This window comes from Sphaerodactylus townsendi, linkage group LG02, assembly GCF_021028975.2.
Source record: "Sphaerodactylus townsendi isolate TG3544 linkage group LG02, MPM_Stown_v2.3, whole genome shotgun sequence".
Lineage (NCBI taxonomy): Eukaryota > Metazoa > Chordata > Lepidosauria > Squamata > Sphaerodactylidae > Sphaerodactylus > Sphaerodactylus townsendi.
In genome coordinates, this window is record NC_059426.1 from 66808263 (window position 1) to 66927971 (window position 119709).

Sequence of the window (119709 nt, forward strand, 5' to 3'; positions counted from 1 at the left end):
GTTTGGGAAAATGCCAGAGTGAAACCCGCTACATGGCAGAATGATGTCACAGATTGTAATTTTTCTGGTTTCCCTGCAATCTGGTTGTTCCTACCTCCCACATCCTTCCCCAGTCACCAGGCCATTCCTGGCAACCCCTTCCACTCCTATGCTCTGCAGAAACCAAGGCTTGGAAGGTTTGGCAATATTGTTGTGATTGTCTGGCAACTTGCAACAGCCGCTGGGAATTTCAGTTGGCATTCTTATCTTAAAGCTATATGTGCTCTTTCTGTTATTTGAGAGAGTTTTAATCTCCTGATGGTGTGTCCTTTTCTAAAATTTCAGATTTTTCTGAAACGCTGGGTTGTCCCTCAAATTTGCAGAGAACCCCCTCCCTCCCAGCCCATGTCACCTGCTAGCTGCATTTTGCTGCTCTTTTGGTTATATCCTCTATGGTGTGGTTTGGAAATAGATATGTTGAATATCTTGTGATTGATTGTTTTGACACTTGTAGCCTCCATTTCACACCAATGAGGGCCCAGTGAGGGCAGCTTACTACATTGTTCTCTCCTCGGGTTGCCAACCTCCTGATAAGCATGGAAATCTCCCGGAATTAGGTATTTATTTATTTTATTTTATTTATTCCACTTATACCCCACCCTACACCAAAGTCTCAGGGCAGCTTACATAATGGGGTTAAAACATTAAACCATACAATTCATAAAACATAAACATTAAAAACCACCATTAAAACATCCTTTAAAACAGTCAATAAAAGCATCATTAAAAATCCCCCTCCCCACTCCCTCTGTGACTGTTCTGGAGGGTGGACCGTGTGATGATACACCATGCTGAGGTTCTTGCCCTTCCCAACTTGCCTTCTTTGCCCACCCACCCCCACCTCAATTCTCTAGGAATTTCCACAGTCGGCAACCCTGTTCTCTTCTCTCTGTTTTATCCTAACAGCAATAGGTAGGTGCGGCTGGAAAAGCAGGACTAGTCCAAGGTCTTCTGTGGCAGAATGGGGAGCTGAGCCTGGGTCTCCTAGAATACTAGTTACACATTCTAACTATTGCATGCAAGTTTTCAAACTGATAAGTTATTAATGTAGGCAAACTGCAACCTGTACATAATGTGCAACCTGAAATCCATTCTACCACCTCAATAGTCTGCCACATTGTTGTGCTGTCTGTGTAGGCCAGGCATTTGGTTGCAATCCAAAGCAAAGAGTACCTGTGGTGGGCATAAAAGAGTAAACTGAAGTTAGCATAATCTGATACCAGATTACGTTTGTGCATAGCACATTGGCTATTTAGAGAGATCTCTACAACAATTTATGGAAAAGTCATTTTTTAAAGTTCAAACAAAGTCCTGGAGGAACTATTTCTCTGCAGCTATTAGCTATGATAGTTAAAATAACCTGTTTGCTCAAAGGGAGTAGGCTTCTGGATACCAACCTGGCTGGCTGCTGTAGGAAGCAGCATTCAAGATGAATTCAGCCAGGCAATTCTTGTGTATTATGGCGCTGACAGGGCAAGGGAATGGAGCTGAAGTTAATGGGAACAGGAGCACTCAAGCAAACTCTAGCTTAGATTGGCTTGTAAAATTGATTTTGGCTACACAGCTTTCCCAGTGCAGGAAGTGATTTGTTTACAATGTTGTTGTTGTTTTTTTAAGTCAGTAGCAAACATAGCTGGTTGAGATACAGTGTTAAGGTAACGGAAACTGAATGTCACATTCAGATTCTAAATATAGAATTTCAAAATGCAGAAATCACACTTTTCCAAACCACCTGCTACATTCTGAATTTCTGAAAACTGCTGCAACGTGATCATAGGGCTGAGCTAGACAAACATGCAATATGATCCTCTGAAAGCTCCGTTTTTCTGGTGCCTTAGTTCTTGGTGGGCAGTGTTAAGCTCTGCCTTGAAAATGCGGGTTTTGTATACATTCTGCTTCATCTGATTTGTTTGACTAGATATGCATCAATAGGCCCAAAGAATAAGGTTGGAATAGGCTAGAAGTCTTCAATGAAATCATAAGGGCATAATTCTGTGTAGGATTGCATTGTAAAGATGTGATCCTGCACCAAGTTTGGCAGCTCATGTCCCTTGAAAGTCAGTGGATTTTTTAATGCCATCAAGTGGCAGCTGGTTTATGATGACCCCTCATGGGGTTTTCAAGGCAAGAGACATTCAGAGATGGTTTGCCATTGCCTTCCTCTGCATTGTGACCCTACAATTCCCTGGTTATCTCCCAAATATTAGTCAGAGCCAAACCTAAGAGCTGGCAAGATTAGGCTAGTCTGGACTATCCAGGTCAGAGCAATGGATGGGTAGATACTTTTTAAAAAGGATGCTGGATTTCTTGTTTCTGTTTCTGGTTTCATGCTTTGAATTAGGTGAAGGATGTTGATGTACGCACAGATATTTGTACATAAGGGCAGCTGGAACTCTCCCAGTATTCGATTCTTCTCCTGCCCCCTGCAACGTTTCATTCAGGTGTTTATTTAGATCGCAGATATCCTCTAAAGGAAAGCTCCTAAGAATACAAAGCAGTTCCCAGGCTGCTTAAGGTACATGATCCTCTCTGTGGGATACTCAAGGTGACCCGAGAATGTCTGGATGGTCCCCTTGGGCTTCCCTCCCCTCATGCACCACACCAGAGCTGGCCCAGCCTATGTCGCCCTTGTCTGCCACTGAACTTAGCGTTCTGTGTCTTTGGCTGCCTTCCAGTATATTTTGTAACTAGTAGCTTTTCAGAGCATTTATCCTACAGAAGGGATTTGTGGACAACTGTACGCAGCCAATCCTCTTCTCTCGTTTGGGATAAGTGAAGAGGACAGCAGTCCAGACAAGGACTGATCCTGCCAAAAGATTTGTGATTACTCATATGGAGGAATGGCACTGTTATAATCAACAACGTTTATTACGGTCCATTGACCCAACTTGCTAGAATACACAAGAATACACAGGAATATATAAGTTTCAAGTTATAATATGTTGAAAATAAATACATATAATTAAATATATGTGTTTTTAAAATAAATACATAAATATAATAATAAAAAGACCAATTAATCAATATGATAACATATATATATAAATAGGTATAAAGTGATCAGCCTAATGTTAAAACCATCTGCTGATATAAGCATCTCCTGGTGCTTATATCTTATAACTGCTGCGGGAAATCTGACCACTGACCAGATCAAGACTCTGTTAGAAGACGCAAAAAACAAAAACAAAGATCACTATTGTAATCATTCGTTCACCAAAGCAATTGGGTGATGACAGTCGTCATAAGAGGGGGAGCAAAGATATGGCCAGACATTAGGCAGAAGCGATATTGGAAATATTAACCTGATCAGATAGTCAGTGTGATGCTGTGCTTAGGGTGTTGGACCAGGAACCGAGAGACCCAGGTTCAAATCCCCACTTATGAAACCTCATTGGGTAATTTTGGGCCAGCCACTCTTTCAGTCTAACCTACCTCACAGGGTTGTTATGAGGATAAAACAGAGAGGATAATGATACTGGCTGCACTGGATCTCCACAGGGGACAAAGGAAAGGTATAAATATCTTAATAAACAAATAAACAAAGATACTGGAGAGAGTGATTGTGAGGAGACCGTGAAAGATGCAATAAGTGTTCCTAAGTCCCTTTGAATACAGTAGGATTTAGTATGCTGTATCACATGGCCAGCAGTGCAAGGCCAAAATTGAGAGGGTCTGGTGCAACAATTCATGGGCCTGAACAATAGTATGAACTGTCATACTGTATAGCACAGCACAATTCTCAAGGCACTGCTGTAGGTCATTCACTCAGACAGGGCAGCGGTGCCATCATGGGCTTTGAACAATCAGATGTGTTGGTGGGGGGGGGGGGAAGGGGACATAGCAGGGCCCCAACAAGAGTGGCAACCCTAAAAACCATGCCACTGGGGCTTGTGGACACTTTAAGGTGTCTGCAGTAGTCTGTAATAATCATTCAACACAGAAAGACCAGGGCAAAATCAGATGTGATGTAAGAAATCAAGGAGAACAGATCTGAGATCTCTCATGAGTTTCATGGCCAAGTAGCCCTTGGCTTAGTAATAGGAAAACACAAGCACTCTCCTTCTCACATTTAAAGCAGATCTATTTTGTTTGGAAAATGCAGTTCATGGGCAAGGGAAAATGAACCCTACACCCTCCCATACCTTCTCTTGCTGTTCTGTGTTTCGGTCTGCATTTTTCCTCTAGCCCAGGACAAAAACACTTTTTCAAGTACTAGAGTGAACACCTGAAGATGCCTTATCCCAAGTCTGAGCATTGTTCTATCAAGGTCAGACAAAAAGCAGCTTACCAGCATCTGGAGAAGAGGTCTTTCACATCACCTCTTGCCTGTTCTTTTTAAATGGAGATGGCTGACCCCTTGCATGCAAAATAGGGGCTCTGCCACTGAGCCCCAGTCTGAAATATGGTAAGGTACATGGGGTGAGGTGGGGTGGGGTGGGTCTTAGTTCCTCTTGTCCTCTCATACTTTGTTTCATGTAAAAATAGTCTGCCCTCTGTTTGAGATTTATGGTAAGAAAACTCAAGCACACGGATCTTCCACTGAATACTGCTGGAGCTTGCCAAGCGCTTCTGTCCATTATGCACCTAAGAATTCTAATTGCCTGCAAGAGCAGGATGGTCTCCTATTGCCTGAGAATTGGCAAGAAGACTTCCTTCCTACCTTCTTTCCTGGGGCAAAGGAGGAAACCCCTGAAATTTTCTTCTGTTCTTATTGTTTTCTGGCAGATCCATCCATAGGTGAATACATTAGCATATAGATACCAAGCTTATAGTTTTATCTTTTACCAAAAATAATTTCCTTCTGGTTGGACAGAGGTGGGGAGGGGGGACAGGTGGCCACCAGAAATATGTTTCTGATGGTAAGCAATGAAAACAAAGAAACCAAGCACATGGCATGGCTATAACAAACTGTAAAAATTAACTTGAGTGGAAAATGATGCTCTCGATATCCCCATTTCAGGCGAATGACCTGCTTTGCACAACAGGTGGCGCTGCACCCTCATCATTATGACTTTCAAAGTCGTAACCCTTCGACTTTAAATATTCTTCTGGTGCTTCTCCGTGGAGCCGCCTTGGCTGCTATGGCACCTAATGCAGTTTGGGAACATTTACAGCCCTTGATAAGACAGCAAATTCTTCAACACTTCTTTTGCGCTCTGTAGGACAAACAAAAGGGAAGAGAGTAGGCAGCTGGAATGGAAATGAAAACTGCAAATATTAAATACCCTTGGATGACCTGAATATGTTGCAGTGGCACAAATTACCCCAATCAGGCCTAAATACTAGCTGCAGAAAGATGGGGGAAAGGGTTTGTTATTAAATGCACATGTTCTGCCCCCAGGACATGTCTATAACTCAAATAATTTTTTTCTGTAATTTTATAGAATTAGTATGCTGCATTGGTCAGAGTATCAGACAAGGATCTGGGAAAGCCAAGTTTGAATTCCTGTACTGCCATAAAGGACTCTGGGTGACTGTAGACCACTCCGCCCCCCCACCATTGCAAGGATAAGGTGGAGAAGGAAAGAATGACATATACTACTAGCTCATTGGAGGAAGGAGCAGGATAAAAATGTACTCAATAAATAAGAGCTGCCAATCCTGTAATGCTTCCCACAACAGAACTGTTAGCATGTTGCTTGAAATAAATACATTAAATAAGGAAAGGCTCTTCTGAACCCAAAGTATCCACCCATGGAGCAGGCTGTCCAATGAACCTCTACAGGAGCCAGTGTTCTGGTCTAACGTTTTCCAGGTCACCAAGCAACCTTGCTGTTAGTTGTAGCTGATTCTACTGCATCTTTGCATCAGTTTTCATTGGTCATCTAGTCACTTCCAATTATGAAAGTACAGCAAAATAGCTCTACACATTCCAAAAAGAAGCCATGTTTTTAAAAAGTGGGATTTTGATTGGCAGAGGAATTGGTGCATAAGCTTTGAAAATTTTGAGAAAGTAGTTTGAGAGACACGATAAATGTCTCTTGTGGGTAAACAAAGTGCAACAAAATGTTCTGCTTTAGTAAACTGATGGATTAAGAGCACGAACGTTTACTCTTAACAAACTTATGCCCTTCCTAATCTATTGAAATCGAAGACCTTAGAAAGGTGTAACTGATATAGATGGCATCATCTGTTTCTTCTGTGCTTGCATGGAGAAGAGCTGGAAAACAGGGGTTGTGGCATGCAACACCTCCTCAAACCTCCTCCCGCCCTAGTCTGCATGAATCACCCTGCTACTGGGACCAAGGAACAGTGAATCTATATCAACATCTAAGTAAAAAAAGAACCAAAGTATTCTCAGACTTAGCAGATAAAAACAAAATTTAGTAAATAAAATGAATGTTATTTATTGATATTGTTATGTGAGCCCCTACCTGCAGCTTGAAATGGTACAGTCCACACAAAAGTAAACTACCTCATCTGCTCTTATCTGCGAAAAGGGACATTTTGCAGCCAATTAGAGAGACAGATACTGCTGAGTCCATCCACACAACAATGCCTGGTAATGAGGCTTGATTGGGCCCCAAGAGATGGGAGAGAAAGCAGTAAGCTTCACGGGTGCCCCTCTGCTGTGGTTGACTGGCAACCCTAACCCTCGCATTACTGGGAAATGTGTGCTCCGCTGCTCTGCTATAAAACCCCACTGCCACCCACCCACCCCGCTAGTGATTTCATGAAAGAACTGGGTTGAACTGGATGCTAGGTCCTGTGCATCCTGAAGCAGGAAATGAGAAAATAGGGAAGGGAGCAAAGACAGCCTGTGAGCTGAACAGAAGGGAGCATAGAAAGAGAACAGGACCAGTTCTAGCCCTGCAGGAGCTGTTGGAGCTGGGCATGTCTTTTCTGGTAATGAGGCTTGAGCCAGAAGGGTTAGAGGCATATAACGTGTTCCACTGGCAGCAACTGCAAGACTGTTGCCTTCAGACACCTGGCCAGGAAATAATTGCCACTTGTTCTGAGATTAAATAATTGGCCAGAACACAGAGGGGGGATAAAAAGAGGAATCTGTCATTGCGAGGAATATTAGACACAGGAGAGAAGGAGGAATCGTGGAGGGAGGGGGGCTTTATCACCTAAACAGCACTCATTTTTGAGCTAAGTTCAAAGGCTCTTCTGCTCTCTCTTTCAGAAATAATTTTTGCCAAGTAGAGCTGCTCACTGGCAAGAGGAGCCGAATATGTGGCTGTCACTTGCCCTTCTCGGCTAGTATTCTGTTTTCAACAGTGGTCATTCCTAGTTGTCTTAAAAGCCGAGCAGAACAATGGAGTACAAAAACAGAACTTTTACATTGGTGGCAACCAAGATCAGTGTGGATGTCATGGTTTAAGGTTTAGGTCTTTCTGGAAGCTGGAGGCATCTGGCTTTGACTTACTAGGGCCATAGGCTATATACCTCAGTTTCCCCCAAGCTTCTGAGCCCCAGCTTGGTAGATGAGCTCCACAAGGAACTGTGACAGTGTTTGAGAAATGCGCTTGCAAACCCAATGCACACTCCCAGACACAAGGCCACTCATCATCTCTCGTATGTACAAGATGTTCCCTCCACCCCTTCCTTACTTGTCCCAGCACAAAAGGTCTTTGTTTTGTCTGTCTGTTATCAAGGAGACCTGCCATCTCCTCCTTCAGCAGAATCCTCAGTGGGGGCACAGGTGGAGAGCATAGAAAACAACAGGGCCAGCTGGGAACAGGGGAGCAAACAGACAGAGCAACAGCGAGATAAGATAGAGAGAGAAATGCAAACTATGTCAGGGGAAGAGATGGGCAGTGTGTGAAGGGCTACTGCAGGCCATGGGAAAGAAGCACTGATTCCTGGGCTGCATCCTCCCCCCACCTCTGGCATCAAAGCCTCATCACCTGTCAGTGGGAGAACTGCCCCTCCTTTACACACACCTGGGGCAACAGTGGGTGGTTGGGAACAGGGCCGTCCTGGTATTTTTGCAATAGATGAGCTATTCTTTAAGGGGGGAGCCTGACCAGTGGCCTCCTCTGGTTTTAGCTAGTGAAATGCAGCCTTTGGCGTGTAGTTGCCCAAATTATCCAGGCATTAAGCCTATTGGATGGCAGCCTCCAGGAGCGACCTGGGGACCCCTTGGAATTACAGCTCATCTCCAGATTACAGTGGTCATAATTTCCCCTGGAGAAAATGGATGTTCTGGAGGGAGTACTCACATTATCACATTGTCCCTGACCTCCCCAGGGTCCATCCCCAAATCTCCAGGAGTTTTTGGAACTGGCAACCTTACCTTCTCCATCCCCTGACAGTGTCCAGGGGGGTAGGGATCTGGCAACCCTACCTAAGCCCAGACCACCAGTAAGCTCCAAGATGCCGTTCTTCCACCCACACACTTAACAAGAGGCAGGCCTCTGCTCTGGAATCCCCCTGAGCATTTAGCTGTGGGGCATATTTAAATACAACATGGTGTCTTTAAACTTGCACTCAGCACATTTACCTGAGCATGAAAAAGTGCATACTTTGCCCCTGGGTTAGCCAACCTTTTGGGGCCCAAATGTCACCCCCCCCAATTCATGCAAATTAACATTTGCCTGTGGATATGTTAAGCTCCGTTTATGAGTTCCACTGGGCACGTGTACGCAGCGTACATTTGAATATTTCTTTATATGTATATTGAATGGTTCTCACGATACATTCAAGACATGTACGGCTCAACATGTGATCAGAACTGCACATTTATCCAGGTAATGGTCCCTAGTTCCATTTGTAAAGTGAATGTGCATTGGCTTTTTCTTACAGATGTATGCACATACATGCAGGATGTAATATGTTCACTGCAACATGTGAACATGACCACTGTGTTGGCAAATGGAGGAGAGGCTGATGAAGATTGTATTTGGCCAGACATACTGAATTAGTTGTAAATAGATTCATGTATATAGATATATCTTGTATATCGATGTTTTCTGCGTGGGAGTAAGTCTATACTAGGGACATTTACATGTATCCACTCAACTACATGCCAGCTTTTGGGGCTGTGCCAAATAAAATAGTTTGCTGTGTACCTTTGGCACATGTGTGGGGGATTCTTTACCCCTCATTTATACACAACTTGTATGGGGGTGGGGGAGGAAGGGGAGATCTTCCAGATCACAATGTATGTTTTCCAGGCACACTTGTAGAAATGAATTCTATGACTTAGAACCATAGAATCATAGAGTTCGAAGAGACCAGAAGGGTCATCAAGTCCAACCCCCTGCCATGCAAAAATACAGAATCAAAGCATTCCCAAGAGATAGCCATCCAGCCCAGTGGCATAGCGCCAATGGGGCCGGGTGGGGTGTAATGCTCTGGGCGGAGCAGTGAAGGGGGCCTGGCCTGGCCATGGAGGGGGCATGGTGGGGGCAGGGCGTGGCATTCCAGGGGCGGACAGTGCTGCGGCAGGGGAGCAGGGTGCCCATGCGCCCTGGGCACAGTTTCCCTTGCTCTGCCTCTGATCCAGCCTGTTTAAGAACTTTCAAAGAAAGAGACTCCACCACACTTCCTAATGAGACTCCACATTTTGTACAATACTGCCCTCCTAGCACCCTTTTTTATCCTGTACTTTAAATCAGCAGTATTTAATTGGAAATTGTCAAGTTTAGCTGCAGGGATTTTAATCAGATATCATTAGCAGGTTAAAACTAAAGTGTCTCATGATAGTCTAACCCCAGATGTCTGGAAAACCAGCTCCTGGGAGCATGAAGCTTGTGGCTGACAATTGCTCCCAGTTCCAAAGTCTGCCACTAGAAAGCAGATGTGTTCTTTCCTAGCTTTGAAATCTTGCTTGCTTCAACCTTGAAGCTGTTGATTCCTGTGTACCATTCAAAGCTCAGTTGTACAGATTGTGATGGTGGGGGGGGGGGGGGGCTCTACTTGAAAGGCAATCTGCACATTAGGGTGCAGAAAGGGGACTTGCCCAGTTACCTGGCAGATTAACTAAAGATACCACATCTGCACAAGAATGTATGATCAGACTCAACTTCCTCAGGAAATAGTTATAACACTAATTGCTCCAGCCACAGATTTAGAGGAGGAGCAGAACAGATGATTAGGGACATTATTAGACAAGCTGAGAATTGGCTGAAAGGGGGAGCCATATTAATGAGGACTGTTTAGGTTTCTATCATTTTAGTAGTTTTTGTCATTGGATAGTCTGGAGTGGATCGGTCCAATGTTTCCTTTGATATTTTAATGAATTTCCAATGCTTTTGGATAGATCCTCCACCTGGAGACAATTTTCCAAGTAGCCATGGCTGCGCAGTGGCATTTGGATCTACCAAGTTGTCCATGTGGCAGTTTCCCCTGTACTGTCCTTGCCTCAGGCTCATGCAGCCATTTTTTAATGTGTTACAAAAAGGGAGTTTTCAGATTTCACAAAATTCAGCAACTTTTAGATCACTGTAATGAAACAACGTTATAGCAAGCTATTGCTACAATTTTCTAGTTCCTCTGAACACCCATCTTTAATTTTTAAAAAGTTGGTAGTCCTTATGTTGTGGAGATATAGTAAGGAATATTGAAACCCTTAAATCTCTGTGACTACATCAGGAGCAGCAGTGGTGCAGTGGTTAAGAGCAGGTGCATTCTAATCTGGAGGAACTGGGTTTGATTCCCCACTCTGCTGCCTGAGCTGTGGAGGCTTATCTGGGAAATTCAGATTAGCCTGTGCACTCCCACACACGCCAGCTGGGTGACCTTGGGCTAGTCACAGCTTTTAGGAGCTCTCTCAGCCCCATCTACCTCACAGGGTGTTTGTTGGGCAAGGAGATTGTAAGCTCCTTTGAGTCTCCTTATAGGAGAGAAAGTGGGGATATAAATCCAAACTCTTCTTCTTCTTAAAAGGACTAGAGATGTATTTCTTTTTTAAAAAAATGAAATCTGGGAATTCCAAGGAATTAGTACATTATAGCCACAAATCGTTAAAATGTTACTGTGCTACAGTGATCTTGCTGCAGCCATTTAAAAAAAAAGCTTGAAAAAAGTGTTCTGGTGATGGTGGTAGAGAAATGGTGGCCATGGAGTGCAGGGACAAAGAAAATGGCACCAGTATATGTGGAACCTACAAAATGCACACCTTCCCACCCATGCTGCATTCAAAGACAGCAATCCATCTGAAAGGTTGCATCAAACTAGGTCCAGGAACGATTGCAGCAAAGCAGTGGATGGTTAGGATACGATGTTATATGGATAGTCCAGAAAAACCTGCTCCAGGTTGGTTTCCAAAATGGAGGAAAATCTCCATGCGGAAGAGTTATAATTCTAGGCAAGAGTATGGTAGACTAAAGAAGGCTGTGAGAATCCTCCTGTTGAGTGTCTCTGTGCTTGTGTTCTGTTCTTAGCAAACAGCAATTGCTACAAGCCTACTTGTCTCAGTTGAGTGCTGTCTTAAGATAAGGGTCCCCTCGAGCTAGAAAATTCAAGGGACCTAGCCCTGGAGACCACAAGCAAGATGAAAGTATTACACAGATAAAGGCCTTTTGCACTATTTGCCAAGATCCTTCATCTGGAAAGGCCAGGGAATGAATTTGGGACCTTCTATATGCACAGGGCTACAAGGCCACAGCCCCTCCCCTAAACAGTGGAAGAGGCAGAATGAGAATCCATATCTCACCTAATAAAGAATAATTCTCAAATGACACTTGTTCTCACATTGCTCTTTCCTCAACCAGTGCTCCTCTGGACCAGTTCCAGCTTGCAGTATCCTTCTTGAATTGCGGTGCCCAGAACTGTACACAATATTCCAGGTGAGGTCTAACCAATGCAGAATAGAGAGGTACAATTACATCCCTCGATCTAGACACTATACTCCTATTGATACAGCCCAAAATTGCATTGGCTTTTTGTCAAGCCAGGCGTCACCCATCGTATATCTGTGCATTTCATTTTTTCTGCCTTAGTGTAATATCTTGCATTTATCTTTGTTGAAATTCATTTTGTTTGTTTTGGCCTAGCTCTCTAATCTGTCCAGGTCATTTTGAATTCTGACTCTGTCCTCTGGAGTATTAGCTACCCCCTCCTAATTTGGTGTCATTTGCAAATGCGATTAGCATGCACTGGCGTAATGCCCATTGGGCAAGGTGGGCAGCTGCCCAGGGCATCACCTTGTGGGGGGCATCAAAATGCTGGGTTCGTTTTGGGGTATTTTAGTGGTTTTCCATTTTCGGCCTGCAGGGGGTGCAGTTTTTAGGCTAGCAGCACCAAAGTTTCAGCGTATCACCAGGAGACTGTCCTTATGCTACCCCTCAAGTCTGGTGAGGTTTGATTCAGGGAGTCCAAAGTTATGGACTCCCAAAGGGGGTGCCCCTATCCCCCATGGTTTCCAATGGGAGCTAATAGGAGATGGGGGCTACAGTTTTGAGGGTCCATAATTTTGGTCCCCCTGAACCAAACTGCACCAAACCTGGGGGGTATCATTAGGGAAGTCTCCTGATGAGACCCTGAAAGTTTTGAGACTGTGCCTTCAGAAATGTGCCCCCCACAGCCTGCAACCCCCATTGACAGCAATGCAGAAAACTCAATGCAGAACAAAGATTCTTGGGCAAATTTTGGGATGTTCCTGCAGGGGGTGCATTTTTGGATGTATCGGCACCAAAATTTCAGGGTATCATCTGGAGATGATGGCACCCCCCAAGTTTGGTGCAGTTTGGTTCAGGGGGGCCAAAGTTATGGACCCTCAAAACTGTAGCCCCCATCTCCTATTAGCTCCCATTGGAAACAATGGGGGATGGGGCACCCCCTTTGGGAGTCCATAACTTTGGACTCCTTGAACCAAACCTTACCAAACTTGAGGAGTAGCATAAGGACAGTCTCCTGATGATATGCTGAAATTTTGGTGCTGATATGTCTAAAAATGCACCCCCTGCAGGCACCAATGTCCTGGTGCAAAAAAAAAGTGGTCGTGGTGGAGTGGCCTCCCATGGGGGGGGGGGGCATCCAACTCAGGTTTTGCCCAGGGCTACAGTTTGCCCAGGGCTGCCTCGTTACGCCCCTGTTAGCATGCCCTCTGTTCCATCATCTAAGTCGTTGATTAAAAAAATATTGAATAGCACTGGGCCCAGGACAGAACCCTGTGGCACCCCACTAGTCACTTCTCTCCAGGATGAAGATGAGCCATTAATGAGTACTCTTTGAGTTCAGTTAGTCAACCAATTACAAATCCATCTAATAGTAGCATTGGCTAGTCCACATTTCACTAGGTAACTTGCAAGAATATTATGGGGCACCTTGTCAGAAGCTTTACTAAAATCAAGGTATTCAATGTCCATAGCATTCCCTTCATCTACCAAGCTTGTCACTCTATCAAAAAAAGAGATAAGATTAGTCTGGCATGACTTGTTTTTCAGAAACCCATCCTGACTTTTTGTGATCACAGTATTCCCTTCTAAGTGCTGGCAGACTGTCTAATGATCTGCTCCAGAATCTTCCCTGGTATTGATGTCAGGCTGACTGGATGGTAATTATTAGGGTCCTTCTTTTTACCCTTTTTGAAGATGGGGATAACATTAGCCTTCCTCCAGTCCACTGGGACTTCTCCTGTTCTCCAGGAGTTCTCAAAGATTATAGCAAATGGTTCTGAGATTACTTCTGCCAGTTCTTTAAATATCCTGGGTTTTACTTTTTCATTACTATTTGGTCCTGTTGTTTCTTCTGGCTGCTCATCCTTCTTCAGTGAGTCACATGGGAGAGCCCACCCAATCACACAATGAATAAAATAAAATCCCTACAGATTTAAGAAAAAATCAGATTTCACTAGATGACAGTGTCACAGAGGATAAAAGTATAATTTAAAGACAAAGGCAAACATTTTGTCTGAATAGAGGAGACATTTTTCAGTCCTGCTGAATTTCCCCTCCTCCTTTTTAACTATCAGAAGAAAAACAGGGAATATAAACATTCTGAATAAACTCATTTCAAGAAACAAAAACTGATTATGTGGACTCAGACCCCACTTTAATGCTGTGGGCTTTACTTCTGAATAAGAATACGTAATATAATTTTCAAAGAACTCTTTTTCGTCTAGGCAGTGCAACTTTTGAGGGGCGGTTATTGTAAGAAAGAAAACAGATGATCAAGTTAATGTAATTTCTAGTCAATAAAGGCAAAAAACCCCCAACAATAATCATTTTGGAACAAAACCTAACTATTACCAGGTAAACCTGAAATTTGGATCCATCCAAAGTTCACACAGGAAAAAATTAATAATTGGGAGCTGCCCCAGGCAATCCTTTCTTACCTGCTTAAGTGTCCACCTGCTGCGACTTACTCCCACCTTCACCAATCTGACTGCTCAAATGGACCATTTTGATCCTTTAGCTGTTGCCCAGCAATGTGGAGAAGAAAACTGCAAAATCATAGCTCTTGCAGCAACATCGGCAGCTGACTGGTCAGTTGGGATTCTGGTGCTTTGTGATGTCATGACAGCTACCCATTCACATGAGTGAAAATGCCCTGTCCTGGCAGAAGAGCATGGAAAGCTGAGAGAGGCAACATCTTGAATCTGGCAGGGTCATCAGAACTGCTCAGCTGAAAAACCAGAACAAACATTTTTTAAAAAGGAACACTCTACATCCCTGGGTGCGGCAAAACAAACAAACAGAAACACCCCAAAGACCCTTCCTTATCAAAGCACTGGTGACTCGCTGCTAATTGGTGAGTGATACTGACACTTCGTGAAGTCACTGCTGGTATGTGTCCATATAAGTGAAAAAAATCACTTGCAGGTAGGAAGAGCATGGAAGGCTAAGACGAGGCAACATCCCAAGTCTGGCAGGGTCGTCCAAAGTCCGCAACTGAAAGGAGAATACACTGTACAGCTCTCAGCTCAGTTCCATTTTTGACCAGCAAAGATGGCTCAGGATATTGACTGGCTACAGAGTCGGGCTGGTATGTGCAAAATAAATCTCTACAGCCCAAATATACAGAAAGACCAGGAACATAAAGTAATCTGTTTTGTGGATGTCTCCAACCTGAAAACAAAAAACAGAAATTTAGATGCGACTGGCCAACCCACCAACATCTCTGACCCTGCCAGGCATCTGGACTTGGCAAATTTGGAGGAGAGAGAGGTCATTGTCATCAAGGACAAGGATAAAAGCAATTACATTAATACTGAAGGAGCAGTCTGCCTGTTCAAGCAAGGCTCTGCCAAAGACAACACTGTCAGCTGGCTCAGCAATGACCTTCAGAAATATGCGGTTGGGTTCCAGCATGGACTGGCCCCTTCAGGGGCCCCATGCAAAGCCAATTTTTTTGATTCATCCATAACTGACAAGGCATCCAAGAACAACAACAACACAGCTCCCAGTGCTTCTGATGGTCAAAAGGGAAATGCAGATGATCTTGCCTATTATGCCAACAAGCTCTGTTCCTTTGTCCTTGACATGAGCCGTAAAGAGATCAAAGAGAAATGGGAGAATTCTGGTAAGTTTATACATCATACGATTGGCCCTCAGAGTCCAGAGGGGAAGCCTGTCTTGGGCGAGTGTACTGACTCCCGGAAGGAAAGGGCCACAAAGAAAGAGGACCCATTTCAAGCAGAAAATTATTTCAGGCCGGGAGATGGCATCGATAAATCAAGGAAATACGATGACCTCACATCTACAAGCAAAGGGATGATGGTGTATGCAAATCAAGTCGCCTCTGATGTGATGTTGTCATTCTTGAAGACCATGAAGGTTCAGAAAGGCAAGCAAGCACCATCAGCCTGTGCAGTTTTAAAAGAGGTCCTCATGAAGCACACCAGGGAAATTGTTTCAGACTTAATAGACTCTTCTATGAAAAATCTACACAATATCACAGGGGCACTCATGACAGACTCAGACTTTGTTAGTGGACTGAAGAAGAACCTTTACACCTTGGGGACCCAGAAGACTGCAGAGCTTTTGGAAGTCATGGTGAAACGTTTATTTAAACTACTCTCAGAAGATAAGGTGAAATCTGAGAGTATGGCCTTTGCAGCCTTTAAATCGGGAACCCAGTCAAACCAAAAATCTCAGAGCATGCAATATGCCTCTTTGAAAAGTGAGTTGCGCAGCCTAGGGAAAGACCGAGGGGGTGTGCCAGGAAAGCCTCATCCACCTGGAAGCAGAGGGCCCGATCGGCAAACTTCACTGGATGTGTATGCCAAAGAGCTCCTTCTGACAGCCCTGATGCAGATACAGCAGCAGCTGATTGAAAAAAGCAGGGACTCTGGACCCCGTGAAACCAATGCCTCCTCCTTTGGCTACATTCACCGTGACTCAAACCGTGACAGGGCCTCCGGGAGCCCCAGTTCAAGGCAGTCTCCAAAGTCTTGGGAAGGAAAGTCAGATTATCACCACCCCGAATCATTAAAAGAGAAAGGAAGCATCATCTTGTCACTGATCCAGAAAATCTTACGCGATGCTTGTTCAAATGCAGACGAATGCTCCGGTGACATAAATAGGGGCTAGGGAGCCCAAGTATTATTTAAGCTGAACAGTGGAGCACCAGATCTGACAATATGGAGCAGATTAACAAGCAAATGTATTGACCAATTGGTGGAAACTGTGATAAAGATGATCCGTCTATTCACGTCTAAAGGCATTTGCTCTGATTTTAGCTAATTAAGACACCATCATCACAGCCCCATCCCAGGAGGCGGTGGCGTCAAAGTGGTTGATAAAATAGTAGCAGGTCAGGACTGTCCATTAAAAGCAGACATGGAAAAGTATGGGGGAGGGGGCAGAGGTTATTTTATTCATCATGCCATCAGTGATTAAGCAGTATAGCCAGGCAACAACCAGCTAGATCCTTGTTCTAAAGGATCCTTATTCCAAAGTCAATGAGGGCCAGATGGTGTCCTGTCTTCTCTCCACCACGTGAGGTTTTGGCCAATCCAAATTTGTTTCAGCTAACCCTTCCTAGTCTTCAGCTAGGATTCATAAGAGCATACTAAGAAAGTGTGTGTGATTAAATCTTACAGACCTACTTGATGAAATTTGAACAAGGCAATGTTTTATTTGACATTCAAAGAAGAAGAGTTGGATTTATATCTCCCCTTTCTCTCCTGTAAGGAGACTCAAAGGGGCTTACAAACTCCTTTCCCTCCCCGCCCCCCCAAACAAACACCCTGTGAGGTGGGTGAGACTGAGAGAGCTCAGAAGACCTGTGACTAGCCCAAGGTCACCCAGCTGGCGCGTGTGGGAGTGCACAGGCTAATCTGAATTTTCTAGATAAGCCTCCACAGCTCAAGCGGCTGAGCAGGGAATCAAACCCGGTTCCTCCAGATTAGAGTGCACCTGCTCTTAACCACTGCGTCACTGCAGCTCCAGCATTACGCCAGCATTAGCTATCTAGGAACTCTCAAGGACAGATTTAAATGTGATGCTGGCAAACAAAAGTGGTTGCCCTGCCCTCCCTCCCCTTGGGACTTTGCACACAGCACCTTGTCTAAACCTCTGCCCATCATTTGTTCGCATGGTTAGCAGCCCCATTAGATTAGATGGTGGACAAGTGCTATGCCTCACCCAGGAGAACGTTTTTGCTTCACCAACATCAGGTTTCAATCAAGACAACACTACAAAGGCATTAAAACCCCTTCAACAGAGTCAAGAGAGCAAGGGTTACTTCTTCAAAAGATTTTGGAGCTTTGGGATTGCAATATGTGTAAATATTAAAATCCGATCAGGAGATCTTTCCCACCTAGCTGCCCCAGTCAAGCAATACAAAGGGCTACTGGCAAAGTATAGTACCCCCAGGAAAGTGCTCCCCTCATTGCTCACGTGCAGAGTTGAAGCCTTCTCGGGTTCCCGGCTCTGGCTTGAAAAATTTCTAGGAATTTATTGGTGGTGTCTGAGGCAGGGGTAGAATTTGGGGAGTGGAGAAAGCTCTGTGGTAACATGATGCCAAAGAGTCTGTCCTCCAAAGCTGCCATTTTCTCCAGAGGAATGATCTCTTTAGTCTAAAGACCAGTTGTACTTCCAAGAGAACTTCAGGTCCCATCTTGAGGTTGGTAACCCCAGGACCTGGCCATCTGAGCCATCTAGAAAGGCAAAAAGAATTGAGCAAAGCCTTTTTTTTTCCCCCTGTAGAACAGCTTTTTCAGAGGAAACTGTCACATTCAATGCATGCGCTAGTTGAAGGTGTGGGAAATTAATTTTTGCGTTATATGCCAAAGACAAAACTGAGAGCTGAACCCATAAAACACAGTTGGGGGGGGATGGGCCTGTATGTCTCACAGGATGGTTTCTGGGTCTCTCTATGCAACGTATTGGAGCCCCATGGTGCAGAGTGGTAAGCTGCAGTCCAACTCTGCCACAACTTGAGTTCATTCCTGATGGTTTCGGGTAGCTGGCCCAAGGTTGACTCAGCCTCCCATCCTTCCGAGCTTGGTGAGATCAGTATCCAGTTTGCTGGAGGTAAATTGTAGATGACTGGGGAAGTAAATATAGTTTGCTTCATAAACATTGTGATGTGGCGTCACTCCATGGGTCAATAAGGACCAGGTGCTTGCGCAGGGGACTACCTTTTATGGAAAGTACACATTGCCCTTCTCCACCCATCCAGGCCCCGTAGCTGTCTTCTTCAAAGTATGGACCACTTTTCTGGGCTGGTCTATGGCCTCTGTAAATGAATACAGACTCCAAATCCAGGAGCATGCTTTTAGCTCAAACGTTGCCTATATAGATTTAGCATCCCTGGTTGAACTCCTGTGCCCTGCTAGGCTGCTTGAAATTGTATTGATTCACAGTGAGATTTTAGCAGCCTGGCTGTGCTCAGGATGGCAGCTGTCCTTGCCATTTGGTAAGCATGCAACTTGCCTGTGTAATAGACAGGCACACACAAATCCTTTCCACCATGGAGGCTGATGAGAAGTCCTTCCTAGCTTATCATAGAGTAGATAACCCAGGAAGTCATTTGACCACGCTTGACCCATACAAAAGGCCAGAGCAGTTGAGAGAAATGTATGGGATAAGTTTTATATTCTGAGAACTCTATAGAGGCTTCCTCCAGACTGTTCAGATGTGCCCCCCTCCCCATGCCATCTGCCTGTCGCCATAAGAGAATATCTTCAGTTTATGGGTAGTCTTTTACACCCTCAACTCAAGCAGAGATGCTTTCTTAATCCCAACACAAGAAGTCACCTTTATTCCAAGGACTTCATCTATCTACATCTATGCCCATCTTCATCTATCTCTTCTCCTGCCTTATGTACTTAGATCTGCTTCCCCACTGAACTCAGCAACCACACAAACAGAGCTCATGAAACCTAGGATGGGTCATTCTCTCTTGTCTCCCTCCCTCTCCCTTACACTACAGAAAAATTGCTGCCCTCCTTGTTAAAACAACTCCCTTTTTTGCCATACAGAAGACATCCCCTCTGTCTTATTTAGGGTTGTCACCTCTTCTCCAAGCAGGGCTTTTATGCAGTGGTGGGATTCAGCAGGTTCGCACCACTTTGGTAGAACCAGTTGTTAATATGGTGCTTGTAAACAACCTGTTGTTAAATTATTTGAATCCCGCCACTGCTTATGCCCTTAGCAGTGAAATATCTGTCAAAAGATTCTACTGGCAAATCTTTCCCCTGCATAAAAGTCATGCTAGGAATGGCTGTGCTTGTGGCAATTGTAGCTGGCTATCATGAAGCATCTTGAAGCATATGAGCATTGCTAAAACAAAGAGTTGGCAGTCTTCACATTGTCCTTCCTATATCTGCCTTGTTGTTTTTATATGCATATAAAAGCAGAGTATTTCATTGAACATATAGGCTGCAGGACTTTCTAGGTTCAACCATAGCTGTCCACCAAATATAGAAATGAGGCTGGGAAAGGCTACTCTTGGCCGTTCCTCCTTGAAATACTGGCAAACATTGGAACTGAGGCCATTCTGATGCTATTCTGTATCATACAACAGGAGAGGCTTCTTCGCTGAAGGGGAGAATGAACCCAGGCATAGAAATATGGACATCCCCTGTTCTCCAAGACACCTTTTACCCTTAATGTGGGTGGTAGGCAGAAGCAAGGGCCAGGTCAGTGCAGGAAAGCTGCCTCCTTCTGGTACAAGGCCAAGTGGGTCTAAGATTCTCCCCAATACTAACGAAGATAAATTGAATTCTTTTCTTCTCTCAGGGAAATTGAATAGCTCAGACAGGAAAAATGCTTTCAAGTGTATTCATCTAGAACAGGGCCTGGGGCAAGAGATTCCAGCAGAGTGAGCTAGCCCTGGAGACTTGAGTGCCACACCAGAAAAGGGGGGGGGGGACACCCAGACATGTATACGCACACTCCAGAACACTTACACTTACACTTACACTTACACACACACACACACACACACACACACACACACACACACACACACACACACAGCTTTGAGGGATCAGGCACAACCACATCATAATTCATGCATACATGGAGGACCACATATACCCATATTCAGTGGATGCATATTACCTTGATGCATATGTAACCCATGAACATATGATGTTGGGGACAGGCCAGAAATCATGGCCCTGATTCCCACTCCCAAATGCTAATTAATATCTAGTTGACCAACTGAGAGCAGCAAATCTTGCTCTTCAGATCATATCCCCAGGGCATGGCCTCATCCCTGCTGTTCAAGGAGTGACCATCTTTGTTTACATAAGCCATTTTATCCTGCCTTATCCAAAACATTTGAAGTAAAATCTGGGACCTTCTGCACAATCTGGGACCTTCTGTTTTCCGGGGGGAGATATGTAGCTTCTTTGTCTACAGAACCCACATGGAATCAGCACTGGGGCCAACAGGTGTGGTTTCCAGACATTGTTTGAATACAGCCCAGTAACAATCATCTGTGCCTGTCAAGTGCTAGCATGTCAACAAGATGGCCATGCTGCTTGACACATTAATTTTCTGCATAAGGCAGTTTTTTTCCTAGGGAGGAAGATCCAGTCATTCCATACCACCATCACTACCCCAGTTTAGCAAAGTGCAGAAACAGTGCTTTACTATATTATGCACTGGACACGTGTAACCCTCACCCAACTGGACACCTGTGCACAGAGGATGCATCATCCCAGTTCACACAACTGCTGGGCAAGTTATGGATCTCTCTCAGAAAGAAATAGGAGCCTTGCAGCTTAATCATCATTCTTCTGTGAAACAACGTGAACGTGTGAGAAGAGCCTTGCTTCGTCAGACCAGTGGTCCATCTAGTCCAGCATCCTGTTTCACACAATGGCCAACCAGTTCCTTTGGAGGGCCAACAGCAGAGCATAGAGGCCAAGGTCTTCCCCTTATGCAGCCTCCTGGAACTGGGATGCAGAAATTTGCTGCTTTTGAACATGGAGGTTTCACTCAGCTACAGAAGCTAGCACCCACTGATTCCTCCAAGGAACTCATACATTTGTGCAATACTCTTTTATAGCCAGAAACAGATTTGTGAGAAACAGTCATTTGCTTAGGAAAGGGCAGGAATCTTTCTCCCATACTTGAGGTAATTAAATAAAGGTAGGGAGCTGTCTTCCTGAAAAGACTGTAGTTGGTTCTGGTATATGCATTTGTACCATTTAACCAGCACCCAGTGATGGCTTGAATATGTGAATGGGCTATTTCAGAGGCAAGACCACTGGCAGAAATTCCTTGTCCTCTCATATCAGTTCAACTTCTTTTTGGTGGAGCGAAGCAGCCCCTATTTTCATGGATGAAGACTTTGGTCCAGGCCTTTAAGACCAGTGAAAATAAAATCTTCTTGCAGCAATTTGCCAAACTGGTAAACAAAATTAACACCCAGGTGTTCTAAACTTCAGCTTTTAGATATACAGCTTTGCATTATATATGAAATGCAGGAAAATACAAATCGTTTCAGTATTGATGTAAATTGATACCAAGATGTGTTAGTAGGAAGACCACATTGCAAGGGGATTAAACCTCATAACCCACTTTGGATAGGGTATCTTCCTCTTTCTCTCTCACATGCACTCAGTGGCGCACCTGTTGGGAGGGAACAGAGAGTGCTGGCACCCCAGCCAGCCACTTACAAGTGTCACGTGGGAGGCACTACTGCCTGCCCACTCACTGCCCACCATGGAGGCCAGGCAGCTGCCCATCACTGAGTTGCCATCTCCCTCCCGCCTTCCTCCTGTGGCATGCTTGGCTTTTCCTGCAAATACAACCTCCTTAAAATGCAATGCAGCTGTGCAGTAGAGATGCTGAAGAGGAGCAACAGGGGTGTTGCCTTTGTTAAGAACAAGGGGCATGTTTAATCCCCCCACTGCTAGTTATCCATGATAGCATATTTTCAGGAAGGCCCTGAAACGTTATGTACTTTTGAACACAGGTACTCATAAAACAAGGTAAATCCCCAGTTACGAAACCTAATTAATCTCCTCTGACCAGGTCCAGTCTCATGTGACAGGGGAGGTTTGGAAGTCAGGCAGTTGTATTATTTATTTATTGAGTATTTTTAGGCCAACCTTCCTCCAAGGAGCTCAAGGCAATCCACACTACTATCCCTTTTTTTCATCTCATCCAACAACAACAATCCTGTAAGGCAGGCCAGACTGAGAGGGTAACTACCTGAATCTCCCAGTTCCTAATTGGCTTGACAGATGTTAAACTGGTCCTTCTAGGTGACCCTTTAATGGCAGGATTTTTTCCAATTAAAGTTCCAAATCTGTCTAATTGTCAGTGCAATCCTACCCACTATAAATCTCATCCATTGCTCTCTCAACCCACCAGAGGGCACTCTAACTCCAGCATCATCCTAACACCTGTTGGCCAGATGTGAGCCACTAATGACAGAAGAGGCAGAAGGAGAGAATTCTGCTGTTCATCCTGGTTTCCAGCTCTGGGTAATTACATCCCTTATTTTATTTAAAAATATTTCTATCACACATTTTCAAAGAACATTCATGGAATGTTTCAAAGAACATTCAACCCAACCCCCTTTAGCTCAGTGCCAGATACCTGGGAGTGTGGGAGGCTTTGCATTCCCAAGACCAGAGAGTAGATCATGTCCTGGCGGCTGCTGCTGCTCTAAAATCAAAGTCCATCTCCTAGCTAGCCAGGCAGCTAAGGAAGTGCCCATTGGCAACTACAACAAGCAGAGAGCTGTCTCTTTCAGCTGTCACAGTTCCACGATTAAAACAGAAAAAAAAAACATTTGCCAAACTCCCCTCTAATCTTGGATTGCCACTTTTTCTAGACCCAGATGTATGAGATGTAGCCTAGTATAGGGGAAAATTGGTCAGTTGCTTGCTCTCTCTCTCTCTCTCTCTCTCTCTCTCTCTCTCTCTCTCTCTCTCTCCCTCTCCATCCTACCTTGCAGGGTTGTTGTGAGGATAAAATGGAGGTAGGGAGAACCATGAACTCCTTGGAAGATGAGGAGGAGGATTTAAAAATGCCATTTCTTTTCTTTCTTTTTTTGGTCTTGTGTACACTTCCAGAAAAGTTAGCCAGACACAAGAATAAAATGGCTGCTCATGATACCCATAAACACTGGGAGCTGGGGCTGAGTCATCTTTCCAGTCATATATGGCAGCACAGTATTCCAAAAGAGGTCAGTTGTCCAGCTCCACGAAGCATCCAAAGCAGAGCTGTATTTGCAATTGATGGATCACAGGCCTACCTTAGGCATAATTTGAAGACACCTGGAAGAAGTTCCTGATGAAACTCTATGATATTTGGCTGTGTCCCTAGTAGTGCATCAGAATAGTTAACTGCTGATGATCACTTGAGCAGTGCTTGGTCATCAACAACATTATGGTTACAGTGACAAGAAAAGTCTGAACCATTAAGGGAGAGTGGGGGAGCGATACCAGCTGATTGCCAAGGGCATAAGTTAAATGACCTCTCAGTATATGCAGATTTGGAATTGCCCAGGAGGAAAGAAAGTCTTTTTAAAAGCTGGGGGTATCAGCAGCAGAAACAGCATTCAGATAGAACAGTCAATGCACGTGGTATTCTTTACCTAGTATATGAAGGCAGGTCCCTGTTTCAAGATACTTACCAGATAAAGTCTGAGAGAGAAGAGGTAGGCCCAGGGTTACCTGGGCTCAGCAGGCTCTTGCCCTCTCCCACGGCTTCTCCAGCACCATCATCTGTCACAATAGTGTAATGGTTAGACTTTACTATACGAAGGAACGTTCAACCTCAAATCTGTTATGTAGTTCAGAGTCCAACTACATGGTACCTCATCTCCCCCCTCATGTCTGACTCAGGTCCTGATCCATCAGATATGTTCTGGGAGTTCCCAGGAATTCAGGGGCCTGATTCACACTGGGACTGTGGTGCACAGGGATAGAGGGACATTTCCCTAGCTCTGAAACAGCACCAGAGCAGAGGTAGAGCAAGGGAAAACTGCCCTCGGGGTGCGTGCACACGCTGCACCCCTGCTGCAGCTCCGCCCACCCCCGCCCCGGAATGCCCCCACCACAGTCCAGCCATGCCTCCGCTGCGGCTCCGCCCAGGGCATCATGCCGCCCCTCTACGCCACTGCCCCAGGGAGCTGCTGTTTGTTCGACTGGGGAAATTTACAAGCACTGATAGATTACAAGTATACTCATTGGTAAAGTTGCCAGGTCACAGCAAGCAACCCTCCAGGAGCAAGCAGGGGTTGACTTTCCAGTTGGGCTTTGGTATGCTAATGTCACTTCCAATTTAAAAAATGGGATGATTTAGGATTTATCAAAACTTTATGGTGAAAACAGTAGAATTTTTTTTGCAAGTCCTAGAACATCTGTGATGTCGTTTCTGGTGATGTCAGTACACAGCCAAATTCTCCTGCTACTTCTTCCTGTCAGCACTTTACACACCAGAGGGCAAAGCACCTGGTTGCCAGGAGGTCTCCCACTGCAGTAGGAGACCTAGCAACAGCAATTAGAGACCTAATTCATGGACAGTCTGCAAGTTTCCTCAACAGGGTAAATAGTGGCTCTTCAGGGTAGGCAAGGGGGCAACCAAGGACAACTTATCATGCAGGCCTCAATAGGGTAAGATTACTTGAGCCAGTCATTATCTCTCTATCTCCTACCTCACAGGGTTGCCGTGTCTGTCACTGCAGGGACAAATTGCAAATATAACAAATGATATAAAATCAATTTGGCTCATTTACAGCCACCTTGTTCAGGGCTTTGACTCCTCAGCTTCCTACCATTCAGCTGTATCCTCCAATCATCTTCAAAGAGCATCTCCTGTTGGAATTGATGGGTGTAGACCTGTCACCGCCCGTGAGCAAACTAAAGGGACATCCCTGGTAAACACAGAATTTGCCACCTTGCAAAGTGTGCAATAGCTGTATATGCAGATAAGACAGTATTTCAGATCCTCATCCATTTGTGGGAAGGGACTTGGGAATATAAAACAGCTATACTAATGAGATCACGGAGAAACCTTGACTCACCCCTATATTTAGCCCATCTTCTTGTATGGCTATCCCCCACAGATCTGCACTGGCTTGTGGGGAAGCTGCCCTCTCAATTTTCCGCGAGCCCTGCCTTGCAGCCAGCTGCATGGGAATGTGGTTGGGGTCGAAGTCGGGAGGCTGCCACATGTCACTGCTTCACCTAGCTGCTGCCGCTTTACCAGCTGTGTGAGGCACATTTGGCACTGGCAAATCCACACAGCAAAGGAGCCAGCCCAAACTATGGAGGAACCCTATACTTATGCAGCCACAAAATGGCATGAGAAGAAAGGGCATTCCTCCCTCAGCGGGGTCACCCGTCTCTGATTACAAGGGAAGCTACAGGAAGGTTACTTCCCTCTCCCCTCGCTCCATCCTCAACTAACACTCCTCTCATAAACAGATACACCACGGAAGATAAATTGAAACTGTTTCCACTCATTGGCCCCTTTCACAGTGCCATTCTAGATCAGTTGTTATTCATTGTTGGTTCAAATCCAAGTAAAGGGACATTGGGTGCGGGGGTTTCATACAGCGTAGTCAGATCCATTTATGAGCCATGTCTGAAGTACTCTGGCTGTTTCAAACCACATCACTCACCCCCCAAAAATCTTTTTTTGCGGCATGCTCTTCTGAATAGCTATATTGATCTAACACTACAGTGCAAAAGTTAGAACATCCCCCCACCCCCCCACACACACACACAAAGCCAAACAAGAACACACTGTGGAAAAACGCAAGGGGGAAAGCAGCATTTTCGGAAGCACCTCAAACATTTCAAACACCACACAAAAGTGATTCAGAAGCACAACCAAGATCTGAAAATGGAAGAAACTAGTCTTCAAAAAAATCTCAGCTTAGCCATGTTTTGTGAATGGAACATGACCACTTTTGCATGGAAAGATAACAAAGAAAAACCCCATTCGCATATGGAAATCAAAATGCTTTAAGAGTTTGGCTTTATATCCCCCCTTTCTCTCCTATAGGAGTCTCAAAGGGGCTTACAATCTCCTTGCCCCCCCCCCCACAACAAACACCCTGTGAGGTAAGTGGAGCTGAGAGAGCTCTGAAAAGCTGTGACTAGCCCAAGGTCACCCAGCTGGCGTGTGTGGGAGTGCACAGGCTAATCTGAATTCCCCAGATAAGCCTCCACAACTCAGGCGGCAGAGCTGGGAATCAAACCCGGTTCCTCCAGATAAGAGTGAACCTGCTCTTAGCCACTACAGCACTGCTGACTGGAATGTCACAAACATACATTAGCAACCAGCTGCCGAAATGGACTATAAATCCTGTTTGAAAGGGGGCACTGTAAGATAACTTTAAGAGAGGGGGAATGTCCAAGATCGACTGCAAAGTTCCAAGGATCCGTCTAAGGAAAACACCTGTAGAAAAGAGCCTTGGCTATAAGACTTGGCACAGCGGCATTTTCTGGCACTGTTCTCTGCAAGCTGTAGTTTACACACATCATTAGAACAATTAAAAACAGAGCTAAAAACACACGGAGACATAAAAACAACAATTAAAAACATTGGTCAGGAAGGAGGCATAGCACAGGGAATACCAAATTAATTTTGTTTAAATCTTCTCCTGGTGAAAGATGGCAACAGAATAGTAGGTTATGCCACTGCTCTTATTCTCTAGCCTCAGTATTGGCTTTTTAAGATATCAAGCTCCTGTTTTTTAATACATCACACCACATAGAGCACTTTCCCTCCTCTCTTTCAACGTAATATCCATGCAATGTTGGACCAACAAAGACATGCACAGAGGTCATTTTGGTGGTGGTTCCTTTCCCGGAGGTGTGTCCGTCTTCTAAAAGCACTGCAAGGCTTTGGTTTGGGCTAACATTTTGTTAGGGCTTACCTCCTGTACTGCCTTATACAGGCCTAATCATCATCCCCTCTTCCCATGCAACTCTTCTAACAGTGAGTAGCTGGAGTTCTGTAATACCAAAAACTACATCCCATCACCAAACTACAGTTCCCAGAATTCTTTTTGACAACTGTATAAAACCTATGCTGTATAAAACCTATGTAAGTCCTATTATGCATTTGTGGTCTTCCTCACAGTGAGTGACATTCTCTTCGGCTTGGTTTTTCCATTACACACACATTTTCCCCCTCTTCAGAACTCACTGCACCTCAGATCTAACTCTCCCAGCAGTTTTCAAAACCGGGTAAAGAAACACACTGGTTGAATTATTTTCTGCTGAAGATGCTACCTGTCTTCCCAGTCTCTCTCTTTCCCAGTCTCTCTTAATTCAATAAGACTTACTTAAGAGCTGGAGCTCAGTGCTTACTCCTGAATGCCAAAGTTCTGAAAATCTCATCAGTTGGAGGGATAAGATGCAAGATGAAGAAGAAGTTTTTATGCCCTATTTTTGCCTACCTTTAAAGAGTCTCAAAGTGGCTTACAATCACCCTCCCCCCCAACAGACATCTCGTGAGGTAGGTGGGGTTGAGAGAGTTATGAGAGAACTGTGACTAGCCCAAGGTCATCCAGCAGGCTTCATGTGGAGGAGCGGGGAATTAAACCCAGTTGTCCCAATTAGAGACCACCACGCTTAAACACGAAGCCACGCTGGCTCTGAAGATATAGAGATGTGTAGTGTCTCGATGCAAAGGGATGATTTGTTCTACTTGCTTTTTTCCTGAATGTGTTCATTCAGTTTACTCACTACCAGAGTAAACCTATGCATTGGTACCAGGATGGTTACTGAAATCAGGTGTGATACCAAAGCAGTAAACGAAAGCTTTCAGAGAACAGTGCCAGAAAATGCTGCTGTGCCAAGTCTTACAGCCTTTTCTACATTTCAAATTTGTGTCCAATGTCCCCCTCTAGTGGTTATTTACATTTACATGCCCGTGATTTCTCTCTCCAGTCCTTTAGGTTAATTGCTGGATGAGTCAACAAGTAATTGCTATGTGCTCGGGAACAAACAGACAAGATGCTGCATTAATTGCAGGCCTGGAGGTAGATGCAACATAAACTGCTGGGATATGGGCTTTATGCGGGTGGGGGGGGGGGAGCAAGAATGAGGTAAGACTCCTCTCCCCCTCCCCTGTGCCAAACACAACAATGTTCTCCCTCCCTATGATGTCATTTCATTTTGAAAAACACCAATTTGTTGAGTTTTGCTGAAGATTTTGAGCCAACCAAACAATAAACATTTTGCAACACCATACAGCCATCTACTAGTACAAATGCTATCCTACCATGCCTCCAAGAAATTCAGGACAGTGTGCATGAGTCTCCTTTTCTCTACCCTCCTCAGCACAACCTAGTGGCACAGACAAGACAGGGGGGAAGACTGTTGGCCCAAAAGCATGCAGTCAGCTTTATGGCTGCATGAAAATTTGAACCTGGGTCTCCCCAGCCTCAATCTAACCACTGCAGCTCCCTTCTGAAAATGTTCCTGGTCCTATATCCAAGAGCATGTTGCTAACCATGTTTCCCTGGCAGTCATATTTCCTTGGAAGTGAGGCCACTGATCTCAGGACAGACATTTTCGGGGAAACGTACCTAGGATCATAACACACTTGTCTGTGTGAGAAGAAACATTCTAAGACAACATTTCTGGTAACAATTGCCCCTTGCTGCAGATGAGTAAGGTCTATCATGAAATACCAGAAACAACTGACAAATATGATACAATCCACTGATATGAGTCACCATTGTAACAACCACAAAAATAAGACTGGGGCTCACAATTTGTAAACAATTCCAGAGCAATTAGTGAGCTCTTTAGCAAAACGTATCAGCCGCCCACAGATGTGAAGGATGATGTGACGGGGCTAAGTTGTTGTGCTAGAGCCAGTTTTTCTTCGTTCTTGGATTCACCCCCATCTTTCAAGAAAGGAGGAGATGGTGAGGAAAGGCTGAAGAGACTGGGAAAAGATCAGAGGACACATGGTTAAGGCTCCAACTATCTGGCAGGCTGCACAACAACAACATGTTTGGAAAGACCAGTGACTAACAAAAAGCAGGAGCTGATATCAGGAACGAGCATCTCAGTCACTTCTGCCCGGAAGGCAGAAGGATCTGCTCTTGCAGAGATGAGCATCTGAATCTGCAAATGATAGAGACAGTTGATCATTCCGATGTTTTTTGTTTTGTTTTCTGATGCAATTTCTACAGCCCTTTTTACAACCACCAGTTGGGGTTCAATTCTGTTGTGCTCTCTCTGACCATTGTCACTATAGTCAGCACATAATTTTTCTTCTGCAAAAGAACTTCAAATGTAAAACCCAATTCCAAAGTGCTGGGTTAGGGTTCATTTTTTAAAAAAATTCCAGACAATGTATCCCATGGGCCTTAACAGGGACCTTGGATTTAGTATACGTGCTAATATTTTACATAGCCTACCCCTTACAGATATCAATTTGTTCCACTACCTCATTACAACTTGCATTAGATTTGATGATTATTTTACTTTATTGTTGTTGTTAGGGGGCCTCACACACATTCAGAGTGAGCTGATTGTTCTTTTATTATAACCTTATTTTACACTAACCTCTCTTTGTAAATAACTCCCCCACTTTTCATTGGATATATACCATATCTAATGGAAGCACACTTCTATGCATATGAGGAAGGGAGCTCTGGATCACAAAAGCTTACAGCAAAATAAATGTTGTTAGTCTGTAAGGTGCCCTTGGACTCCTGTGTCATTTTGCTACAACACAGCTCTCCCTCTGGAAGCATACCAGCAGTTCGAAGCAAGGTTACAATGCAGAATCATGAGAAAACTGTCCCCAAAAGGACAGCACCCCCACCCCACACACACACACACAGATCTTGAGCAACCCTACTCCTGCATCCAAAGGAAGGGCTCATGGCTTCCAGTCACCCCGCAGCATCCCTGCCCTCCTCCTTCCCCAGCTGAGATGAAAGCCCTTGGCCACAGCCCTTTCAATAATAACCACCCCCATCCTTAAGCCCTGAAATTAGAGCTTTCTTTGAGCCCGAGGGTGATGCCAGGCAGAAGATAGCACAGCCGTGTTTATACACAAAGGTTTGAATCGCTCCCCCCACCCAACCCCTCCGTCTATGTTGCAATAATTACAGAGCGATGGCCTGCTGGAGTTTGGATGTTTGCAGCCCGGCTAGACATGGCATCGCACTTGGGCACAGGGCCTCGCCCAAGCAGCAGCTGGGAATGTGCTAGATCATCAAACCGCAGTTCATTTCGTTCTCAAAGCCAGGTGAGAGTCAGTCGAATTGGGACAGATCAATGGTTGAGCCAGTCCAGCATCCATCTCTGAACAGGCCACAATGGACTCCTCTTAGAAGAAAGGGAGCTGCAGTGCAGAACAAGAATGGAGCGTTCCCCTCCTAACGACCCATCTTGTCTGCTTTGCAATTGTAACACAGTAATCTAGTAAAACAAAATAGACCACACACAATGGAAGTCAGCCAGCCCTCTTCAATTGGACTTGACCTTGATTGATCTCGACTCAGTCCTTGCCCTATTCTTGATTCTTCCCTTGGGGCTTGATCTTTTTGTGTTGAAAATATGATCTTGCAAAGGCTTCAGAGAGTCATGCTACACTTCACTCACAGGTATGTTTCCCTTCTGTTCTGATGTATCAAACTGGAAACAGATGAATTTCTCATGTCACATGTGCCTGCAGACATATCTTGGTTCTCTGGAGAAGAGGCATGCACGTTTCCTAAATAGAGAAACATGAATTCCTCCTTTAGCAGAACCACATCTATTGGACATTGCTGAAGTCATCCATGCAAGTGGATTGGTCCCAGCACTGTATCAACACAAACTTCTCTTACGTTTTGCTTTTTAGAAAAGATCACAAGCCAAAAAGAAGACCAGAAAGAAGTTAATCCTTAAATTTGCCCTGAAAGGAACAGTAATTTTGTCAAGGGAAAAACTAGGTGGGGAGCTCCTTTTGAGTGCTTTGCTGAGCCTGCAGAGTTGACAACTGATAAGAAAAAGCCTGGTCTGATCCTGTGCCTGAACGGCAGCTTGATTGTCACAGATCAGCAGCCTTCTCATGGCAATGACACAAGCATGGCCATCTCCTCACGCTTGCAAACCAATTGCTAATGGCACTGGAATGGTGGCTCATAACGATATTTCCTTCTTAGCTGCTCCCAAATGTTTGGTTGTAGTTCCTTTATACACACACTGAGTTCACAAGCTCTGCCATTTTTTCCTGCACCCCTTTAGCCAACCGAAACCTCCTTCACTACTTTGACTTCTGAGGTGAAATGTTTATTCTGGTGAACTTTCAAATTCAGACCACATCTTGGGCTAGGGCAGACCCAGACCAAGTAACCAAGTGATTGATCAACATCAACAGCTTCCCCCTGGGACTTCCTCATATATTTAAAGGAGAGCTGAGTTGCAGGATGGGAGGACCTTGACAACCCTTAATGGAACAAAGGAGAGAAAAGCCTCTCTGGGTATCCAAAAGCATTCACCTGAGCTCCTCATTGAGTCGAAAAAAGGTAGTTGGTGCATCTTGCTGCAGGACAGCACTTGCTACAGTTTCAAGTCAAGTTCAAGGTTGGGTTGCATTTGTATATGGATTTCTTGAGGCTTCTTGCTGTTGCTAAAGCCCCAGGATAGCACACAAAATGCTGGTTATTTTCTTGTTCTCACATGAGAAGGAAACAGAGTAGGTAGAATGCAGGAAATCTCATCCCCTCAGAACCACCCAGCCCCAGGAAAGTGGTTTTTAACCCTAAAATGCTCCTCTTTTTTTTAGTATTGTCAATCATTCCCCACACTAACACAACCTGCTCTTATAATATTGAGGCATACTTTGGTTATTCCTTAAGGAGAGGGGCATAGAATTTTCACATTATATTTTGTGCAGTCATTGTAGCAAAACTGTCCTGCATACCTTCATTTCTTGGAGGAAAGGAAAATTTGAGGGAGCATAAAAGGTACTTGTCGTGTCTAATTCACTGGTTTTCTTCTACACGAAGAAGCATGCTCTTCTTCATTCCTGTAAAACATTCAGTGTGGTAACAATGCACCCATTCCAGGGACAACGCCTCTCAGATGCGGGTCAGATGGTTTAAGTCTTCCGATATACAATTGTTGTTAACTTGCCTTGGGCCCGGCAGGCTATAAATACAAATAAATACAGACATAAAACACAAACAGGTCAGGTCAGGTGTGCTTTATTGGTACCTCTAATCAGCACCACACTGCAGTAAGCAACTAGTATAGACATGCTATATGTTTTAGACATTGGGCAAGAGAAGTCAATATCATCCAATAGCACAGTTAGGATTAAGGTAATCACTGCGGATTGTTGAAGAGAATTTTTTAAAAATCAATAATTTACTTCTTGACAGTCTTAATGCAATTGTTCTGGATACTCTTTAGCATGCTGTGAAAAAATTAGAACGCTGTTCTTTGTTCATCATTTTCAAACTGTTTATGGTTTCCTTCACCTCTGATTCATTCACCCTTTAGCCATACATACCAACAAAAGAAATAAATCACACATAGCCAGTAGCAGGCAAGTGGATGATTGTAGCAATGTTCTTACACAATGATGGAATAGTGTGTGCACAAACCAAACATCTGTTACATCCTGTTGGTTTCTGCCCCCCCCCCCCCCCCACTGCATTTCCACATGGCATTCTATGGTGAAACCAGGAACGACTGAAGTATCAGTGACTGGCAAAGTGTGCAGATGCACACACAATCCTTAGGGGCCCACATTGCACTGGTTGTTCATTCTGGGACTAAATGGGGTGCACTGCGAGCATGGCATAGTGTGTGCCCCGATCCTAGGCATCTTTCCTTTGTTATCCATTAATACTCTATTTCTGTTCTGTCATGTCATTAGCTTCCTTTTAATGATCCACAGCAAACGTGCATGCTACCTACACAGATCTGGATTCCCAAGATTCCATGTTGTTGTTGAACTTAGTATTTATCTGTTACTTTTTAGCATTCAGAGAATGATCACAAAGTCCTGACAACAACCTTGAAAGGTAGGCTACTATTTTTACCACCCCCACCCACAGCAGATGGGAGGCAGATGGAATGGTGGCTTACCTAAGGCCAAGATGTGGAACCATAGGCTTCCTGGCTCACATCAGCTATATTAGTTCACCAGTTCTTGCTAAGTGTCACCTTCATTAATCACCAAGAATGAAAGTTGCCACTGCCAATTATACATTTTCTAGTATCATCAATAGGAGGCTGCTGATATTCAGATGGATCCTAGCATGAGGAGCTACAAATGTTATTTCTATTGGGCATGAACAGAGATGCAGAACTGGGGGATTCTGGAAGCAGGTTTCCATGAGAGGCTAGGAAACCTCAAAAGGCATGACTGCTCTCATTCTCCTGCAATGTTTTCAGGGTATTTTTGTCTTGCTAGTCTCTATCCAAGACAGCAACGGTAAATCCTCTGGAGGTCCAGCTACGATTAACCATCAGTTCTAGTTCCTACCTTGCCAGTGCTGAATGAGCCCCATTTATTTTCTGCTAGTTTTGCAGTTCATAGAGCTCAAGACAGACTGAGTTGTTCTTCCCAACTGCAGTGTTTGCTTAAGGCCCTCCTTGGTTTGAAGACGGTGCAAACATGTCCCCAGATGATTTATTATCCCAACTAGACAAGAATAAGTTAATATTACCATACCCATTTTGCAAAAGAGCAACTGAAACTGAGATTCCAAAAACACTGAACTTTCTGACTGTCGATTTGAACACTCTCTCTCACCCCCATCCCCTCTTCCAATTCAAACATACCGCTCAGAGGACACCACCTTTCCCGTGCTCTGTCTGGGAAACAAGGCAGAAAAAATCTTTGATGTTATTTTATTGAGAATATCATGCTGGAATTACATTTGATACCTCCACAGGGTGAGCAAGAGGAGAGTGTGCCATGGAGCCATTTTTCACAAAGCGAACATCTAGATAAGTCCCAAGGAGATCATGTTCCGTGGGAAAGAAGAACAGTGGTATCCTCTGGCCCAATTGTATGAACTTGAAGAACAAGGGGCCTGCAGGTCAGCCTGCATGATAGTAATGAAGGGAAGGAGCTGAAGCGTCCAGCTGGTAACTATACCATAGAACTGAGAGGCAGGTTCCAAATAGTGGAGCTTCCAAAAAAGTCACTTCTGGTGACCTGCAGCCCATTTCTGGTAGAATTTGAGTACATGGATGTTTGTGGGAAGAGCTCTTTCATAAAGAGCAGTTGGGCCAGCTGAATTATGCTGCATTCAATAATATTTACTCAGCAATAGGTGTTATTGGATTGCACCTTTTTCATGAAAAAGCCATTGAGATACTATCAAGCATGGGCTGGACAGATCCCATTACCAATGCCATTATTGTCTAGAAGCATCACTTATGTCACTGTGTCCATCGCCATCAAATGACAACTCAGTCTCTTGGCCAACTTGATCTTCACAGACCCACAGTACCATGCATGTTGCCTGGGGAAATGCTGCCATCAGTGATGGATCTGTCTAGACGTGCAGTGAAAATTCTTTAGCAAGGTATGCTTAACAACTATCAGATGTGGTGGGTCTGCCCCCATAAAGATGTAATTCAGGGCAAATAAGCAGGCTTCACAGAGCAACTGCTGCTCCATCTGAGCTCTTAGGTGATCTGCAGATTTCCATGTGCATACACTGTTTCCCAGGCAATATGTGACTGGTAGTGAAATGTTTTGGTACTAACCTTTTGCTCTTCTTGAGGGAACCTTCCCTGCACTAACTTATCTGCCATGGATCTCCTGCCTATCACATAGGGAGTATTCTGACTCACATATTCAGTTCACATGAGGCCCTTCAATACCCCTCTGCATGACATAGGATAGGAATACTTCTTGGAACATTCACCAACACACTGAAAAAGATCATGGTGAAGGGCAACTCCCTTTTATCAATGAACCCCCCAAATTCTCTGGAACACTCTTTGAAAAACCATTGGTTTTAGGTCAGCAGGTGTTAACAGAACTCATGGAAGGTGATATGGGGGAATGACAGAAAACATTATAACCAGACCTGAATTTTAAAACCCAGATCTAGGATTTCTGCTTGCTTCATCCAAGTCCATGCAATTGAAGAGATGTCAGGATATGGCACTCCCAGTTTAGCAGCATAGACCAGGTTGCCATTCCACCTTGATGGTGCAAGGATCACCGTGCCATGTACAGTGAGAAGCCCCAAACCTAGCCACTGCAGAGCACCCCCACCTACCCATGCCTCCCCCTACCCGCAAATCACAGAACCCTGCCTTAGCATACAATCGTTCCCCTGGGCTATAATTAAGCTGCAGCTGGAAAGCCCCAGCACCAAAGGCCATGAAGCTGGGGATGGGGCCGACTGCAGGCAGCTGCAGGCAGCCACATGAGAGTGTGGATTAGAGGGTGAGGCCCCACCCAGCCCATTGATCTCCTGCATGCTGATCAGCCAAAGCAGTAGCTGTAAGTGCCTGCCCACTCCCTCAGCCATCGTTTTCTTGACAATCCACTCAAAAGTGGCTTTTTGGCTGCCCAGGAAGGCTCATCATAGACCTCTCCCCAGAGCCTAGCTAGGCCGTGCCTGATATGACCCAGCTGCTGAACTGGTTTTTAGAGCCAGGGCTTAACTAGGTGAAACACTGGGAGGCATTGGAATTTTTTTATTTGAAAAAGATGAATAGCAACCATGACAAACCCCAATTTGGATAAGAGATACAGTACTGTGTAACAGTGCCTTGAGGTGCCAATCGTCCAACCTCAATCCTCCCATCTCCGGTGCTATTTGTATGGAGGCACCAAACAGTCCATACTACCCCATTTGCCTCTGTCTTCCAGAGCTAAATGAGTGGAAAGAAGATTGCAGAAGACTTCCTCCTGAATTACCAGTGTTGACCCACACCCAACTGGGATAACAATGGCAGAACAGGGATTTCAAATAGAGTTGTGACTTTTTAAAACCGGATTAAGTCCTGTGCCTACTAGATAAGATAAAGGTAGCCCCCAGTGTAGGCACTGGATCATTACTGACTAATAGAGTGCAACCCACTAAGGCCTCTGAAATGTTGTTCCTGGGAGTCAGCAGACCCGCATGAACAGCACAGGAGGAAAATGGACTGCAGCAGGAGGGAGAAACAGGAAGTCCTGCTCAATGAAATCCACAGATGGTTGACTGCATGCCACCATGCTAAGGGTCTTTTTTGCATGCTTCATGTTTTCAGAGAGTGGTCTACTTTGGTGCTTTTCTGTCCTGCTGATCAGTCACAGCTTTCTAGAGGTGAGATGGGGCTGGCAGATTCCTTTCTGATTTATGCATTACAGACTCTGGTCCATCCAGGTCTCATGCACTGTTGGTTGCTCTTAGGGCAGTGTAACTACTATCTCTGTGTGTTTGCTGTTGCGGTAAGTCTTCAGATAAGGTCTTGAAGATATAAAAATATGTTGACGTGTTCACCTAACACATGCAACGTGTGGCTTTGAAACTTTGACTTGGGACATGCTGCATTAATAATGAAATTTACTCCAGTGAAACAGATCATGAATTGGAAATGTACAAAGTTCCTAAATTAGAGGGGAAAAAACATCTTGATAGAACTCTCACTAGATCAGCATTTGGCAAACTGCATTCAAAGATAGGCAGATGTGATTAAAGGTTTAGATTAACGTTTACACCTTGCAGAGACATGAAAATAAATTCATAGGAATTCTGATTTGAATTTTCTTTCCATCGCCATTGATTGAGATCTGTCCTCTTCCCCAGTCCTATCAATGGACATAACGACAGCATTTATATCTTTGAAAGAAGGTAATACAGATTAATGGAGTAGAGGTCCATCAATGGTTACCAGCCATGGGGAATGAAGGGAACCCCACATCCAGAAGCAGAGAACCTCTGAAGCCTAGCACAAAGAGGCAACACAAGGAGAACACCTTGGCCTCTAAACCCTGTTGGCCCTCCAGGGCAACTGATTGGCCAACACATGAATCAGAATGCTGGATTAGATGGACCAAAAGCCTAACCCAGCAGGGCTCTTCTTATCATACTCCATATTTGTTTGTTTAACACAGTGAATCTCCCATCTCCCAGAGCTGCCAGAACCAGATTAATCACGCATTAAGCTGTCATATTGTCAGCTAATTCAGGGGCCCTATTGCAGCAGCAGCATCCTGTAGCTTCCTGTTATCCCAAGTGCCATGCCTGGCCTACGCCCTTTGCTGAAATTCTCTGGAGTGGGAGGGATTTTAGGGGATTAAGGAGAGAACACTAGATTTGGATTGTATTCACATCTGGTTTACCTACAGACACAAGGCCATGAAGTATGCCCTTCTTCTCAAAGAGACTTTTCTCCACATTTCTCCCTGTCTTGATGGGCCCAGTTTCAATATTTTGTTTTCTGTCTGTAGGACCTTTTTTTGCAAACCAGTGCTGGGATTCAGCAGGTTCGCACCACTTTGGCAGAACCAGTTGTTAAAATGGTGCTTGTAAACAACCAGTTGTTAAATTATTTGAATCCCACCACTGGAACCGGTTGTTAAATTATTTGAATCCCACCACTGCTGCAAACCCCAAAAATCTCTCAAAGTTGCAGCTTGACAGATAACAGTGAGAGGAGGTGGGGTCTGAGGATGCCAGGAGTGCTGGGCGGTCTAAGTGAGGCTCTTTTTGCAAGAAGATATGAAGACTCAGGAGAGGTTGTAAAAGACAGACCTTTAAGGAACTGTTCTGGATATCCTTTCAGAAGCTATTGGGTTGTGATACACTGATTTTGGAAACTGGAGGGAATTCATATGTTTTGAAAAGCTGGGAAATGGGCCTTTTCTGCCTGTCACCACTGAAAATGGATGGAGAAGAGACTGGGGTGCTATTTTGAGTGTTTCCCTTATGGACTCACCTTGCAAAGTTTCCTCCTGAGTGAGAAGAACAAAATCTGTCTGCAGCTGGGCGTTCCCACTGTATCTCCAGCGCCTCTGGGGGAATACCTCTGCTCTGATGGGTGTTCTGAGCAGGGAATAAATACCAAAAGCCTTACTCACAGACACATATAGACATACAACTTGCAATCACTCACTGCCTCCCTCCAGGAGATGCAACAATCTCCACCAAGGGAAAATCCCAGGGTAGCAAAGTATTTGCTGATCTGTGCTGGAACTTTCCAGTAACTGAAAGGAATTTGAAGTTCAGCAAAGCTGGGCCAACTACAGCTGGGCTTTCTTTCTTTCTTGTTTTAAAGGATCACAGGACATTAGTTTTGAAAGGGGTTGATCTTCTTATTTGCAAGAAACAAGAACCAAATTGTGAGGAGGTGTAAATGAAGGAGTGGAAATTAACTAGTGGATCATAGGAGACTTGTGGCACATCAAGACTACATACCATCAGGAAGCCCCTGTATAGGAAGCATACCTAATTTCCCCACTAGCTAGGTTTCTAGGCCATTAAATGCAGGTACGTGTGTTAAATCCTGACTCCGTTCTGTTTTAAGGAGCCCCATGGCACTGAGTGATACGCTGCAGTGCTGTAGTCAAAGCTGTGGTCATGACCTGAGTTTGATCCCAACAGAAGTCAGTTTCAGGTAGCTGGTTCAAGGATGACTCAGCTTCCATCCTTCTGAGGTCAGTAGAATGAGTATCTGGTTTGCTGGGGGTAAAGTGTACATGACTGGGGAAGGCAATGGCAAACAACCCATAAACATAGTCTGCTCATGAGTTAGTATTGACTCAGTGTTTGCACAGAGGACTACCTTTGCTTTTCTGCCAGTTTGACCATAGCAGGGGTTCTTTCATTAGCGCATAGAGAACAAAGCTTGATTCATGGCTAAATTTTTCTTTCTGGTTCCCTCCAGGGTTGAAGACTGGAATCTGTTTTAAATGCCAGTGTTGAAGCCTAGAGGGCATTTGAGCTAACTTTTGTTATAAGTGCCTCTGATTTTGTGGAGAATTCCTCATTTCTGCCCCCTGGGTGATGCACTGGCATAGTGAGGGGGAACATGAGGGGTTAGAGCCCTGGGCAGTACTCCCGCACAACTGCGCCTTGACCCATTCGAGCTGGGGTGCACTGAAACACTGTGGGGCCAGCAGCCCCACTCCCAAACTCCACATGGGACTTGGGAGGGGCCGTCCACACTAGCCCTGCCCCCAAATTCCATATGGAGTTCGGAGCAGAGCAGAGCAGAGCTGGAAGTCTGCAGTTTAAAGCTGCCCTCAAGCCTCATTGAGGCCAGCAGCAAACTGAGCCCCAAAGGCTGACCTGCTCTAGTTTGATACTGTCGGCTCCCAACCAGAGATGGAGGTTAAGGAGTGGAACCAGCAGTATTAAAGTAGAGCCCGTCAGCCTTCAGGGCTCAGTTTGCTGCTGGCCTCAATGAGGCTTGGGGGCAGTTTTAAACTGCAGACTTCCAGCCTGCAGTTTAAAGCTGGACCCGGCCAGCTGAGGCTAGCGGCAAGTGGGCCTCTGAACTCCGTGTGGAGATGGGGGTGGGGCAGTTGGAGTTTGGTCAGGGCCAGACAGGCTGGCCCCATGGGGCACAGCTGGGGGGTGGTGGTGGAGCCCAAGGGTGAGCCCCAGGTGCTGGTTTAGTGAGCTACACACCACTAAGGTGATGACAGCTTGTTTGGACACATTTTGAGCAGCAGGTTTCTTAAGCAGGTCGCCCAGCTCCCAGGGGTCTGGAGCTTCAGTGCTTTTGTTTTCAGACATTGCAAGATGGAATGGGCTAAAATGAAGCAGACAAAGCTTTTCTCAAATCATGCTAGGAAAATACACCGGTTGAATGTCTGCCTGTTACTTGACTGGATTAGAGAAAGAGACAGAAACTTGCTTTTTCCCATCATGTTCAGATCTACAGAATCAAAATGGGTAAGACACAGAACCAGGCAGTTTTATTTGTTGATTTTTTGCTTTTCCTGACACAGAAACCCCTAAAAGGGAACAGGCAGCAACATGGCAGTACAGAATTGTACAGCAGTTGCTAAGTCAGCACAGTGCAGCTCCTTTCCCATCTCTTTAGCTAGGGGTTGAAACGTGCTGCCTAATTCAACCAAAGACAGCATTTTTGTGTCTAATTTTTCAGTAGAAGCAAAAGCTTCAGCAAGAATACTTTGTCCCATTGCTATGGCATTACAATGGGAGAAGCTGCATCTACTACTTTTCACACAACTGAGGTCTTTTTGCCATAATGGCTACAGACACCATCCCATATCACACGTACCATACATCTAAATACCAGTTGCTGGGAGTCAGCAGCAAGGCAGAGCTATGGCCTGCATAACCCATTTGTGTACTTCTCGAAAGTATCTACCCTGTTTTCCCGAATATAAGGCATCCCCTGAAAGTAAGACGTAGCAAAGTTTGTGTTTGGAAGCATGCCTGACAAACAGAACACAGAAAAATAAGACATCCCCTGAAAATAAGACATAGCGCATCTTTGGGAGAAAAAATTAATATAAGACACTGTCTTATTTTCGGGGAAACACGGTATCAGAAACTAGATACAGTGGAACCTCGGTTTACGTTGATCTCGGAGTTCATCAGTTTCAGTTATCTACGATCGTCACCAGCCGTTTCTTACCTTGGTTTTCGTCGCTCAGATTTTGTCAACTTGCCAATGAAATTCTAGACGACTTTTGTGTAAGTTAACTGCACTGATTGCATTGCACCTGTGCAAACGGAGTACCTCGGTTTTTGCTGGTTTCAGTTTTTGCCGAGGTAATCCAAAGAGATTACCGATTAAAACCGAGGTTTCACTGTACTCTTGGTCTTCTCCAGTAGGGCTGTTCTTAAGCATCAAAGACCTTGCAAATTTTACTGTGATTCAGAGACACACACACACACGCACCCCAAATGTAAGGAGGGGAGAGCATGCTGTATAAAGTGCCAGTGAAAAGAGGCAGATGGACTTGGAATGATTTAGGGTGTTGTGCTAGAGCCCCAATCCAGAGCAGCTAAAATGTTCAGACAAACCTTGGCTCCTGCAATGCAAACTGGGACTTGGTTGTCCAGTGTGCAAAAGGTCTGTTTTCATCTCCGTAGGGCTGCTGACGACTGCAGCAAAGGACAATATTACCACATGTACATGACCAGATTGACACTGTTACATACAACTGGAAGCCTGGCAGGTATCCCCATGCTGATGTCAATTTAATTGTGTTATATCTTTTGCCAGGTCCCAGCAGGGATTATGGCAGATCTCAACATTTTGCACTGGGGTTTCCATGCCATTCACCTTATCCCATTGTTTGGTGGAATATAGCTTAATTGCTACTAGGGTTGCCAACATCCATCCAGATGGGGCCTGGAGGTCTGGAATTTCCAGTTCCCCTGAAGGAAACGGCAGCTTCAGAGGGTGGACTTGGGCATCACATCCTTGCTGAGCTCCCCCTCTTCCTCAGATACTGCCCCCAAACCTTCAGGAATTTCCCAAGCCAGAGTTGGCAACTCTAATTGCTACTATTCTATAAAACTTCTATTTACTTTTTCTGGCTTGTGAAAAGGCAGAGGCAAAATTTGGACTAAGCTTGTGTTCTGTTCAACTCCTCGGGCGTGTGCCCACTCGCTCGCATGGGTTGGCCTTCGTTCAGACTTGGGCATATTGGTAAATGGAATAATACGGGCAGTGGTTAAGTTTCCAGAGTTGGAATGCAGTTACTCAAACAGTATCAAAAACAACACCGGTATGATGAACTTTATTCTATCTAAGCAAAAGCAACCAGTGCTGTTATTAGTTTTACTGTAGCGTTGCCAGGTTGCAACCCAGAAAATCTGTCTTGGCTTCTCTGTGTCCTGTTCCTCACTTTCCTTCCAAGTGTGCTGTGGGGCAACATGAAAGTCCTTGTTTTGGCAAGTGGGAGGGAGAGGCCAGAAGCCCAGCAAAGGGGGACAGAGACAGTAACTTCTCCAGTACCATATCTGGACTGATAAAATTAGTTTCTTCTAGTCACAATCCAACAGAAAATTCCCCTCTCTTTAAGACCCCCAGAACCATGGAGGAGGTAGCCCTGGCTTCCACCATTACATGCCTTTTGATCCACTCCTCCATCCCCAGTCCCATTCTTTCTACAACCGCTGTTTGGGGGCAAAATGAAACACTAGAGAAGATCTGGGAGGCAGGGAAAACAGTAAAAGAGTATACACGTTCTGTTTCATTTAAGGAATGGGGCCCATGTGCCTGATGGCAAGGATTAACAGTGCAATCCAGAACAGAGTTACTCCAGTCTAAGCCCATTGAAGTCAATGGGCTTAGTCTGGAGTAACTCCATTCTGGATTGCACTGTAAAGCTGGCTTCAGCAGTTTAAAAGGCTTCCAAATGGGTGGGGAGGGTTGCTGAACAAAACTCATCTGTTCTCAGCAGGGAGTACTTATGAAAAGCCACGTAACCTTGGAGACTTTCAACCTCACAGATTTAAGTTAGACAAGGGAAAAGGGAGACTTTGCAAGTGACATTGTAGAAATTCCATCTATGAAGGTGTCAAAGAACAGACTGGATCAACACGTATCAGAGAAGGCTTCAATCAAGAGAATGCTCCCAAGACTGAGTGGCAATTGTTCAGATACCTGTGAGACAAAGAGGCCTAGATGACCTCCCAGAGCAGGACTCTGCAAATGCTTCTGTTAAAGGAATAAGATATCTTTTTTTCCATATAGTTGACAACCCTGTCCTTGATTAACCAAGAGTTGTGAAGGGAATATATCAAGATGAACCACTTTCTGCTGGTTTATTCTGTGCCAGAATATGGCCATACTGCTATTCCATGGGAGACTATGGAGTAATCTGGGGATGGGGGAAGGATCCTCCTGCTAAAATAATTTTATTTAGCCATTCAAATGTTCCCCATATTCATGTTTCTTGGATCACAAAAGGGATCAAATGTCTTTACAGGAGGCCTATCTAGGAAGAAGAGTAACAGAACAGGTAAGCAACCTTGTACATCGGTTTTCCTAATGGCACGTCATAGAGAGAAAAGTAGCACAATTTTGACTGTAGGCGTATGGATGGATGTGTGGGGAGGTGGGGGGGGGAGATTGTGGTTTCTGCCGCAGCCCCTCCTCACAACAACATCAAGCAGACTCCAGTGCATGTTCCCTGCTGGCCAGGTGAGCTCTGTGCAGCTGTCACAGGGGGTAAGTGCTGGGGGATTAATAGCTAGAGCTAGGGGCAGGACTGCTTTGGGAATGTGCATTATCATCTGTGGCGGCCCAGTGAGATCACACGCTTCCAGCCAAACCCCCTTGCTTTGAGCTTGTGAACAGACGCTGAGTTCAAAGGACTGAGGTGTGATTGATGTGTGAGGATAATTCCTCCTCTCCCCCTTCCCCCAGTGTGTAAGCATCCACTCCCCCTTCTCCCATCCCATGAAGGGCTGACTGAGTGTGGAGAATGCCGACGCCACGGTGGGATCCAAGGTGGCTCTGGGACTGAGGCATATTCTCTACTGTAAAGGCATGGTGAGAGTCTATGAAGAGGGCAGTCACCTGTTCCTTACCACATGGCAATCGGACCTAAATACCTGAGGCAGACACTTTCCCCCTTTACTGAAGTTCTCTGATATTTAATAGCTGTATAGCAGGCAGAAATTCAACAGGATTTTTTTTTCAGCACTGAGATGTTAGGAAGGAAAAACAGTCATGTGTAGAATGTCAGGCTGTCACACAGCACTAAAAACTCAGGACGTTGGGCAGGGAAAAGAAGAACCCCTACTTGATCTATTGATTGTATTGATATACTTTCCTTCCCAGGCCCAGCGTCTGGTTGGCCTCAGGAAGCCCTGTTTCCATGGGCACTTCCCCTGTTTGTTATCATTGCGGAGGTGCCAGTGCTGAAGTGGGTGGCTGGGGCTTTCCCCGCATCCTTTTTATAGACACTTCATTCAGTGCTCTGCCACGGGAAGAAAGGTCTTCTGGGTGATGACACCTCCTCAGCTCTGGGCTGCCTGTAAATCAAAATGGAGCTGACAGCTCCCAAGTGTGTGCTGGTGACACTAAGATACCACCCACCACAACCTGCAGCACACTGGAGCCTTATGAAAACACAGTTGCTCCTCCCTGGCTAGGCCTGTGCACCCTGCCCGCTCTTTTCCTTCCCGTCTGCTGTTCCTTTTGTGTAGCCTCAGGGTCAACATTATAGGCAGGGTGGGGATTTATCAGACGGCACAAGATGCCAATAGGGTGATTCATCAGCACCCAACCCATGCAGGGCACTGCGGGCAACTAGTGCTCCTTAGGATACTGTGGCTGACTTCTCAGAAACAGCAGCAACCCCGCCCCCCAAACACATAGACCCCCACACCTACTGTCCCAGCTGGCCATGATAAGGGATGTTGACTAGTCCTACTCTTAACCAGCAGGCAGGAGAGCCAGCCTCTAATCCAGTGTTTTCCAACCTTTTCGACATCACAGTACCCTTGACCTCACTCTTCATATCTCACAGTACCCCTGTGAGTACATATCTCACATCCTCCGCACACCTTCCCCTCCCAGGGTGAAGGAAAACACGGGGGGTGGGAGTTGGGGGGGATAGGAAGTGGCTGTTGACCTTGTGGTAGGCCCTGCCCCCTGGGCTAGCTCCATGTCCTTGCTGGTGCCAGCTGGAAACACCACAAAAGTGGGGGGGGCGGTGGGCGGTAGCATTGCCGCGGTACCCCGGGACATGCTCACAGCACCCCAGGGTACCACGGAACCCTGGTTGGGAATCACTGCTCTAATTTCTATTTCCTTGGAAAGGGGATGCCTTTCCATTGCAGTCTCTTCTCATTCCTCATTCATATATGGGAAGTCTTGCCCCTTCAATTGTCACTTTTGATGTCATTCTCCTCATCCTATTTCTATACCCTGTTCAGGATAAAGGTGACAGGAGATTTGTGGTTTCAGCCACCATTTCCTGAACCATCTTTGTTGTAGAATGAGCCGCTTGGGTCCTGGCGCCTGCCTAGTTCTGTCCCCCAAGGCACTAGGGACCAAGTGGAGCATTCTAAAACAAAGATGGTTCAGGAAATGGTGGGTGAAATCACAAATCTCCTCTCATCTTCATCCTGCACAGGGTATAATAGAGGATTGCTGGGATTCTCTCCAAAGCTGCCCTTATACTCCATGTCATCTGTGACAGATTTTGGGACAGGATTACAGTGACACCACTGCAGCCAATGAATGTCATCATAGTCACAAGATGCCGGCATCACGACAGAACATGTCATACGTGAATCCATTCATGCTGCAATCTGGAATCATAACTATAACTGCCATTTTGTGAGGCCCGCACACAAACCTAGGAATCACCCAACAGAGCACGTGTCTTGTGAAGGGGCTTCACTGCTCAACTTCAGGTGGAGGAGACCCCAGATGATACACTGTTCATTGTGGCCTGCTCTGCATTTTCGTGTGAACCAAAGTAACATGAATGGTTACTGGACGCATCCCTGCTTTACCCAGTAATCTGACATTTCCAGCATTACAGCCTTACACAAACACCACCATCTCTGATTCACTTTTATTCTCACAATAATAAAATAATTTACCAACCACAGTAACCACCCTAAATGCCTCTGGCACCTTTATGGGAGACTACAGACAGAAACCTCTGCTCCCCCACCCTTCCATTCCTTGTTCAAAACATTTCCATAAGCAAACTTGGTATTTTAATTTCTTTTTTTTCCCCTGAACAACAAACGTCTTGTGGTAGCCACAGAAAGAGTCTGAATTCCCTGAACTGGCAACGCAGCAGTCTCAGCCCAGGTTTTGTTTTTAAGCAGTTATTTCAGTCAGTAGGATCATGGAGTCACCTGAGTGATTGCATAGTTGATGTCACTGGGGTGGGGGCGGAGTCAGAAGGAGCTCGAGAAAGTATCTGCTGGAGGAACCAACATTTGTGGCTCCCTGGCCTTAGAACTCACATATATCAGCAGGCAGAGAAGGCATGAGAGTTACTCTCGCAGACTCCAGACACCCTGTTCATGGCAGGAGGAGCCAAGCCACTGAGTCCCTGGCGCAAGGCCCTTTGTGCCTGTGAGGTGTAAGGCCCACACGCTGTGTTCAGATGGACCCAGTGGAGGCACAGTTCTCATGTATAGGTCAGGAAGGAGCGGGACTGCCAGGCAAACATGAAAAACTCCTGTGTCAGGCCACCCAACTGTGCCTCCTGATGGCAGGAGCCCATTCTGCAGTGCTGCAAAGTCAAGCAGCAGCGTCTGTGGAGCACCAGGTGGGCCCAGAATCACTTGCAGACGCTGACCCACTCGGTGAGCCGGCACTCCTCACAGGCTACGAAGCAGCACCAGTGGAACTTGCAATTGCAGCGCTCGCTGCGTGTTTGCCGCAGGATGTTGTGCCCCCGCCCACAGCACAAACTCTCGCAGTTGTCCATGCCTGGGCTGGTCTTGTTGCACAAGCGCCCTTGCGTCCCCATGGAGTCTAGGGCTGGTTCCCTTTCACAGAAGTCTGGCGATTTCTCAAAGTAGACCAGGTCAGTGATGCCAGCCCGGCGCCGGTGGCGGGCATGACCTAGCTCCATTTGTCCTGTGTTCCTGTTGTGGGGCCGGATCAGGATTGCCCCAGAGAACCGATCTTTGAGCAGTGAGCCCACCAGTCGGAACTCGGGGGTCACCTGCCAGCATGTCTTCAGCTGACAGCTCCCCGAGGTGCCGTGGCATTTGCATTTCCTCCGCATGTTCTCCATCACCACCTGCCAGGGCAAAAGAAAATATGATTAACAGAGAAATGCTGTTAACGCTTCATAATTGGTCTGCTATTACAGGAATGCTACAGGAAGGGACCCAGCATATCTCTCTGGCTGGGTTTGTATCATTCTCCCAGGGCTCAGTTGTGCCTCTGCGGGAGAGTATTCCAAAGGTGTCTGAAAAAGCCCCATCTCTGGTTCCCATGTTCCTCATTCTAGGCACAGAGACATCACCAGGGGCAGGGGGAAGGGCGTTAACTGGTGGACAGACCCCAGCCTCAAACTATTTAGGCAGCTGGACAGAATTGTTACAAAGGATGTGCTAGGCAAAAGAGAGCCACAGGTACAATAACATGTATCTTAAATCTTGAAGATATGGACACTATATGTGGACTGGATGAAAGAAGCTGGAGTAAATGAGGAAATATGGGAGAATGAACTTACTGCTATTTGATAAAATCATGAAGAAAACACAGGGGAGGAGGGGGGAAAGGGGGAAAATGTATTTGAAAATGAATGAAGAAGAGTACTAATATAAACTGTAATGTTCAAATGATACAATAAAAATTAAAAAAAAACATGTATCTTGTATATCACAGTCATGACAACTTTGGGGCTTTAGAAAATGAGCATTGGTTTATGGAAGCTGTCCTCTCCAGTATTCCATTCATAGCTTTAGTCCAACTTGCAACAAATACCCATGACAGCTGCCTGAAGCAGTGAAATTCTTCTCACTGATACAGACTGAACCAGGACAGTGTGCAACGGAACAGGACTGTGTTAATGTACATCTTGATCTCAATAATTCATTACAATCGGCACGTAATGGAAGGCACACGGGGTGGGGTCTGTTTGCAACTGCCACCTGGGTGTTTCATTTGCCTTTCCCCAGATTCAATACAAATAGATCCAAATTGTTCCCAGTTGCTATGGTGTTTGGGGGGCGGGTCCAGGGGGGGATAGTTTATGCAATGTTGTATATGCACAGTTGTTGTGCCTGGTTACATGCAACAACGTATGGACAGAGATTGTATGGCTGCCAGAAGCTTTGGATATTATCTGCAGGATAGAGTGATAGATGGGGTTGTTATTTCAGAACTAGGAGCACTTCTGATTGAAAGAAAATACTCAAATTATGAGGTTGTTTTAAAAACTGGCTATTTCATTACGTTTTACTTACATGCACCCCTGTGGGGTTTTTCCCCTTTAATTTTGGGATCTGATTGCAAAAGACATGCTCAGGTGGAGGTTTGCCCAAACTCAGGTGGAGGTTTGCCCATGACAACAAAAGGCAATCACTAATGACAAAAGGCAACAGAGTTTTGCTTTGAATTCTGAACTAGTGCCTAATCCACACAAACGTTTACTACAAGAAAAGTTGTTAATCTTTAAGATGCTACAGGACTCCTACTGTGTTTCGTTGTAACAGACTAGCACAGCCACTCCTCTGGAATTATTACATTTGAAAAGTTGAGATCCACTGGAAAAATCACCAGATAGCAGATGTCACCATAAGACTACAACATTGAATCAGAAGATCCATTGGGCAGGTATAATGTCGGTTGGCATGGGCAGGATAGCAGATGACTTGCTGCCTTGTAAAGAACTTGTGGGGCTTCTGCTGATATGACAAGGCTGTGGCTCAGTGGCAGATCAGGAGCTTTGCATGCAGAAGGTCTCAGGTTCAACTCCCAGCATCTCCAGTTAAAAAGGGTAAAGGTAAAAGTGATGTGAAAGACTCTCTGCCTGAAATACGAGACTGCCTGAAAGCCACTCTGCTTAAGCAATATTGATCTCAACAGACCAACTGCCTGACTCAGCATAAAGCAGGTTTATGTGACATGTTGGTTAACCCTTTCTTAAATTTAATCTTCTATTTATAGTATCCTGGAACACTCGGAAGGCTGACCCTGGAGGCCACAACTGAAATCCCAAATGTATTATTTGGACCTAAAGACAGCCAGCGAAGTGGTGGAGCTGGATTGAGCCTGCAGAACTAGAGAAGGTCGAGTTCATTCTCCCCACAGCAGAGTGATTTTCCCACTTAAAAACGCCCACCCACACCCAGTTGCTTTAATAATTGACGGGCAGGGGGTGGGGGAGAGACAGATATTCATACTGCCTGCCTTTTTTCCTTCCTGGGGTTTTAACCAGCTGGGAGAAGGATCCAGTCAAGGAAGCAGCACAGAGAAGAAAAATAAACCCTTCCTTCTCCATTGCCATGGTCTTAATTCAGATTCCTCATCCCCTTGTAGGTGATATCCTCACTGGCGATAAATCCTGGGATAGTCACCCGAAATAGCCAGGTTCCCTCGAGATCTCCTCACAGCCGAACTGTAGAACACAGATCAGTCCCATTTCTGGCGATCTCCACCCCCACCCCTTATCACGGGATTTTCCTGGGCCTGCTTATATATGCACGTTTTTTTTAAAACACTCCAATTGGAACTATAAGGAGACGGGAGCTACACATTTGAGGGTCCATAACTTTGGCCCCCATGAATCCAACTTCACTAAACCTGAGTGGTACCATCAGGAGGGCCTCCTAAAGATACTCTGAAATTTTGGTGCTGCTAGCTTAACAATTGCACCCCTGACAGCAGGCCCCCCCCCCCCCCCACCCAAGGGCAGGCCTAGATGTCTTCACTAGAAACATGCTGCAGTGAGGATGTTGGAATCTGGATGAAAAGGTGCCGATTCTTTTAAAACTTGATTGTATCTAGATTAAATTTTCAGCGGGAATTCGGCCATAGTTGCTATTTATTTTCAAACTAGCGGGGCCCGGCCACGCGTTGCTGTGGCAATTGTCCTTCTCATCACAGTCCGCAACCCACACAGATGTCCATGCAGGTCCAATGATCCCCAGCATGGCCTTTTGGGGTGGTCAAATAGAATCCCTCTTTCCCTTTTCAATTCACATTGTTATATGGTGGTGTCTTGGCTTTTTAGTATAAGGTAATCCTTTCCATTCCACAACGGAACTGTCCAGAGTGCGAATCCATGAGGCTGGTTGACACGCACAGTCCTGGCTTGGGGAAGGCAGAACTGGGGCAAAAAGGCTATCCCAGTCAGGCTGCAGAGGCAGGGTGATGGCACTCAGATTGAGGCCAGCTCCCTGGGTTCTTAAAGGGCCATGTGCAAAAGAAGCGGAGCCAGTAGTGTTGGTTCACCCCCACCCCGCGGATTTTCTTAGAAGAAAAAGACAAACTCCAGCTTGCTTTTAGTAAAAGAGAGCTGTGGCAAATATGGGTGAGGAAGTGGGTAAGTGGTGGTTGGATGTGAGGGAGGGCAGAGTGAGGTGTGTGAGAATGAGCTGGATGTGTATGAGAGTAAGTGTGTTGTGTGATAGCAGTGGGTGAGGCACAGAGAGTGAAAGTTACCTACGTGTGAGGGGGGGAATCCCACCTGACGTCTCACACGGCAAAGTGTGTATGTGTTTCACTTCCACTCGTATTACCTACCAGTATTACCAATGTACTGTTTTCACTGCTCATCTCTGGCCATCTGCGTGAACATTCTAAGGGCATACCAACCCCTCAGGCCACAGACATGCTGCACAAACATTCTAAGGGTGACAATTAAACACAGCCAGCTTCATGGCCTGGTGCACCAGGAAAAAGACGTTTTACCTGGCTCAGGTATGGACTTTTGGTGATTTGAATGTCCGATTACCTGCCCGCAACAGGAAGGGACATCATGTGAAAATTTTGGGGTGATCTGTCCAGCCGTTTCTGCGTTAGGGCATGAGTAACACAGTCACTGTTAGCTTTTTATATATATAGATTGCACATCTGCCGTTCCAGTCACAGAACTCCAAGGTCACAGTAAGAAAGTTGAAAGAAGCAGAGAGGGAGGAAAGTTATCAACAGGTTTTAGTATATGGAGCTCAAACTAACACACACACACACATTCTTCTAGCTGTACAGACAGGCAAGAGAACAAGCGTGAAAGCACCTTTCCCCACTTTGGGTGTTTTAAAATAAACACATCCCTTGCATGGGATGATTTAGGTATAATTAATTTTGGCCCAGCAAATTAGATAGGCTGGGAAGGACCCCCTCCACGGGTTTTCTGGGCTGAAGTTCTTCTAACTGAAGCAGTTTCTGCTCAAGAAAAAGCCTATGCATCAAAACAATGGGGGAGGAGAAGGGACTGTGATGTTTCCCCAAGTCTTTGACACATACAAAACCACATGTGCTCTGCACACACACGCTATTGCTCATTGAACTAAATACACAACCACCTTCAATGTTGAGGAAAGCCGCCCACAGACTGCATGAATGTAGCCCCCCCCAAAAAAAATCAGTTCAACCCAAGCCTCCTCCCACAAAGATCTGGAGGGATCAAGATTTGCCCACCTGCCTGCTAGCCATATTGGTTCCCCAGGGCAGCAATGGAGCAGTGGTGGCGTGGACTGTACCGCCCCAACCGTCAGACAGGCATGTTCCAACGGTGAGATAGGTGACTGCCTCCGGCTGGGAAATCCCATCTTCCTAACAGGTGGGGAAAGAGTCAGATCTAACAAAGTAAACTGATACCAGTTAGCCCAGACACCACTCTGAGGGGCACAGCGAAAGTCTTTTGGCCAGATCAGAGAAACACTGAATCCCACATCATCTCTGTGCTTTAAATGGCTGAATGACATGCTGCTGCAGCTGCTAATTTCTGTCTGCCCTGAAGTTGTTAGAAGCTAAATGCTGCTCTCTGAAAGAAAGTTTCCGTCACTGGAACAATAGAGAAGAGTGGAAAGTTTGGACTCCAGAGGTCCAGAAACAGATCTCATGTCAGCTATGTAAACAAAGGCAAAGAAGATAAGTATTGGACAGAGCTGGGTGCATTTTTCCTGGGCTGTGCTCAGGGTAGTGTCTACTGCTGTGTCTGCAAGCAAGGAAATGTTACCATCTTGGGGACTAGGGAGCTGAATAAGAAGACACTATCAGACCTGTGCCATGTTTCACTCTAGTAAGCCAAACTCCAAGCTACCAGCCTCAGACAGCCAGTGTAGTGTCAGATTAGGATCAAGGAGTCCCAGGTTCGAACCCATTCTTTCTTTTTTAGAATCCCCATGCTACCATGAAACCTAGCTGGGTGACCTTGGGCTAGCCATATACTCTCAGCTTAACCTATTGGGTTGTTATGAGAGTAAAATAAAATGGAGGCAAGGAAAACAGCATAAGCTGATTTGGGTCCTCATTGGGAGAAAGGCAGAGTATAAATGGAGTGAGTGAGTGAGTGAGTGAGTGAGTGAGTGAGTGAGTGAGTGAGTGAGTGAGTGAGTGAGTGAGTGAGTGAGTGAGTGAGTGGTATTTTTATTCTGTATTTTGAGCAATTAGAATCTGAAAGACTCCTGAGTCAAGAACACTGAAGTGCACTATAATAAACTAAATCCAGATGAGACACAGATTCCTTGGAAATAAGCTCCTTTGAAGGAAGAACTGTTTTTATACCCTGCTTTTCTCTACCGTAAGGAAACTTACTGTCCTCTCCCCACCCTCCACTACACACAACAGACTGTGAGGTAGGTGGGACTGATAGAGTCCTCAGAGAACTGTGACTGGCCCAAGATCATGCAGCAGACTTCATGTGGAGGGGTGAAGAAATCAAACCCGGTTCTCCAGATAGAATCCATCCCTCTGAATCACTACACCATGCTCAAGTGAGACATTAGTTCTCTCAAAAAGTACTCAGATTAAAAATATTTAAAATATTTCTACTCTCCCAAAACAAAAAAAGTAAGATCTCAACAATGTAAGGATGCTTAACAGAGAGGGAAAATTGGGGAATTGTGAAAAATCATCTATGAAGGGTCAGTCCTCATATAATGGTGTTATTTTTATAGTGGCATCAGATTCCTTTTGGGTTTTGCCACAATGTACTAACATAGTATGTAGCTACCCCACTAGAATCAGTCTCTACTACTGTCAACCTTCATGCCTGCTTACTCAGTTTGTGCCAAGATTTCACTAGGATTTAGCCCAAGAGTTTGTTTTCAACATAAGCTGAGTTCTGGAAGAAAAATATGTCTGGGCATGCACAGAATGCCTTCCTCTTAGCCCTGGAAAACTGCAGTCTTCTTTCTTCCCCGCACCCTTCAACAATTCAACAGCATACTTAAAGATGTAGGTGAAGCAGTGGAGTCACTGAATTATATTTTAATCCTTCTATATAAATGAGGATAAGCTAACTGCACCTGCTGTAGCTCTCATAGAATAAAATAAGAAGCTTGCTGGATCAAATTAATTTTCTACTCGGGCCAGACAAGTGTTTCTGAGAAAACTGCCAGCAGGGAATAAAGGCAACAGCCACCATCTCATAGTTACCCACATTAGCTTGCATCCAGAAATATTCTGCCTCTGAACATAGAGATTCTATTTAGCTATCATAGCTAATGGCTAAGGATCCATCCACCTGCATGAATCGCTTTTCTGAACCAGTGGATGCTACCTCTTATAGCGGCTTAATCAACGAATTAATTGTGTACGATGTCATATAGTACCTCACTTTGGCTGTTCTAGAATCTAGTGCCAATCATGTTCACTATAGATAAACTGTAGCAGTGAGGCAGGAAAAAAATCTAACTCTTTTACATCACTTATCTATCTATAGCTGTATAAATATAGTTGTGTAAAAGAAGGATTGGCAGCTTTCCTTCCCCTCTTTCCAGCCAAGCTGTCAAAAATACCTTCCTTTTCCATCTCTTGGAAAGGAGACCACCAAGGAACACCCTGAAATGGAAGCCAATGGCAAACCACCTCACTTGCTTTGAAAGCTCCTTGCTGGGGTTACCGTAAATCTCTCTCTCACACACACACACACACACACACACACACACAAACACACACACACTCTCTCTATCTCTTAAATATTTTGGAATGTCCTCTGTTACTGTTATATCTGCCTCTGATGATTGCCACTATATCATCTATTCAGTAAGCACAACCTGTTCCTCTCAGTATTTTTTTTCAGTCATGTGTCTGACTTTGTAATTTCATATTTACATACGTATTCATCGACCAATATAAGCTATATTTCTTACACCTGATAAAGGGGCTCTAGTTTACCAAAATTTCATGTAATTGTTAGTAAGTAGATCGTAAGAAATCTCTCTTTTGATGTTAACCCCCAAAGAGATTATGCGGGAAATAAAAATGCGCCTTCTCGACCAGGAACAACATCATCTTCTAAGCCAGCAGTTCTCAACCTGTGGGTCGTGACCCCTTTGGGGGTCGAATGACCCTTTCACAGGGGTCGCCTAAGACTCTCTGCATCAGTGTTCTCCATCTGTAAAATGGATAAATGTTAGAGTTGGGGGTCACCACAACATAAGGAACTGTATTAAAGGGTCACGGCATTAGGAAGGTTGAGTACCACTGTTCTAAGCTGTGCTATGATATGACATCATGTTCCCCACTTTACTTTGGCATTACCCCAAAACCGGGGCAGACTGCTAAATATTTGTACCATCTAACTGAGCCCAGACAAAGGTGGGTCATTACGAGGGCCAGATGCAATGCTCCCAAAGGCACCTGGTGGGCCGCTGCGAGTAGCAGAGTGCTGGACTAGATGGACTCTGGTCTGATCCAGCAGGCTAGTTCTTATGTTCTTGATGCTGCGCCATCAGCTCTGCAACAGGGATGTTTCTGTAATATTGTTCCCAGAGTGGACTCACCTCCCCCGACCCTTTGGATGGGGCTGTAAATCACTTCTTATAATTGGAGGGTCTAGTTCTAACTATTAATCTCATACTTCATATATGCTTTAACTGAGTCTAAAAACAAGATCTATTAAAAACTACAAACACAAATTAGTCACAAACTTAAGCTACAGTACTGTTTGTATTGTTTAATCAAGAAAGGCTTTCATCGTCCTATATTTATAACCACTATTAGATATCAATACAAATATCAATACAAATGTTACCTTGACTGTCCCTGATAGTAACAGAAGTATATCATTTATTCATTTATTTAATGTTAACTTCTACCTTACCCTTTCCCAAGTAAGGTTTGGCTCAGGGTGGCTAACCACCAATAAATAAGTACAATTTAAATAAATACATTATACATAACTTCCCAGCCAGAGTAAGGAAGAGAATGAGACAAAAACCTTAAAATATGAGTCAGGGTTAAACAAGAGATTCCCTCTTGCATCCTTTTAGAGGACCTGCACTAAACAATTTTTAAGGCTTGTCTTGTGCAAAACTGATTAGCAGCATAGTTATCCAGGATTTATATTATTAAAGGTAATGTACAACCTTTAACTCTGACAGTACAGAACAGTAGGTGGTAGCATTTAGTTCTCCGAACAATTGACCAGTAAACTAGGCAGAACACCTGTAGAAACTTTTCTCTTTTATTAAGCAAAGAAAAGGGGTTTTTTATTGAACAGGACAAAAAAATATATACAGGCATGAAAAAATTAATTCTACACTGTGAAGAGAAATACTAAAATAATCAAAGTTCACAGCATTGCTTAATCATATGATGGCAAGTAACGGTTTTTAAAACCAACCCAAGCTTCAGTTTTTGCTTTTAGGGATTATCAAAAAGCCCCAATTATCTCACGCATAAATCTCACTCAATCTTCCATGTAGAGATTTTCACAGAAGTGAATATTTATAGGAAAATAGCTTATCTTTCTCTTGTGCTTTACTATAATCATGTGTTCATATCTAGATAACTGATTAGTTCATAACTAAACATGAGGTAATCAACAAAAGTGCAAATAAGCCAGCAAGTGTATATCAGATACATCTGATCTAGCAGGATAAGAGGTCAATTTCAACTCTGAACTTCTATTAAAAAGTAATTAATCTAACTTTCCCCCCCTGTAACTGTTTCAACTAACTTTCCAGATAAGAATAGCTCCAAGCAACAGAGTTCATTGACAGTGGAAAAATGTGTGAACTCTCAATTACCTTGCAAATTCAGCAAGAGAAGAGTAGTGATACCATTGGTACTTCTGGATGGGGAAGGGGTCATTCCTTGCTCCAGTAGTGGCTTGGTTGATGGGCTTATCAGGATAGGCTGGTGTTTATCTCAGCATCGCTGTAGTGAAGTATTCAGTCTCTGATGACTTCCACATGGGCTTTTGGGAAGAAGTAATTTTCTTCCTGTTTCTCCATAGCATCATGGTGTGTTTATGGACTGCTCAAGGTTTACCCAACTTTTCTCCAATCTTTCTGAGATCTGTTTTGCTCCCAAGTTTTGGGAAACATCACTGTAAAATTTGGATGGCTACTCTGTGGATGGGAATATTCCGGTTCCCCCCACTCATACAATAGCCATTTCCCCTAAGACTGTCCCTGCAATGGCCATTTCATGCATGCATGCATGCACGCACGCACGCACCCCAACAGGAGGATTTAAATGTTTGAATTACATTAACATAATGTTATTCCATGTTCTCTGAATTCCATGTTCTCAAAGTTCCCAGCTTTCTTTTTAAAAAAGGGGGGTAGCCACCCCCCACCCCCCGAGGAGTTATATGGGGAAAGGCATATCCCTGCCTTGGAAAGGGTAGAGACTTGCTTTTAAAAAAAAAAATGAAAGTACAACATTTGTACATTCAGTGGTATGATACAATCTGGTCACCTATGCCCAACAACCTAAGAAATCAGTGCTAGTAACTGTATCAGCCAAAAATGGAACCTCCAATGGTCAGAGGTAGGATACTTCTAATTAGTATGGCTGATGGGTATAACTTTCTTCTGGACTTCCTGGGGCATTTGGCTAACCATTTCTGAAGAGAAGAATGCAGGGCTAGATGGGCTTTTGGTATGATCCTGTGAAACAAATGCATCCTTAATTATTACTTGCTCTGACAGCTATGCACTCTTGTTGTCCCACTGCTGTTACTCAGCTGGCTGCCACAGATACATCCCCTGACCTGGTACAACTGCAGCTGGACTTTTATTTGCCAAGCTCCTCGGGGCCTCAAAGAGGTCAGACACATGGGACCATCCTGCAGAGCTACTGAAGCCACCTCTTTATCCATTGCTGGCCTGGCTGCTTCAACACACACACACGCACGCACGCACGCACGCACGCACGCACACACACACACACACACACCCCACACAGGCTGCAAGCAAGCACCACCCCCTGCAACGCAGGAACACTGTAATAAGGGAAATGAGCGCAAAATTACAGAGCACTAATAGGCTAGAGCCATTATCCCCTCTGCAACCCACCTAGTGGTTTGGAAACAATTTCCTGTGTGATCCAAGGGGGCTGCCTGCCTGGGAAGGGTGCTGAGGCACAGCGCTTCCATCCTACAGCCTCTCAGCCAGGAACTTCCCTAAGGGTGTGTGGGTGGGCAGACATTTACCCATACAGAAGTTCAATCTATCTGTTGGAGCCTTGGCAATGAACACAAACTGCTATGTGTGGAGGGTAACAAAGGTCACAAACAGCAACCAGGCAGGGCACGTCTCTCCCCTCCCCCTTACTGTCTGTCTTCAGCCCATCGCACTATGCTTTAAAGTACAATTGTTCAAAGGACACCTAATCTCAAAGAACAGCTGTGCACTGCAATCCAATGCATGTTTATTGGAAGAAAATCCCACTGACTTCAATGGAACTTACTTCCAAATAAATGTGTATATATAGGATTGTAGATGCAGCGAGTAAAATTAAGAGCCTTTGCTTTGGCAAAGTATCTACCAGGATTCGATTGGCAAAGCATGTCTTTTGTAAGTCAGGGTAACATTACTCTGATCATGTTCCAGTAAAGACTTCATAGTAGAAACTTGAGTGAAGTTCTTAAGTGGAGTTGAAGGGCTCCAAAGCTTAGTTTTGGCATCCCTGAGTAGTCCTTTTGGCCCCATAGAGAGTATCTTGAGGAGAATTTGTTCTGGGAAGGGGGAGGAAGATTTTTGATTGTGTATGAGGGGTCAATTACTCACAAGGTGCCTGCTGCATGATGGGGGTGAATGTCCCTCGCAGCAAGATTTCTTATATGGACATGTTTCCTCAAGCCCCACTTTCACTTTTTATCTCTCCGCGGCAAACAACACGACTTCAAGTGTGACTTGGTGCCAGAATGAGCTGAGTTGCCAGTGAACGCAGCTTTGCCCTGAACATGTTCCCTCCGCCCACAACCAGCCTTCCCACACCCTCGAACTGCCATCCACACCTTCCCCCTCACCCCTCATTTCATGTTGCTGACTCCTTCTCCAAATACTCATATTGGAACAGTACACACATTGTGCAGTTGTCTGTTGTCTCCACCTCACCTCTTCTGTTCTGCTTCCGCCCTCTGCGATGACTGGGAGGGCTTTTCACAACTATTTTATTTTCCTGGTTTCAGCAGCGAGGGGGGGGGGATAGATAGATAGATAGATAGATAGATAGATAGATAGATAGATAGATAGATAGATAGATAGATAGATAGATAGATAGAGAGAGAGAGAGAGAGAGAGAGAGAGAGAGAGAGAGAGAGAGAGAGTTGAAGGGAAGGGAAGGGAAGGGAAGGGAAGGGAAGGGAAGGGAAGGGAAGGGAAGGGAAGGGAAGGGAAGGGAAGGGAAGGGAAGGGAAGGGAAGGGAAGGGAAGGGAGATCTAGCACATGGTCCCCTTCTTCAGTAGTGTGTGGTCCAGGAAATTGCTTTGCCTCTTTCTTTGGGGAGGGAGGTTATATTGGGAAAGGAGCTGCAATATTGATGTTCCTACTATCACAGGTATATTGATATAAATGAAATTTAAAGGACTTTAACAAAACCTTTAACCTTGCAACTATGGGTGTGATGAGATCTGTGTCTTTAAGGTGGATTCTGCACAGCATAATAATAATGGGTTGCCTCCATTATTTTTAAATCAGGGCCCATTTTATTCAATTTTTTGCCTTCAAATAGGTGCCCATTTTCTGTGAAGGAATTGACTTGAGGTTGAGGGGAAACAGTATGTTTTCTTTCTGCCCCTTTGCATGAACCTACTTTTTTTTTACACTGCACACGTAGTTAAGCAGGCGCAAACATCCCACTTTTCCTGCATTCTGATTGTCTTTTCCATCACCACAGCCCCTCTTCCGTCTGTTCCCACCCTCTGCTAACAGAACACTTCTGATTGGTGGAAAATCTACAGCAACCCCAGGAGCCGAAGCAGGATCTCCCCCTCCCATTTCTCCAGCTTGGAAAAAAAGTTTAGGGCATTGAAACCGCAACACATGTAAACATGAAGCATGCAATCCTCCCCATAACATTGTGATATACAAAATAATAAAATCTGTCCAAAAATGGAGCAAAGCAATTTGTCCCATCCACATTCGAAAGTGTGCATCTGTGTAGCCACTTATTTTGAATACCAAAAAAGAGATTTTTTTTTAAAAAAAATGCTCACAATGGCCCCATTTGTTGTAAATGAGGTCCTGTACAAATATGGGTGAAATGGCGCTCACAGTTGCTGCCATGGGAGGAAGACATGCTTGGGGCCCATTTGGGAAATGGCAGGCTGTGAGTCAAAGCAGCTGGCAGCTCAGCCACTGGCGTAATGCCCATTGGGTAAGGTGGGCAGCTGCCCAGGGCATCACCTTGTGGGGGGCATCAAAATGCTGGGTTCATTTTGGGGTATTTTAGTGGTTTTCCATTTGTGGCCTGCAGAGGGTGCAGGTTTTAGGCTAGCGCAGGGGTAGGGAACCTGCGGCTCTCCAGATGTTCAGGAACTACAATTCCCATCAGCCCCTACCAGCATGGCCAATTGGCCATGCTGACAGAGGCTGATGGGAATTGTAGTTCCTGAACATCTGGAGAGCCGCAGGCTAGCGGCACCAAATTTTCAGCGTATCATCAGGAGACTGTCCTTATGCTACCCCCCAAGTTTGGTGAGGTTTGGTTCAAGGAGTCCAAAGTTATGGACTCCCAAAGGGGGTGCCCCTATGCCCCATTGTTTCCAATGGGAGCTAATAGGAGATGGGGGCTATAGTTTTGAGGGTCCATAACTTTGGCCCCCCTGAACCAAACTGCACCAAACCTGGGGGGTATCATTAGGGCAGTCTCCTGATGAGACCCTGAAAGTTTTGAGACTGTGCCTTCAGAAATGTGCCCCCCCAGCCTGCAACCCCCATTGACAGCAATGCAGAAAACTCAATGCAGAACAAAGATTCTTGGGCAAATTTCGGGATGTTCTTGCAGGGAGGGCATTCTTGGACGTATCAGCACCAAAATTTCAGGGTATCATCTGGAGACTGTCATGATGGCAACCCCAAGGTTTGGTGCAGTTTGGTTCAGGAGGTCCAAAGTTATGGACCCTCAAAAGGGTAGCCCCATCTCCTTAGCAAAGAATGTGGGATGGGGTACCCCATTTGAGGGTCCATAACTTTGGACCCCCTAAAACAAACTGCACCAAACTTGGGGGGGGGTCCCATTAGGATAGTTTCCAGATGATACCCTGACATTTTGGTGCTGATACATCCAAAAATGTGCCCCCTTCAGGAACAACCTAGAAATTTGCCCAAGAATCTTTGGTGATATGTCTAAAAATGCACCCCCTGCCGGCACCATTGTCCTGGTGCAAAAAAAAAATTGGTTGTGGTGGAGTGGCCGCCCATGGGGGGGGGCATCCAACTCAGGTTTTGCCCAGGGCTACAGTTTGCCCAGGGCTGCCTCGTTATGCCCCTGAGCTCAGCAGAAACTAAATGGAAATGAGGTAAGGCAAGAAAACGGCTGGCAGGTGGGAAAAATAAAGAGTTTGGTGCCTGTGCTGTTTGCCCAGGAGCAGGTTCAACCGGGGTTCAGGGGAAAAGATCACTAGTTTATCGATTTTTGGAAAACCTGGGTTGAGGGAAATATAGCAAGCCAATCCTGTTCTGGGGAAGGGACCTGTGTGAAGTACTTTCCCAAACCAGGAAATTTCCCTCTGTCAACCCATTATATTCCTTCCCTTGTACAATCCACCCAAGAGGAGTTGATGGCCAAAGTTAAGAGAACCAGGAAAAGCTGCAGAGGCCCACTGAGACCAGCAAGCTAGCTGCAGGGCAGGCAGGGAATGGCTCTTCACGTGTAAACAGAGAAATGCGAGGAGACCACACTATGGCCTCACTGCACAGCTAACGGGTAAGCGTTCCACGCATAATGGGTGAGAAAATGCAAGGAAGTGAGAAATTCATTGAAGGAAAATATATTCATGATTAACTACTTTGAGCAATTTTTAACTGGAGATTATATCTATAAATGTTACAAAGAAACACTTGATGATGTAAGGAGGAAGACAACCTCCCCCTGTCCAGCGAGACTAGCTTTAAAAAGATCAAATTAGATATAATATGGGAAATTTATGATTGGATCACAAAACTTTTTTTCACTTTAAAGCAGCTGCAGAAGGGGGTGGGGCTACAATGATTGGAGCAACAATTCTCAAGGAAAAACTACACCCCCCAGTCCCCCCACACACACACTGTTACAAGCCCTGCAGCAGGAAAAAGACAAAGAACTGTTGCAGTGCCTGTCTGTTTCTGCTGCAGGCAGCAGGGCTATCACCATTTGGGTGGAGCTAGGGATGCCAGCCTCCAGTTAGGACATGTGGATCCCCCAGAATTACAGCTTATCTGCAGACTACACAAGATCAGTTTCCCTTGAGAAAATGGATGCTTTGGCAGATAGATTCTTGTATCCCACTGAGGTCCCGTCCTCCCCAGGCTCCATCCCCAAATCTCTAGGAGTTTCCCAACCTGGATCTGGTCACCCTACACCCCCCCCCATCCCCTGCCAGTGGCCAGGGGGGGACCTGGCAACCTAGTTGGTGGCATCAGTCTTCATGCCTGCAGCACTGCTGTTCTAACCAAAATCAGACCCCCCCAGTAGTTTAATGATAAAAGATGCCCCCCTGCATTATGATTGTTTCAGCCCTGAGAAATTCGTATGAAGTCATATCAAAATGTGTACATTTTGTGCAAATTCAAGTCAGCTATTATTTCATTAAAGGAACATGCCTTTGACAGGTGCCCTCTCCTCCACCAGATCTTCTTGCCATGGGAGCGTCTTTCTACTGTCAACTGTGCTGGATAGATGCCTCCTTGAAAGGGATTTCCCAGCTGATATCTCTGGGCAGCCTGGATCTTTATACCCTTGTTACTATCCCTTAGCTGTCACCATTGTCAAAGCATTACACCTTCCATTGGATAAATAAATCAAACGTATCAACGACATGCACACAAACACACCAGTATATGGCATTTCCTCTTCAAATGCAGCTTATGGTACAATGGTTACAGACTAGGATCTGGGAGACATAAGTCTGAACCCCTACTCTGTAATGGAAGCTTGCAGGGCCTGCTACACTCTCTCAGCCTAACCTGTCTCGCAAAATTGTTGTTGTGGAACATAAAGAAGGGGAAGGATTTTGTAAGCCTCTTTGGGTCCCTATTGCAGAAGAAAGCAAAGTATAAATACATATGTAATAGTCATGGGCTGAAATGAATCCACAAGAGTTTCATCAATATTGGCTCAGCTTGACAGCCAATATTGTTCTAGTAACCAGACAGGTGAGACTTTATTGATTTTTGCTTCTCCGAGACTGCTTTTCGCTGTTCCCATAACCAGGTGAATTGGCATTACAGGGCAGGAGAAAAGACCATGTATGTTGTAAAGGGGGGAGGCTTGACTAGATATGATTAAGGGAGTCTGTGAATAGATCAGTAGGAGCAATGGGAACAAATACACTGGTGCCCTTATGGAACCCAAATAATTTTTTTAAAAGTTGCTCCTGTGGTAAATCGTAACAGAGGCTTTCCCTGCTGGTTACCAGAATTTAATTTCTGACCATCACTGACAACCATATCTAGAGAACCATGATTTTCTACCACATTCCTGTCCTATGAAAACCATGATTTTCTACCACCATGATTTTCTACCACATTCCAAGAAGCTCTAGTCAGTGTACATCGTTTTTTCATCCTCTAAGTCTATCCTCACATCACCACTGTGAGGTATCCTAAGTGGGAAAAAAGTGACTGGCCTAAGATTACCCAGCAATCTTCAGAGAACAAGGATTTGATCCTGGATCTCCCCAGCTTTAGCCAAATGTTTTAAGTACTATATAACACCTTCTCCACACCTCCCACAACAGGTTCCTGCAACTAAAACACCCTCCAAGGACAGCTGTACAACTTTTTTTTTAAAAAGAGGAGTTCCCACAACAAACCAAGCAGCTTCCTTGGTCTACCCTAATACTCTGCCTAGATTTATCTCCCTGTCTTTTAAAAAAAGTATTGCTTGTTGTACTAACCTTAATGGATTAGAGAAACAATCAGTCACTGTACAAATACACTGCAATGCTGTAGTGTCAGACTCTGTTGGATTAGGCTGAATGCACAAGGGTTTCTTCTTCCTTGACAAGGAGCAAGGAAGTCAGATTTGTTTACAGGAGGAAGGCTCAACCTGCATTAAGCCTCATTACCAGGGATTGATCTCTGGCATCAGCAATGCAAGGGTCTTGAAAGTGAAATTTTTACCATTTCCTTTATGTCTTTTTCTCTTCCATAGAGGTTAATCATTTTAAAAAAATTATTACATAGGGGAAAGGAAGATAGCCAGGCTTCTATATAACGTGTCAGTCCTGATCAAAATTCAGCCACCTCTTCTAATTATGACCAAAGACCAATGGGTATCTGGAAGCTGAGCCCAGCCATCAGAGCTACCAGCTGCCCTTTAGCTACTGAGGCTCCAGAATGCTTTATTGTTATACATCTAATGGGTTCTGGTTCCCCTTTCATCTTTGCTCTGGCAAAGACGAGTGCTGCCATTATGGCCCCCGTGAGAGGGCTTACATGATATAGCCACAAGTACAGGTCTTTGCAATACACGTAGGTATGAAAATTCATTCAAACTATATTTTTATTAATCACACATATTTTGGTCACCTCAACCAGTCAGAACTTAAAGCAGAACCTATATAATAAAATAGGATAACATGTTCACAGGTGTGGGTTACTGTGGTTACCAAGAACTTGAGATCAATGCAAATTGTCTTATGATCTGCAAGTTTCAGGCACTTTTTAAAAATACTTTAGAACATAAGAACATAAGAACAAGCCAGCTGGATCAGACCAGAGTCCATCTAGTCCAGCTTTCTGCTACTCGCAGTGGCCCACCAGGTGCCTTTGGGAGCTCACATGCAGGATGTGAAAGCAATGGCCTTCTGCGGCTGTTGCTCCCGATCACCTGGTCTGCTAAGGCATTTGCAATCTCAGATCAAGAGGATCAAGATTGGTAGCCATAAATCGACTTCTCCTCCATAAATCTGTCCAAGCCCCTTTTAAAGCTATCCAGGTTAGTGGCCATCACCACCTCCTGTGGCAGCATATTCCAAACACCAATCACACGTTGCGTGAAGAAGCGTTTCCTTTTATTAGTTCTAATTCTTCCCCCCAGCATTTTCAATGTATGCCCCCTGTTTCTAGTATTGTGAGAAAGAGAGAAAAATTTCTCTCTGTCAACATTTTCTACCCCATGCATAATTTTATAGACTTCAATCATATCCCCCCTCAGACGTCTCCTCTCCAAGCTAAAGAGTCCCAAATGCTGCAGCCTCTCCTCATAAGGAAGGTGCTCCAGTCCCTCAATCATCCTCGTTGTCCTTCTCTGCACTTTTTCTATCTCTTCAATATCCTTTTTGAGATGTGGCGACCAGAACTGAACACAGTACTCCAAGTGCGGTCGCACCACGGCTTTATATAAGGGCATGACAATCTTTGCAGTTTTATTCTCAATTCCTTTCCTAATTATCCCCAACATAGAGTTTGCCTTTTTCACAGCTGCCATGCATTGAGTTGACATTCCCATGGAACTATCAACTAAGACGCCTAAATCCCTTTCCTGGTCTGTGACTGATAGAACTGACCCCTGTAGCGTGTATGTGAAGTTTGGATTTTTTGCCCCTATGTGCATCACTTTACATTTTGCTACATTGAACTGCATTTGCCATTTCTTAGCCCACTCACCATTTCTTAGCCCACTCACTTTCTTTTTAGAAAGCCAACTGAGAAGTCAAAGTGAGCTGGAAGAAGGGAGAAATGTTCATTTAATATAACAAGCTGTTTTATCTGTAATTACGTTCCTATATTGTTTATATTGTTTAAAGAAAGAAATTGTTTAATTAGTGATATTAAATACTATCCAGTTTCACACACACAGTTCCCTTAAGGATGTCTGGCGCACTGCATTATAATTAGAACTCCGTGTCCCTTAAATTACTCAGAAAATATCTGACTTATTAAGCAATCTTCTCTGTCTCCCTATTCACTTCCAGGCAGGCTTCAGGGTGCTGGGTTTGACCTAGAAACTGAATGCAGAGATGCACCCAGTGCCTATTTCTGCTCTTGCACAGAGCAATCACAGTATAAATGCTGTTTAGCTCACCATTCCAAATGCAGGATCTCTATTTAAGCTGTTTTTGAGAAAGCATATTTTGCCGTCTTTTCTACTGATGGCTCCTTTGACAATATGGATGACAGAAGCCTTAAAAGGTCCTCCAGTAAACTCTACTGCTTGAAACCAAAGCAAGTGTTTGTCTCCACTTCCCTTGAAGCATTCTCCAGTGGATATTCCATCAAACCCCAGTGCAATTTGTTACAGTCCCCCATCAGTCTTTGAATGAGAAAGCTCTGCCCAATGCCCAGTCCAGATCTTTTGCATTATAATTTGAGGTCCCAGTTTTCTGTCTACACTAAACAAGGAAAACAGCTGGCTCTGCCCCTCCTCAACATAACCCTTCACATATCTGAAGACTGCTCTCAAGCCTTCTTTCAGTTATAGCTGTTCTTATGAAGAATCAGAAATGTATAAAGAACATTACAAATTATTGGGTGTATAGAGCATCTTCTATACATGGAACAAATAAGAAGATGGAGTCTTCTGTTCAGAAAAGAGGGGGGAAATGTCAGATAAGCCTCTTACAACAAAGGACAGCATCTTGATTGTGTGTGTTAAGTACCATCAAGTCGCTTCCAACTCATGGTGACTCTATGAATCAATGTCCACCCAAACATCTTATTGTTGGCATCATGATCACAGAACTACTAATCTCTGTAGGTGTATGATAACAATCCTGACTGCTGAAACACATAGGCTCCACATATTCCCAATTAGACTGTTAATCATAACAAGTAATCAGTCTTCCACCTTACACTGAAGTCTTGTCATGGCCAAATGGATGGCTATTTCAATCATTCCTTGCTTCATATTCCAACTATACAGGAAGCACAAACTGGGACTGCAAGAGACGCAGCACCTTTGTAGCTATTGCCTCAAAGCTGTGCAACACCCTTCCCTATGGCTGCCAGTCTCCAGGCGAGACATAGAGTTTTGTTGGGATTACATCTCATCTCCAGATTATAGAGAGCTGTTTGCCTGGAGGGACCTGCAGTTTTGGACAGGAGACTCTAGTCTATGGCATCATCACATATCCCCCCTAAGTTCCCTGCCCAAACTCCATCCTTTCCAGGTACCAGCCCAAACCTTCAGGAATTTCCCAAATCAGAGTTGATAACCTCGCACCATCTCCTCTGCAAGTGCAAAAACGTTACTTCTATACATGCTTTATCAAAGGTCAGGAAACAACCCACTTCAGCTAGCCTTTAGTTTGACAGGCTGAGTGTTTGAGATATTTTGTTAAAAAAACTTAGTAGTTTCTGTTTTGTTTTAAATTTTGGTTCATGATTCTCTTTATTTGTTTTACTTGTAGTTTCAACTGTCGGTTTATTTTGTAAGTCACAGTGAAGTATCCATACCAAGTATGTACACAACCCAACTTCCCCCTACAAAAGCCATTTGGGTTGTATTATGCATCTACAACAATTTTTCCCTGTACCTTTCACGTTTCTGAAGTTGGGAGTGTAAAAAGCACTTCAGAACAGAGATGGTGTGTGGTCCAGAAGCATCTCCACACTGGCACCCTTTCTGCTGACAAACAAATTACACTTCACTCGTTGCCTCAGGCATGGACCACAGTACAACATGCACCACTCAGTTTGGCCCCCTCATACGATCACACTAAAAGCTGCTGTACAGCCTGCTCTTCTTCTCACAACATCTTCATGCAAGTACACCAGAGTCTTTTTCACAAGACACTGGAAGACTACAAACATTTGTAGCAATTCCAGTTTCTTCTCCAGCTCAGTACAAACTAGCCAACCAGGTGGACATAGGTTCTTGAATGACTTCTATTCCTTTCCTTTACTTCTATTTCCAGTAAATTATGCCTGGCCTCTGTTCCTTCTCTCCATACTCTGAGTGATGCACAGACTAAAAGCTTGGCCTTTCCCCCCAGCCCCATCACTGCTCTTGAAGCTCACCTGCCGGCCAACACGGTTGTTATGCAGCCTCATGCGGGAGTGGATGTCTCGGTAGGTCTCCCGGGAATCTAGGAAGTCTTTGGAAAACTTCTCCCCATAGTCCACATCAGGGCTGCAGCCCCCCCATTCCCAGGAGTCCTGCAGGCCTGGGGCTTCAGCTGGCATGTGCTCCAGGTGCACACCATGCATCATTCCTTTGCCCCGGTTCATGGCCTCCAGCTGCAGCCGGTGCAGCTTGATGCGGAAGGCTTCCTCGTCCCCTCGGCGCTTCTGGTCGCATCCACATGCCTGCAGCTTTCCCAGGGAGCAAGCGTTGGAGACAGCATGCACTACTCCTGCTGCTGCAATGGCATAGGCAAACGCGCTCTCCCGAAAACCTGCAAGAAAGAACACAAAGTCAGTTGCAGTCAGTCAGACCAAGAGTCCTGCTTTGCCTGGCATCCTCTCTCTCTCCCCCCACCCCCTGCCTCTCTCTGTGGACAGCTCAAAGGTACTTATCCGTTGGCATGGCATTCATCACAGTTTCCCTTGTGCTTTGCAAGGCATGTAGGCAAACGGGATTGGCAATATGAAAGAAAGGCCTTTCTTGATCAGGTCGACATCCATCTATGTTTAGGAATCCCACAAGGGCGAGATTAAAGGTAACAGCCTTCCCTTGCAGCATTTATCCAGTAGCTGATGCTCAGACGTACACTGACTCTGAACCTGTAAGCTCTGTTTAGTTGATACAACTAATAGCATACTTCTCCATGAGCCTGTCTAACTCTGTTTTAAAGCAATATGTGTGAATGATAATCAGTGTGTTTTGTGCTGGTGAATTCCTTTATTGTGTGTTGTACAAAGAAGTCATTAGCAACACTATCTTGACTATAGTGCTGGCAGTGAGTCTGACATTATTATGGCCCACAAACCATTCATAAATGCAGCAAAACATAGTAGTATTGTAATAGAAATGCCAAATTAAAGTACCAAATAACCATAAATAGACCACTGCAGAGCATGGCCACATGTGGCAAAACGTATCAATTACTACTCAACTAGAACCAATAGAAATCATGACAGGCTAATTTAGGCTTAATAGGCTGTGTTGCCTTCATTATAAGGTTCAAATATTTTTGAACCTTATAATAAAAACCCTTTCTCCCACCAATGTAAAGGTGCTGATGCGTAGCTGTGTGCATGTAAAGCAAGAGTAATTTTAGATGCCGGAAGAGACGGAGAAGTCATAAACAGTTGTCTGATCACACTGAGTTGTCTGATCACACTGAGCGTGCAGATTCTATCGCTACAGATCTGATGAAGGGTTACAGTTGCCAGCCCCCGGGTGGGGCCTAGAAATCACCGACTATTGGTTTTCAGATGACAGGAATAAGTCTGGAGAAAATGGCTGCCTTGAAGAGGGGACTCTATCTCACTGCACCCTGCTGAGATCCTTCCCTTCTACAAACTCCACACCTCAAAAATCTCCAGCTATTTCCCAACCCAGTGCTGGCAACTCTATGTGGGGTAACAGATTATCTTCCCTGTAGGACTAGCTCTTCACTTTCACCAATAAAACAAAGTTTATAAAATGCCCTCAATGCTCTCTCTTCTCCAAAGCAAATTATCACGGGTTAGTACTGCCGCCGGAACTTTTCACCACACGAAGAAGCGGGAAATGCATAGGATTTCCATAGGATTGTAGTGTTAACGTAGTATATTATTGGTTACTTCTGCGTCACATTCTTAGTTTGACTTCTGGTCTGCTATCAGAAGCCAGTCTTTGGCAACAATTCAGACATAGTGGACAATTATGAAGAAGAAGAAGAATTTGGATTTATATTCCCCCCTTTCTCTCCTGCAGGAGACTCAAAGGGGCTTACAATCTCCTTGCCCTTCTCCCCTCACAACAAACACCCTGTGAGGTGGGTGGGGCTGAGAGAGCTCCAAAGAGCTGTGACTAGCCCAAGGTCACCCAGCTGACATGTGTGGGAGTGTACAGACTAATCTGAATTCCCCAGATAAGCCTCCACAGCTCAGGCGGCAGAGCTGGGAATCAAACCCAGTTCCTCCAGATTAGATATACGAGCTCTTAACCTCCTACGCCACTGCTGCACCTTATGCACAAGGTATTTGCTGTGTGGTGGAAGTGAACATCCGCTGTGGTAAGATTTCTTGTACAGATGTAATTCCTTGAACCCTGCTTTCACTTTCCACACTCTCTGCGGAAACCAAATCCACTTGTAGAATGATTTTAATTTTGCTTCACCGCCAGAGCAGGAAACAAAACAACAACAAGCCTTTATTGGCATACAAAACAGGACAAAATTTCAAAGTAAAACAAGATTTAAAAACACAGTTAAAATTACTAATTTCCAGTATAAAATTTGTAACAGTCTCGCAAAAGAGCACATCAGAGCTGTTCAGGAGGTTGGGTATCTTGTAACACTCTTGCCACTGATAACATTGCAAGAAAATAGAATTCATATATTTCATGCGTATCTTATCATATTTAGGGCATACAAACAGAGAATGGTCAAGTGTTTCAACTGTAACCAGATCACAAGAACAAACCCTTTTAGAGTGTTCTATATTCTTAAATCTTCCCTCCAGAAGAGCTGATGGCAGCACATTACATCTTGCAGTAGCCAAAGCTCTCCTCTGGGTGGGATTAATCAGCAGACCAAGATATGTTGCCATAATTCCATGCTCGCATGGGATTAATAATGTAGTTGGGGAGCAAGTTGTCTTGGCTGCAAGAGTCAAATAATGAAAATCAAGATCCAAGAGCCTATTCTTAACTAGTCTGAAGGCTTCCACTTTTGTGAGCATAAGGAGTGATTCCAAAGGGAAACCAATAGCTTCAGCCCTTCTAAAGATCAAAGTATATCATTCTGAAATAAAGTGATCTGATAACAAAGAGAATATAACTATTGGATCCCACTAAAAAATGTATATGCAGCCAATATTTTATGGCCCTTATCCATGCCAAGGTTTCTAGAGTTGTTTGGCCCATCTCTATGCACAGCGCAGCATAAGGCACACAACTAGGGAGCCCCATTAGTTTCCAAAGGAATTTGGAATGTAATAAATTAAATGATTTATTTATTGCCGAAATCCAAATGGGGGAACCATACAGTAACAAGGAACCAATCCCAGCATCAAAAACCTTCAAGGCAGCAGGAATGTATTGATTGCCTTTACTGTAGAAAAAGCGATATATTGCCATCATGTTTGTATGTGCCGAGGTAGTTACTGCTAGTCGCTGTGAGGACCATGACAAATTATACCTATAGCAAATGCCAAGATATTGGAAATATTTAACCTGCTCAATTTTGTGGCCCCTGATTTGCCAGGACATGGGCTTCCAACTCTTAGCAAAAATGAGTTAAAACCATAGCTAATTTCCAGTCTGTTCTCTTCACAATAATTAGCAAAACTGTACATTAGGCATTACTGGACAAGGACAATAACACTGCATCGTCTGCATACAACAGTAAAGGAACATGGGTAAGATGTAACTTAGGACTATGCCCATTCACTGACACCAAAGCATGAGGTAAATCATTGAGGAATAAATTGAATAATGTAGGAGCCAGTATGCAACCTTGTTTAACCCCCCTAGGGGTGCTAATTCTGCTAGTTAACAAACCTTCACCGGAGCATCTAACTTGGCAAGCAGCGTTGGTATACAACTGTTTGATCAGGAATAGAAGCCTGGGGTCAACATTCAATGATTTCCCACATTCCCACATTCAATGATTTCCCACATTCACCCACATTCTTGTCCCACAGACGATTTCTTGTCACGGTATCAAAGGCTCCTTTTAGGTCGATAAAAGCAGCAAATAATAAGTATACTTATGAGTAGTATACTTGTTTACCAGATGGAAGAGTACTAAACAGTGATCCTCTTCCCCCCACCCACAGCCAGACTGCCTAGTCCTACTCTCCCCTCTTGCTTTGCTTTGCAAACTTTCCCCTCACCCTCCTCCCTGTTGCCAAATACTTCCTGCTTCTTGTCCTGCCGTATCATTGCCCGCGGCCTCCCCACTCCTGCATATCTTCAGATCATTAGATTTTAAAAAATCAAATTACCATATCGATAGATCAACAAATCAATACTAACATTTAAAAAATGTAAAAATAATAAGACTAGTCGATAAGTCCAAACACCTGATTTGCCTCTGCATTTGATCAATAAACTGAGATGTTTTCAACCTCGTAGTTATATACACAAACAAGCAGTGATTCCAGACCACACCAGGAAAAGCCCATAGGTTTTGATGCTTGGGTTTACCGCACATTGGGAGACGGCTGATCGTGAAAGTAGGGAGCTTAACAAATGGCAGTTCATGTTGTCCTTTTGTGGTTATGCGGTTTACATGCCACCATTACTCTCCTCTCACTTTCCACCATAAAATACAATCAGTGTTTGGGCAAAGTGCGCAGATGCAGTATTCAAGACTTTTCTTTAATAGTTCACTTTTTAAATGTTGATTTATCAATCTATCAATAGATTGATAAATAGATAGATTGATATATCAACCTATTGATAAGATTAAAGATAGAAATTAAAGATTATATTAAAAAGTAAAGCACACATGCACGATGCAGCACCTGCAAAACGCCGCCGCCATACACATCCCCCCAGACATATGGAAAGTCAGCTGGTGGGAAATGCCTGCCCTGCTGCAATCAGGGCAGTGGGCTATAATGCAGAACACGCCCTGAAACAAAGACTCCTCAGCCAATTCTCTTTGAAGTCTTGGGGACCTTGCCATGTGTAACTGGCCCGTGGTTTCTGAGACAGAAGGTTTATGTTAGGTTAGAAGTCCCCAACCTTTTTGAGCCTGTGGGTACCTTTGGAATGTTGAGATTGAGTAGTGAGTGCCACCCTAAAATGGCTGCCATAGTTGGCAGAAACAAATACCATATGTCCTTCCTCACTCCTCCTGAAAAGAAGGAAAGTCTGAAGAGGGAATGGAACTGCACACTAGCTAAGGAAATGCCAGGTGCTTACCAGTCCTTCTGATCCTCCGGTAGAAAACCCCTTCATTTGAACAAGGGCAGCCAGTAACAAGCCCTGCCTTACAGTGGCTCCATACACTTCCTTAAAAGTTTGGTGGGTGCCAAGGGAAGCACTGGCAGGTATCCTGATGCTAAAATTCATCATATTGGAGAACCCTGAAGTAGGTTACTCTGAAACTCCCTTCAGGCCTTACACGGTCATGGACAATTTGAAAGTGATGATGGCAAGGAAATTCTTAGGCACCTTAGAGTCTCAACGTTTGAAAAGCTTACCAGCTATAATTAGAGCATGCTTCTGTTTTTGGCTTTGTTTATACTGTGTGAAGTACACTGGAGTCACACGAGCTCCCACAAGAGAAGAAGCTCCAGGCTGCAACCATTGTGGCTCAGCATTATTTCACTACTCAGAAGGGAATTTCCAGCCCTAAGTTTATCAATGATGGAAGACAAAACTTCTCCAACACTCAGTTGCCAAGAAAGGTTCCATATTACAAATAGAAGATAAATGATCGCACTGAAGGACAAAATATTATGTGTGAGTTTACACATGAGATAAAGTAGGAATTTCCGCTTATGAAGTCCATAAGGCTACTTCAGACCGATATATAAGATTAGATTACAGAAGTGGGGGCGGGGATTATCTCTTTTACTTATAGCAACAGAAGATTGTGCAGAATGAGGAGTGGGATCATGTCCACTGGCTCAATCACTTTGCTGCTTTTGTTCATATGTTCAGCTTAATGGTTGCTTTGTCTGTTTAGCCTTCTAGGGTTGCCAGCCTCCTACCCTGGTCACTGGTCGGGATGGGAGGTAGAGTTGTTAGATCCAGGTTGGGAAACTCCCAGAGATCTGGAAATAAATCCCAGGGAGTACAGGCACCTCACTGGGATACAATACCATAGAGTCCATCCCCCAAAGCATCCATTTTCTCCAGGGGAACTGATCTTGGCAATCTGGAGATGAGCTGTTATTCCAGGTGATCCCCAGGTCCTTCCGGAAGCTGGCATTCCTACAGTCTTCACATATACATGAATACATTGAACCAGTGGCGGAGCCATAAGGGGAAGGGAGGGTGCACCATGTACCGGGCACACGCCTGGGGGCATGGAAAATCGTCCCCAGGCCCCTCCCCCCATGGCACCCCCTGCGGTGCCCCCTTGCAGCGCCCCCACACCCCCTTCCCACACTTATCTTAGTTCCTTTCCTTTTCCTAGAACTTTTTCAGGCTGAAAAAAGGCCTGCTAAAAGTACAGGCTAAAAACAGCCTGAGGAACTACAGTTCCCAGGAGACCTTGGGGCTCACAAGGTCTCCTGGGAAGTGTAGTTCCCATCAGGCCATTTTTAAGCCTGAACTGCGAATAGGCCTTTTTTTCAGCCTGAAAAAGTTCTAGGAAAAGGAAAGGAACTAAGGTAAGTGTGGGAAGGGGGGTGGGGGCGCTGCAGGGGGGCACCGCAGGGGGTCCAGGGGGAGCAGAAAATATAGACTGTGCACCGGGCACAGTTTGGCCCAGCTACACCTCTGCATGGAACTGTCTTGTACTATTGGTCTATCAAGGACAGTATTATCTACTCAGACTGGCAGGTTGCCTTGTACAAGCCTTTCACATCAACTACTACCACAGTCTTTTAACTGGCAATTATGAGGATTGAACCAGGGATTTCTGAGTGCAAAGCGGATGTTGTATCACTGAGCCACAGCCTCCCCATTAGTCTCTACCTCTTGGCCTGTGACCAACTCATCTGTTTTGATAAACTCAAGAAGCCCTTGTCTGGGAGTAGTCCCAAAGAGTATTTTCAGAAGAAAGGAGATGAACCAGTCAGAAGAATAGGAAGGAACACACAGCTTTACATTATTGAATTTTAGCCATATAACACAATGGCTAACTAGGGCAGTTGTGAAATGGTACGATGTGGCTGAGTAGAAAAACCCACAGAAAATGACCTGACCAAGCACAATCATCTCTGTATAATTATTCTAAGTGTTTCAATCTAATCACGTTGTTGGATATGATTCTGCAGCCTACAAATTCCTAAATTATAGCACGTCCCAGACACATTTTTACTACCATGGTGAGAACTAGGCCTAAGTTTTAGAAGAATTAATCAAAGCTTCTACACTCCAAATTGATCTGTCCCAAACTGCCCCCAATCCCGAGTTGAAAATATGTTTGCTCTCACAGTGATTCAGTACAGGTAATCAATTTACCACATGGCAGGGTTTTTTTTTACCACATGGCTGTTTGATGTCTGTATTACTAAAAACATGGTGTCGTGTTTTTTTTTTTCTGAAGTCAAGTGGCAACAGGTCCCCATATTTCCTAGCTGGCTGGAGGTCATTTGTATTAGTAAACAGTGACTGGTGACATTAAACAAGAGGTCGCTGAGGTCGCAATCAATCAGTTGTAACTTGATGGCCCTTTTGTATGTATGTATTGTGTGATGAGAGCCTGTGTGTATAGTGAACCCTTGACGGATCCTTTTTCCTAATTTTTCCCCATTTTGCATGCACACGAATACAACAGAGCTACCATTAAAACGTTGTGAACAGAATATACATGGATAATGCAAATTATACACAATGAGGGCTTTTGTAAAGATGTCCTATCCAGCCATCCTCACTGGTCAACGAAGAACTCAGAAATAATGACAAAATGCTGCAAAGACAGATGGACAGAATGGACAGAATGCACCAGAATGCCTAACATGGAACAAATGCAACCAGGGAACACTGCAAGAATGCCTAACATGGAACAAATGCAACCAGGGAACACTGCAAACCAGCCATGGTAATCTGTTAATTTTAACACAGCTTTAAGCAGCACACTAACTTTCCTACTGAATTCACTGTGTGTCTGATCAAAATAAGGGGCACACTCTGTATCTTGGGTATTTTACTGAGATGCCAGGTTCTGAAATCAGGGACACCCATTATGTTCTACTGAGTCAGTTTTCTTTGAAACTAGAGAGAAATCTCTAAAACGTCTAAAATATAAACCTTCTAGAAATCATACCATTTACTTAATCCACATCCAGTGCTGTCTAAGCAATCTTGTTTATCCCCCCCACTACACCACAAATGACAAAAGAGCTCTGATATCTGAAGGCACATGATATAGATCTGTGCTGCACAAAAACATATCTGGTCCTTTAACCTGCTAAATTTGCAGATAATCTGGGAACCAAACCTCTCCAATCTCTTTGGAAGAAAAGCATATGTACAGTTAAGCATCAGCAGTGTGTTGGAACCTCTCAAAAGCCCAAACAAGGCTACTGTTTAACCATTTTTTTCCATCCTAATGAGTGAAAAGAAGAATACAGAGAGCAAGACCTAAAGTAGAAGTGCAGATGTTCAACATGTTTGGACACTGCCACAGAGGATCAAAGAGGACATTTCCAAAAAAAAGAAAGAAGAGAGATATCAAAGCAAGTGTGGGAGAGTTACATTGTCTCATGGAGGATGAGGTGAAAATAATTTATGTTAAAATTCTGAGGAAGTGAACTGAAGGGATGTGTTCTTTATGATATTCTTGAGTAATATTTATAGCGAGGCTTTCAGTATTTTTAAAAAATATGCAACACATTCTGCTATTACTATGAACACTGATATAGCATTGACTACAGCAAGGCCATTTCTAAGCAACTTTCCAGCTCCCCAACTCAGCCCAGAGTTTGACCTCAACACACACACGTAGGCATAGCCTAAAATTTTGGTAAACAGTGGGATTAAAAGGACAAGGAAATACAAAAGACATGAGTGATATTTCTGTGCAAAGCTCCAATGTATATAAGATAAGAACAGCAACATTTACTGTTATCGAGAATGGTCAATGCATTTATTTTGTATACCTTTGAGATCTGCATGGAAATGTCACAGATTTTAGCATTATATGACGCTCTGGCACCACCATTTGATTTTTTTTCTATGCTCAATAGTAAAGTGGCTAGTTCCTGTGCCAATCATGACAGCAGCAAAACCAGGCTACCCTCAGAATAAGCAGGGTTGCTATTTATCAGATATGCAAAAAAAGATATGTTTCTAAATTAACCAAAAGAAAGAAAAAGTACAATCATCTGATAAAGACTGAATACATTTCAAGCACAGAGAATATTGAGAGCTGTGTGAAGTGGGCAGGGAAAAAATGGATCTGTTTTTTTCAAGCACCTGAGAACCTGTTAATTGAAAGATGTGTGTATGTTACAGAAACATTCTTATGATTTGTTCCCTGTGTTTCCCCACCTTCAATGATTTCTCATTCCTTTCTCACTTGTTTATACAGATCTCTCAACTGAGGAATGTTTTCATGCATCTGATTAAGTGCACAATACTATGCAAAAATGTAACAAATCTTTACAGTGCAGACTGACTGCAGTTAACTGCAGACTGACAAAATTTACAGTAAAATTGAATCACGAAATCTGAATGCCAATGAAACATAAGAGATGTTCTCAGAGGTGTAGCTAGGAAAAATGGAGCCCAGTGTAAAATCTGAGTTTCATAAAGGATTGGTAAAGTTTAGTTCAGGGGGTCCAAAATTATGGATCCTCAAAGGTGTAGCCCCCATCTCCCATTAGCTCCCATTGGAAACAGTGGGGGATGGGGGCACACCCTTTGGGAGTCCATAACTTTGGACCCCATGAACCAAACCTCACCAAACCTGGGTGGTATTATCAGGAGAGTCTCCTAAAGATACCCTGAAATTTTGGTGCTTCTAGCCTAAATACTGCGCCCCCTGCAAGCCAAAAACAGAAAAAAAACACTAAAAAAAACAAAAAACACAAACCTAAATTTTTGTGCACGCCCCCCCAGGTGTGCACCCGGTGCAACGCGCACCCCCTTCCCCCCATAGCTTCACCTCTGGATGTTCTTGGTATATGCTCCCAAGTCATAGAAATCCTTCTTCTTGAAAGACCCAGCATTCTCAAAGACCCAGCATCTTCTGCCAGCAAGTGATTATTATCTAGTCTGGAACTGAGTGGTCACTTTAGGCAAACACAGTTAATTTTCTATAGATGTTTTTAGGCATGTCATCAACTGTCCCAACCTTTGTGGGCGGGGCAGAAAATAAATATGCTGAATAATAAACATAAAAAGTATGCACATTAATATGCCCATCACATAATCCCGTTACTCATTCATTCAATATGAGATGCAAAGCCCAGTTTTTGCTAGGGTGACATCATTGAGAGGACTCCCCAAAGAAGTAGACAGCTTAAAAAAAAACCTCATAGAAATAATAGGTAATGGAATGAAACCAACAGAAACTCCCACACTTCTGTTACTACCCACTAATCACAACATTGTGCACCAATACAAACCCACAGATGGAAGGCAACCCTCAGCATACATTTACAACAGAGGTGCAACTGATAATACCATGGAATGCAGTGCCCCACCCTTCACATCCATATGCAATTCATGACCAATGTACTAAGAAAAGCCCTCATGTCACTGGTTAGGAAGGCATAATCTAAGGTTGGCAGCCACAAGCTCCACGGTTTCTCCTTGGAAAAGGAGTCTCCTCACAGTTCAAATACAGCCATCAGCAGCCTAGAAGCAATCATTGACAGGGTGTCTCCTCACAGTTCAAAGGAGTCTCCTCACAGTTCAAATACAGCCAACAGCAGAATGAATACCATACCAGTCACAGCAATCAGTTCACCCCATATCCTATTAGGTTAAGGTGACCAGATGGTCACCTTAGTAAACAGGGACGGGTGGGCGGCCCCCGCGCGCCCCAGAAGGCAGTGCGGCAGCCTTCCAAAACCCGGGACATTGGGGAAAACCCGCGGGATGCGGGACAAGTTCTTTCAAGGCGTGAATGTCCCACCAAAAGCGGGACTGCTGGTCAGCTTATATTAGGTAGGAGACCTGCTATGGAATTAAAAATGCCTGAAGTTCAAGCTGAATTCAGAAAAGGAAGAGGCACTACCGATCATATTGCAATGGCATACAAACAAGCTTCAGAAGAACATCAGCAAAGCTTTTGTCAGTGTAGAGCATGAAAAGCTATGATTTGTTTTAAAAGAAATGGGTATGTGGCGGAATGGGCTTGCTTTGCCTGGCAGGCCCTATTCCACTCCCAAGCCTCTCCCAGGGGTTGCCACCTTTTCCTGGAGAGAGCTAGCTTTCTCTCTGGGTAAAATGCTGCCACCACCTGATCGTTTGAGGAACTGCCTGCTGGTAAGGGTCAGGGCTCCCCAACTTCCTTTCAAACCATGAGGCCTAGCCTCAGTTTCCCCTGGTTCCCCTCTCCTGGGTCCCACAGGGTAGAGTGGAGGTCCCAGAGGAAAAGCTGCTTGCCATCTGCCAGCCTTCCTTCCCCCTCCTATTTAGATAGCGCATTCGTAGTACAGAAAACTGTTCTCCACATCTAAAGTTTAAAAGTATTTATTAAAAATAAAATGGTTACAAGTATATTTTAGCACTGCACCAGATTGAGCGAGGGTGTCCAAAACAAAGGAGATATAAACTCAAATCCTCTGTCCCTCTCCCTAAATATACCCTAGCAGTTGTTGAAAATAGGGTAGGCCCTTAAAGCTTAGAAGGTTGCAATTCTCAAAGTGTTCCCATTTTTGGCTGAGTGAGCTCCCTGGATGAGCACATAGTTCAAAAATGGCTGCTCTCTGCACAGCCCCGGCAAGAGGTCTGCTCCCTTCAGTGACCCAGCAGAAAGAGAAAGAGAAGAGACCGTGCCCCTCTCATCCCGGAGTTTTATCAGATCTCAGATCCCACCCTCTTTTGACCTGGTCAGGCTGGGTCAAGATATCTTTTCACTCCAGGTCAGGTAGCTCTTCCTGATGTTCATCTGGAATTTCTAAGTCCTCCAAATCTTTGGTACCTGATTGGAGAAGGGGAGGGGGGAAAAGTGGGGAGCCATTTGTCCACAGGGTGTGCCACAACTCCTGATTGTTTTGATGCTCAACCTGTACTCTGGACAATAGGCTACTGTTAGGATAGAATATGGAGACCCAGAAAACTGGCAAAGATGTCAATCAGAATTGTATTTTATCTCCCTATCTCTTCAATTATATGCAGGACTACATGTTATAAGGAAACCTGGATTAAATTTAGACAAGCAGAGATTTGCAAAAACAAAAAAAAACAAAAAGGAAAACAACCTGCAGGAGCAGCTATCCCATTCTCTCCACTTTTGCTTCCTCCTCTCTCCTCCACTTCTCTCAATCTCTCAGTCTTTTTCCCACCTGCCACCCCTTTTCTTACTCTCCTCCATGCCTGTCACTTTCTTTCTCTTTGTACCTATGTCTGTGTGAAGGGAACAAGCATTTCACAAGACATAGGCAACCAAAACAAAGAGAAATGCAAACTATCAAAGCAAAAGCTCACAGTAGAGAGTACAATGAACATGTTGGTAGTTCTATGCCAGGGGTAGGGAACCTGCGGCTCGAGAGCCGCATGCGGCTCTTCTGCCCTTGCACTGCGGCTCCACGAGCCAAGCTGCGGGCCCCATTCTTGCCCGCCCTGCAGGTAGCAGGGCAGGCGCACCAACTGCCCATGGCCGGCTGGGCTGCGCCGCGGGCTTCCCTTCTCGCCCGCCCCATTGGAGCGGGGCAGGCGCTTTCCTGGCGGCCAGCAAGGCCGAGCCGCAAGCTTCATCCTTGCCCATCCTGCAGGCAGCAGGGCAGACGCACCAACTGCCCATGGCCGGCTGGGCTGCACCGCGGGCTTCCCTTCTCACCCGCCCCGTTGGAGCGGGGCGGGTGCTTTCCCGGCGGCCGGCAAGGCTGAGCCGCCAGTTTCATCCTTGCCCACCCTGCAGGTAGCAGGGGGGACGCACCAATTGCCCACGGCTGGCTGGGCCGCACCGTGGGCTTCCCCTCTCGCCCGCCCTGTTTGAGCGGGGCGGGCGCTTTCCCAGTGGCTGGCAAGGCTGAGCTGCTGGCCCCATCCTTGCCCGCCCTGCAGGCAGCAGGGCGGACGCATCCATGAGCTTCTCAGAATGAGCGGAGTAAAAGGTAAAAAAACCCCAATATATATAGTGTTATCTTTATTTTAAATGTAAAAAATTATTTGCGGCTCCAAGTGTTTCTTTTCCCGTGGAAAACGGGTCCAAATGGCTCTTTGAGTGTTAAAGGTTCCCTACCCCTGTTCTATGCCCACCGGGGAAGAGGGTTTGAGATATAAACAATGCCTCCACAAGGCAAAGCTGTTTTGTTTGGGGCAGGGAAGCGCCTGTTGGTAACAATACATTTTGTGAGGAAGAAAGGGACAGATTGTACTAGACACAAGGTCTCCCATTCCAGAGGGCACCACAATACCAAAATTGCTTAGCCATAGACAAATAGGAGATTTATAAGGCAAGCATTACAGTCTTCATAAGGTTCAGTCCATTGCATGCCTTTCCTTCCTCCTCTTGCTCCACCCAAGTAACACACTGAGGAATCCCATCTACCTACCTCAGTATTGCAGGAAACCTACTGAGGTTCAGTGGAATAGCTCAGGTTTGGACTCTAGTTATAACTTCCAGGAGAAAGGGTGGGAAAAGCCACATAACCCTGAGACTGGCAATACAGTCGCTGTTACTGACACCATTTTATGACTGTTTGTCTCCATCTAGCTATGCTCTCTGTATGATGGCTTGCTAGTGCCTACTTTTCCAGCATATCTAGTTATTAATTGCCTCGCTATACTACAAGACAGCAATAGTGCTTTGTTCACTTCTGCCCTGACAGGAACTATGGAAGCAAGTCCTAGGTCGATGCTTAGCAGTAGGCCCCCCCCCCCCCCCCACTCAACCTTGTCACCTTACTGGTGCTCCATGTCGCAAGGATACAACCAGGAAGCCCTGGTGTGGTGGGGCATAGTGATGAAGAACCCTTGTTATCTGCCTTATCCTGAAATTGTCTCAGTAGGTACCAGGCTGTGGAAGGGAGTCTCCTATCTGATAAACGGAACAGATACACAGCTGAAACAGTCACAGCTTTTATTGAGTTGTATCAATGACATCGTTAATTCTAACAATATTATAGAATGTACAAACATGATGTTCTGATTCATGCAAAGCCTCTGAAACCTGCATGAAAGATCAATTGAGTAACAGGTGTAGCTTTCATTATCACTAAATTCCTTATTGAGTACTACTACACTTATTATATCCCCATCTGTCATGCAGTTCTGAGAAGCATGGGTCTGCAAAGAGAGAAAACAGAACAATCCCACATAGGAAAAACTGGTTCCGACTGATCGATGATGCTGTAGATCTCATGTTCTGCATTGCAAAGGAGGAGAGGGAAAATCTTTATCTCAGTGAATGTTAAATAACTTCCTGGCTGCCTCTGGAAAGACCAGAGAGACATTGGAATAGTCATTAACAATGAATAACAGTGGCAATAATCAGGTTCTATGACTAAGCACTTTTCTGAGATTGGCAGCCACGTATTTGGAAAAATGTGCTGCTGCCTTGATATGTACCCCAGCCCTGTTCCCACCTCTCATGTCATCATTTGAAGGCTCACTGGTCATAGGAGTTCGTGTAATTACTGAAACAATACTAACATATCCTGTATGATAGTTGTGCTGGAATTCTGTCCCTGGGTATGTTTTTGCTTTCTTCCACGTACCACAGGATGATCCTGAAAGGAAAAATTAGGCATGAACTGCACTATCAATGAATGGAATGGGGTACTTAATGTTAATCAACAATCGTCCCCCCCCCGCCACACACACAGCCTTCCCCACTGCACTGTGAGAGGCTAGCTTGGGTGGCACAGCATATTGCCTTGTGACTTTTGTGTGGAGGCACTGTGACAGATCACAGAGGAAAGGAAAGTTGCTAACCCATATTGCATTTTCCTCCTAATGCAGGGTATAGAATGCCTAACTACTACCACATGGGGAAAAATTCCCATTGTGCTCTCATTTGCAGAGGCATTTGCAGTGGCAACAGAGGCTTCGTGGGGGGGGGTGTCCTTGCTCTGACCCTTCATGCTGGTCATTCCCTCTTGTTATTACAAGGCTTTCTTTGAATCAGTAGTAAGTACCTCACTATAGTATACTGACTTATACAGTATAATTATATATCTAGTACTAATTTTTACAGCAAATGAAATGGCAGGCACAAGGGAACATGAAACCAGATGTGGGAGACAGGGGTGGATTGGAGCCTGGCCATCCACAGTTCCCAAACCCATTCTAGAAAGATCAAATCAAAATGGATTTTGGAAAATATACAGCAAAACAGGGGAAAACCTAAAAGGCAGCTAACTGTATGTTGCAACGCAACTCCCACAATGGTATAGTTGGAGAAGGGAATGAGAAGCAAAAGCTCCACGTGGAAGCAACTTCTGTGGCCATGGGTCTCAGAGTGCTCTGCACATCTTGGGATACTTAGAGGATAAGAATGGAGGATTCTGGTTACTTCCTTCCCAGGAGTTCCTTCAGGGTCAGCATCCCCTGAACCCAGACTCTAGGGCAGCGGTTCTCAACCTGGGGGTTGGGACCACTTTGGGGGTCAAACGACCCTTTCACAGGGGTCGCCTAAGACTCTCTGCATCAGTGTTCTCCATCTGTAAAATGGATAAATGTTAGGGTTGGGGGTCACCACAACATGAAGAACTGTGTTAAAGGGTCGCGGCATTAGGAAGGTTGAGAACCACTGGTGGTCCTAAGAAGCCAGCATGATAGAGACATTTTTCCTTTCCACAGAAGTACAGAATTGCAAAGGGCCATACAGTCCACCCCCTGCTCAATACAGGATCAACCTAAAGCATCCCAAGAGAAGAAATGTCATCTTCTCCAGCGGATCTTGTTTAATCCATTTACTGTTACTTTTATCATCCTATGGGATGGAGAAGAACATTGCCAACTTTCATTCTCTCCCTACATTTGAGCCTATTTTGGTACTGCAGAGGAGCTCATTAGTTTCTGACTTTGTCTGGAGGTTGGCCTGCATATTCAGACAGTATATCCAGATGATATCACTTCCTGCTGCCATCACCAATCCAGGCTAGTGTCTCACCAACCTAAGAATGAGTCATAGACAAAGGTTCCAGCCATGCTCTGTGCATGGCACAACCTCTACCCCACTGACAACCTCAGCCCCTTTTTATTTACCTGTGTGACATGCCTTGTCCTCTCAGACCCAATTTCAGAAGGGTGTTTGGGTTGGGAGCCCTGCAGCAGTGCACCTGTAAGGGTTCTGAGAAAAGATCAGGATTATTCACTGGCCTTCCCTATTTCTGTGTTTGCCTTGGCTGCTTGATATTTCTGCAAAGGGCTTTCCAGTGTGATGTTCTCCATTATCAGAGTTACAGAATCACAGAGTTGGAAGGGGCCAACCACCTTTTCAATGAAAATTGAGCCTAAAGCTGACCCTGACAAATGTCCATCCAGCTGCTGCACAAAGACTGCCAATAAGTTCCAACAGAGCTCTTTAGATATGGTAGCAGAATGATGTAGCCCAATATCACACATCTTGATATGTAAGCAGTGTTCCCTTGCTGTGAGTTCCAAATGGCAGCCACTCTCCAGGATATCAGGGAGAATTTTTCCCCCATCACTTACTATCTGAACCTTTTAATGAGAAACGCAAGGGATTGAACCTGGGACTTTCCGAATGCAAACCGGAAGCTCTACCACTAAGCTTTAGCTATAGCTCCACCACCTTTTGTAACCCTTAACATTTCCAGTGATGTGCCTAGTTGGCACAAGTTAGTCACATCCCATCTAAGTCTCAAAGCCTATAGGCTGAATGACCAGAAAAAGACAGCAATTAAACAACATTTTAATGCTACTCATTATTTATTAAAAAGCCCCTTGCTGGGGTCACCACAGGTTGGTTGTAACTTCTCCACTGATGTATGTTTGCAGTAGGTCCTGATGTCCAAGAAGTCTCTGCATCTTCCCCCTCCCCTGTCAGGAGTACATCTACAGAAAATGGTGCCCAGGCAGGGCAAGCACTGAAATTGCACCCACCCCAACACTGAATCCCCTCATGAGTGGACTGAAATGGTGGTGGGACAGACAAGTACTGGCTCAGGGAAGCATCTCTTCCTGCTCCTTCTCCAGCAACCACTGCTTACCTCTAGGGTTCCTCATAGATCTTGCCTGGCCCCCTTACCAGTCCATAAAACTCCAACTTTTTCTTTCTCCTCCCACTTCCAAACTGGCCCTGGCCCAGAGCATAACACCCCCTAACAGGGAGAGGGGAGGAGGAAGAAGAGCTTGCAGGCAGGCAGGGAGCCAATGAGAGAGGGGGGCATGCCCTGGTCAGCTACCCACCTGCCTGGGCTATGCCACCTCCTGGCCCAGGACGCACCACCTGCCCCAAGATCCACAGTGGCAGCTCAGCTCACTGCTGTACCCACTATCCTCACCTGCACATCTATCTCCTGAACAGGAGGTGGCTGGTGGCAGAAGAACTGCAGCCTGAGCGGTGGCAGGAGATGGAGGCTGGCAGGGCACAGCCTGGAGTAGCAAAAGGAGGAGAAGGCATGGCAGTTGACACTGGTGCCAAGGAAGCCAGGTGAGATCCTGGCATTCTGATGGTTCTTGCCCTCCTCCTTCCTCAACAACCCAAACTTCCTGTCTGGGAAAGGGGCAGCAAGGGTGCCCTGCCTTGCCCCACCCTAGATACGTACCTGCCCCCAGTGTTTCATCTCTTGCCAAGTAACATTGTACTATCATGGGAGAAGTGACCAACCTCTGAGCAATCAGAGCAGCCTAAATTCTGCACCTTCCCCATCATTTCTCAGTTTTGTAATCATTTTGCCACTCACAATGGCAGAGACTTCTACAACTGCACCAGCTTTGTCTTCTGCCAGCACAAGGATAATGCTTCATTAATGTTAATGATCTGAAAGTGTAAAGGAAGTTAGTAGAAACTAGATCCCTGCCTGGTGGCTATTGACTGGTGCATAGTTTGTACTGTCCTGTAACTGCCTATTATAGGATATAGCAGTCCAACTTCTCCCAATCCATTCTTCCCAGGTTCTCACTTCCAGACAACTGCTGAACAGCAACGTGGACTGCTGCAGCAGAGAAGGTGGGCAGCAGAGGGCTCTGCAAGCCTGTTTTATGGGGACAATATGTAGAATAGGGGAATTCACATTATAAACCCCTTGTTGACTTAACACTAGACAAATGAACCTCTTCGTCAAGGATTGGGGAATATGATACTGCTGGAGGCCTTTGACCCACAGAAATACAGGACACACCCACTTTAGCAGAAATCCTGCCAAAAATATCATCATACACATACAGTAACAAAGACTATGGGAAACTGGGCTCAGATTTAGCTGTTCTTTCTGTCCTTCCGCAAGAAATAACCCTCCTCCTTCATGCTCTCGCTTATAGGTGTTCCTCCAGGTACCATAATTGGTCATGTTCTAGCAGAATGAATAGTTGGAAGTTTTATCTATCAGTGTCAAAAGAGGAGCAACTACCCTTCTGGGATACAGGGAGAGTCTTTCTTGCCCCATGTGCTGATGTCTACTTCTTCCCCTTCCCAAGTCCTCCGAGGGCTATGCAGGCAGCTAGTTGCGACATGTCACCCATTCTCTCCCCCCCCCCCCTTCTCCCTCTTTTCCTAATTAAACTGCAGGTGAACCCGCCAGGGACTGGCAATGTGCCAGAACTTCAGCACTTTGCTGCAGATTGTAACTTGCCTTCTTCCATCTTCCTAAGCAGTCCCTGAGACCTTGTATAGGCTAGCTGCAGGGGGCTGCACTGTGGAGACACTGAAAACCTCCTTTTTGCAGGGATTTCTCATAAAAAAACATAGTTAATCATAAATTCCTAATTTTTTACTCAGCACTGCTAACATGCAGGGGTTTTTTTTCATCACAACAAACCACAGATATAGGTCTCCATCAACCCATGTTACAGACAAAGAACTGAGGCTGAGAAATAGTAACTTGCTCACTGGTACATCATGGATCTGCAGCTGGGCAAGGCTTTGAACCTTCCCAGTCTGCAAAAGGGCTAAACAAAATAGCCAAAAATGACAACTAAAGTCTGATTAAAGGAGGGTACCTATGCTAAGCCATGTTCTCAACCTGCACATGTGAGTCATGAGGCACAACAGCCTTAAAAAGATGAACATGGACAAATATAACTCACACACGACGTAGCTTTACATATGAAGTAGTGATCAGAACAGGCACAAGTGAACTGCTCTCTTTCTTGTCTTGGGTGAGGGGCAACTATGCACCTTCTCCCCTTCACTTCAGGAACATGTGTGACCTGTACCCTTCAATGAAGGTCAATTTTGATAAGAAATAAGTTTCCCCTTTGTACAAGACATCAGGAGTTAGGGTACAGAATGGACTCATGACTCAGATTGCCAATTCACACGTCACAAAGTCTTCATGTCCTATTAGGCTGACAAATATGGTTGGGGTGTTTCATGCTCAGAACTTAATTCTCAGATGTGCAAGGGCCCAAGTGAGATTGAAACCGTGGTCTGCGGTTTCCAAATCTAAAATGGTCCTTGGAACCTACTATTTGTCTTGTTAGAGAAACATATGTGCAGCGAATGGCACAAGTTAGTCCACATTTGCTTGTCATCATGTGAAGCTCATAAATGCACAGGTATGGCATACCACATCCCAGAAACCTTTCAATCATACCATGTCCTTGATTTTTTAAGTAGTTAAGAAAATATTCTCCTCTCCAGTATGCTGCCTTTGTTACCCACTACCTCAGGCATTACTCTTACCTTATCATAACACTATCACATACAGCAAATGAGCACAAAAGAGATTCGCATCTAAATACATCACAAAAAAAAGATCTCAGTTAACTAAGATCCTGCTCTGCACAGTAATGAAGTTAGTGGCTAAATTGGATTTGAGATGAACCTAAAGAATCAGTTAACAATTGAACGGACTCTTGATAACAATCGCCTAGAAGAGCACTGTCCTTTAACACAATGGCTTTTTTTTTTGGAGACAGGAAGGGTAAGTGCCAGCTTTTGGACTCAGACTCTAGAAGATTCTGAACAAGATCTACACAGATATAGATCCAGTATATGGGACTGCAGAGACCACAGAGAAGCAGCAGTAAGAATGTGCACGCCCTATCAGCTACATGCTCCATACAGGTGGCTTCTTATGTGTAAAGGTGAAAATATTGAGAGAAGAATTAATCACTAGAATAAGTTTCCTTGTTAGGGAAACATGAGAAAGGAAAGGGTAAATTGTCCATCTTCTTGTGGCCTCTCAATCAAACACTGATTTACTTCCTAAAAATGAACATTATATAAACACAACAGCATGAGAAGCACAAGTTGATGGGATTAGTTCAATTAATCTTCCTGTTCTTCTGTATATTTGGAGATATGTTCTCTCACTATCCTAATGAAAGGAGCAAGATATTGTTCAGGGAGCTTATTCCCAGAAAGTGTTTTAAGAGAACACTATAAGATATTGTCCCACTCATCCCATGAAGGATTCTCCTCAGCAACATGTTGTGGAACATGACAAGCAGTGTGCACAAGGAGTGATAAAACCTTTTCATCCTTAGAGCTGAAAGAATCTTTTAAGTTGTTGTTGTACTCTATTCTGACTGAGGGAATTCAACAATACTTCAGAAGTTCAACTAGATCTTGGCCTATTATGCATGGAACACTTACCTCAGGGCTCTTCACTGTGCAATTGCCTTGTAGTTGGGTCTCCTCACATTTTTTTGTTTATACTCAAGATGGCACTCACTCCTTCCCCCACAGCTTTTCTTCTGAGAACTTTCTTGGGCCTGCTTTTCCTGGTTCTCTTAACCCTGCCCATCAAGTCATTTTTAAAGGCACAGCTAGTAGTCTCAAGATTGCTAGCTTTATAAAAGCCTTTAATTACGGTTATATTGATATATCAATATTGTAGCCCATTCCAAAAACAATCTGCCCTCTAAATGAAAGCAATTTTCTGGACCACACAATGCTGACGAAGGGAACTATGTGGTAGAGCTGATAGTCTCTCCCCCTCCACTCCACTTGCACACCCACACATAATTCCTGCTCCTGCTGTTGCTGTTGCTGCTGCTGCTGCAGGAGGAGCAATAGGCTTGTTATTTCCAAGCACTCTGTTTTTATTATATAGATATTGATATATTATTATGGGAATTTAGAACAAGTGTGTTTTGGCTAAGTCTGTGTGGTTGAGTGCCTTTTCTTTGACTTCCACTTGCTAGCTACAGAAAGATGCTGGCTGGGAGTAGGAAGCAAGAAGGAGCCAGCAACATGAAAGGGACAGGTGTGTGACTGGCAGGGTGAAGCTAGATAGGTTGGCCATGGGCAGAGGGAAGATGTCCGGGGCAAAGCTGTGCTCACTGATAAATCTGCCCCACTTTGGCAGCAAAGCAAATTAAAGCTAGAAGTGGTATTGCTTGCCACAGAGAGAATGGAAAGTGAAAGTGGGGCTCTAGAAAATACATTAATTCAAGAAGTCTTGCTGCAAGGGACATTCGCTCCTATCTCCCAGCAGACCCCCCCCCCCCCCCGGCCTTTACATCTACACCTCCTGCCATCTGGGGATTGGTTGCTCTTCCCTCCTGAAAAAGAGTTTGAAATGGAATTGTCGGACGCCATCCTCTAAATCAATTTACTATGTTTAGTTTTCTACTGTATCGCTGCTTTTAATAGTTTTAACAGTTTTAGTTGTTTACTCTGTACTTGTTAGTTACGATGTTGTACACCGCCCAGAGCCCCCCGGGGATGGGGCGGTATAAAAACTGAATGAATGAATGAATGAATGAATGAATGAATGAATGAATGAATGAATGAATAAATAAATAAATAAATAAATAAATAAATTTGTCATTGGCTATTCACATTTTTGGCTATTCAGATTTTTAAGAAGTTGCTTCAATGGCAGCTGCCACCACAGAACAAGGTTCTTCACTGTATTACTTAAGATAAGCAATATGTATACAAGGAAGTATGTTTAAACAGTATGTTCATTTTTAAAAGCATCTTGTTGTACAGAGCTTCTGCATGAAATGTTGAAAAGTTACAATAAGAGTGATGCATGACCTCCCTCCCTGAGATTCTGTGGCAGTCTCTGCCATGTATGGCAGCCATTTTGTGGTTGTTTCTACAGTCCAATGTCAGAATTCCAAAGGTCCACAGGCTCAAAAAGGTTGGGGACTCTTAAACTAGACTGCGCTTCTGGCTCCTCCATACTAAACACTGATTAAAAGATGACCACATTACATATAAAAAACTCAACATTGTTTTTCCCACCAAAAGAAAAGCAGGTTCAGAGCACTGGTTGTATTTATTTATTTCTTGAATGGGACAAGCTGGAGAAGGAGGTGGGCAGATCGTGTTTGTTTCTATTTCTAATTATCAATAAAAATCTTATTGATAATATTTGAAAAAAATCAGGTTCAGGAAAGAAGAACTTAAAGTGGAGACATAAGAGGAAAGAAGAAGAAGAGAAGAAGAGTTTGGATTTATATCCCCCCTTTCTCTCCTGCAGGAGACTCAAAGGGGCTTACAATCTCCTTGCCCTTCCCCCCGCACAACAAACACCCTGTGAGGTAGGTGGGGCTTAACCTTTCTTTGTCCACTATTTCTCCCCTCTAAACTGTGCTCCCCACTGGCTTTCCCTGCTGTAGGTTTTTGGATGGAAGAGGGTTCTATAATGATATATTGGAATTGTAGAGAAAACAGCAAGGAAGTGGCACTTCTGTCAAGAATAATCACACAAAATGACAGATTAAATGAGGAGAATGCTTCTATATTTTGAACAAAAAGGGGGGGGGATCCAGGAAGTGAAGTATGACTGAAGCTCTTTCTTCCTGCACAGTTCCTTCCTCTTTTCATGCACAATGTGATGTGCATCAGCTCCCAAGACAGTTTGTTGTTGTGGTGGTGGTACACATTGGAAATAATGCTGGTCTAGACAAAACTCATTTACTGGAAGCCAACAAAGCAGAAGTGTTTGTATCAAAGCTTTAATATCCTCTATGCCTGTTCTGCCATACTGACTGAAAAACACCTCCTCCAAATCTTCCCTTGAATTAGATCTAATTATCAGAATCCACCTACTTGAGCCAGAATGAAGAAAAAATGACTTTTTTATAATGAGCCCCCGAGTCTTGAGAGTTTGTTCTTGCCTTACTTGGTGGCAAAGGAGATGATGAGGACTAAGAGAGAAGGGACTGGTAAGGAGAAAAAAAGGTATGATCTACAAATTATTTAAAGTGAGAAGCACACATGGCTGAGCAGATGGAAGCGGAAGTGGAAGCAACATGAAAGATTAAAGAGACCTGTCACTTTAGGTTACTAAGAACCATCCTTGTATGCACAATGAATTCCCCAGTGAGACACAGCAAGATGCAATTCACCCCCCACCCCTGCTACCACCACCAAAGCTCAGACATAGCATTAATGCAAGTAACACAGGAATCCCTTCACTACCTCTTTGGCACATGCACACCGTAACTAAGGTACAAGGGTGCCAAGGAAGCAATCGTGGGCTCTGATTTGACTGATAGTTTTTTTAACAGTTCTAAGAGAGGCTGACTTTCCCGTTCCATTGTTCATGGAAACACAGGAACTGGAGAAACAGCCAAGTCTGCACAGGTTTGTATGCTCCTGATCTCCCCACGAAGAAAGGCCTCTCAAGCTTTCTACTGGGCTGTGGTGCCAGACCTGGGAGGAGGGAAAAAGAGAACAGGCTGAGGCAGACTTGTTGAGCTAAAACCACAAACTGCAGACAAACTGGCTTAAAAGGCATTCCTTCTCCTCCGGAACCCCTGGGAATTGAAGACAACTAGGGGAGCTATAGGAGAGAAATGTTTTTTTAAAAAAAACCCCCAAAAAACTCCAATGTCCAGAATTCTTTATGGGAAACAATGACAATTAATAGCAATCACACAGCACTTTGCATTTCAAAGCACTTCTCACACAGTATCACAGTAATGGCTACAACAGTCCTGTAAAGCAGTCCAGCATGTTATCCCAGTATTGCACATGTGAAGCCCAGGCTGGCAGACAGTGACTTACCTAAAGTCACGGGCAGCTCCTTCCAAAGCTGGAGGCAGCAGGATGCTGGTGCAGCATTCAACGTTGCTTTCCACTACAGTGGAAGGCCATGGCAGCTGCCTGCCAGAGAGTCTGCTCCTTCACTGGGGCAAGTGCCCTGGGGAGGGCAAATTCACCAGCACAGCCCCACCCATGCCACTTCCAGCGACAGATTCAGCCCACCCTTTCGATGGGACTGTAAGTCAGCCTACACTTTAAATTTGAATCTGCAACCTTCTGAATCATCACACATTCAGTCAGTATGCCCAAGTATAATTACACCAGAACGGTACCCATCTAAATATTTATATTGCTTAGGCAGATTTGCAAAGTGAATCATAAACAGAGATATAGATCTATGTGAGAAGCCTAACATGTCCACCCTAAATATATTTACCCGGAAGCAGGTAAATGATACTTCCTCGATAATGCTTTACAAGTAACTGTGAAGAGGATTGCAGCATAAATTGATTTTTTAGATAGTTAGACCTTGGCAGGTATTGTTGGGTTGCCTTTGATATTCAAAATCCACAATGTAAGGTCTAAACCCAACACACATCTTTTCTGAATATGGTACTATGACCAAAATCCCACTTTTGGACAATCATTTTTTGTACAAAATGATGTCCCCCATATATATTGTATACATATCTGTTCTTTATATATACATATCAACAACTCTTTTAAATTACTGAATAAATTATGTTCACTTCTATGCACTTTTAATGAATAATTGTACTTTTACATTTTATCAATCAATCAATCAATAAGTCTTCATTGGCATATAATATGAATACATTTTATCAATCTATAATGTTTCAATGTTCCCTCAATCCCTCTGCACATATAAAAACCCAACCCAAGGAGAAAGTTTTTCAGCCTAGATTTCTCCAGACATATTTTTTTTTAAATATAGCACACCTAACTTTGACTTGGAAAATACCAAACACACCTCACACTTCTTCACAACCTGATAAAGTACAGTCCAGGAAAAGTTTTATGTGGCAATTATGCTGCAAGAAGTTAAAATGACTAAACTGAATATACAGCTCTTTAGCCACTGGAAAAGACAATAATGCTAGGAAATGCTGAGGACAGAAGGAAAAGAGGAAGTCCCACCATGAGATGGATGGGCTCAATAAAGGTAGCCACGCCCCTCAGTTTGCATGACTTGAGCAAGGCTGTTACTGGGAGGATGTTTTGGAGGTCATTGATTCATAAAACAGAAGCAACTTCACTGCACATAACCCATTCTTGTCCCCCTCCCTTTCCTGAGATGGAAACCCAGGCTCTTTGAAAAGGCCAAGCCTATCAGATGAGAGGGAAGGTCTACTCATGGCCTTTGGGAAAGCCCAGAATAACCCAGCTCCCAGTTTTAAAGGGGGGGGTGGAGGGTGGAGAGCCTGACCTCTTTCCTCTCCACCTGATTTAACCTCAGGCTGCTCCAGGGCTTGCAGCAAAGCATAAGCATAAGGCAGGGGGTGCATAATGCTTTGCAAAGCATTACCTCTACAAAGCATAAGGCAGGGGGTGCATAATGCAGGGGAAAGAGGGATGCATCAGGAATTCTAAACCATTGACAGTAGCCAACCCCCAAAACTCTTCTCCCTTTGTGAGGTTTAGAATGTCCACTAAGCCCCTGCAAAAGTCTCCATGGCCAAAGCCTACCACAACCACTGTCATCACATGGTCCTTGAATTGGGGTGGGGGTGGGACGGGACGGGACGGGACGGGACGGGGGACCAGAAGACAAGGAATTGTAAGGTCCTGCAGGTGGAACAGCAGAAGATGCCTCAGCTGGGGGAAGGAGGGAGATTAGCAAGGCCAAGGAAGATAAGAGGATGGGGGTCTATGTCTCTCACTGCATAGAACTTAACATCTTTGAACATCTCCTCAGGAACCTTCAGCTCCCCCTCCTCTTTGTTGACTATAGTTTTGCCTAACAGCCACAGGTTCTGCCTTACCAGGGGCTCAAGAATCAAGAAGAGAAGCTACTCTACATGTTTCTAGGTACTTATAATCTGCCTCCTCCCCACCACATAACTCCACTCGTCAGCTACAGTACAGTACAGTAAACCTTTATTAGGCATAAATAATTCTGCATACAGTATGTTCGTATCATAGACAATTCAACGAGGAATCCAATACACTAAGTTAAAATGAATTATACACAAACTTTCTGGAGACCTATTGTGATATCCATATGTTAATTAAAACCAATTTGAATGACTTGTCATGTTTGTTACAATGACTTGAGCCTCAGACATTAAATCAAGGTAATTTAGATGATTTGATACATCGAGGGACTCGTCAGCTACAGACAGAGAAGATCACTGCTCCTCAAAACTGGCAAAAACACCATGCTTTCTTCCATGCTTTCTATGGAATAAGGAAGCTCTGGTGGATTAGTGGCAGCAACGTCCAGTTGTTAGGATTTTGTCAAAAATGCCAGACTAGGTGGACCTTCATCTAACAAACAAGGCAATTCCCAGAGCAGCACAGACTAGTTATATCTTAAATATTACAAGATCAGTATGTATTAATCCTCTGTAGATCTAAAATTCATTTGTGGGTCCCAGTGATGCTGGTTTTTTCACAAAATGCAATCTGAGGAAGACTCCTGTCAATGCCTGTCCTAATGTCAATGGTGACCATCTATCTAATGTGACCAACCTTTGCAGGGCTGCACCTGCAGAACAAAAGGACAAGTTTACATTTCACAGTAAAGCACTTGCTGAAGCCACGGAAGCTCAGGTGAGTCACCATGAGCCTGCCTGAAAGACAGCGCCATGTTAGTTGTGAAATTATTTCTCCTTTTTAAAAAAAGTAAGGAGAACACCTCCAACAGTGCTACCTTTTAGTTTCCAGGAGACATCACAGAGATGCTAGGAAAAGGAGAACCACTCTTACCTCTGCTGAAGATGATGCTTTCATATGGAATCTTGTTTTTCGTCTCCAGGCTAGAGCAGTTCCAGCGCTGGTCACGGAACTGGTGCTGGCACTCGTGGATGGCAATCTGGATGCCTTGAATGGCAGAAGCCGTCACATCAGGAGTCCGCACGCATACCTCCAGTTGTCGACGGGTCAAGCCAGGCAAGGTCAGGCAGACTGTGTTGGCATTAAGCACTGGTTCCAGTGGCAACTTCAGGCCCAGGATCTCGTTTGAGGAGGAGCTGGAGAGGAGACAGAGGGTCAGCGTGGCCATCATCATCCCTAAGCCAGTTACGGATGCCTCCCTCACCTCAAAAGAAAGAAAAGTCAACTATCTCGGGAGGTAAATGCCAAGATCTAGGTATGAGATACAATATCTAATGCCTTGAGTATTATGGGAGCTTAATCAGCAATCTACAGAGCAAAAGGAAAATTCTTCAGCAAAACACAATGAGCTACTACAATACAGCGGTGAATGTTGGACTAGGATCTACGAAACTTTGACTCAAATCCCCATTTTTCATTGGTCATGATGCTTGCTGTGTGAGGTTGGGCCAATCATACTGTCACAGCCTCAACTACCCCCTGGCCCTGATTTTATAATCCCAGAGATTCTGAAATTTTATACTGATGGGTGGGCCCCTATCCTGGCCACTCTTTTTGCCCGAGTAAACAGCTCAGGTTACAGGCTCTACAGAAAGGATAGGACAGGGCGCATTGGGGGTGGAGTTGCCCTTTACATAAAAGAGAGCATAGTGTCACATAAAATAGACAATGCAAGGGGAGCTGGTTCCCCTACAGAATCACTGTGGATATCAATACCAGGTGTGAAGGACAGTTTAATATTAGGGATATATTATCGTCCCCCTGACCAAAGTGCACAAGAGGATTCTGAGATGGAAAAAGAAATTAGAGAGGCCAACAAAAGCAAAAACGTAGCGGTAATGGGTGATTTTAACTATCCTCACATAAACTGGAAAAATGCATGTTCAGGTCATAGTAAGGAGAAAGCATTCCTGGATATTCTAAATGACTGTGGCTTAGAGCAGATGGTTGTGGAACCAACCAGGGGAGATGTGATCCTAGATCTAATTCTATGTGGGACACAGGACCTGGTGCAGGAAGTCAGTGTTGTTGAGCAGATAGGGAACAGCGACCACAATGCTGTCAGATTCAGTATCTCTGCATGCAAACAAGTGACAACTACTAATGTAGTTACATTTGCCTTCAGAAAGGGAAATTTCTCAAAGATGAGGGGGATAGTGCGCAGGAAGCTGAAAGGGAAAATCAAGAGAGTCAAAACTGTCCAAGATACTTGGAGATTATTTACAAACACAGTAATAAAAGCTCAGCTGGAATGTGTTCCGCAGGTTAGGAAAGGCAGCACCCAGTCCAAAAGAAAGCCACCATGGTTAACAAGAGAGGTTGAGGAAATTATCAGAAAAAAGAAAATGTCTTTTAGAAAATGGAAGTCCAGTGTGACTGATGAAGAATATTAGAGGGAATGCAAACGGTGGCAAAAGAGAAGCAAGTTAGCTGTAAGGGAGGCAAAAAAGGATTATGAGGAACGCATGGCTGCGAACATCAAGACCAGCAACAAACAGTTCTTCAAGTACATCAAAAGTAGGAAGCCAAGTAGGGAAGCGGTAGGCCCGTTAGATGACAAAGGAACAAAGGGTGTGCTAAAAGATGACACGGAGATTGCAGAGAATCTGAATGAATTCTTTGCATCTGTCTTCACTCAAGAGGAGGTGAGGAAAATTCCTGCACCTGAACCATGCTTCTTAGGAGGTGAATCCGAGGAACTAGCGAAGATAGTGGTAGACAAGGAAGGCGTTCTGGCAGCCATTGATAAACTAAATGCTACGAAATCCCCTGGCCCAGACTGTATTCACCCAAGAGTTCTTAAAGAGCTCAAGCATGAAATTGCTGATCTTCTCACTTTAATTTGCAACTTATCCCTGAAATCAGGCTCCATCCCTGAAGACTAGAAGATGGCCAATGTCACACCAATCTTTATGAAAGGATCTAGGGGGGACCCAGGAAATTACAGGCCAGTCAGTTTGACATCTGTTCCTGGTAAATTAGTAGAATCTATCATTAAAGATAAAATTATAAAACATGTAGAAAAGCAAGACCTGTTGAGAAAGAGTCAGCATGGCTTTTGCAGAGGCAAATCCTGTCTTACAAACTTACTAGAGTTCTTTGAGGGTGTAAACAGGCATGTGGACAGGGGTGAACCAGTAGACATTGTCTACTTGGATTTCCAAAAGGCTTTTGACAAAGTTCCTCACCAGAGACTATTGAGAAAACTCAGCAATCAAGGAATAAAAGGGGAAGTCCTCCTATGGATTAAAAACTGGTTGAGAAACAGGAAGCAAAGAGCGGACCTTGATAAATTAGGTGATTGGGCTAAGAAATGGCAAATACAGTTCAATGTAGCAAAATGCAAAGTGATGCACATAGGGGCAAAAAATCCAAACTTCACATACACGCTACAGGGGTCAGTGCTATCAGTCACAGACCAGGAAAGGGATTTGGGCGTCTTAGTTGATAGTTCCATGGGAATGTCAACTCAATGCATGGCAGTTGTGAAAAAAGCAAACTCTATGCTGGGGACAATTAGGAAAGGAATTGAGAATAAAACTGCAAGGATTGTCATGCCCTTATATAAAGACTGCACTTGGAGTACTGTGTTCAGTTCTGGTCGCCACATCTCAAAAAGGATATTGAAGAGATAGAAAAGGTGCAGAGAAGGGCAACGAGGATGATTGAGGAACTGGAGCACTTTCCTTATGAGGAGAGGCTGCAGCGTTTGGGACTCTTTAGTTTGGAGTGGAGACGTCTGAGGGGGGATATGATTGAAGTCTATAAAATTATGCATGGGGTAGAAAATGTTGACAGAGAGAAATTTTTCTCTCTTTCTCACAATACTAGAACCAGGGGGCATTCACTGAAAATGCTGGGGGGAAGAATTAGGACTAATAAAAGGAAACACTTCTTCACGCAACGTGTGATTGGTGTTTGGAATATGCTGCCACAGGAGATGGTGATGGCCACTAACCTGGATAGCTTTAAAAGGGGCTTGGATAGATTTATGGAGGAGAAGTCGATTTATGGCTACCAATCTTGATTCTCTTTGATCTGAGATTGCAAATGCCTTAACAGACGAGGTGCTCAGGAGCAGCAGCAGCATATGGCCATTGCTTTCACATCCTGCATGTGAGATCCCAAAGGCACCTGGTGGGCCACTGTGAGTAGCAGAGAGCTGGACTAGATGGAATCTGGTCTGATCCAGCTGGCTTGTTCTTATGTTCTTATGTACGCTCCCCAAGTCTTGGCCATTCATAAAAAGGGAAGTCATTCAGAGCCATGCCCCAAAACTGGGAACATCCCATGTATCAATTCTGCTCTATGCAGATGACGCTGTCCTTCTCTCTCAATCCAGAGTTGGCCTCAGACACTTAATGAAGCGCTGTGTGGACTACTGTGAGTCCAATAGACTGACAATTAATTATGGAAAAACCAAGGTTTGGGTCTTCTCTAGGCACTTTAAGACGCTCACATGGGCAATGAATAGCACTCAAATTGAACAGGTTAAGTTGTATAAGTACCTCGGCCTTTTATTCTCCTATAACCTTTCATGGGCAGCCCATAGGAAGGCTGCCTTCCTAGCCACATCCAACAGCATTTCAGCATTACTACGCTTCTTCTACAGCTATGACCATTCTTTTATTCCTCCTGCCCTCAAATTTTTCAATCCCAAAGTCGCCTCAAGATTGCTTTACGGAGTCCCAATTTGGATTCAAGCTGTTAACCGCTCTTTGAATTCCCTTCAATCCAATTTTTTGGATTGCTTTCACCATTGCTTTCACATCCTGCATGTGAGCTCCCAAAGGCATCTGGTGGGCTACTGCAAGTAGCAGAGTGCTGGACTAGATGGACTATAGTCTGATCCAGCAGGCTCTTTCTTATGTTCTTACATGCAGGCTTTGTTATTATCATTCTTGTTTTGTCCATAACAAAAATGCATTTAAAAAACATTCTTGTTTTGTCCATAACAAAAATGAATTTATTTGGAAAGTGTTTGTATATTCCTGCATATCTTGTTTGATCCAGTGTGGTGGTTTCAAAGTAGCCCCCTGGCTACTTTGGGTCTGACTATCTCCACTGTTCCTATCTATAGTTAGAGATGTAGTTCTTAGACAGGAACAATACTTGCATACTCAAGTTCATCCTTGGCCAGCATGGACCAAACAATGACTGTTATGTCCTACCTCATCCACTTGAGTACTTCTACTGAGTCACCCAGAAATTTGACTTTTTTGCACAGGCATCATAGTTCTGGCTTTGTTCATGTTATGATTCCCTCTAACCCCACAATGCTTGCGCTGCAGCTCCTAACCCCAATCCAGACATGTTCTTATGCGGCAAAAAGTTCATTGTCAAAGTCCGCAGAATAAATTACTAATTCATAAGCAGTGGTGGGATCCAAACATTTTAATAACAGGTTCCGATGGTGGAGGGATTCAAACAGTGGCGCCACCGCACACATGCACCTCCAGTCCCTATTGGGCAGGGAGGTTGCTTTAGTAACACCTTCTCGGCACTCAGAAAAAATTAGTAACCACTTCTAGAGAAGTGGTGAGAACTGGTTGGATCCCACATCTGTATAAGTACACCTGCAGTGCAAGGGCAACAAAGAGTTATTTTGCACATTCTTGTGAACGCCCCACCAGAGCAATGAATGTACCCCCTTCCAAAAAAAATCTGTTGCTGAGCATAAATCACATGTGCTGAACATAAGCATCTGCCTCCAGCCAGCGCATGAGTTCCTTGAAGAGATCCATCCGTCCTTGCCTAAATCTAGAAGGGTAGGAACATCAAGACAGTTCAACTTCTACACTAACTGAGCAGGCCTCTGTAGAGTCACTCCAGTTGTCTAAGCCCAGAGTCACTCCAGAGTCCGGAGCCTGATTGCACAATTGCACTATAGCAGTGAAGAGTATTTTTCTGGGTGCCTGGAGGCATTCAGGCTTTACCTGTAGAGTTTCAGCACTGCAAAATGCAGCCCATCTACCCAACAGGCAAGATAGAACAAACAAAACCTGCCATTCGAAAGGTGAATATGAGACAAAAGGATAAATTGACCTTTGCATCTCATGCAATAATCAAAACCAGACAGCATAAACACCAACACATTGTGCCTCATGCACCTCTAGTCAATTCATCTAGTCATCCAACAAAGAATAAAAATCCAGACATTTGCTTGGAACTGTTATGTGTGTTTTCCTCAATAGCTTGACTCAATAAAATGCAATTACTTCAGCTTACTAAGGCCTAAAATACAGTGTGTATCGCAGTAATTTAATGGTCCATTAGATGAGAGAAAACCACTTCCGGATTTTGAGGAGAAAACTAGAAGGCAAAAGGCGCTTAATCCTTTCCCACCATTTCACCAAAACATTTGTATCCAGGGGCATATCAGTCATGAGAACATGTGGGGATCACATGTCTCAAGATGCCTGAAAATTAGTCACGTGGCGGTGCAAAATTGCCCCCCACGCTTCTAGCAGCGCTGTTGCGGCTGGAGTGAAGGTGCTGCCTGCAGTAGCCGTGCACAAGCCGAGGTGCTCATCCTGAGCAGGCGGCGCACAACGCACTACAGCTGTGGCCCCTGGCAGGCAGCCGTACATCCACACCGCGGTACCACCCACCTGCATGAGCCACCCCGCCTGGCCTGGCCTGGCCTGGTCTCGGCCATGCTGTGCGGTACCGTGCTGTGCCATGCCAGGAAGAAAGCAGAGCAGGAGGCGGAGCAGGAGGCCGTGGCGCGCAGGGCAGAAGATGTCGTACCTCCAGTTGGAGACTGTGCATCAGGCATAGAGGGGAAGAGGTGCTATGCACATGCCTGTGGGAGGCTCCTGGCTCAGCACTGGCTGCTGCTGCCCCTCCCCACACCTCTATTGGAGGCCATGCCTGCTTGCAGCCTCTGATGGAGGTGGAGGGGCTGACCTCACAGCAGTCAGTACTAGGCTGGGAGCGCCTGCCAGCTACTGCCAGACCCCCCCCCCACACATACACACACCTCTATCGGAGGTCGTGAGCAGGCGTGACCTCCAATAGTAGGAGGGCAGCAGCAGCTGGCACTGGGCTGGGAACCTATTGCAGGCAAGGCCTTGTTTTTGCGGGGCCCCCCCACCTCTATCGGAGACTGGGAGCGGGGGGGGAGCACAAAAACAAGGCCTTGTCCCTGGGCGCCATTTTATTTCGGTACACCTATGTTTGTATCTATACCCCACTATTGCTCTATGCTCTTCAGGGAGCTTTACCACATATGAACATCCCAAATAAGAAATTTAGTGAAGGGGAAGCACTTGGGAACTATCTATGAAAGGGAAATGGCAGTCAGAGAAAGAGTTACACAGGCATTCTCCACAATGCTTCTCTCCTGAACATTCTCACCAGAAATTGTTTTTTCTTTACGTAAACACACTAAGGGACTGACTTCGATAGTTCAGGCTAACTCGATATCATCAGATTTGAGAAACTAAGTAGGGTCAGCCCTGGTCAGTATTTGGACTAAACACCACATAGGAAGACCAGAGTTGCTACATGGAGACCAGCAATGGCAAACCAACTCTGAATGTCTCTTGTCCTGGAAGCCCTATTAGTCAGCTGCAACTTAACAACAAAGCACACTCACATTAAGCTGCCATTAAATGCATTTGTGTGTAATGGACAGTATGGTCCTTTCCTTTTGGGGGGTCCACATACCAACAATATTCTGAACTACTTTGTAAGTTATCCCTATTGAGCACTTAAACGGAGAGAGAGTGACATGTAGTCAGTGGACTACACCTGAGGAAGATTTGGGTCCAAATCTCTATTCATTATGAAACTTGCTAGGTAACCTTGAGTCAGTCTTTCTTTCTCAGTTTAATCTACCTCACAGGGTAGTTGTGAAATAAAACTGAGGACAGCAGAACTGGGTAAATCATCTAGAATTTTTTGGAGGAATGACAGGATAAATGTTTGAAATAAGTAAATAAAATAACTATAACAATGATAGCCCAAGAGCAACGAAACCCAGATAAAGAGTTCATAGTCAGTTTTACCTGAAGGAAAATTCCTTCCATGTCCCAAATGGGGTGATCACCTTGAATGCACAGAAAAACCCAGTTGATTGGTTTCTTTGAGGGAAAACTTTCTAAACTCTCTGGCATATATCTGTCACAGCCAACATTCAGTTTCTATTTGCAAATGTTTTACCTTGAGTAGACAACACATAAGGAAATAACTTAATCTGCCCACAGCAGGTTGCTGCTGAGGAACTTGACTGAAACTTGTCATTCAATAACATAATTCTTATTTTAAAATGTGTTCTACTGACTATTCTAAGCAATTTATTATAAAATTGCTCTCCTCTAAAGGTTAAAAATCAACCAGTATAACAGGGTCTGTCCCCACCCCTGGCCATTGGCAGGGAATGGGGGGATTGCTAGATCCAGGTTGGAAAACTTCTAGAGATTTGAGGGGTGGAGTCCAGGCAAGATGGAGACCTCAACGGAGTACAGTGCATCCCTTCAATTCAAACCAAATGACAAAACAGTGGAATAGTGGAAACCAACAGCTGCTACCTAGAAAATGCTATACCGGCTACTCAAAAATTACAAGTGCAAAATATTTGTAATTTAAAGATGCAAGGTGAATAACAACCCCAAACAAGATCCTGACTAACTAAAGCAAACACAAAAATGCAGTCTGTACATGAAATGAGATGTAAACCTGCATCTTAAAGAAGACTGCATATTCTAAATGGAAATGATTTCTGCTATAGGAGGCTTGACAGCTAAAAATTCCAAGGGAACATACAATACACTTCTCAAAAGAAATATGAGGGAGACAATTCCTCAGGCACATCAAACAGTTCATTTCACTGCATGTATAGATTGTATTTTTGTGTTTGCTTTAGTTAGTCAGGATCTTGCTCCTGGTTGTTATTCACCTTGCCTCTTTAAATTACAAATACATTGCATTCTTTGTAATTTTTGAGTGATATAGTGTTTTTCTAGGTAGTATCTGTTGATTCCTACAAGTCAACCAGAGATCAGAGTACACAGAATCATATTTGCTGGGAATATCAAATTAAAAGTGCCAAGTGGATATGGGGAGGGAGTTTCACACTCAAGCTGCCATCACTGTAAAGACCATATCCTTGATAATCACTCGCCTCATAACTAAAGGGAGGACAGACACAAAGAAGGCTCTTATGGAGACATTTGACAGCCAGATTTATACATAACGTATGTACTTTTGCCCTTCATCAAAAATCAGTCTCTAGTCATGTAACAGTCTGCTTTATGGTTTTATTATTCTGACCTTTGTTTGTGATTCGTAAAAGGGAGAGAGCCCCAGTCCACATTCTTGAATCTAAACATCCATTGCCCCTATCCATAAACACTTCACAGAGTAACCAGTCCAGGTGAACAGAGAAAGAATGAGAAAGACATGCAGGTTAATAGACAAGAAGGCTTTAATTACACAGCAAAGTGTTCCCTTTGGCGTTTTAAAAACAGGGACTCCAAGCCTCTAATGACTCAATTTGAAGGGAGATGCAAAGGTGGTTGTAACTTACTAATAACAGTTCTTGATCAAAAGCAGAGGGAGAGACTGTGCCTCTTCCTCAGCTGGGTCACAGGTTCCACATCTACTGACAGAAACTGTGCTGCCCTTTGCCTGGGAAATCCCCTCTTGTTCATCAGGTTGTGTTTGGAGAGATAATCCGGGGTTTGGGTGGGGGGAGTATCAAAGAATAGTTGGTGGGCTAAATTTAGGATGATACATTATAAGTTGTGTCAGCCTGTTTCAAAAAATACTAACATGTGACCAAAATCACCCCACAGTTTTGAATAATATATGTGGCAGCTCCAAAGGAGATTCTGCATCATATTTCTAACCATGTAGCAAATAATACAGCATGGGTTGCATAAGTATGCAACCATTCCAGATTCCTGTGAAACACTTTCCCACACCCTGTCTCCTGCTGTTCATGCTTGAGTTATAGTTGCCCTCTTCATCAAAGAACAGGTCTCCCAGCTGTGTTAGGATGGGGATATACATCAAGTTAAGGATCTTCCAAATACAGTGACCATCACTACATCCTTTAGAAGTAAATTTTACATTTTAATCACTCAAAAAAATTGGTTCCTTTTTCTCCCTCCCAAATCTACTGTCCATCAACCTCTCTGGACACCCAAGATCATACCCACATGTAAATAACTGGAAAAAGGTACCACTTCTTGGTTTTGAATTCACACAATCACTCAAATAGATTAGAATTTCCATTTCATCCATAATCATGGATTAGGAAGGATGGGAAACCCACAGTGCACACTGTGATCAATAGCAGATATTAGCTATTTGTATCCAGCTTTTCTCCCCAAAGGGGCTTAATAATATCATTCTCCCTCCCTCACAACAATCACCCTGTGAGTTAGGCAGGTCAGGCTGACAGACTGGCCCAAGGTCAGACAGAGAGCTTCTACACAAGAGCAGGGTTTCTCAGATCCTTGTCCAGTATTGTTAGGAAAAGTTGAAGGCAATAGGAAAGGAGGAAGGCTCACAGTGAGATGGGTTGACACAGTGTGCAAGGCCTGGGATGTTTGGGGGATCATTAAGTCATAGGGTTGCCATAAGTCAGCACATAACACAGTCCAGTATTGCACTAGGTTCTGGAAAACCCAGGTTCAAACCACTTCATCACAACACAAGCTCCCTATTACTGTAATGATGCTGTTCTCAGGATATTGAAAAATAAGCTCCATTGAATTCACAGCCATTATAGTAACTACTGTAATTTTACATATATATGCTTAGGAACGGGGTGTAAATGTTCAGTGTGTACTCAGGGCAGTATACAGAGGGAGCTTATATTTTGAGAAGCTACTATTCCTGGCTGCCTGCAGTATCCTATAACTCTTTATCAGATACAGTCAAGTTATCAAAAGATTCTCCTCATAACTCCTCATAACCTCATAATATGCAGGTTGGGCAATGGGAATACAGAAGTAGCTACAGATCCCAAAGTACACATTATACATCTATTATCATAGGCTGCCAATCAATTGTGGGGTGGGGGGCAGAACCATCCTGGACTGCTGTTTGTTCTTTTGAGAGCAGCACCCAGAGCTGCAGAAACCACCAAATGAAGCTTTTTGCCTTCCTGTAGATAGATATGATCACTTGCTAGTATCTACTGATCAGGCATTTGTAAAAGGGACAGCAACAGGAACTAGTTAAGAAACTGGCAATTCTATCTGGCCATAAAGAACAGGAATAGAACGCAGCCTAGAGGCAACAGAGGGCATTGATTACTCAATAAAATTAACATCAACTATTTTTAATCATTGATAAAATGCTAGGGTTAAGCTGGTAGGAATTTGGACATGGATTCAAAAGGCCTGAATTCTAGTTTCATCTCTGCCAACAGTTCAGGGTACAGCCCTGAATATCAGCACTCTGTCATACTTTATAAAACTAGCAGCCAAGCCCATTTTATGGCTTAATAAAAATGGACTCTAGCAGGGAGCGGGGGGGGGGAGCACACTGTCTTTCCTACCTGCTTGCCTTCTCTGCCCCCTATCGCCTCTGCAGCTGCTTCTCTGCCCCACCCCCACTCATCTCTCAATTTGCTACCACTAATAAGCTACCCCAGGATCAGGGCCTTGCCTTGCCAAAGGTGGGTTTTTTGGAATTGGGGAGGATGATTTATGGAGTAGGGGGCCAGTGAGGCAGTGTGTGGCCAGCCACCACTACTGCCTGTCCGGGTGGGTTTGTTAGGGGGCAGAGAGGCAAGTTAAGTACAGCGCCCAGGATTAGGGCCACTAAGGGATGAAATGCGGGGAGGCGAACTTGCAGCCAATGAATGGGCAGTTCACATTTTGTGAGTCCAGCCCACCCATTGACTGTGGATTTGTCATTGGACATTCTATTCCTTAGATTATTCTTTAAGATGAAGGTTGTCCTTACTCTAAGGACAACTATGTTAAAGATCAGAAAGAATGTAAGTGTTCTATAAAATGGACATTGCTCACCTCACTCTCTTGTACTCTTACACAACCCAACCCTGCTTGCACACACACCACTCATGTGTACCTCCTACCAGCACACAGATACACACAAGTTTTTCATGCATTTTCCACAAAACTTTTTGGACTGCCAACTGGCCAGAAGAAAAGTGCCCTGCCCATTTGATGAATAAGCTATTTGTCCTATCATAAAGCTACAAAAGCCACACTAAGCATACATAAACATGCTGAACTAGAAAGCTATGTGTATACATGGGCTAAGACATTCAGAGACACAATTGGCCTACAATTGGCCATGGTGGCAGGGGCTGATGGGAATTGTAGTCCATGAACATCTGGAGAGTTGGAGGTTGCAGACCCCTGCGCTAAAGGGATGGCAAGCTCACATTCTGCCCCTCCCCTCAACCGGTCTTCGGACAGCAGGATTGAATAGGTGTGATATGTTTACAGGGATCGTGCTTCAATCATCCAACATATAAGAAAACATAATTAATAAAAATAAGTCCATGTGTGACATTCCAGCAAGATGTTAAACCTTCTGTTCTTACCTGGCCAGAGTCATTTGCAGAACTAAGATATCACGTGCTCTGCATTTGAGGAATCTCCTGTAGTTTTCCTAATGCTATCTTTTACCAGCATTGTAGCCTCTGGAGCATGTGTAGAGAGTAGGCCCAATTAACATAATACTGAGGTGGATTCTAGGGTGGAGGACATTTCTCCCCACAGCAAAAACCAGATGGGGTAGAACTACATTGAGAAAAGGTTTCAACCAAAGGGTTAAAGCCCCCTCTCCCTGTGCTGCAGCCCCAATCCAAATCAGGCCATTTTACAAAAATGTAAACAATGCAAGAGATACAATCAAGGATCTCTGTTCTCAAATTCATATTTATTTAAATATTTATACTCTGCTTTTCTCCTCAGTGTTGTTCTCCCCTCTTCCATTTTATCCTCACAACAACAACTTGGTGAGATAAGCTTCAGAAGGTAACTGTGTTGATCTGCAGTACAAGAGCTGCATTTGAGTCCAGTAGGACCTTAAAGGTTTTCAGGGTATAAGCTTTCGAGAGTCAAAGTATTTGACAAGGGCTGTTTTAACTCTCAAAAGCTGATACCCTAATAAATTGTGTTTCTGAGGTGTTTCCAAACTCAAATCTAGTTCTTCTGTGAGGTAAACCATGATAATCCAGGAAGTTTCTGTAGCAGAGATGGGCTTCCATTCTCAGTGTCACAAATCCTTGTCTGCCACAAGTTTCTTTCTTTCATTATTGTGAAATGAGTGCCTATGACCTAATGTACAGTAACACCGTTTTTTTTTCAACTAGGCCATTTTGCTGGCATGTCTTCTGTGCCCAGTCAGAATGGGTGTCCTTTCCCTCTCAACTTCCCATCCAAATAACACATGTACAGTAACATCCTAATGACTTCTTCAGGACCATCACCCCCTGTGTCACAAAGCAAGCCTCACTTAATTTCCACTTCCATCTTCTCCCTCCTCTTTTACACACATACCACAATACGCCCCTTTGCTGGATGGACCTAAAAGAACAAGGAAGGAATGGTCCCGATAACCATACTCACAGAGAATAAGGAAAGAAATAACGAAGGGTTGGTGAAGTTAAACCAAGACTATTCTTTGGCTCTGATTGTCCTATATTGCTCCCCACCCCCACCTTCCCTTTATAACACTAAATGAGTTGAAACACGATTTCGCGGTGAAAGGCCCGCAGGTCACAGGCTGTGGTTGCTGCTGCTTTAATTAATACAAGTTCCAACTGTAATAAATTATATTGGGGGGGGGGGGGAGGGAGAAAGAGAACTAACACAGAAACCAAAGCTATTAAAAACAAAACAAAGGAAAATGGGAAAAGGAAAAGAAGTAGTATTATTAACCCTTCTCTGGACAGTACAGTGAGGGGAAGGGGAAGTCCAAAGAGAAGTGGAGCAAAAGGAGAATCTCCCATTTCCTCAGGTGAACTCTACCCTACCTAGAGTCACAGCCTTCCCCACATTCAAGATGAATATAAAATGTATTGCACAAAGACCTTGAGAAAAATGTCCTGTCCCTTCAATAGAGGCTTAATGTGTGGGAAATGGATGGCTAAAGCTCATTATCACACAGAGGCAAATAAAATTCCCATTAATCCTCTATTAAAAAGACAAGGGTTTTTTTTTCTCCAGGCCATTGACAACCCTAAAATAGCCACAAGCTTCTCTGATAGCAAACAGTCTGACCTCCTTTTATGTACACAAGGTTGTGGCTTTCTTCTGGACTCTCTCTCAAGTCTTGAAGAAAGTTCTTCCTCTCTTGACCCTGATCCTAGGTTTGCAGCACTTGTAACCTCCAATCCTAATTATTGTCTCTGCCCCACAGACTTTAACAACAGGCATGGATTCCAACCTTTTTCTGACTTTAAGAACCTTGAAACAAATAGAAATTTCTGCAGAGGAAGTCCCCCCCCCCCCCACACACACACAATTACAGTTCCTTACAGAACAACCCTCCCCCACTGGAGTCCTATCTTCATAAAGCTGTCTGGACTATTTTATTATTTTATTTAGGTACTGACTGCCAGATTTTCTCCCCTCCATTATTTTAACCTCACAATATCCTTGGAGGGATATTAGGTTGAGTGTGTGTGACTGGCCCAAAGTCACCCAGTGAGTTTCCATGGCATACTGCAGACTCAAATCTGGGGCTCCTAGTATGACATTAATTATTATACCTCAGTTCTCAGACTGAGTCCCCAACTTCTTTGCCTAAATGCTGTCATCTGTTAAATATATTTTTTAAAAATGCTAGATTAACCTGAGAATGCCTGGGTGCTATTTCACAGGTCTATCCCAGGAAGACTTTGGGTCATCACTGAAGTCCACTCTGACAATCTGGTAGCGCAACGCATGGGTGAGCTAAAAGATTACAGAGAAGAACCTATTCATTTTTCCTATAACTCCACGACCACCACCATAGACACACACACACACGGCTGCCACTGCAAGAGACTGCAGCTCCCCACTTATAACTGGACTTAGATATGAAAGCCTGAGAGTTATGAGGAATGAATTGCTTTCCTGGGCATTTTCTTGGTGTGGTAAAGGTCAGCCACCTACTGATAAATGACGTCCGATTTGTAACTTGAGTCTTTGAAATGCAGTTTTGAAGAAAGGAGTCTCTGGGCGTAACAGCCTAGAAATATGGGATTCTATTACCTGACTTTAAGAGTTTCCTTGATCTCCCAGTCCCAGAAGTGCAGACAGCTGAGTGGAGTTCAGAGACTGATAGGAAGCATCCTACACACATTCCACAAAATTCCTGTGCCCTTGCACCCACAATCAGGAGCTAGTGAGACAGTTATTTTGCATATTCACCGAAAGGGAAGGGAGTGGCCTAAAGGCTCCCAGGAATCAGAGCCAGAGTCCATGTCAAACCCACAGCTCACTCTGAGCCCCAAAGCAACCAAGGCCCCACTCAGAAGGGAGGTGTGTCTGCTCTTTGGCACTGAGCAGGCTCCAGCCCTCAAGGGAAGGACCTGTCCTCTGAAGAAAACGATTAAGACATTGGGTGTCTTTCATAACAGTGCAGCGTTTCTTCCTAATGAGAGCATTTTGCATGCTGTGGCGCATGCCTTTCATCTAAGCATCCCCAAGCCTTTTTCAAACTTGATGCTGATTGATTCATTAATGGGTTTAGCCTCTGCCTTACTGTTTTTAAAAATGAAATATTTCCAGTCCACTCACTTCTAGAGCAACATAAAGTAAACACCTTTCTCCCTCCAGATAATGATGAGTCACTACAAGGGAAGGAAGTAACTTCACATTTCAAAACGATACAGAAATTGAACACCATAATCTCATCCCTCTGTTTGACCCTAAATTCTCTGCCTTCAATGAAATCATCACTAAGCCTCAAATCTCCATACTCTCCTTCCTCTTGTCAGGAACAGAAAATGGGAAGTGCTTTCTATCCAACATCTTTCTCTTTTTCTATGAATGGATCTTCAGTGCCAGGGAAGGGGAAAGAAACAGCAGACACCAATAAACCAGTATGATGGATACATGTTTTGTTCTAATGCCCATAAGCACTAGCTTTATGTATTTATTCCCCCTTCCCACTTAGGATACCAAATCCCAAGCTCACCCATTGAATTTCAGAACTAACTAGAGAATCTGAACAATACCTAAAAGGATTTGGGTCCCATAACCCGTCACACAGAATTATGAAATGAATTACCTGGGACTGAAGGAGGCTCCTCTGTGCCCAAACAGATTAGATAATTGAAAGAAATAAAGTTCCTAACAGGACACAATCTATGATCATCCAAACTAAGACTGACCTAGATAGGCAGTTCTTTATAGGATAAGGATTAAGTGTAGTAAAAGCAGCCGTGTGGAATCCCAGGATGCTCACTTTATTCCTATACACCAGAAGGACCTCTGGTAGTGAAGCAGCAAGGCCTCCTCTAGCAAAGCAAGTGGCAGATCTCTGAGCCACTCAAGCGAATGAATTCAGTGACCTGGACAAGCCTATAAGAAACACCCATTTTCTCCAAGCGACTTTGTTTTTCTGTCCCAGCCACAGTTAGCACCAATCTTACGCAAAGGACAAAAACCAATGGAGCTGCTCTGCGCCTTGTGGATCGTGCATCCGCTTGCAGCATTGGGGGCACAAATGTCACCTGCCTGCCCAATTTTAAAACCCTGTTTTAGGAAAAGAGAGGCAGGCTCCTAACCATGGATTTCCATTGACATATTAGTGGAGGTTTTTCCCAAGTGTTTTTAATGTCAAAGCAAATACCCCATGGCGAGAATTTAGCTGTTAAGGATAGGGTGAGAGAATAGGTTTGTGAGGGACATGACAGCTCAGATCATAATGGGCTAGGGGAAGGTGGGGAGGGGGGTGTAATCTTAATGACTAGACCCTCTTGTAAACCAGAGACAAATCTGCTTCGGCACAGCATTCCTGGGAGACTTGTAATTACAGAAACGGCTCCCAAGTGACATCCCCTTCGTGCCCTTGAGGGCTTTGAGGCACTGCATAAGGAGGGGGTATGTAATTAATCTCCTCTTGGTATGGTATGTATATTGGGGTATGGGAGAGAGAGGCTGGTCAGTCATTTCAGGCTGCAGTGATAAAGGCCTCACCGACCATCATACTCTGAAGGAGAAGAGACGATTTGGAAGATCTGGGGGTCCAGGAAAAAGGTTTTCTTAAAAAGGGGGGGGGCGGGAGTTTGAAGAGTCTTACCTCGGCCACCAAAGACTGAGCACGAGTAGGGAGCAGAGCCACAGAAGCCGCGCGTGTCCCATGATGGCTGGTGGAAGTGCACTCTTCCCCAGCTGGCTCCGCTCGTTTAAGTGCTAGGTGGATGGGGACAGGGTGGGCTGTCTCTCCTCCTCTGCCGCGGTGCCGCTGGTTGGCTCCCCACTCCGGGCGCGTCTCCCTGCTTCTTCCGGACCTCAGGGATCGCCTCGCGTGGGAGAGGTGCGAGGGGCTCCTTTGTTCGAGGGGTGGGTCGGGTTGACAGCTCGCTCCAAAGATCTGCAAGCCCAACCTGCGGCGAGGCCCCGGGGGCCTGCCTGCCGTCCCCTTTCACCAGGGCAGCTGTCTGTCGAGGAGGCGTCGAGGGTTGGTGGGTACAAACAGCGCTGGGCTCCAAGGATCTCCTCGGCGCTCCATGCGGACAGGTCCTTCTCCTCCGCCCCCCATCGAAGCGCGCCGGGCGCGGGGCGGAGGGAAGTGGGGGGGGGGAGGGAGCGAGGGAGGCTGCCTGGCAAAGCCCCCCTCCCTTTGCACACACACTCTTCCCCCGTGCAACTTGGGAACCCCTCTCTGGGCCAGCTGAAGTTGTTCTGGAGAGGCTGGGCGATCTGTGGCCGAGAGGGGGCAAGGGTGCCCTCAGCGAGCACGTGCGGCCCCCGCAGCCCAGCCCACCACGCCCAGCGACGCGGGGCAGCCGGCGATCCGGGCGTGGGGAGGCGAGCGCACCGGGCTGCCGCGGGCGGAGGCCGACCACGACCACGGCGGCAGCTGCTCTGCTGGGACAGGACGGGAACGGGGGAGGGGGGCACCCTCCACACGCGCAGCGAGCAACCGCCGAGCCAGCGCCCCAAGCCCGAGTCCCGACACGCCCGTGCAGGAGCCCTCGGGCGGGCAGGCAGGCAGGCAGGCAAGCAGGCAGGCGGGGAAAGGACGGGCCGGGAAGCGTGTGCCAACCGCACCCCCAGAGACATGCCTACTCTCTCCCATACACACGCACAGCCACCCCGCCGTCACGCAATCCAGCCGGGCACTCGCGAGCGACCCTGAGCACAGGGGAGCCGCGGGCGCTTGCCCCGACATCGTGTCCACGTGTGAAGCCGACGCGTATACGTGCACAGTGCAAGTGAGCAATATCGGCTTTGCTGGGCGCGTGGGGACGCCGGTACGACACACAGTCATGATGCACACCTGATGTATTGCACTTGTCGCCATTCACACGCACAGATTTGCTCTTTGATCCACTGCGCTGCTGAGAGCTTGGCGGAGAGACACTTTGGAGGGAAGTTGTCGGATGATCTGTGGCCGGCGTTTCTTATGAGACTCGTTGGCCTGTCCCATGCCTGCGTTGTGATTTGACTTGACCAGAGCCTTCTCTGCGCCTGTAACCGAGGTGTTGCCTTCGAGACAAACGGTTTCGAAAGCAACTCCAGGTGACTGGTTTTGTTTGTTCAGGCAGAGGTCTTTCTAAACATCCTCTAATACAGAAGGCCCCGTCCACGTTCCCTACACCCAAGTGTGCTCCTTTCAGAGACTGAGTGTCAACCAACCCCCTATTTGACAGGAAGATGTATTTGAGGTCTCCGTGTCTGGTACCACCGCTAAATTTGCAGGGAATGACTTGTGGAAGCTAAAATCATGGAGCAGTAAGTGACATGGCTCTGGTCAGATTAAAACCTCATGCCTCCTTGCGTTGCCTTTCAAAAGACCAGTTGAGGAATAGGCAGTCATCTGTAAAAATTTCAGGCTGAGTTGCAGATGGAGGTGAAGCTGCTTGGGGAATTACAGGCACTGCTGTTTAAACTTGCGCAAGTTGCGCTCCTCTTCCAACGGCTGCTATAAGCTTCCCAAGTGTACTCAATGATCCTGTACCTCCCTTTATGCACTTTTTTTCTGGTTAAACGAATGGCAATGTTTGATAAATCTGTGTAAATATGGCCATAATTATAGTCATGTAATTGATTATTAGTCCATTAAAATTCATGACCCGTTAGCTATTTTTTAATTAGTTAACTGTCCAAATATAAGTGAATACATCTTTTCTGTATGCTACTTTGTTTGTCTGTAGTTTTCCTAATAAACTGCTTTTGATACCTGTGGTTTTGCCTAATAATTCAAGGTGCTTGGCAGTGACATTGCTCAGCTCTGAGACCTCATGGGTTGAATCCACATGAAGGTTTGGAAGGGTGACCGATGTACATCCAGGGCATATGTGTCCCCTTGCCCAGCTCCTGCAGTGGCGAGATGGATCTGCTGTTCAGTGGGGAGACACATAAATGCACCTAAAGTCATCCCTTAATGGTTTCCCATCAAAAGGGAAGAATGCACTATTATTTTTATTCTTGACATCAAGATAGCACTTGGAGTGTTCATCATATTTTGCATACATTATTACAATGATGCTTACAACAACCATGTGATGTAGGCCAGATGAGACCATATTGGAGACTGGGGCCAGGACTAGTGGCATGCCTAAGGCCACCAAGTGAGTTTGCGACTGAAGCAAGATTTGAACACAGACCTGCTAATGTACAGTTCAAGCTCTTAGCCAGAATTCAGCTCCAGTTCTTAAGAGGGCTGTGAGATATCACTGTTTATGACTGTCATCAGATTTGCCCAGTTCCAAGAGTGGGGAGCCTGCATAGTCCCACACAAAACTTTGAGGAACTGGGAACATTGTAGTATATTGTATTGTTGAAGACTTTCATGGCCGGAATCACTAAGGGAAACAGACAAGCAGCATTTTTTCCTGATAGTTGTTCAGCCTGCATCTGTGGCTGGCATCTTCAGAGGATAGATGCTAGCCACAGATGCAGGCGAAACGTCAGGAGAGAATGCTGCTAGAACACGGCCATACAGCCCGGAAACCACACAGCACCCAATTGTAGTATATTGATTTAAAACTCAAAATAATTTTGATAAACTTGATCAGATGAAGCCAATGAAGATAAAGTTTTGCAAGGACAAGTCAAACATATAACTGCAAAATGAAACAGACCTAGCTAGGCAGTAACACTGGATTTCTGTTAACCACATCCTGAAAATGAGCCAAGGCAATGCGGAAAGGCTTTTGCACCAAGAAATGAAAATCAAAAGGCACATTGGGCTGCAGCACAGAAGGCTCACGTGTAAGTGAGGTACTAATTGTTCTGTCTGGCTCTGTACTGGTTTCCCCTCTATTTAAAACCCAAATTCTTCAACATTGGGAGATTTGTGAGCACTCTTGCAGTGTAACATCAACTAATCAGCATGTTACAAATAGTAAAGAGGGAGGGCTGGCAAAAACCACTGGAAGAAGCCCATTCAGAACAGAGGTTTCCATTCCCCACATCAATAAACTTCACTCAACAGTTGAGGGGAGGGGGAGGGGGAGGGGAACATCTGAACCAACAGAAGAAGATCTGGGGCTGAGCATCTGTTCCTCCTCATTTTGCAAGTACTGAAGTATTGGACTGTTAAAGTATGGGCCAGGGAGAGCCTTGCAGGAGGAACAGCTCCTGACTGGGATGACCTGAAAAATCGCCACCAGCTTCCAATCAAGAGCATACTAAGAGCCTGCTAAATGTTCACATCTCACTGAGGCCAGAATAACGAAAGCAAAATGGAAAATTCCCTCAGTGCAGCATTTCTCAAACTGGGGTTCAGGGATCCCTAGGGCGGATTCCACATGGGCCAAAAACAGTAGTGTGAAAACGGTGTGAAAATGGTGTAAAATGGTTTAAAATGGTGTAAAAGAATTTACACCGTTTTCACACCGTTTTCACACCAATGTTTTTGGCCCATGCGGAATCCACCTAGGAGTCTGTGGTGGTATTGCATGGGTCTGAGGGTTCTGAGTAAGGACAGAAGGTTTGCCCTCCTTATGCTTGTCTGGCTGATGTGAAAATAAAGTCCTTTCACTTTTTCAGGGAAAGGGATCAGGGAGTCTCTATCTCAGTGGGAGGAGATGGAATTGGCTTTTCTGCTCTTTCATAGAACTGCTGTTGCCCATAGTCACTTAGCTTGTAAATCACCTCGTGTACTAAGAAGACACTGATGGGTTGGTGTAAACCAACAACTCAGCCTTAGGAACTCCATTAGTTTCAGTGGATCCTAAGAAATATAGTACTGGTACAGTAGGCAGGCCAAGTTGCCAGCTTTGACCAGGTTGCTCACCAGACACCTCAGTCCTCTGCGGCAACTCTACAGGGCAGCAGTAAAAAAAATGGAAACAGTTATATGGAATCTGTGGATGCCACAACATCCTGCAATGTGATGTCACTTCTCGCAATGTGATGTTATGCAACCAGAAGTGACATCACATTGCAGGATACTCTGGTGTTTAACATATTCTTATGACCATAAAGTGAATCCTAGAGCAACCCACACTGCAGTGACATCACTTTTAGCTATGCAGCTAAAAGTGATGTTGTGGTAGTGAATACTACTTGGGTTACCATTCCCATCAGTCGTCCAGGGGTTGCCAACATTGGTAACTCTACAATGCAGTAATCATAGTTATTTCTAGTTATTGAACTATCACCCAATGCGAAGAGGAGCAACTGGGAAGTCAAAATGCCCCTTGTGAAAGCCACACAACACAGAAGAATAACTATGGAACCTAGGTACCACAGGTATTCTTCTTTGTTGAATGGTTTTACCCCAATGTACCTGCTGTTATTTTTGCTGTACTTGATTAAAACCAAACATAGCAGTAGTGCTACAAGCAGCTGTTGTAGCAGTGGGATTGATCAGAATTTGAGTCTGGTTGTTCTGATACATATTCCTATATGATCACCTACCTTTCGAGAACAGGCCTTACTACGTGCAGTTACTAAAAGCATTTTTCTTAAGCTTATTTTTTAAATTGTAGCTGATAGCCATCTCTCTAAATTGTCTTGAGGACAAGAGAGGACAGAAGCCTCCATGTGTGGCTTGCACAAATACTTTGAAGGCTTAGAAGCATTCATATGTCAGAAAGATGGGAGGGCTGTAAACACAATCAAAACGGCTGTCCTGGCATTGCTTAAGTGTCAGAACTGCTGCCTAAGTGCCTTCAGGATGAAGAGAAGCATCTGTTAAGCATTTGGTATAGACAGAACTGGATAAGCTGGAAGTTGCCTTCTAGGTAACAAACAAAAATACTCAGGTCTAGTGAAGCTCTGCCAACTGTGAGGTCTCCCAGAATGGAATCAAGTGCTTTCAAAATAGTCCAGGACAATCATAAATACTTAGTCCTGGATTTTTGTGTTAGAAGTTACCCCAAGGCTGGATCTGAATGTTCAGAAGACGGTGGCCAACTAGATGTCCCTCCCTGAGTCCATGAGGAGAACCAAGGACGTAGGGGGGGGGGTGTTTCCCAGGTTTAACCCCCCCCCATTACATGTCCAAAGTTCCGCCCCTCGTTTGTGTATTTTTGTATTTTGAAAGTGTTTTTTCAGTTTTTGGCCTGCAGGGGGCGCGGTCTTTAGGCTTGCAGCACCAAAATTTCACGGATTTTTTTGGAGACTCTCCTAATGATACCAACCAAGTTTGGTGAGGTTTGGTTCAGGGGGTTTAAAGTTATGGACTCCCAAAGGGGGTGCCCTATCCCCCATTGTTTCCAATGGGAGCTAATAGGAGACGGGGGCTACACCTTTGAGGATCCATAACTTTGGACCCCCTGAACCAAACTTCACCAGACATGGGTGGTATCATCAGGAGAGTCTCCTAAAGATACCCTGAAAGTTTGGTGCTGCTAGCTTAACAATTGCACCCCTGACAGCAGACACACCCCCCCAAAAAAATTTTCCCCAGATTCTCCTTTTAAACCCACCCCCTTCGGCATGGATTTAAAGGGAGAATCTGAGGTCCCCAGTTTAAACATTGAAAGTGATGCTGTTTCAGGGTGCGGGATAATCCACCCCAAAACAGCATCACTTTCAATGTTTTTTTTAACTGGGGACCCCAGATTCTCCCTTTAAGGTAGATTTAAAAGAAGAATCTGGGCTCCCTAGTTTAAGCACCATTGAAAGTGATGCTGCTTGGGGGTGGATTCCAGCATCACAGTAGCCACCCATGCCCCCCCCCCCCCGCAAAACTCAGATTTTGCGCCAGGCTCCATTTTCCCTAGCTACGCCTCTGCCTGGAGGGGAGGGCAGAAGGGACTGCCAGCTGCCAGCTGGGAGCCCAGATGGCGGGGGGGGGGGGCGAGGCAGGGAAGTCTGCCGTCCCTGGCCTCGGAGAGCTGCTTTTTATAAGCACTGAGGCCAGGGACGAGGTTTGTGAAGGCATGGCCATGCCCCAGGGACGGGTGGGGGCATGGCCCCGCCCCCGAACCCAACCTATAAAAAATCAATACCTATATCCCTGAGGAGAACATATTCCATGTATGAGAGACCAGCTGTAAAGTTGTACATTGATTTTAGTGTAGCTTTGTTTAGGATTGCACTGTAAGGGCTGAATCACCATGTAAATATATAACTTGATTTCTCTGAATTACTGTTATGATGACCAGCAGCTGAATGTAAGCTCTGACTTCATTGAAAAGCACTGTATGCAAGGTGATATTTATTTTGAAATTGTTTGACCCTGTCTGGCCACAGAGCTCTCCAACAGTTTACAACATAAAACTGATACAACAATGTGACCCCTTGATTAAAACAATATGAAAGCAACCAATAAGAATAATCAAGGGAGGATCATAAAACCAATAAATTATAAAACCGAATGTCAGCATTAAGTCAACCCAAATCAGTTAAAAATAACCACTCAGGCCCCTTCCACACATGCAGAATAATGCACTTTCAATCCACTTTCACAATTGTTTGCAAATGGATTTTGCTGTTCCGCACAGTAAAATCCAGCTGCAAAGTGCATGGAAAGTGGATTGAAAGTGCATTGTTCTGCATGTGCGGAATGGGCCTAAGTAAGAAGGTCTTAACTATCTATCAGAACAATGGCAATGAGCTCAGAAACTTTCCGAGCAAAGGTCTAGATGTATTGGATCACCGCTGAAAGGCTATGGCAGGACTGTAAGAGCCACCATGGATATTCAGATTGAAAAAATCACAAGCTATACCAAATTCCAGTGGTCCCCAAGATGACAAAGGCACATGCAACAACATTGTTCCCTTAGTTCTCCTGCCCGCCCTATCCCAACTGTCTGGCACTGGTTATCAGCCTGTGCAGCGGTGGCCAACCTATGGCGCTCCAAATGTTCATGGACTACAATTCCCATCAGCCCCTGCCAGCATGGCCAATAAAATCCTGCACAAAGTATCTACTGATTATCTCAGACCATTCTGCGGGGAAGACGGAAAATATACATAAAGACTTCTATTCAAATAACCAGAAGCCATGTAATTTCAGGGTTTAGAGATCAAACTCCCTACTTTGATGTGAGCAAGGAAATTGACCTGCAAGCGGGGTCACTTCTTTAAGCAGGGGTGTTAAGGCGAGAGACATTTGGAGGTGGTTTGCCATTGCCTGCCTCCAAGTCTTGAGTCTAGTGTGCCTTGAAGGTTGCCCATTGATATACTAGAAAGAAGACCATGATTTTACTTTGGGATTGCTTCACTGGAAGTCTAGAGATCCAAATTCCACCAAGGGAGGAAAGGAGGTGTCAGAACTGAACGTATGGTCACCCATCTTGCAGTTCACTCAGAATCAGCTGTACCAGTAATGATTTTTTTTCCTGTTTGCTGTTTATGGGTGTCTAAATCATCCCTTTCCTCCACATAATTACAACCATTGTATAAATGGGCTGTGCTGGGTTTTTCAGTGTGGTACACCATGACAGTAGCTGGCTCTGCATTTTTCCACCCAAGCAAAAGGATGCATGTTTTGCTATAACTGAGATGGGAGCTGTTATTACCTCAGGGAACGACTGTGCTATATAACCTTATCGCTCTGCCCTTTACCCTCACACAGGTAGTATTATGCAAAGGTTGCCCTCATTCCGAAAAATAACCACAAGATTGCAATCCTGCCTAGTGGATTTTTTAAAAAACTGTCCCATCAGCCCTGTTTTTAATACAGGTATCCAGGGCAAAGAGACTGCAGGAGGCTTTGGAAAGAACTTTAATCTTTCTAACTGGGACCCTCAGGAAAATAAACCCTGTTTGTTGTGGGATTATTTGTTGTGGCGTCACCTTCTTTGGCGGTTTTTAAGAAAGACTGGATGATCAGTTGCCAGGTACACTTTAAAGCCTAAATAGAAAATTCTGATATTGTTGGCAATGGTTCAGGGGAACTATTCCAGAATCTGTAGTGATTCTCATGAACATGAGATCACAGAACATTACTGTTAACAACGCAGAAATATAGCGTTGAAGACTGCAGAAGCACTCATTAAAAACAAGACTTGGTATCCTCAAACATCTTAAGTGAACTTGACTTCAAGGTTAAATAAATGCTTTTAAATGCTTCCCTTCAGCAGCAAATACGGAAGGGTGCCCACATGTTCATGACATGCTCATACTGACATGCTCATACTGCACTACTGTGGAATATTCAGAGTTGCCAACTGCCTGGAGAAAAAGATGTCCTCCTATTAGTGGGATGTGATTAGTAAGATGTTATTTAGCAGGTGATGTTATTTAATTCCATGCCATGAAATGCTTCCCACTTCTGTTTCCCATTTTCACACAGTATGCCACTGTAAAAGAGATGGGACGTTTTTCCACTGGTCTGTTGCAACCCTACCTGAAGGTCTACAAATCCTAGGCATTAATACACTTGACTTGAGGGATACTTGTGGGTAAATCATGTTAACAAGGTGAAAATTAAAGATAATGGAAATGTTTTCTTTTGTTATTATTAAGTGAATACAGACACAGGCAACCCAGTGGAACACTAAGTGTAAAGGATTCAATGGTGTTGATGAGCGGGTCAGCCGCCTGGCCTTGACCACATTCCACAGCCCGGGCGATGGGCCAGCTTCTTCGGCGGAGACCTTATCTCTGCGAGGGAGATGAGACCTCCGTTCCCATGGGAATCCGGGAGGGGGGATGGGATGGACAGAGTTATAACCTGTGTTTCTGGCGGGAGATCTTATTCCTGCCACTGCGTGTACATGAGCTTTCTAAGATGTCTGAATAAACGGTCTTTTACACCAAAGAGCCTTTTATTTCTGCTTCTATGGAATTCCTTACATTGTGGCAGGAAACCTAATTCATCTATATTCCTAGTACAGTGGACCTCTGGTGT

The 119709-nt window shown here is 44.7% G+C and overlaps 1 protein-coding gene and 1 pseudogene across 1 annotated transcript; one reads left to right on the top strand and one right to left on the bottom strand.

The window, feature by feature from the left end:
* Positions 1 to 14879: 14879 nt before the first annotated feature.
* LOC125426254 lies at positions 14880 to 16616 on the top strand (annotated as a pseudogene).
* Positions 16617 to 45790: 29174 nt separating this feature from the next.
* Positions 45791 to 111314, bottom strand: LOC125427534 (protein Wnt-10a-like). Its single transcript, XM_048487070.1, has 4 exons — positions 110530 to 111314; positions 94177 to 94439; positions 67277 to 67653; positions 45791 to 46997 (listed from the first exon to the last, which is right to left on the bottom strand). The coding sequence occupies exons 1-4, from the start codon at positions 110589 to 110591 to the stop codon at positions 46530 to 46532; spliced, it is 1170 nt and encodes a 389-aa protein (XP_048343027.1). The 5' UTR covers positions 110592 to 111314; the 3' UTR covers positions 45791 to 46529.
* Between the last annotated feature and the right edge of the window lie 8395 nt (positions 111315 to 119709).

Coding starts and splice junctions, on each gene's coding strand:
- LOC125427534 (XM_048487070.1), bottom strand. CDS start 110,591: ATGGGACACGCGCGGCTTCTGTGGCTCTGCTCCCTACTCGTGCTCAGT. Junction 94,440..110,529: donor CTCAGTCTTTGGTGGCCGAG/GTAAGACTCTTC, acceptor TCTCCTCTCCAG/CTCCTCCTCAAACGAGATCC. Junction 67,654..94,176: donor AAGCATCATCTTCAGCAGAG/GTAAGAGTGGTT, acceptor TCTTTCTTGCAG/GTTTTCGGGAGAGCGCGTTT.